Source organism: Gossypium hirsutum, chromosome A08, assembly GCF_007990345.1.
Source record: "Gossypium hirsutum isolate 1008001.06 chromosome A08, Gossypium_hirsutum_v2.1, whole genome shotgun sequence".
Taxonomy (NCBI): Eukaryota; Viridiplantae; Streptophyta; class Magnoliopsida; order Malvales; family Malvaceae; genus Gossypium; species Gossypium hirsutum.
In genome coordinates, this window is record NC_053431.1 from 126,612,411 (window position 1) to 126,752,810 (window position 140,400).

General features: G+C 30.6%; 19 protein-coding genes, 2 long non-coding RNA genes and 1 pseudogene across 35 annotated transcripts in view; 9 read left to right on the forward strand and 13 right to left on the reverse strand.

The window, feature by feature from the left end:
• Positions 1-814, reverse strand: part of LOC107940199 (profilin-2) — a 2,603-nt gene extending 1,789 nt beyond the window's left edge. Inside the window, exons 1-2 of the mRNA XM_016873633.2 lie at positions 385-814; positions 123-260 (exon numbers count right to left, since the gene is read on the reverse strand). Coding sequence (XP_016729122.2) covers positions 123-260; positions 385-537 — 291 coding nt within the window. The 5' untranslated portion in view covers positions 538-814. The remainder of the gene's footprint in view (positions 1-122; positions 261-384) is intronic.
• Positions 815-5,779: 4,965 nt separating this feature from the next.
• LOC107940191 (derlin-1) lies at positions 5,780-10,112 on the reverse strand. The gene is made up of 7 exons (XM_016873624.2): positions 9,872-10,112; positions 8,584-8,720; positions 8,269-8,342; positions 8,031-8,124; positions 7,182-7,310; positions 6,891-7,051; positions 5,780-6,154 (listed from the first exon to the last, which is right to left on the reverse strand). Exons 2-7 carry the CDS (start codon positions 8,608-8,610, stop codon positions 6,034-6,036), a joined length of 606 nt encoding a protein of 201 aa, XP_016729113.1. The 5' UTR covers positions 8,611-8,720; positions 9,872-10,112; the 3' UTR covers positions 5,780-6,033.
• Positions 10,113-10,245: 133 nt separating this feature from the next.
• On the forward strand, positions 10,246-13,555 carry LOC107940189 (uncharacterized). The gene is made up of 4 exons (XM_016873622.2): positions 10,246-10,895; positions 10,998-11,110; positions 12,140-12,244; positions 12,823-13,555. Exons 1-4 carry the CDS (start codon positions 10,523-10,525, stop codon positions 13,477-13,479), a joined length of 1,248 nt encoding a protein of 415 aa, XP_016729111.1. The 5' UTR covers positions 10,246-10,522; the 3' UTR covers positions 13,480-13,555.
• Positions 13,556-14,851: 1,296 nt separating this feature from the next.
• Positions 14,852-19,772, reverse strand: LOC107940211 (mitochondrial-processing peptidase subunit alpha). The gene is made up of 13 exons (XM_016873648.2): positions 19,527-19,772; positions 18,019-18,261; positions 17,610-17,906; positions 17,342-17,509; positions 17,050-17,217; positions 16,885-16,968; positions 16,644-16,710; positions 16,348-16,445; positions 15,987-16,059; positions 15,824-15,894; positions 15,660-15,709; positions 15,407-15,519; positions 14,852-15,313 (listed from the first exon to the last, which is right to left on the reverse strand). Exons 1-13 carry the CDS (start codon positions 19,563-19,565, stop codon positions 15,261-15,263), a joined length of 1,524 nt encoding a protein of 507 aa, XP_016729137.1. The 5' UTR covers positions 19,566-19,772; the 3' UTR covers positions 14,852-15,260.
• Positions 19,773-21,032: 1,260 nt separating this feature from the next.
• On the reverse strand, positions 21,033-25,353 carry LOC107940210 (probable aspartyl aminopeptidase). The gene is made up of 11 exons (XM_016873647.2): positions 24,953-25,353; positions 24,675-24,810; positions 24,355-24,433; positions 24,088-24,290; positions 23,892-23,961; positions 23,397-23,450; positions 23,147-23,302; positions 22,786-22,959; positions 22,603-22,677; positions 22,375-22,515; positions 21,033-21,622 (listed from the first exon to the last, which is right to left on the reverse strand). Exons 1-11 carry the CDS (start codon positions 25,032-25,034, stop codon positions 21,401-21,403), a joined length of 1,392 nt encoding a protein of 463 aa, XP_016729136.1. The 5' UTR covers positions 25,035-25,353; the 3' UTR covers positions 21,033-21,400.
• A 17,174-nt stretch (positions 25,354-42,527) lies between these two features.
• On the forward strand, positions 42,528-43,838 carry LOC107940186 (zinc finger CCCH domain-containing protein 20). The gene has a single exon (XM_016873620.2). It carries the CDS (start codon positions 42,559-42,561, stop codon positions 43,618-43,620), a length of 1,062 nt encoding a protein of 353 aa, XP_016729109.1. The 5' UTR covers positions 42,528-42,558; the 3' UTR covers positions 43,621-43,838.
• An 8,224-nt stretch (positions 43,839-52,062) lies between these two features.
• On the reverse strand, positions 52,063-55,848 carry LOC107940195 (vacuolar protein sorting-associated protein 32 homolog 2). 3 transcript variants are annotated; one of them, XM_016873627.2, is made up of 7 exons: positions 55,697-55,848; positions 55,452-55,557; positions 54,369-54,468; positions 53,145-53,230; positions 52,949-53,040; positions 52,644-52,758; positions 52,063-52,525 (listed from the first exon to the last, which is right to left on the reverse strand). In XM_016873627.2, exons 2-7 carry the CDS (start codon positions 55,521-55,523, stop codon positions 52,334-52,336), a joined length of 657 nt encoding a protein of 218 aa, XP_016729116.2. In that variant the 5' UTR covers positions 55,524-55,557; positions 55,697-55,848; the 3' UTR covers positions 52,063-52,333. The 3 variants fall into 3 exon arrangements, with proteins under 3 accessions (XP_016729116.2, XP_016729117.2, XP_040931232.1); XM_016873628.2 differs by having other exon boundaries at positions 55,692-55,824; XM_041075298.1 differs by having other exon boundaries at positions 55,452-55,596; positions 55,697-55,779.
• A 1,396-nt stretch (positions 55,849-57,244) lies between these two features.
• LOC107940203 (asparagine--tRNA ligase, cytoplasmic 1-like) lies at positions 57,245-59,849 on the forward strand (annotated as a pseudogene).
• A 587-nt stretch (positions 59,850-60,436) lies between these two features.
• On the reverse strand, positions 60,437-62,459 carry LOC107940204 (60S ribosomal protein L31). The gene is made up of 3 exons (XM_016873637.2): positions 62,308-62,459; positions 62,056-62,167; positions 60,437-60,858 (listed from the first exon to the last, which is right to left on the reverse strand). The coding sequence occupies exons 2-3, from the start codon at positions 62,136-62,138 to the stop codon at positions 60,576-60,578; spliced, it is 366 nt and encodes a 121-aa protein (XP_016729126.2). The 5' UTR covers positions 62,139-62,167; positions 62,308-62,459; the 3' UTR covers positions 60,437-60,575.
• A 1,070-nt stretch (positions 62,460-63,529) lies between these two features.
• Positions 63,530-74,061, reverse strand: LOC107940201 (zinc protease PQQL-like). Of its 2 annotated transcripts, none has more exons than XM_016873636.2 (21): positions 73,732-74,039; positions 72,284-72,530; positions 72,034-72,159; positions 71,326-71,463; positions 71,109-71,243; positions 70,741-70,998; positions 70,513-70,650; positions 70,329-70,398; positions 70,000-70,213; positions 69,286-69,391; positions 68,448-68,681; positions 67,882-68,046; positions 67,498-67,647; positions 67,314-67,405; positions 66,844-66,925; positions 66,654-66,737; positions 66,287-66,403; positions 65,940-66,050; positions 65,537-65,617; positions 65,253-65,435; positions 63,530-63,785 (listed from the first exon to the last, which is right to left on the reverse strand). In XM_016873636.2, the coding sequence occupies exons 1-21, from the start codon at positions 73,947-73,949 to the stop codon at positions 63,735-63,737; spliced, it is 3,000 nt and encodes a 999-aa protein (XP_016729125.2). In that variant the 5' UTR covers positions 73,950-74,039; the 3' UTR covers positions 63,530-63,734. The 2 variants fall into 2 exon arrangements, with proteins under 2 accessions (XP_016729125.2, XP_016729124.2); XM_016873635.2 differs by lacking the exon at positions 63,530-63,785 and adding an exon at positions 63,912-64,351 and having other exon boundaries at positions 73,732-74,061.
• Positions 74,062-75,983: 1,922 nt separating this feature from the next.
• On the forward strand, positions 75,984-76,939 carry LOC121204769 (uncharacterized). Its single transcript, XR_005899952.1, has 2 exons — positions 75,984-76,382; positions 76,461-76,939. It is a non-coding gene; the product is annotated as an uncharacterized lncRNA (long non-coding RNA).
• A 4,881-nt stretch (positions 76,940-81,820) lies between these two features.
• Positions 81,821-85,552, forward strand: LOC107940196 (uncharacterized). Its single transcript, XM_016873629.2, has 7 exons — positions 81,821-82,273; positions 82,412-82,497; positions 83,886-83,964; positions 84,044-84,103; positions 84,258-84,379; positions 84,524-84,595; positions 85,263-85,552. Exons 1-7 carry the CDS (start codon positions 81,917-81,919, stop codon positions 85,363-85,365), a joined length of 879 nt encoding a protein of 292 aa, XP_016729118.1. The 5' UTR covers positions 81,821-81,916; the 3' UTR covers positions 85,366-85,552.
• A 1,057-nt stretch (positions 85,553-86,609) lies between these two features.
• Positions 86,610-88,219, forward strand: LOC107940193 (40S ribosomal protein S15a-5). 2 transcript variants are annotated; one of them, XM_016873626.2, is made up of 3 exons: positions 86,610-86,905; positions 87,660-87,820; positions 87,953-88,219. In XM_016873626.2, the coding sequence occupies exons 1-3, from the start codon at positions 86,776-86,778 to the stop codon at positions 88,049-88,051; spliced, it is 390 nt and encodes a 129-aa protein (XP_016729115.1). In that variant the 5' UTR covers positions 86,610-86,775; the 3' UTR covers positions 88,052-88,219. The 2 variants fall into 2 exon arrangements, with proteins under 2 accessions (XP_016729115.1, XP_040931235.1); XM_041075301.1 differs by having other exon boundaries at positions 86,621-86,905; positions 87,660-88,219.
• On the reverse strand, positions 88,114-91,059 carry LOC107940192 (probable caffeoyl-CoA O-methyltransferase At4g26220). The gene is made up of 5 exons (XM_041075300.1): positions 90,907-91,059; positions 90,037-90,116; positions 89,706-89,850; positions 88,699-88,830; positions 88,114-88,581 (listed from the first exon to the last, which is right to left on the reverse strand). The coding sequence occupies exons 1-5, from the start codon at positions 90,970-90,972 to the stop codon at positions 88,291-88,293; spliced, it is 714 nt and encodes a 237-aa protein (XP_040931234.1). The 5' UTR covers positions 90,973-91,059; the 3' UTR covers positions 88,114-88,290.
• Positions 91,060-91,774: 715 nt separating this feature from the next.
• LOC121204771 (uncharacterized) lies at positions 91,775-99,140 on the forward strand. The gene is made up of 2 exons (XR_005899953.1): positions 91,775-92,198; positions 98,949-99,140. It is a non-coding gene; the product is annotated as an uncharacterized lncRNA (long non-coding RNA).
• On the reverse strand, positions 94,570-97,378 carry LOC107940200 (protein EFFECTOR OF TRANSCRIPTION 2). The gene is made up of 3 exons (XM_016873634.2): positions 97,222-97,378; positions 96,796-97,089; positions 94,570-95,809 (listed from the first exon to the last, which is right to left on the reverse strand). The coding sequence occupies exons 1-3, from the start codon at positions 97,339-97,341 to the stop codon at positions 94,874-94,876; spliced, it is 1,350 nt and encodes a 449-aa protein (XP_016729123.2). The 5' UTR covers positions 97,342-97,378; the 3' UTR covers positions 94,570-94,873.
• LOC121204770 (protein EFFECTOR OF TRANSCRIPTION 2) lies at positions 98,480-101,910 on the reverse strand. Its single transcript, XM_041075302.1, has 3 exons — positions 101,734-101,910; positions 101,195-101,527; positions 98,480-99,787 (listed from the first exon to the last, which is right to left on the reverse strand). The coding sequence occupies exons 1-3, from the start codon at positions 101,899-101,901 to the stop codon at positions 98,735-98,737; spliced, it is 1,554 nt and encodes a 517-aa protein (XP_040931236.1). The 5' UTR covers positions 101,902-101,910; the 3' UTR covers positions 98,480-98,734.
• Positions 101,911-103,216: 1,306 nt separating this feature from the next.
• Positions 103,217-107,480, reverse strand: LOC107940209 (protein EFFECTOR OF TRANSCRIPTION 2). Of its 2 annotated transcripts, none has more exons than XM_016873643.2 (4): positions 107,350-107,480; positions 105,668-105,725; positions 105,207-105,527; positions 103,217-104,456 (listed from the first exon to the last, which is right to left on the reverse strand). In XM_016873643.2, exons 2-4 carry the CDS (start codon positions 105,722-105,724, stop codon positions 103,512-103,514), a joined length of 1,323 nt encoding a protein of 440 aa, XP_016729132.2. In that variant the 5' UTR covers position 105,725; positions 107,350-107,480; the 3' UTR covers positions 103,217-103,511. The 2 variants fall into 2 exon arrangements, with proteins under 2 accessions (XP_016729132.2, XP_016729133.2); XM_016873644.2 differs by lacking the exon at positions 107,350-107,480 and adding an exon at positions 105,942-106,212.
• Positions 107,194-114,738, reverse strand: LOC107940206 (K(+) efflux antiporter 4). 8 transcript variants are annotated; one of them, XM_016873641.2, is made up of 21 exons: positions 113,974-114,553; positions 113,515-113,558; positions 113,082-113,140; positions 112,908-112,986; positions 112,688-112,749; positions 112,515-112,590; positions 112,276-112,350; positions 111,538-111,609; positions 111,375-111,458; positions 110,918-110,986; positions 110,708-110,785; positions 110,542-110,630; positions 110,342-110,438; positions 109,903-109,956; positions 109,580-109,675; positions 108,945-109,133; positions 108,788-108,865; positions 108,646-108,690; positions 107,936-108,022; positions 107,559-107,599; positions 107,194-107,480 (listed from the first exon to the last, which is right to left on the reverse strand). In XM_016873641.2, exons 1-20 carry the CDS (start codon positions 114,179-114,181, stop codon positions 107,567-107,569), a joined length of 1,674 nt encoding a protein of 557 aa, XP_016729130.2. In that variant the 5' UTR covers positions 114,182-114,553; the 3' UTR covers positions 107,194-107,480; positions 107,559-107,566. The 8 variants fall into 8 exon arrangements, 6 of the variants coding, with proteins under 6 accessions (XP_016729130.2, XP_040931237.1, XP_016729129.2 ...); XM_041075303.1 differs by having other exon boundaries at positions 107,559-107,604; XR_001695388.2 differs by lacking the exon at positions 107,194-107,480 and adding an exon at positions 108,104-108,168.
• A 4,271-nt stretch (positions 114,739-119,009) lies between these two features.
• On the forward strand, positions 119,010-120,394 carry LOC107940205 (cytidine deaminase 1). Its single transcript, XM_016873638.2, has one exon. The coding sequence runs from the start codon at positions 119,316-119,318 to the stop codon at positions 120,201-120,203; it is 888 nt and encodes a 295-aa protein (XP_016729127.2). The 5' UTR covers positions 119,010-119,315; the 3' UTR covers positions 120,204-120,394.
• A 13,854-nt stretch (positions 120,395-134,248) lies between these two features.
• On the forward strand, positions 134,249-136,365 carry LOC107940198 (heat stress transcription factor A-6b-like). Of its 3 annotated transcripts, none has more exons than XM_016873632.2 (3): positions 134,249-134,787; positions 134,878-136,108; positions 136,204-136,365. In XM_016873632.2, exons 1-2 carry the CDS (start codon positions 134,410-134,412, stop codon positions 136,084-136,086), a joined length of 1,587 nt encoding a protein of 528 aa, XP_016729121.1. In that variant the 5' UTR covers positions 134,249-134,409; the 3' UTR covers positions 136,087-136,108; positions 136,204-136,365.
• An 865-nt stretch (positions 136,366-137,230) lies between these two features.
• LOC107940188 (BTB/POZ domain and ankyrin repeat-containing protein NPR1) overlaps positions 137,231-140,400 on the reverse strand; it is a 3,278-nt gene continuing 108 nt past the window's right edge. The window contains exons 1-4 of the mRNA XM_016873621.2: positions 139,753-140,400; positions 138,468-139,215; positions 138,105-138,305; positions 137,231-137,702 (exon numbers count right to left, since the gene is read on the reverse strand). The exon at positions 139,753-140,400 is cut by the window's right edge and continues 108 nt beyond it. Coding sequence (XP_016729110.1) covers positions 137,431-137,702; positions 138,105-138,305; positions 138,468-139,215; positions 139,753-140,307 — 1,776 coding nt within the window. The 5' untranslated portion in view covers positions 140,308-140,400 and the 3' untranslated portion in view covers positions 137,231-137,430. The remainder of the gene's footprint in view (positions 137,703-138,104; positions 138,306-138,467; positions 139,216-139,752) is intronic.

The window sequence follows — 140,400 nt, forward strand, 5'->3', positions numbered from 1 at the left end:
GAAAAAAAACAATTCACATTTTTTGAAATCTCTTATTAAACTCCTAAAAGTATTAAAATTTTTAATTAAATCCCAAAATTTTAAAAAATAAACTCCCAAAATTATGGGTTAAAGAAAATAACCTTTTTTCCACGAATGACGGCACCAGGCTCACCCTGTATGACCATATACTTTGCACCGGCAAGATGTAACCCTTTAGGAGCAAGGTGGCCCGGTTCATCAAAATCTTTCATTATGTCAGTGACCTCACTAGCATTTAACTGCACATAAGAACAAAACCTTCATAGGGGAATTACATCAAACACCTCTCGTGCAACCAAAAAAAAATGCCGACCAGATTTCAAATACCAAAAAAGGGTTAACATTACTATGGTGCATTATGACCTGAGGGAAGGCGGAGCTTTGAGCCCAAACACTGCCATCATGGCCGACGATGGCGGCGGATTTAAGATGTTGGCCTTGGCCTTCAATGTCACACATCAAGTGCTCATCTACATAAGTTTGCCACGACATTTTTTGTTTCGTTGGGTTTTGCATGAGATGATAATGATGTTATTGGGGGAGCTACGAGGGGGAAAGCAATGGGGGGAGAGGGGGCTTCAAGTTTGAATAACAATGGCAAAGATTAAGGGTTATTAGTGGGATTTCTGAACCGTCTGTTTTGGAGCTTTTCATTTGATCTATGCCATTCATGTCCGCCATTATTTTAGCAACCATTGCTCCCCATGACCGTCTCTTCCCTTGCCAACCGCCATTTTTTCTCCTTTTCACGTGTCTATTTTTGCTTTAGTTAAAATGTGCTATAAGAGCTTATTCTTTTCGTAAATTTAAATTTTAGTTTTATATTTTAATTTTAGGAATTTAATTTCTTTATTTTTTCAGATTTTAAAATTTAAATTCAACAGTTAAAATTATTTTTTAAAATTTAAGTTTATTACAATGTAATTGTTAAAGTTAACGTTGCTATTAAATGAGCAGTTTTCTTTATTTCAAAATGTCACGTTAATAAATTTAACAGAAAAATTAATAGAATAAAACTATTAGACTTAAATTTTGAAATTTGAAAAGTAAAAAAAACTATATTCTTAAAAATAAAAATATAAAAATTAAATTTTAAATTTATGAAAAATACATAAACCTATTATATATTTTAACCTTCTGCATTTACGAATAATGCCTACCATTTGAACTTGTGACCATGGCTATAATACAGGGGTTGGATTGATAGATCTAGTCATCAGTTAAATTGAAAATTAATATTTAAATTGATTAAATTGGTAAGATTAATCAATAAAAAAAATTGGTTAAATTGGTAAAAAAAAATTGAATCAAGTAAAAATTCAATTAAAAAATTGCTTGAAACGTATTTTTGCTAACTTTTTTTTAAAGGTTACAAGTATAATTAGAGTATAAATATAAATAGAAATATAAATAATCATAAGTATCAAACTATTATAGGATGATCGCATGAAAAATTGGTACAGTCTAAACTAAAATCAACAAATAGACTAATTGAACTAAACCCATACATGGCTGCCGCACATAGTAGGACTTCGAGACCCACGCATATGATTGGGAATAAATGCTTGTGTTACGTTGATATTACAATTATTTAATTATGCTCGTTTTTCTATTTTATTTTTTTAGGTTTTTTGAAAATTTTATTTTGTTTTAACCAGTTAAATTGGGAATTGATGATTTGACCAGTTCGACTATTGGTTCAATTCTTTCAACATTATTTGTGCCTTGTAAAATTTGTATGTTAATCAATATTGTTTGAACCAGATCGGACCGATTAGATTGGGAATCAGTCTAGAGGTCGTCCTGAATAGTGGCTTTGAGCTGGTTGGATCAATAACCAGTATAAACCAATGGTTGAATCGGATTTTTTTATATTTTTTTAAATTTTTAATAATTTTTCAATTAGATTGATCAAACTGATAAATCGATGACCTGATTGGTTCGACCACCAATTCGATTTAAAAGAACATTGATGTTAATATATATTACTGAGTTTATCTCATGAAACAAGTTAAAATGATAGTAAAAGTACCATTGAGGTCCTTATACTAGAAGTCGAATTGTATTTTGTCTCCTCTACTCGAAAAATAAGTAAATTAGTCCTTGTACTGGTTATTTCGTTAGTCACGTTATTTTTTTCACAGTAAAAATAGATGGAATTTTTAATATAAACGATACGTTTTGCTATTTGATCTAACATTCAATGATTAATTTCCCAATTTTTTTAATAAATGAGATAAAATGCAATTTAACTCTGATAATCTTAACGGGTTATATATCCTAGGCATTATAATATGGACCAACTTGTGGATTGTGTAATCATGGAAGAATCTATATAAGAATTACACCTATCATCTAGATCAATCATAAAGCCACAAATTAAGAAAATCTTAGTTTTCTTTAAAATGAGCTTTTCGTACAAATTTCTTCCACAACAATCCTAACTAATAATTACTTTACTTTGTATAAGTTTACAACCATTTAATTATAAAATTATTAAAATATTTTTATTTTAAACGATAAGTAATATTATTATAAATATTTTTTATTTTGTATATTTTTATATAATGTTTTAAATAAAATAACTTAAAAACATTATTCAGATCAAGCATAAAATCAATAAATTCAAATGAAAATCTCTTACCAATCCACCCATAATCATTTGTTAAAATAATTTTATAAATTTTAATAGATCAAAATATAATATTATCATGTACTAACATAAAATTCTATTATTTTTAAAGGGACTAAATAGAATTTTTTTTCTTCATATTTAGTAGGCTAAAGTATAATTTTATCATAAATTAATTTATAATTTTACTATTTCCAAAAGGATTAAACTATAATTTTTCATTTTAGGGAATACCAATGCCCCTACTAGCCCCTTAACTTCGTCTCTGTTCACCCATATTGTGATTGTAATAAAATCAAATATTTATTAAAATTATGCCCTTTAATTTTTTTTTAAAAATTTTAAAATATCTTATAAACATTGATCTTTATTTTTTTTTCTTATAAAAGAAATTATCTCTATATTTTATGAATTTAATATATTGAAATTGAACAATCAATCCATTCATTATTTGACTCATACTTAAATACAAATATAAATATATACTATAAATATTCAACACTTTGCAAGAGAAAGAAAAACTAATGTCATCCAAATTTTTATTTATTTAGATATACACTTGTTTGCAACACAAGTTTCTAGGGAGAGATCGAAAAACAAAATTCTCTCAAACAATAAAAATAAACGTATTTTTTGATCTTTTAACTTTATAAAAAAAATCATCTTAGCATTACATTTAATTTTTCGTCTCTTTTAATCCTTAAATTTATGATTTTTTGTCATATTATTTCAAAATTAATAGAAATGTTAATTTTTTTAACTTTTCTGATGTAACATATACATAGATTACATGCTAATATTTAATTAATTTTAAAACTTTTAAAAATATTAAAAGTATTATTTTTATTTTTATAATTTTTAAATAATTTCTAAAAAACATAAGTTTTTGAATCTTTAAAATTTTAAAAAATTAATTAAATATTGACATATTATCCACGTTGCAATCCACATGTATACCACATTAGTAAAATTAAAAAAAAAGTTAACTTTTCCGTTCATTTTAAGATGATTTGACAAAAAATACAAATTCAATAGCTAAAAAAGACGGAAAATTAAATGGAAAACTTAAATATAATTTTTTTGAAATTAAAGGGTCAAATAAATCATTATGCCAAAAAATAAATACAAACTCAATACTAACACAATATATTTATTTACATACATAAGGATATGTAACAGGATACTATAATAATAAAATTTAAAATCATATATATTAAAAATTTATTACAATTCTTGTAGTATTAATCGAAATAACAGCCCCTTTTATCTGCATTTTTTCCAAAAACAAATTAACAATATAAGAATCCATAATATTTGCTAGGAACATCCAAAGAAATTAATATTTGTTTTTTTTTGAATTATTCAAATTCGAATTTATATATTTATATAAAAAAATTTAAATTTGTTTATAATCCCTAAGTTATCCAATTTTGAATTAAAAATATTATTATCCGTTAGATTTTTGCACCTACAAAAAAAAAAATTCAATCATTTTCCGAAGATCCAAATCCATAAAAATCCAAATTTGAATATGCTAAAATTATTATATATATAATCGAAAGTATAAACATTTTGTAAGTCATGGATTTATCCGAATAAATAAATATGTATATGATAAATAGATATATGAGGTATGTATCCGCATTAGAGGTGTTCATGGGCCGGGCCGGGTCGAGTTCAACTAAAAAATCATGCTAATTTATTGGGCTCGGGCTGGGCAGGGCCCAAAAAATGGGCCTAAAATTTTGTTCAAGCTCTACCCGGATAAAAATACTAAAACCCAGGCCTGACCCGGCCTGCCCGTATTAATTTTTTATATTATTTTTAAATATATATAATACATAAAAAATATAAAAAATATCAAAATAAATATTTCTAAAGAAATTAAAAATAAAATTTAAAAAATATGTAGACTTAAATAACACTAAGATAAATGCAAATGCTTCTAAAATAATAAAAAAAATAACAAATGCCTTTAAAATAATAAGAAAATTAACAATAAAATAAATTTTATACAGTATCCAAACAATAACAACAAAATAATAGCAACATAATAGTAAAATGGTAGCAAAGTAGGGAAAAAACAACAAGAAAATAACATTCAAAAATAAAAAAAAATATGCAGATTTTTTTTGTCCTTTAATGATTCGGGCCGGGTCGGGCCCGGACTAAAAATACCATACCCAAGGCCCTGTCCATTTTTTAAACGGGCCTTATTTTTTTGTCCAAGCCCATTTTTCGGGCCTATATTTTTGCCCAAACCCTTTCACATTTCGTGCGGGTCTTCGGGCCGGGCCGAGTAGCCTGGCCCATGCACACCTCTAATCCGCATCCACTCTAAACCTATAGTAAATAGTAATTTCAAAACATAAATTTGAATCTGTAAAAAAATAAAAAAGAGATAAATATTTATAGATATCTAAATCATCAATCCCAATTTTTTAATTAAAAAGGATAAATTGTACAGAGATCATCCAACTATGATTTTTTTAGTCACCCAATTACTTAAATTTTTGAGTATTTTTATTTTTACACTAACTAGCTAATGGTTTATAATTTTTTTCATAATTATTTAACTAAAAAGTGAAAAAAAAAATCATAATCGTGAATTCCCTACAAAAATGGTTCACTTACCTAAGCCAAAGTCAATATGACATCACAGCTTTGTTTTTATGATGACATCCATCCATGCAATCAACTATACATTCTGCTTTAGATTTTGATCCTGAAAATAAACATTTCCAAAGATTACATTAAAGCATATTAGGAGAAATTATAGATAATTTTAGATATTATGTAAAAAATATATATAATCAAAATATATAATTAAATTATATGTTGGACCTATTCAAATAATTTGTTTAATAAATTTTAGATATTGATAATTTTTTTAATAATCTCATTATAAATTCTAATCATGTTTATTCTTTTTTACACAATACTTGAACTACTCATAACCCCTCTTCAAACTCATAAATAAGAGAATAACATATTAACATATTCAAACTCAAATCCTCCTGCAATAAAAACAGTACCCATACCAATTAAATTTTGTGTTCAGATTTCACTATTTATGTTTCTTTATCATAATTTTTGAATGGCAAGAAGGCACATACAAAGAAAAAGTAACAAAAATAACAATTTTTTTTCTTTTAAAAAGAACAATTCATGTCCAAAATCAATCCACAACTGGCTTGTTTAAAACATTTAATTTACCTCAGAAAATTACATGAATAATAGGAAGAACCCATTTGGTAACTTCCTTATGTTATGGATCTCATTATGTAACACTTTTTGCTTCTTTGTTCGTGTCGGATTTTCGTTTCTGATGATCAGAGATCAAACCCTAACAATGTCAACCAGCCTCAAATTATCAGCACTCATCCATTAAGTCGATAAGATCTTCCACTGAAAGCTACACCTGTTGGTCTATCAGACTGTGCAGCAGAACGACTTGGCTGTGACGGAGCTCCTATTCTATATCTTGCAACCAGTTTGTTACTGTAACAGTAACCGTCAAGGAAAAGACAACCACCAACACAGGGAAATTGTTCTTATGTAAAAAATGTGAACAGTTCAATTTCATCCGTGATCTTTTGAAAGTTCATCGTTCCATCAACGGCTCAGGATTTGCCACATGTATGTCCAAATTCTACGAGCATTAACAGAGCGAATGGACGGTAAATGTGCAATAGAGACCCTTGTAATAGGAGTTAAATGCATTTGCCTCCATTACTTTAAAAATAACAAATTAATCCATATATGTTGATCCTTTCTTTTAAAAATTCCATCCATTTATACAGTTAAAAATTGGCATGGTTAACTTAATAAGCAGTCAGTGTTTATGTAGCATGCCATGTGTACACCATGCTGATGAACAGAAACCAGTTTTTAACAGTAAAAATGAATGAAATTTTTAACAAAATGACTAGTTTTTTTATTTAACATATAAAGACTAATTTACCTATTTTTTAGTATAGAGGACAAAATGCAATCTGTCTCCTAGTTTAGGGGTCTCTATGGTACTTTTACCATGGATGAAGAAATTCAAAACAATGAGCTTTTAATGATCACGAATGAAGATGAATTACGATGAAGGACTAACAGTGCAATTTACCTGTTCCTACAATACATGCATATATATCACAATAACAGAAAAACCCAAAAATCGCATGCAAGGAGATGATAAATTATGTTGCAATTCAAGCCGAGTGATAAAAACAATGTGTAAGGATACACCCACATAGGCGTCTTGAGGAAGACCTTTCCGGTTGCAAGAGGATGCAACACAGTCAGGAAGTAATATAGATGTCCGGCAATGATCCCGAGCAGATCCGGGATGAGTTTTGAGCCAAAAATAACATCCAAAGCAAGCATTGCCCAAGGTAGATAGAATGACTAAAGCAATAAATGTGGAAAAAATAAACATGGAAAAAATAAACATAAGAACATAAAGTCAGCCCTGAAAGCTTATGTAAAGATTTTAGAATCCCTGATTAAAACATGCCGAAGTTGGAATTAAGCTTACCTTAAGAGTTACAAGGCCGTATATGTTGATTTGAGCATTTGGAAACTCTCTACTCCAGACATAAAGAAGCATGAAAACGAGAGACACCCCTAGGAAAGGGGTACGGAATATCGGGATTGCTGACAAAACCTAAAACCACGACAGAAAGTAATAATGAAATGAACAGTGTTATAATAAGAGTAACTGATGTTAGGTTTAAGGGTGTAAATAAGATATTGGTGCTCACAAGCTACTCAAGTTCAATTTCAAAAAAATTGGAGCTCAATTCGGTAATTATCGAGCCAAATTCGAGCTATCAATCAAGCCGAATTCAAGCTTAGTAATATTTAACTCGAACAGCTCGCAAGCCTTATGGAGTTTTTCATATTTATGTTATTAAATTACATTATTACCCTTAATATATATTATTAATCCTAAGCTTAATTATCGAACCCAAGCTCAAGCTCAAGTTCAAGCTTGAGTAAAAAAATTGGTCAAACAAGCTTAATCGAGCTCTAGCTCGAGTAGCTCGATTATATCTCGAGCCGAGCTTGAGCTTAAAAATAGATATTCGGACTCGGCTTGGCTCGATTACACCCCTAGTTAGGTTATACATTCACAATGAGCATATTTTGAATAATAGTTTTGACATAGAGAGACAATGTCGAGTCCGATACAGATATATTCATCTATATTTCTTCTTTTTACAAGATTAGTAGCAAAGATACAAGGCTGGAGAAGATATTCCAACTTTGCTTAGCTCTTTAAGCAAAACTCATGCCTTCCTAACCATAGGATGATTTGCCCCTTATATAATTTAAACAACCAAATCTTAAAAATAAAATAAGAGAGGATCATGGTCTCACTCATCAACAATGTCAAAGCGCCAAATATCATCATCCACAAGAAATCAGCTGTCCGCCTTTCAAATGGTCCCTTCTCGAGTTGAACTCCATATCTTGCTCTGTATAATCATAAAGATTGCCACAAAATAATCAGTGCTTAAAGCCTCAAAGAGTCCGTGTGGCAGTTAACACAGGACCATGCCCTTCTCAGACTAGATAAGAACGCAAAAATGATTTTTAAGCTTTCAAAAACCAATACTTACATCAGTAAAAGGCGTATCCCAAAATTGATAGAAAATTTCTCGAGGAAAAAGAAATTTGTAAATAGCCTCCACACCTACATTCATATACAAATTTATAAGAGAACTCTCTTGATTAACTAAAACATGCATAAATATTTATGAATAAAATGAGATTTCACATTATCTCGAGAATTACATATGCTTTTTCATACATAGAAGCCTGAAATAAACATTAAAATCAATTTTAATTTATAAACAAATTTCGCAGAGGAATATAACCTTTCTCTTTTTTTGGTGAAAATTATCGGGATTTGGAAACTACGCATCAATTCATACCTGAAAAATACTTGAATACATATTCATGTAGCAACGCAATGTAAAAGATATTTAATAGTCCTAACTGAACGGCTGTTGTGGTCAATAAGCATGCAGTCCCATAAGCCTTGCTAATAGGTGGAAGAGAGTTATAAAATCTGAAACAACATAAATAACCCAGTCAAATGAATAAGTAAATAAATAAAAGAATTAGTTGAAAAGGGATATACTAATATCAATAAACAGTATATCGAAAATAAGCATACTGGCATAACGACAGTATTGCCACACAAATATGCTGATATTAATTAAGATCATGTACATTGGTTTGAAAAAGGTCTTTAATCGAGGCAGTAATCTAAAACCATAATAAAAATAATAGTGCTTTATCATGAGAACTTGCATTTAAGAAAATCTACACCATAAAAGAATCATCTTCTTTCAATATGTTAGCTTTCATACTCTATTAAATGGACTTTTATACTAATGGTTACGAAAAGCAAAACGGTAAGCTGTTGTAAAACACAATTGGAAAGACCTACGGGGGCTTAGCTCGTCTGCTAGCTTCATTTCAACAATATCAAACATAACAGATTTGAATCAATCTTTAGTAAAACCAAGAAAAAAAGACGAGACCTAGACGAAAATTTCCAATAATTTTTCTAAAGTGCAATCTTGTACCCATTTTTGGACTGAATAAGAAAATCCCACAAATGGCATCCCTTACTCCTTAACATTGGGGGATATAAAAAAATTAATGCTACATCCACGGAAGTAACTTCGAATATTCAGATTTCATTTGCTATATAAATCGAAAAGGCATACATTATACATAAATTAGTTAAAATTCAACATAGTTATATATTTGAAAAGTAGGGTAACCTAAATTTCAAGTTGACAAATATATAGGTAAGTATTTCAAATTCACTGTCATCCAACAAACCCATGAATTTGAATATATATACACCAACTTATATATGAACAATATTCTATTAGCATGTATATTATTACCACAATTACACTATTTTTCAAATCTAAATCCATTGAAGAGGGCTCTTATTGCATTTGTTAAGCAAGATTTTACACAAATTTTATGAATCTAAATCCTAGGCTGCAAAATTCTAACCAAAACATACGAATTCAACTACATAAAAAAAAACTACAAAAAAATACCTAGAAAAATAAAACCGAAGAACAAATATACCAATTAACAAAATTCAGTGCAAAGGGCAGCAAAAACCAACTTAAAACGATTAATTCAGAGAAGGGAACAAAAAATTTTATCAAAGGAAAGATAATTGGGACTCACTCAGCCGGTGAAGACATTGCAATAATCGAACAGAATTCGTCAAATGGGAAGAAACCAAAACAAAAGCCCTAATATTTCTCTCTTCACTTAAATTTTATGCTTCGAGAAATAGCCGAAGATCTAGAAAAGAAGCTTGGGGATTCTTCAATGTTGACCTAGAAAGTTCGACCGGTTGTCTTTTAACCGGCTGTTGCGTATTGCAATTTGGGCCGAATATGATATGAAAATTGGGTCCTCAGCCATCGGAAACAAGGCCCAATGTAGATGGTATCTTTGATTAGGATTTTATTCCCCTCTTATAATTAAAAAAAATTATAATTATATTTATTTGGAATAATAATTAGAATATTTTGTCTCTCATATTTACTAAATATGTAATATCGAAATTTCACAATTAAAAATTCAAATTGAAGAATATGGATTAAATTTATAATTTACACCTAGTAAAGGGACTTATGGCAGAATTTAACCAATAAATTACTATATAAAATTATTCTGTTTTTTGTTAGGGTTTCTTACTTCCTCTTGAAGGCCCCCTTTAATGGCATCGAAGCTTCTATCTGCACCAAATCTTTGCATAAAATTATAGATTACGGTTCAAATTTTCTTATTCTGTTTCAATAATCTCTGTTTTAAGAAGTGTTTGCAGCTATGATGGATGCTAAAGCATTGGCGAAATCAAAAAGAGCTCATTCACAACACCATAGTAAAAAGCCTCATTCGGTCCAAAAATCGAAACCACCATCACCTGGTGTTAATGAACCTTCAAATTCGAAAAAGCAAACAATCAAGCAAATCAAAGAGAAAGCTCATCAGGCTCAGCGTATATCCGCATTACCATCGAATTGGAATCGTTACGAGGAAGAATTTGATTCAGGTTCTGAAGATCCAAACCAAACTCCCGATGTTATTGTGCCAAAGAGTAAAGGAGCGGACTTTCGTCATTTGATTTCCGAGGCTCAATCTCAGTTGCAATCAAATCCTTATTCAAATAACATTCCTTCTTTAGATGATGTTTTTCCCGGTACTTTTATGGCAGAATTTAAGAAAAAACAATGATAATTAGATAGTTATGAAATTAACTTTTATTGAGTGATTTTTAGTGTTTCCTTTTTCAATGTTTCAGGTGATTTCAATCAATTTGTAGGTTCAATGCTTGCAGTAAGAGGAGAGGGAATTTTATCATGGACTGGAAATGATAACTTCGTTGTGGATGATAGCACGACTGCAACTCCTGAGGTAAAATCGCTTTTGTTTTGTATGTTATTTTTCATATAGAGCAAGAAATTATAAATTTGTAATCATTAAGGATCAAATTTAGATGAAGATTTTTGTGTTAGGAATCTTATTATGCAAAGCTTTTATAGTTATCTTACTCATGATCTGTGTATCTTCACTACTGTTCATATTATTTTCGGGCAGTGAACTTGACCTGTTAAATGTTACCACTTTGAACCAACTTAGCTAAGTTCCAGTTTCGCTGCTACCTATATATAGATATGGATATCATAGACATGATATTACCTGTGCATCATCACTACTGCCCTTATTGTTTTCGGGCTCTGGACTCACCTGTTAAATGTCACCTCTTTGAACCAACTTAGCTAAGTTCCACGTTCGCTGCTTCCCATATATAGATGACGATATCTTACACATGACTCTTATCTGTGCATCATCACCACTGATTGTATTGTTTTCCGGCTCCAGACTTGACCTGTTACACGCCACCACTTTTAACCAACTTAGCAATGTTCTGGGTTCACTGCTCTCTCTCTCTCTATTTGTCAGGACTATAAGTGGAAGAAAATCAAGTTTGAATACAATAGATGTCTGTATTTGATATTAGGGAAATAATTGTCATTCTGATTTGGAAGTTATAAATATCCACCCTTCGCTAATTGTTAACCGTACATAGAATGTATTTCCGTAATCTGTAGCCATGTCGAAAGTTCACGTGTTTAAAGCTTTTGGATTTTTCTTATCTTAATTTCATTGGACGATTTAAGACAGGATGATATTTTGTTGAAAGCTATTTATATGAGTAGGCTGTTAGCAAATTTTCATAGAATTTTATTACATCAGAAGTCCAAAAAAATCGAAATACACTGTTTATATGCATTTGTTAACAGCGCTTTAGGAGTATGAAACTGGTGCTCGTTTGCTGTAGGCCGTTTTTCTTGCTCAAGACTGCTTGCCACGGCCTTGCATCAATTACCTTATCTTTTTATTATTGTTTCACCTCTTTTTTTCCTGTGTTTTCTTGTGTAGGCCTCATTTCTCTCCCTTAATTTGCATGCTCTTGCTGAACAACTCGAAAAAGTAGATTTATCTGAGAGGCTCTTCATTGAAGAAGATCTATTACCACCAGATCTGGTAAGTCCAGTTCCTTATATTGATATTCAAGTTAGTGTTGATTCATATCTATACTTTAACGCCTTAAAGGTGACAGAGATGCAATTCCAGACACTTACTAAAAGTAAAAACATGGAGTTAAAGAGAGTTTTTCTTTGGTTAAAATGTGCCTATAGTTCTTGTACTTTTCAAAAATTAGAAATTTAGTGTATTTATTTGTATTTTTAAGAATTTGGCCCCTCTACTTTTCAAAAATTAAATACTGTGGGATCTGAATTCTGAAATCTGAAAAGTAGAGGGGCTAAATTCTTAATTTTTGAGAAGTACAGGGACTATGGCATACTTAAACCTTTTTTTTAACCCATTTAGTTTGTTCTTCGGAAGCCCTAAGAGATGACAGGTATTGAAGGTCATCTTTTAGGTAATAGGAGGAGATAGCTTCATCTCGAAACTCTCAGCATTTCGTTACATTTTTGCTGAAGTTCTTTTGCATTTGTATAGAGATTTACACTCGAGTATAATACAAGTTTGTCTGTAACAAATATGTTTACAATTTACACTCGAGTATCTAATGCCATATTATCTGGGTTTTATGCCAGCGTTCTGAGAGATCGAAGGTAAAAAATGATCAGGAACCTGATCAAATGCAAGCGCCACCTGATCAAAAAGAAGCTGCAAAGATAACTGAAGGACCAACTCCAAATGATTTACCCGGCAGCAAGGCCATAGATGCAATATTGTCCAACAGCGGATTGGATTCGATGGCTGAAGTTCAGGGTGTTTCTATTTCCGGTCAACACGGCGAATCCAGTGAAAGTAGAGCACCAAACAATTTGAATTCCACTACTGCCTCAAACAAAAAAGTCCCAAAATTTGAAGCGGCAGCTGCTGAAGCCAAATTGGATATGCTTCTTAATTCTTTCAATGAGACTAAACTTCTCGATACTTCCGACTTAAGTTCCAAAAAATCCTCGAGCATCGGTTCACTCAAAGCTTCCAATTTAGACAGTTTGCTGGATGATTTATTACAAGAAACATCGATAACAGTAAACCGAGGTATAGATTCATCAAAGACTGCCGCAGTTAATTCAACTTCCGAAGATTTGCTCGATGATTTATTACAAGAAACATCATCGACAATTGTAGATGCCAAACTTGGTTCGGATAACAATGTTCGATCTTCTTCTTCATCTTCCCAATCTGTATCGAAGTCAAAAATATTGAATGATTTTGATTCATGGTTAGATACTATCTGATGACTTGTTATACAAGAAACTGAAACCCATGTAAACCTGTTGTATAAAATGCTTATCAAATTTGGGTTTTTTTTCACTCCTAAGTTTAATACGAGTTTCTTTGTTCCCTGTTTTGGAGCTGAAATTTAATATTAAAAAAAATAATACCTGCAAGCTGGCACGTATTAGAAGACCATTTCATATTTTTCATAGGATTTTTTTTTAATCTTTTTTATTAGTTATACTTTTTTTACATTAATTGCATTTCTATTTTTTAGAAAAAATCACTATAACTTTTTATTCGAATTATACAAATAAGTTTTTGAAAATTTACTCGTATTTTTATAATTAATTTTAATTCTTTTACGGTGTTAAAAAATTATATTTAAGATATTAGAAATGACTTTTTTTATATATAATAATTATTTTTCAAAAAAAAACTATATAAGAATTGTATTTATTTGACCAATTATCTTTTTAGAAATATTTATGATTTCTTTTTTAAAATTTTACCAAAAAATTCATGAAAATAAACTATTAAGCCCAAAACTCAATATGAAAAAAAAAACCAATCTAAATTGAATTATCATAAATAATTCAAAAAAATCCAATCTAAGTAACCAAATTTAACCCAAACATATATATTAATATTGGTGAACATTCATTATTTAAAATAAAAAATAAACCAATCTAAATCGAATTGTCATAAATAATTCAAAAAATCCAATTGAACTAACCAAGTTTACCCAAACGTATATTAACATCGGTGAACAGTCATTATTTAAGATAAGGAAAGTTTTAAGTTTAACATTAACATTTTTTTTATTCTAAAAACCATTTAACATATTGTTAGTAGTAAATAAGATTGTATGCATTGAGCCAACCAGAATTTACGAAATCCTCATAAAATTCTAGACTCGTATAGATCGTTCCTTTTGAGCGAACAAGTAACCCCACCATTTTTACCACCTTCGTATACGTAAATAGAAGGTTTATGCTTGAAAACCATAAACTTCAAAATCAGCAGCCTCCATCCTTTTGATACTTAAATCCGTTTGGTTTATAAAAACAATTTTTTTCAACTTTTTTTAAAAAAATCAATTTTTATTTCTAGAGAATTAATATTTAAAATTCTTGAAAAATGATTTCTTTTTCAAATTTATATAGATATGAACTGATGCCAACTCATCAAACTTAAAATATGCCATCAATCCCTGTATTCTTAAATTTATTTCCAAACCAAACCAAAAACAGCCCAAATTTTCCATCCATCCAAAACCATGCAAAGGAAATAGTAAGAAATCATCATATAAAGCAAGAAGAGGTAAATTCAAAAGCATCCATCATAAAATTCAAGTAACCAGCTGAAATAAATTGTTAGGAAAAAAAACCCTGAAAAATTGTGCCATAAACTGCACATGTACTGACATATATAAATTGTGCCACTCAAATATTGTGCTCTAAGTTCCACAACCATCGTAGAATTTACTTTGGGTTTATAAAACAAAGTAAAAAAAAAAGAATACAGAGACTTTATTTTTGGACTAACCATGACCAAAATCATGGAATTCAGCAGAAACATGCGAACCCCATTGTTTGCAGAAGCTATTATTTTTAACTAATATGTTTTGCTCACTAGCTAGAGACAAATAATTTATTTTGTTCAAAATAGAAGAGCTTAAAACTTCATATTTTCAACCGCATCATTTTTATGAAAAACAACTCTTTAAGATATGCAGATGCATAATAATACTGTTGAAAGACAGATGAAATACCCAAGTTCGACAGAACAAAGCAGTTTTTCATTTTCCCTTGAACTTGCTGCTAATGGAATCGTATCTTGGTACGTTAATGACTGCAAAGTATGAGCAAAAACCAATGAGAACGCATTCTAATAAAATAAATGAAACCTGGTGTTTTTTTATGTTTCAACTAAATAGAGAACTACCATTCCCGTAAGATGCCATTGTGAGATTAGAAGATAGAAGCTTTTCGGCTACTGAAGAAATATCCTTTGGTGTAATTTCATTGACGACCTTCAAGAAATGCTCCACGGGTTTCCTGATGATTTTGAAACAATTTTATTAGGTCGAAGAAAATATCGTAGTAGTCCAAAAAATGAAAAGCGAATTGTAATAGAAATAGAAGTCAATGTGAAGAAACTAATTAGGAGTTCATTGCTCATTGTAGAACAGCCGTACCTCTCACCATATGTCAAGATTTGTTTACCAATATCTTCTGAAGCAACTGCCTGCAGAAAACACCTCACGAGTTAACAGCAGAACTTGGCAAGAAAATATGAATCCTTGATGGGCATGATTAAATTCGATTATTGTCAAGAAACCAAAGAGATCAGTTTACATACTCTGGATTCCAAGTTCATCAAAATGGCAGACTTGGTCGACTGTTTAGCACGCTCCAGTTCTTTCTGCTCAACTGCAAAGAAACCATGAAAAGCATTTCAACAACCGGTCACCAAGAATGTTGAGGCAAGTAGCAAGTAATTTCCGGAATAAAGAGCAGCTAACCTTGTCCAGGAGTTGCAACAGCAATAAGCTCCTTGACAGCAACATCAATGGCAGATGGTACAAAATCAGAACCCTGAGTTCAGAAACATTCGTGTCATAAAGCTTGGTTGAAGGCTGAGGAAAGAGAGTTGAGAGATTATATATGCAACAATATAGAACAATTACTTATGCCATGAAAACCTTTAAATGCAGGTCGTTATGGCCTTCTAACTAAGACAATTAATAGCATTTAAGAAATAAATGTCTTGCAAGAAAATCAGCCAAATATCTGTGCAGAACAATGTGAAAACAAATAAGAAAATGTTATGATATCAACGGACCGTAAAAGAATTAGTAATGGAAGGTCTTAAAGCAGACTTACAGTTGTAGCTTGTATTCCAAATAAGCCAGTATGGTTGTAAATGCTGTTGAATGCTGAAAAGGACTGAACTTGTGGATACTGATTCAAGACACGTAGATCTGCTCAAGATTTAACCAAAACTATTTCAAGCCAAATTATACACATTGGCTATATTACTAAAAGAAATTAGGTTTACAGTAGCAGAAGAAATTTGTAAATGAAGCATGCACTAGAATAAGGAAAAAATTTCTAGCTTGCTCTGTTAGTATAACATGTCATAAGCCAAAAGATTAGAGTATACACCGAGATTAACTTACATAATCTTGAATACATTCCTTTTCCAGGGCCACCAGCTGAAAATGATCCACCTCCTCCCATTAGAATCTAGAGAACAATTAAATTTATCACTTATCAATATTCCTATATTTAAGCCACGGTAACAAGCATGGGAGAACCAAAAATTGCAATAAAAATCAAGCAAGATAGAAAAATCCTGGCAAGACTTTTTATGAACTACATAAGAAATTAGAGCATCATGAGAAATCCAATGTTAAAAACCTGAAGAACGGTCAAAATTATAGCTTCCTTCTCATTGTGCCAACCACCAGGAAGTTCAAATGCAAGAGCAAAATGAGTTTGGCCCTGCAATTTAAAATCATCAGCACCTCAGACTCGGTAGAAAAATAAAAGCATAACTCATTTTTAAGTATTTATGACAAGTACCCCTGAATCAGCCTGGCAACGATAATCTCCTCCAGTATACACAGATTTTGGTTCCTGAGCACGAGGAATATTGGGAAGATCTGACAGAAGTGGTTCTGCAACAGATAACAATTCTTCATGTTCTACACCAGTTGCTGCCAGTACCATCCGAGAAGCAGTAAAAATTTCCTAATATTTTCATAGCAAAACAAGCTTACCAGTGAGGAGGATACACAATGGTCAGGTATACAATCTAAAGTACAATGCACAATTAGCAGTGAAAGTGTTACAAATTAAGTTTTCTAAGACTTACTGCAACAAAATCCTCCAAAACTGTACTGTTCAACATATTAACTGCAGATTCTGGGGCTAAAAGAGGATTTGCCAATGCACCAGAATAACCTGCCGAGTGAATAGCTTCTAAAAGCAAGCCATGTGGATTCTTTGCTGCTTCAGCAATTTCCTCTTTCACTTTCTGAAGCTGAGCAAGGTGAAATAACAAATTGTAATCTCACAAGGGCATTTAATCTGAAGAAGCACAGAATTATTTAGCACAAAAGCAACAAGATAAAGACATTTACTTGTTCATTGACCTCCCAATCCAAGTAAGCAGGGTTTCTCACAGAATCAATAAGCAACTCTACCATTTCAGGAACATAAGTCTTCAAAGCATCAAAGGTATATCCAATCTGCTCCCGAGAAACTGCAGCATTTACATTGCCACCGATTGCCTCTACTTCCCTCACAATACGCAAATGGCTTCGGTTTGTTGTGCTTTTGAAGGCCATACGCTCAAGTAGGTGTGAGACCCCAAAAGAGGCTGGTGACTCATAGATTGAACCACAATCAACATATAATCCTATTGAAGCAGCAGGACTCTGCTTGGCAACAAAAACAAATAGCCAATTCCTCAATAAATTAGAAAATCAAATCTCTTCCAAAAGATGAGACCTTATATAGTAAAACAATCTTAACAAAAAGCATACATACTGCTGAGGTTTCCGAAGCAACTTTGAGGCCATTTGGAAGAGTTGTAATCTTAGTTTTACCAGGTTCAACATAATCAGGCAATGAAGGTGGTAGGGCAACACCAGGTAGGGGGAAATCTAGTGATGGTACAGACTTGGATTGACTCCCAGTCAGCCAACTTAAGAGGCCACCTGAAGAGGATGATGTTGTAGCAACAGTGCTTGAACTTGCAAACCTTGCAGGTGCTATACGGCTTGTGCGACCCTATATTCACATATTCAAACATAGCACATTTTCAAGCTGTCAGACCATCAATATGTGAAAAATTATCAAATAAATCATAACTGAAGGAATGGCTACGTTCAAAATAATAACACTTTGAATTTGACATATCTAACTTGTTTTAAAAATTTTCCTCCCTAAGAAGTAAAACAATTATAAATGAAACAAGCAGAAGAGAAGTATCAATAAAAGAAAAATATATAAGTTTTTTTTTTGGCAGGCTTTCCCCCTCATAAATGTAAACAGAGCTGAAGAAAGTTAATAAATAATACATGGTCAAACCCTTTGGTTAAGTATAAGTTATGTGATGGGCAGATTCATCTTGGACAAGCTCCCTTTGCCACACAGATTAAACTGTTGGAAATTTCTTTGCCAAGTAATAGCAGCTTTAAGAAAGTAGTTGGATAACCCTAGATATCAGATGTTCCCCTACTATTTCTTTAAACAGAGAAAGCAAAAAGCATGGCAAATCTCTCCAAAATATAGAAGGGTCAAAATTGATCATCAAAATTTCAAAAGGCTAAAAAATGGTCTTAAAAGGATATCCACTTCCAGCTTGGCCCTCAAACCTTAGGCTTTCTAGACCTGCTTATATCAACTTCTTTTGGAAGGAAATGGATAAAGGACACAAATCAGCCGAGACAGATTTTAATTCATCAATAAAATAAAAAAATTTAGACTTAAACATCTTTCAATGATGTTAATGACAGAGTTCATCAGTTGCTTTATATGAATCAAAATCGTAGGACAAAAATCTAGCTCACTAGTCTCTCATTTGTTTCTTACAGTAATTATGCAATTATGGATGTGTAATCTTTTTCACAGTTTGTACTTATGAAGCTGTTTTCAAAGCTAAATTCCAATGGTCTGGTCATTCAATATATTAATGAGAGTATATATGCACTATCCTGAACAAATTGAAAAACAAAAACGAGGCAATCACTCGAGAAACATATAACCTCAAACCGAACGAATCTCAGTTCATAATCAAATCCATTTCTGAATTCTTAAGAATAGATAAATAAATTTCACCATAAATGCAAGTAACAAGCTAAGAATCTGTAGCGAATAAAGCAACAGATCTATCAACTAAAAAGGAAAGCTACGGCAAATTAATGAATAGAATAATTGAAATAATAATCAAATCGAATCAGCTTTGTTTTATTCGAGATAGAAGATCGATTACGATAGTCAGATCAAGATCATCAGCGATCATAAATTAGGGTTTCGGGATTTACTGAACTTACTTTGAGAGCTCGGAGGCGAGAAGCTGCAGTACGGTACATCGTGATCGTTGGTCTCAGGAAAGCCCTAAATCGTACGGACGCTGCGGAACTCCGCCTGGTTCGGATGTCGAAGGGTTTTGTGGGAGATGGGAGCGACTGGTTTGAGCTGTTGGTTGCTCTCTGGTCATGTGAGGGGCTTGATTAGCCCGATGATGAGTATATTGACACGTGCGGAATTTTCTTTAGGCAAGTGTGAGAGAATAAATGGGATGCAATCTGAGCCGTGTATCATGTGTAGTTTATAAGCCGTTGGATTGGTGTAATTGTTTTTCCTTATGGTAAAATTATCGTGGAAGTTTCTAAATTAAGAGTCAGGATATATTTTGTCTATTTAATTTTTTCTGTTAAAAATTCTATCCAGTGTATAGTTAAAAACTGACATAATTAATAGAATAATCAGATAGTAATACGTAATGTGTCAAGTATATCTCATGATGATATAAATGGATAAAATCTTAATAATAGAAATAAGTGAATTTTTAACAAAATAATTAATTTATTTTTTAATTTAATGTACATAAATTAATTTACTAATTTTTAAATAATAAAAAAATAAAATACAATATAACTTCTAATAAAAACAACTCTAAGATACTTTCATTCATTTTATTTCATTAACATGCAAAAATTACAAGTTTATTGACTCTAAACTCGGTTAGTGAATTATCTTATCCCATAATATCATACATTTGAGAAATGGGAACCAAATTAAGAGTAGAATCTAATTATGTTCTACTTGTTTGCTAAGAGCAGGCTTGTCCAAATAATCAAATCTTGGTCAAGGTCTTCATGAATTCAATTGACCATGCTAGAATTTTTTTTAATTAATTGTATAAAATTATGGTTTGAAATTTGAATGTTAAATTAGTCAAATTAAAATTTTAAAGTAACAATATTATATCAATCATATTTTTATTGACGTTATTATTAATTTAAATGTTAAATTTTAATTTAAATTTAAATTTAAAATAAAATATTTAAAATTTATATATTAAATTGTAGGCATGTATATACTTATAGCATGAACTATTTGATTATTACAAAATAAAATAATAAAATTGATGATGATGCTTTAGATTAACAGCAAATCTTTTCTTGGGTATTTTGATATGAAAGGTTCCATGTTGTCCATTGCAAAATGTAGCCAATAGGAATACTACATTGCACCACGCAATGCTATGCTTTAAGAATCGCATCCAAAGTACCGTGAAGAATTTTATACTAAAAATTAGATTGTATTTTATTTCATCTATTTAAAAAATTAAATAAATTAATCACTGTATATTATATAAGAGTAAATTACGCATTTTATTAAGAATGTTATCCACGATTAAAAATTAATTTATGAGTGTCAAAAAAAAATACGCGTTGCATACTGTTTAGTTATTCTATCAACTACACTAATTTTTAACAATAAAAATAAATAAACAAAAAACAAAAAAAACCAATCTGCTCTTTAATCCGATATATAAAAATTAGTTTGTTATTTTTCAAGTAAAATAGACAAAATACAATCTGACTCTTAATACAAAAACCTCCACGATACTTTTACTAACATCCAAAGATTGCTAGTGATTGTGGCAGAAAAACATTTAAAATTAGACAAATTCAATCCATCTGCAAGCTTATAATTGTCAGGTACCAGATGCTGAAGCCATTACATAACACTTTTTACCAAGCCACCATATAAATTGTATATCCAGAAATATGCACCAACTAAGCCGGAAACTTGTTTGCGGTCCATTTTTGAGAAATAACTTACGAAAGCAGCCATTGAGAAGTGTTATTTTTGGTTTATTGTGTATCTTCCCATCAAGGATAAGAGGATCTAAGTGTCAAGTGTCAACGGTGATCTTGGCATCAAGCTGAGAGAATTCTTGGAAAAAGGCCTTGAAATGCTCATATGAATGCTTCACATCATCAACAGCACACATTTCTCGTATGCTATGCATTGATAATTGGGGAGCACCGACATCTATTGTGCGGATCCCCACACCACTAGCTAGGATAGGACCAATGGTTGAGCCACAAGGCATATCGTTCCGCACCACAAAATCCTGCATGTATAAAATTTTCATGCATTAAACCATTTGTTATAACAGAAGCATGATGCCAGAATATTTCCCTTGAATCATAAGTGAAATTTTCAGTTATGTTGCTCCGACTCTTCATTTTTCTATGTACCCACATCCAATGCTTATCCAATCACAGGTATGGTGATACGAGATTCTAAGGACCCTCCAAACACATAGATATTTTGTTTTTTATTTTCATTTTTGGGGGGGAGGGGGGTGGGGGGCGTGAACATAGCTATATCGGACTCATACCTGTGTTTGCCACTCACAGCCAAGTCCACAGAGGCGGATCCTTATAGGGGCCTTGGGGCTTCCCCCCAAAAAAAAAAAAATTGGGAAATTTTGATTTCTCCCATTGAAATTTTTAGAAATTATCATTAATCTCACAAAAAATTAAAAAAAAATTAATTGGAACCCCAACTTTAAAAAAAAAATTCTCATTGAACTCCTTAATTTTTAAAAAATTTACTAGGCCCCCCAAAAATCCACCACTGTAAGTCCAAGAAATATAGATGTTGAGGACTGAATAAATTTCTTATTTTCAGCAAAATCTCACCACTCATTACACTCAGTTTTATTTAAAGAAGTATGATGATTATTACTGATTCAGTTCGAAGGGATCAAAAGCTCTGTCAAAAGTTAAAAATACATGAAATGAAGTTTTCTTTCTCATTAAAATTAGTACATCAAATAATTCACAGCCACTCTATGGTTAAGATAAGGATGGAACTAACCTGAATAGGAAGGTTATGCTTCATAGCTATTTCCCGGAATATTAAAGACGTGACTGCATTGGTCGCATATCGTTGGTTTGCATTGTGTTTGATAACAAGGCCCCCATGCAACTTAGGCTGATGGCTCTCTTCATGTTTGTCCTGTACATAACACCATATTACCGCAATGCAAGAAAATAAATTATCTGGAATGGCGAGTTATGATTCGTTCGGCAACATTTAGCATACCATGTAATTTGGGTGAAGGGCATGTGCCATGTCAGCAGAAACAAGGAAACTTCTCTGGATTGCTTTTGTTAGCATCTGAAAGAGAAACAATCCCAATTTATATGCTCAGAAAAGGTAAATTTTCACCTGATAGGAATCAGACAAGGTAACTGAAAAGAAGACAGGAAGAGGAGCAGTAAACACCTTAGAATCGGAGGTGAAGGAATTGGTTATTCGTGATAGAGCATCTAACATTGCAGGAGATCCAGCTCCTTGTGCTGAATTAGATCCAACCTCCTCATGATCAAACAATGCCACCATTCTAACACCACTCTCATTTTCAAGGTCACTCTCAGAGGATGTAGCATCGATCAATGCCTGTAATGAAATTACATCATGACAAAGGGATGAAATAAACAACGTGCATACCATTATTAGGTTTAATATAAGGTTTAATATAGCAGAATTCCAAATATTCCCCATTTGGAATGAAAAACAAAAAGAAACTCAAACATAAACCTATAATTTTGCTAACCAGGAAAGATCAACAAAAAGCTACCCATACCTTCAGAGAGCAAAACGACATGCAAAGGTTGTCAAGCCTTCCAGAAAAGATAAATTCCTTTGCAGCACCGGCAACTATACTGGGTTGAGTATCGCATGCTTGCAACTCAAAATCACATATTTGATCTGGTTGACATCCAAGCTTATTTGCAATCATCTAGATGAAAAAAAAATTATTATTATTTTTTTAAAAGAGTTCTGATATGTAGCTTATTGCACTTGATAAAACTCAGGATTAAAATTTATCAAACCTGTGTCAGGATTGCATGATGTCCGTTTTCAGCAAACTCTTTATTGAGCTCCACCTGTGAAAAGTAGTTGAACAGATTGAAAAGAGAACAAAGAACAGCACTTATTAGTCCATCAGAAATGCAGAAAATTTGATATTCTATTCAGTCATTTTAGAAATAAAACTCATTTAAACAAGCTTGAAATTAAACTACATGCCCTATAAGACTATAACTGGAAAAAGAACTATCATGAATTGCCAAAGCTGAAGAAACAACTTGTTAGACATGATGTGGCTTTGGTTCCAGTAACAATATGAATGGATCACTAAATGTGCAATATAGTCATATGATATTTTATATTATTAGTTTCCAGTCACGAAGCAACTATCAAACACCTAATGCAGATGTAAAAAGGCCTGCACCCATTTCACTGGAATAAACGAAGTTAGGATACGGAAATGATGAATAACTACAAACAGAAATATAGGATGCGATAAAGCACAGATAAAAAATCACTTTAACTGATGTTGCCAGGACGGGTAAAAGATGACTCTGTGTGTTGACCTTGAATCCATCATTAACACCCCTACTCACAAGACGTACAAAAACAAGTCAAACTCCTCAAAGAGTAACGTGAATTAAATCCCACAAAGCAGTTATTTGCACCAATTACAAGCATATAGCACTTCGGGAATTCATCTAGGAAGCCCACCTGTCTAAGTGAATAGCCAGGGTAGGGACACGCATTATAGGCTCTTCAATTCTAACTAGCCGATGTGAATAGGAAACAGAACCATCCTTCTCTTCTCTTATCATCACCCTTCCTGCGACTGTCAAGTCGCGATCAAACCATGTATGCCACAAGCCACCTCCATACGTTTGCACACCCACCTCCAGATAATCAGCTTTTTTTACCTAATCAATCCCACAAGTCATTTTTTTTTCAATCATAAATTATTGGGCAAACTTTTTTTTTTACCTTGGAAACAGGCTTTAATTTTAGACAAGGGCTATCAGTATGCGCACCAACTACATGGAATCCATTTCCAGCAACATATCTAAGCATACAAAATATTAGTGGATGAACAACTAAAACATCATCTAATCACAATAAAAACATAACCTTTCAATCTTTTATATAGTAACTGACAACAACAAAATCCCCAATCCCTAGTCAGACCACAGTTCTTCTCAAGTCCATAATAACCACAAAAAAAAAAAGAGAGAGTAAATTTACTTCCATTTTTACCTGCCAAAAAATAAAATAACAAAAGTAAACAAACAAATCCTAGTATTTACTTTTCACCAATAGCAAAAGCAACAATGGTTGAATGATTCCTGGTGAAGAAGTATCTTTTCCCGGCTTCTAATTTCCAATCCTCTCTCTCTATAACTTGTTCATACCCTACCTTTTGCAAACGTTTCTTGGCCTCATCTGTGAATTAAAAAAACACAGCAAAAAATTTCAATAAAATCCAAGTAAAAAATGAATACACAAAGAATATAATAGTAAATATTGAATGGACTTGAATAAGTTAAACTTCCATCAAACAGAAAATGGAGAAGAAAAGGATTACCGACGGCATGGAAAGCAGTAGGAGAAGCGTTTAAGAAGCCGATGAAATCAGACACAACGTAGCTCACTTCAGTGTCTGCCATGCCTCTTCGTTCCTTCGATTCGATACTAACTTAGCTTAGGCTTTCGTTTAGTTACTTCGGACTTTTCAGCCTTTCCAGTTGTATAAGTGGGAATATGTTTGTTTCTGGATTCCCCATCCCTAAAAATTCCTAATTCCAGGGAATCCAATGTGCTATTTGGGCCAAGACCCAAATTCAAATACGGACGCTGTGAAACTCCGCCTGGTTTGGATGTCGAAGAGTTTTGTGGGAGATGGGAGCGACTGGTTTGAGCCGAAGGGGCTTGATTGCCCCGATGATGAAGATATTGACACGTTTGGAGTTTTCTCTAGGCACGTGTGAGAGAATAAATGAGATACAATTGAGCTGCGTATTTAGTGACAAAAAGTTTCAATCAATTTATACTATTAAAAAAGAAATAGTTGATGAAATAATTAAATAGTGATACGAAATATGTCATGTGTATTTTATGTTGACGTAAATGAACCAATTTTTAATAATAAAATAGAAACATTTTTAATAAAAGTGTCAGTTTATTCTTTGATCTAACATATAATTATTCATTTACCTATTTTTTTAGTAAAAGAAACAAAATGCAATCTAAAATCCTAGAACTAGGGCCTCTATGGTACTTTTACCATCATTTATCTTATTTCGTCAACTTAAAATAATTACAAGTAAGTCAACTTTAAACTCGATTTGTAATTTTAAAATTAAATTTCGACAGGATAGAAACAAACTCTATTGAGTACGAGTCATTTATCTATAACATCAGCAGCTTACACATGACAATTAGCTATGTCATGGAGTGTGAGTCCTTGCCACGTCCTTACTTGCCTAGATGGAACCATTACAAGTTGAAGCCTATTTGTTACATCAACGCCTTCAATGCTAGCGAATACCCGTAACTTCTACCCTTAGCTAGTTAGCTTCTTTGACAATATGGAATAGTTAGCCCTTCACAACGAAATCAACATCATAACTACCCAACTCAATGGGGGTTTCAAAGTCATTGGACTGAAACTACCACACCATAAAACCCGTCCTTGCCTTTGTGGAGTAAACCTCAATAAAGGGGAGCAACATAACACCCACTGGAAGGGCTACAGAGAAAAAGAACCTTCGAACCTTGATGCTCAAGCATGGTGGCATAAGAAAGCCAAAAAGCAATACGAAGGGGATAGAAGCCCAACCTTATTATCATAGCAAGAAAAGAATAGGAAAATTCGAGGAAAAGATAAGGCCTTAGGAACAACGGTTCATTCAATTATCGAACATTCAAATAATAATTCAAAAGAAAATGAATCAATCAACTTTGTTATTGCAAAACAAAAGAATATATATACACATGTAGTACTTATTTATTAAGAGCAATATTGTGTAATAATCAAATCTCGGACAAAATCTTCATGAATTCAATTCACCAGGCTTCAATCCTACTTTAAAATAGTTTTCAAAATTATATGCATAAAACTATGGTTTAAAATTAAATTAATCAATAAACTTTAAGATATTATAATTAAATTATAAAAATAATAATATTACATCAGTTAGGATCTTTTATTAATTTCATTGTTAATTTGAGTGTTAAATATTAATTAACATTCAAATTTAAAGTACAGAAATCTAAATTATCTAAATTAAATTGTAAACAGGTATACATTTGTCAAGGATAAAATAAATAGTGTAAGATAATTGGACTTTTTTGACAAATAAATAGTGTAAGATAATTGGACTTAATTGCAACCCAAATAAAGTTGTGTATGGATTTAGGCCTTAGGCCATTTTTATATTCCATTTATGGATTTGAGCTGAGCCCTTCAGCTCATGGGTCCTGGTTATTTAACTTGTCGGGTTTATGGAGATGGCAGGAAAGCTCGGATCGCAGTCCGTTCTGTTTCTTTTATTTATATTCAAAATTAATTTTAAATAAAAAGATTTCTTCGAAATTAAATAATCGTTTGGAATATATTTCTTACATCAAAACATGAGCTAAGCAGTCGTTTAGACCTCCCCACGGATAGGGTAGTCACCTAGTCCGACTTGAGTCCGGTTTAGATTAAAAAAAAATTCACTTTGAGCTAATTCAGTCTAATTCAAATTCAATATAAATAAGTAAAAAATATTTTTTGAATTTTTTAAAATTTTTAATAGCAAAACATTTTTTTTTGCACAGGTTGGAACGAAAACAGGCCTGGGCTGGAAATTATTATTTATAACCAAACCTTAATTAGACCCATAGACACTTCTAAATTACACAATATGAAAATAGTCCATCAACAATTGTTCGGGGTAGTGGCAAGTAGAGACAAAGCTAGAAGAGAACAGACAGGAGCTTGGCTCCCCAAAATAAAAAATTATCCTTTTAGAAATTGTAATGTTTTGAGTTAACCTAATGGTAAAATTAAAATTTGGTCTTTAAAATTTAAAATTCAATTATGACGTCTCAAAAAATAAAAAAGTTTATAGTTTAATCCCTTGAAATCTTGTAGGTTTTTACATTAATACAATGAAGAAATTATATTTTTAGCTCTCAAAAGTTGATAATTCAAATTCGACCCCTCCAAAAAAAAATTTTGACTTTGCCCTTTATGGTAAGGTATATTATACTCTCAAATAGAACTCAAGTTCAAAACTTTGAAAATGACATTATTAAAAAAGATAATCATGAACCTTGAAATGATTAATCTTTATAAATCGTAAAATGTATATTAGGGCAAATTAATTCATTACCAAATTAATGTTTATTGTATTGCGCCAGTGCATAAAATAAGTGTATATAAAAAATCGATTCTTTTATATATTAGAACATCGTTAAACTTTTTTTTTTATATTATGCATGTTCGTTTTATAGTCCATATTTGGGGTTTATGGCTGTCCATTCTAACAATATTATCTTCAATATTCAAACTTATACGTTCCTCTCTTGAGAGTACAATATGCCTTACCATTACACCCAATCATTTATTCATCGATAAATCTAATTTAATACTAAAAATATAAAAATTAAATCCGATTGAAATCAACCGAACAAATAACCTTGTTATGTTAATCCTAGCAACGACCATATCTTTAGCCATAGACGGAATCAATACTCTTCTTGGCATGGTTATCAAAGGCAAAAAGGCCACCATTCCTTTTGGACTTCAGCTTTAGAATTCAAATAATAATAATAATAATAATTTTTTTATAAAATTTGAGATTTAGTCCTTCTACTTAAAAATTTTAAGTCCTTCAATTGTTTTGATTTGAAAATCTTAGTCCAATCATTAAAATTATAAATATTTTTTATAAAAAAAGTCAAATTAACATGTTAATTAAACTATCCTTATATAGCATAGCATTTAATTAACCAAAATAAACCTATTAAATTGACAAAATTTAACAGAAACTACCAAAAAAATGTAATGATTAGGCTAATATTTTTAAATTTTAAAATGTAGGGACTAAATCTTAAATTCTAAAAACATTCAAGGACTAATAACACATCTCAACCAAGAAAAAGCTTTCTACCGAGTTCTTGTATCTTCTATTCAATCTTTAGAATTTTAAAGATTCAAGACACTGCATAAAAGCAATGCAGTATACCTTTTTTTTCTTTTTTTTTTCGATATTAGATAATCTATGCTAAGTAAAAAAATTGAGAAATTAAAAATTAATCTAAATCGAGTTGGTTGAGCGATTAATAGTTAACATATTAAAAAAAATCGAATTTTACTTTTTATTTAATTTATAATTATTTTTTCATGATTTAGATTTTTATATTTAAAACAATAAAAATGAATTAAAATATTATATATAAATTAGTTAAAAAATAACATATAAGAGTTTTATTAATTATTTTTTATTTACTTGAATTTTTAATATATATATTTAGAATATTTATGAAAAGTTTTAAAATTTACCAAATATCAATACAACGTCCCAAAAAACCAAAATATAAAATTAATATATATCCACAAGAATTAAATCTAAATAAACCTAACTTTTTTAATACTCAATCCAATATTTTTTCTAAAGCAACAACTCCATAAGATTTGCTAAAGCATTTACATCATACTTTATACCAAACAGTGAAATTAATTACCAAACCCATTATTTTGGCATGGATGAGTTATTGAATATAATAAAAACTTACGTTACGTTTGGTTCACTGTAATGGAATAAGATTGTAATTGAATAGAGCTGTAATGGAATGAGCTGTAATCAGTAATTCAACTGTTTGGTTGAATGGAATGGAGTAGAACTGTAATAGAATTCTTGTGTTTGGTTGAATGGAATGATGTTGTAATAGAATAAGGAAAAAGGCTAAAATAACCAAAATACCCTTAATAGAATTTTTGTTGATAGATGATTATTGTTATTAAATTTTAATAAGATTATTGTTAAATATTTTTTAATAAAAATAAAAATAAATAATTTAATCATATTTTAACATAATTATTATTAAATATAATTTAATAAAATAATATATAATTTAATAACATTATTAATATAATTATTAATAATAATTTTAATATAAAATTATTATTATGAATATTTCAATGCCTAATATATTTGCTTTAGTCTAACCTCTCACCTATTCTCTTAAGTCACAATCGCCAATATAAAAAAATAAGTTTAACATACGCTATGATAATCTTCTAATAACATTTTATTTTAATAGTCAATTTTAATAGAAAACATATTTTTATATTTTATTTTATCCTTTATAATAACATGATAACAAGAAGTTTGCAGTGCCAGCTGACCAAAAACTTCTATTAGGCTTGACAAAAGAACAGATACATGAAGTGATGCCAAATAATAGCAAATTTCAGCCATAATAAAACTGTGCAGAAGCTGTCCCAAATGATACAAATGCTCAAGCGATTACATTTCCCAGTTCAATATGATCCCATCATGAAACCTAAAATTCGATTTTAAGAACTTATCTGCTGATTTTTTGAACTAAATGCTCCCATCTTTCACAACCTCTTGCAAGTTTCCGATTTTTCGGGTTCAACTTCATAAATTCTGCAAATTATGAACAGATAAGGAAATCACATTCTAGGAATACCTGCAAACAGTATAGCAAAATGAGCATCTCCTGTATTCTTTAACAAGAGTGAAAAATCTATAGCAAGCTTCTAAAGTACCTGAAACGAATACTTGGAAAACAAAACAAAAGAATGCAAAATAAAGAAAAAGTACACCTCTTACGACCTGACAAAAAGCCATTTTCTTTCTTGGACAGGTAGCCGATTCGATACACCAGTCTTGTTTATGTAATTTTATATGTTTCAATAAAAGGAATTGATCCAATTTTGCATTTCCTACTCTGTCCTATTCAACATTTGCATCAATGCAACACGCGATAGAAACTTGCAGTATTAAAGGATTCTATTTGAACTCCAATTCTTCTCTATTATGATCAATGTGCTTCTATTTCACAATATCTAATGAACTGCTCTAACTTCAAATCCATGCCAAATTGTTCAAATCACCAACCAAATAAAGCAGTGTCAGATGATGCAAAAAAAGAGAATCTAATTTCTTCTCTATGGAAAATAGACATTAAACAAAGCTAACAAAAACAAAGATGGAGACAAGGCATTAAAAAAGCTTAGAGAAGGATAATATTGACCAATTGTTGTTGCTGTTTCATTGTGCTCCGTAGATATGCATAAAGAATGTGGTTAATTCACTGGAGGACATGGACTGGATGTCACAACAGAATATCAATAATCACTGTATTTAATCCAGCATGAGTTTATTAAAATGCTTGAGAGAATCAAGAGACCTTTCTTCCTTTTTTAAAGCTACTTCCAGCTCTTTTGTTCATGCCAAATAGACCTTAATGGCATATTTAGGAACAAATTTACCAGTGCATATTTTAACAGAAACAATGACAAGGAAGACAAACCATAGCAGTGCATAGATCCATGTTATACTGGATCTAAGCATAAAAGTCAATTTTCTAGGTACTAAAAATCCAATAACTTGTCTATTCTGCTAAGTTCTTCATCTCTGCTTAATTCAACAAATATAATATGGCTTCATACAATTTACCTGGATATAACTAGCTCCAAAAAAAGCACTATTTCCCATTTGAAACTGAGACCTGTAGTCTTTACCCTGTATAAGGAAAACAAAGATGTCACAAGACAAAAACCAAGATTATATCCATGGCAGCAAACACCAATAATACAAACATACCAGTTCTATCATCTGGATTTAACAAGTTGGTTAATGAAAAAGGTCCCAATACCAAAATCTACAATTTCTAACCCTATCCACAGACTGCAGTCTTTGCAACTAAAAAAATTCCATTTTTCTTCAAAATTCAAGAAAATTATGGAAAAATAATTGCTGAACCAAATTGTTTAATGTGATCACGGGTGGTCAATCTTAGAACCCCCAAGGGGACTCAGACACAGAGAGAGAGAGAGACTTGATTATCCTCCTATCAAACCTACAAAAGAAATATCTATTCCTAAATCAATTAAAGAAACTGATGCCTAGAATAGCGTGAAATTATTAGCCAAAATGCATCCACCAAAGCAAGAGGCATACCCAAGTATTTCAATCATTCGCCTTAGAAGATCAAATTCTGAAGCACCTGGGAATAACGGCAGCCCTAAAAAGAGTTCGGCAACTATGCAGCCAAAGGACCACATGTCAATATCTGTTGTATATCTGAACAAGGATCAAGGTTCAAACTAAAACAATCATAACAGAAGACATTGAAATCAAAATCAATGTACTGAATCATCAAAGATAATAACAAATCGCAACCACAGAACACCTTTTAGAGTGAGTGTTTTCTAATATTACTTCCAAAGACTAAAAGATGTGATAAATAAAAAGTTATATAGGTTGCAACTTGTTAAAGAAAACAGCGATAGAAAATAAGACCAAATATTCTATATCATTATTTGAAAGATATCAACTTCACATAGAAATAGAAAGATCTTAGTTATACTGCAGATACTCAAGCAAATAAGTTATTTTGCCAATTTAGATGCAGATACTCAAGCAAATAAGTTATTTTGCCAATTTAGATAGAGTTCCATATCATCCAGGAAAAAAGAGTTAAATACCTTAAAGATAATCTGAGATATTACAATGAGTGCAAACCTACCTTTATCTCGTTTCTTTCCAGTCCATCAACGGTAAAACAATGACAAAGGCAGACAAGCCTAAACCAACATTTTCAACAATCTACTTGAGGTTTAATGTTTGGTATTTTATGCCCTTCCTACCTTATGTTATACTTATAATAGATCAAACAACAGATACAAACCCTGAAACAGGTTGAGATGAAAGAAAAAAAGATCTCATTAAGGAAACAAAAATTGCAGTAGTAAGTTGTTATATCAACAGAGAACACCTTCAACAAATTCAGAACTATATAAAAGGTCAGGATAAATTTTCGCACCCATAATGAACATAAGCCCTGATGATTCACATGATAAATAACCTGAACTCCAAAGGTTCATTTAAAACCTGAGGATTGGTTATGTCAAATAAGTTCTGCTGATGTTCATTCCACCAAAGTTACAGTTCAGCAAGTCATTGAAGATGAGAAGAGATATTACAAGGAAAGAAACAACACCATGATCCACCAAAAGACAAAAGCGGTAAGCAAGATCAAGTGATAGAAATGAATTAATGCTATAAATCCATGTCAAAAGGATACTGATACCCAAGAAGAACTTCAAGAGACCTATAATAATAGCTCTGCAGAAGAAAAGAAGAAAACACAGCCATAAGACCCTTGTGAGCATGACAACAATGAACAGTATAAGACGCGATAGTGATAGTTGAAAAAAAATTTCAAGACTGCGCAACTAAAAAAATTCCATTTTTCTTCAAAATTCAAGAAAATTATGGAAAAATAATTACTGAACTAGATTTCTCAATAATAATTGAAAAAAATCGAAAGGAAAGAGGAAAAACGGAACCAATAATACAAACATAATTGAAATTATAAAACAAGAAGGGGAAGAAGTTGAACTTACAGAGTTCTCACAAAGGAAAGGAGGCTGCGGAGGTGGGGAACGAGTCGGAGATAAATCTACGGTTCGCAGTGACGGAATCGAGGGAGCAGCACTTTTACAACAACGACCGAATTGACGGTCGAGGGGTGAAGAAACACAGGGTAAAATTGTCTGAGGGAAAATTTTTGCTATTACATCCGTCGTTGAATGGGCTATTCTTAACTCCCTTCGCCGAATGATGATTCGGTAAATTAGACGAATAATAAAGGAATAGCCATTAGCCGAATGAAGAAAACGGTGAACCAAACTATGCCATAGCTGTTCATCCAAGAATAAGGAGGGAATGGCTATTCCATTCCCTCCAACCAAACGTGCTGTTAATTCATTATTCAATATTTGAGTTTGATAATTTTTTTACTATGTTATTTATATTTTTCTTGTCTAATATAGTATATGTATTTGACGAGAATTATAAATTTTGATAAAGTAACGAGGTCAATTTTTTATTATTCAATTCAAGGTTAATTTAATGAAATTTCATTGTCAACTTGTATAAAATAGACACTGGAATACAAATAAAAAACGTAGTAATCATACTATATTTAACAAAAATAAATATAAAATTAAATAAATTCACAATTAATATTAAATTTATTCTACAAAACTATAAAAATCCTAACATAATAATATTAATAATTAAATTTTACCAAATAATACTAAAACCTAGATTAAACACGAATCATTGTGTCGAGTTGATAATTTTAATAAAAAAATACAAACAATGTTAACAATGGGGCAGAGATTATTAAATCATAAAGGTTAGAGGACTTGTTTTTTAGTGTAATCTATACCAATACCACTATACTATTACTAGGTTTATTTATTTGTCATTTAACCTTAAAATTTTACAAAATAGAGTCACAGGGAAGTTAAATTTTTTTTTAAAGTTTGACTAGTGAGCTCCAAGCGATAATTTGGGGATTGGTACGATTGACCAATTCTTATCGACCAGTAGAAAAGCATACCTTAGATCTAAATTAATTTTGACGGATAATGTCGAAAAAAAAAAAAAAAAGCTATTTGGATATTAGTTTGCAAATACAAGTCGTTCAAAATTATTTCATAAAAAAAATTTAACTATAAAAGAGAATGTGAACAAAGAAGACCAAACAATAATAGTTTTAGCAACACAATTATTTTAATAAGAACTTTTGAATAATTTAGTAACTTTTTGAAGTTTAGTGATTAAAACATAAACTTACTAATAGTGGAGTGATATTGAGTGCAGTTTTACCCTTAATTTTTAAAATAAAGGACTTGATATCAAATTCTATACAAATACAAGGACTAACAGCACAATTTAACCAAAAAAATAGATGTACATATTAAAATAAAAGTAAGTCAGAAACGTCATTTTCACGCAAATCTCGAGGCAGAGAGGTAAGACCAGATTATGCCACGAGTCGTTTCATTAATGTCGTGGCACTGTTTGCCTCGAAATTATGTGGACAATAGTGACGCCACGTATACGGTCATAGCCAAATCACATTTGGTTGAGATCGCCCGTACAAATCGAGGGGAGAGAGAGAATAAAAATATATCGTTTTCCTCGTACGCCGTTATTTGTCGGGTCCCGACAGGCTTTTCTGTCTCTGAATTCCGCCACGTGTAGTTCCGTTTTCTTTTTCTAAGAAAATAAATGAATTTAATTTATACGAATTTTGGGATCCCTTCATTATTTATTTAAAATATAGTTCTTTTTAAAAATAAATTCTATTTGATGTTATTTATAATCTACAATTTGAAAGTTTAAATTTGGAAAGTATGAAAATTATTAAATTAAATGTAAAATTAATTTTGATTTAATTTAAAAGTATTAGTTAAAAAATTATGGCTGTTTAAAATAAAATTATTATTGGATAAAAGTCTAAATATAAAATATAAAAAAGTTGTGATAATTATAATTATAATATCAGTTAAAAATTTTGACCTAAAATAGTTGTTTTAATTTTATTCTGATATAATGTTAAATTTAACTTTAACGTTTACATTTTTTGTCAATTTAACATTTATTCTTTTTTAGTTAAATTTGACCTTCGATTTTTTAAAAAAATAGTTAAAATTGATCATCAACCTTTTGAAAAGAATCGAAATTATATTTTTAAATAAGAATACTAACTAAAATATTAAAATTTTAAACGTGATAGCTTGCATGATAATCTATAAAATATTAAAATAATTTATTTTTTGTTTACCTGTAAGTGATTTTTCATTGACTGAGTTGTTTTTAATGAAACAAGCACATAAAAATGTGGAAAATATTTTCCGTAAGTCATTTTCCATGAAACTAATGCACCTTTAATTGAAATGGTAAAATTAAAATATTAAAAACTATCGTGTTTTATGTTCAAATATAATCATGTGCATTTTTTAAATATTGCATCTTACAGGACAATCTAAATATTCTCCATGCTAGTTATTTTGAATTTTATGATTTTTATATTTTTAAAATTTATATTATTTGAATATTAATAATTTTTAAATATTTATTGACGTGACATATAAAACAAATATTATTATGTCAATAAAAAGTATACTTGAACTATCATGCAAGCTATTATCTTGTTATCATTAAAAAACAATGTTTTAGTGATGATTTTTGTTAAAAAAATATTTTAACTCGTTTTGAATGAATAATTATCACAATTAATTCAAAAAAAAGTGTCAAATTAATATAAAAATATAAAAATTAAGGACTAAATTTGATATTATACCTTTGAATTTATTTAATCCATATTTGGTTGAAAGTTGAGGTCACTCCTTGCACCTAATAATGGGAAGATATTTAATTGGCCTCATTTTATATTATCCTACCACGTGCCTAACCAAGAAAAGAAAAGTTGGATCATGTTTTTTAAAGAAAAATCCATTACTTTTTTTTAATTAAGTATATTATTTTGGGTTTAACCTATTTTTTGAGGGTGTGACAAAATAAAAAAAATTTTTTTTGAAAAAGAAAAATAGGATATGTGACAACATTTAAAACTTAAAACACATTATCTTGTTCGATAATAAAATTTTATAAAAAAAAAAGAAAAGAAATTTATATTTCGTTTGGCTTTTAGGACGCATGAGACGTTTTTGTTTCCTTAAAACTAAAAACATCAAACATGTTTGATAGAAATTTAAAAAAAAAAAATTTAAAAATACATAAACAAAAAAATCATATTTTATTTGATTTCGAGAAAATATTAATAATTACTTTTAATAATAAGATAGTAAAGCTTTAACAGCAATACAACTAACGCAACTTAAACCTAGACTACACTTGAGACAATTAACACCCTAATCGTTAAGCCAATATGCGGAATTTAAATATTACTATTTTTGTTTTCTTAAAACTAAACGTGTTTAGTTGAAATTTTTAAAAATAGAAAATTATAAAATATGGTAATTTTTACTTAAAAAGTTCCGAAAAATAAAATGAAAACTCTAAATCACTATTTTAACTATTTTAATTTTTTATATTACTTTTTTTTATAATTTTAAATTTTTTGTTGTTGTTGTTGTTGTTGCAAATAAAACATAATATCATGCCAGTATGAAGTATACATGAGTTGCCATACAAGTTGCCATACGGGTTGCCACGCTAATAGTATTAAAAAATTAATGTTTAGTTAGCATTTCCGTTAAAAATGATTTGAAATTTTATTTTTTGAAAAGTTAATAGTTAAATTTAACTTTAATAAAGGTCAAATTGACAAAAAATTTAAATGTTGAGGATTAAATTTGACATTACACATTTTTTTAAGGGAATATTCATTATTTCATTTCATGAAATATAGGACCATCCAATTTAGGTAAATGAGAAAAACAACAAACACCATTTATCAACAATGAATAACAAGCTTCGTCAATACAATAAAGGCTTTAGCTCCAGCATCAATAAAATATTATAACATATTGACAACCCATTTTGTCTCAATTAAAGGTGTTTATGGGTCAGACCTAAGCATGATATTAAAATTTTTATGATTGCCTAAGTCCGCCCTTATTTGCAAAAAAGTAACCAAGCCCATTTTAGGCTTACCTATATTATTTTTAAAATTTTTAAAATTTTTAAAATATATACATTTATATTATTTTAATTTAATACTTAATAATTTGATTTTTTTATTTATTGAAAATTTTTATATAGTCATATAACATATTAACATTATTTTTATTTATACATTAGAGTTGTATTATATATTTAGTATATTTTTTAATGTGTTATAAATTACATAATATAAAATATTATAAACTTAAAAGTGGAGTCGAACCGTATTTTAAATGGGCTTAATTTTTTTGTCCAAATTTATTTTTTGAGCCTAATATTTTTATCTAAACCCTTACAAAATTAGACGGGTCTGAGTGGACAACCCGATCCACGAACAAGCGGAGTCATAACTCAATCACGACAGTAATCCTAAACAACTATAAAGATTAAAAAAAAACACCAATTTCAAATATCCAAAACAGCAAATAAAAACGAAAAAAAAAAACCGGAATACCTACCAAATTAAAGACAACAATGACAAAACCATCTTACTTAAATTATTTATTATTTGATGTTAATATTTAATTTCATATTCAAAATTATCTGATAGACTATAGTGGCCCCTGCCGATTAATTCCAAACCTCATATTTCCTCCACATGGACCGATGATGTGCAACTCAAATTATAATTACATAATTTTATTATAATTGTAGCCTCTTAAAAAGACATACTAACTATTTTAACACTTAAATATTCTAAAGGATAACAAGCATTTCGAGACTTAATGTAAAATATTTATATAATTGGAGTAATTTTATGAATATAATAATATATAGAGAGAGTTATCCACTTAAATTAATGTGGTTTTCTAAGGAGCTTACAGGTGTGACTATTAATGTATACACACAAGTCACAAATCACAAATAATTCATGTCTAATTAATGTAAATTAAAATAAGTATCTTATATTAAAAATTAGAATATATCAACATCAATAAATCTAGATAAAATTTATACGTGATAAATTAAACTCAAAATAATATGAGCAAGGTTATTTAAATTAGACTTAATCAGTCAATTGGATCGGAATTTGAATTTGATTCAAAGCATAGTGAACCGATTAATTTGGGAATCGGTATAGAGTAGTTAAACTTAATTTTTAATATATAGATAATTAAACTAATGATCTAATTAATTCAACCATCGGTTTAATATGAAAACCTTAAATATGAGAGAGAACCTATAGTTGGTATTTACCCATAGTAATACTCCAACCCGCAAATTGAAGTAGGTTTTTATAAGCTTACAAGATATCCAATTAAAATATGTCACTAAGTCCTTGTATTTTTTACAATTTTGAAATTAGTTATTATAATTCTTTTTTAAGGAATTTAGATTTATTACTTTTCTTATCTTAAAATTCATATTAAATTATCAATTAATTAATTTTTTTGTTAAATATATTGGTGTGATATTTTAAAATAAAAAATATTCTTATAATTAAAAAGTGATATAATGAAATTAAATTTAATAAAATTAACATTTGATCTAATTATTGAAATATTAAATATAAAAAAAAATCTTAAGAGCAGATCGAATAATTTTTTTAATTGATTAAAATTTTTATTATGCTACTACAAACTTTTTGACATTTAAATCATTTTATTTATTATTTATCCAAAAAGAATCATTCTATTTATTAGTATAGGAGGGCGGCGAAAGATGAGACATTGATGTGAAAGGGAAGCCTTTGTAGAAAAGGAATCATTTATAGCCACAAAACATTTTGCCCTAATTAACAAACCCCAAAAACAAGATTTTGTTGAGGTGATGTTAGTTTTTATTTAATTATTTATTAGATTATTAATAAATTTATATTTTAATTATTTAATTTTAAAAAGTTATAAAATATTAATAGTTAATTTTTTTTTAATGTCAGGTTAAAAAGTTTTAAACAACGAGTCAATTATCAGTACAATAGATTAATATTTATTAATGAGTATAAGAACATATTTTATATCTAAATTGATTTAATTGTCTAGAATCGAAAATAAAAGAAGAATTTATTTAAACTTTAGTTTATAAATTCATAGTGTTCAAAATTATTTAATAAAAAAGTTGAACTATAAAATAAAAGAAAAATGAATGAGAGCTTTCAATTAATGTAAGCGATTCGAATAGAGAATATCATATAATAACGATTTTAACAGTCTAATAACTTAAATTATAATTTTTTAATAATTTTATTTTTATTTTTTTAATTTTTTAAAATTGAGCAACTAAAGCATACATTTATTAATAAATTGGATCTTAAACATAATTTACCCTAAAAATAAAAGCTCCAAAAAAGCTCCTCGTTATTATCCATATATTGCAAAACAAAAAGTACTAGTTCTTCCACTCTCTTTTAGAAGTTGATGTTTCCTCGTTATATAAATTTATATAAACTGGAAAGAAAAAGGTTTATTATAATTCAAATAAAAAATTTAATTCAAGTACTTGGTTTACTTAACACGTGGTGTCAATGTCTTGAGAATTTTGATTGTGTAAATATATATTTTTTTCATATTTATTCGAGTTAATTAATTAATTATAATTATTTAATTCAGTATTTATAATAATTAATTATATTAAAATTATAAATATATATCACTAAGAGCAGTGGCGGAGCCGGCCAGGGGTCATGGCCACCCAAAGTTTAAAATTTTTTATTTAGTCTTTTATAAATTTACACTATAGACCTCCAAAAATTATAAGTAAGTCCTTTAAAGTTTAAGATTTTTACACTTTTTTCTTTTGTATGTATATTATAGCCCTCTTAAAAATATAAGTAGACTCCTCTAATATTTTTATAGGATTAAAAATAATATTAAAAAATTTATTCTTGATAAAAACAAAGAGAAAATTTTATTGAATAAGTTAAATTACTTAAGATGACTTTTGAATGATATTTTTGTTAAATAATAAATTAATGTTTAATTAATAGTTTACTTAACATAATAATATTTTATAAGTAATATATATATATATATAAAATAAAGAAAATAAAAGATGAAGAGACCTCTATCGTCTTTCTTCTTCATATTGGTGCTTAACAAGAAAATAAAAAAAAATTCTTAATCATTTTTTCTCTAAATTTGAAGTATAAGATATGTTTTTCTTCAAACTTTTCATAGATTTTGAATATTTGAAACTTGTTTTAGTACCAATAGTTTTTTTATTTTATCAAGTATATTAAAAGTTGCCATTAAAGGATATTGATGGAACTTGGAAGCTTGTTAAATTAAGTGAAATGTGTATGTTTTTTTATGGAAAATGATTTGGAGACAGTTTCTAACTTATTAGAAGTGTAAAAATGAAACACAAATAGTTAAATATTGTTATAGTAAGTTTCGGCCAAAGTGAATAAGAGGAAGAAAACCTTGGACACTTTGTTTAAAATTATGTCAAATGATAGCTTGTGAATCAATGAACATTCCTGTGAAAATAGAATAAAAAATGGTTAATTGAATCAAATAATAACTATTTCATCTTAATTGTTGGAATACTACTTCTTTTAAACATTTTTCTATATATTTAAGTCTACTGTATAATACTTCTAATTTTAATTTGCCCCCAAATTAATATGTTGCCTCCACCACTAACCAAGAGCGAATGTAAAAGGAGTAAAATGGGGGCTTTGGTCCAAAATAGATAATTGCAATTTTACTTTTTATAAATTATTAAATTATAAATTTATATTTGTTAAAATTGTACTTTAAGAAAATGAAAAAAAATATATATATATATATATATATTAATCTTAAGCTTCACCGTCTTTGGAACATTTCGGGCCTAGCGGGTGTTAATTATTCCAAACACTCGATAACCTGACAGCTTCGTGACGCTACTATTTCCAAAGCTGTCTCATTGTTCACCCACGTTGCATTGAAAACACCATTGCCTCGATGCTATTGTATTTGGGCCAACACGTGGCGATTTCACGAGCATTTTCAGATCTGCTTAAATAACTACTCCGTAACAGCAACACTACCCCACCTAAATTATTATTTACCGCTGCGAAGGTGGGTAACATATAAAATATGTAAATAATTAATAATCCGCCATAGAAGGGTTAATTCCATCACATGTCCTCGAATTATGATAAATTTTAAATTAGTTCAAAACTTCAAAATGTTGCTATTGATGGATAAATATTAAATTTATACATGAATATTGACCAATTTTTCAATTTGATATAAAAGTTTTGATTAGATAAAACCAATGGGATAAAATTTTGATTTTGGTTCTCTAAAATTTACAAAACTTCTCATTAATCTTTTTCAAAAAATTAAAATTTTTAATTAAATCCCTCAAATTTTCTAAAAATTATAATTAGGCCTCTCAAAACTTAATACTATAGTCGATTAATGCTCAAGTGTACACATTTTTAAAAAATACATATTTCAATAAAATAAATAAATAGATCTATACATTTATCATTATTGATTTTTACGATATGCAATCATATAATGATGCTATGCTGATAGTACTTTTAGCAGTTTTTGACAATTAAATCAAATCACAATTTTACGTATATAATTGCAAAAAATCAAAGTTAGTGTATATTGCATATCGACAATAATTCATGTATAATTTGATATTTATCTCTTACGTTCTCAGTTAGTATCGTATTAATCAATTCTTTCCCTCAATTTAGTTGTTAGCTTTAAAATGTGTGATAAAATTTTAAATAGATTTACACCTATCATATGAATAAGTTAGACCTAACGTCTAAAATTGAAATAATCCTCTTAAATTATAATGGTAGTGTATATTTTATAACAAATCATATTCAAACTATCTGTTTATTAATTATTTAATTCACATATTTCTAATATGCTCGATGTAGAATTTAAGTTGACTTTAAAATGTAATCCATCATCATATGGATAAAAAAAACATTTGATACAATATTAATATATTGAGAGCTCCGTTACAATATTTAAAATTTTTTAAAAATTAATCCATAATAAAGAAAGACAATGTACCATTTGGTACGTAAATTTAGCTTTAATATTTATTTTGGTATCTAAATTTTTTTGTTCTAGTTTGGTACGCAAACCAAAGGACATCACGTGACTCAATAAATGTTTGATATTTGTGCTCTAATAAGAAAAAAAAAACATAGGTATTTGATCGGGATAAAAAAAGTTAAAGTACCAAATTGTACATTGAAATCAAACTCATATACTTATTTGGGATAAAAAAAAGCTTAAGGATAAAATTAAACATTTAAGCTAAACTCAAATACTAAATTGAGACAAAACAAACATCCGTATTAAATTGAATATTGAAGCCAAACTTTAGTATCAAATACTATATTAACCCTAATCCAAATACAGCTACTAGATTTTTAATTAACCAGGGTTAAAACGAACCTAACCATGGTTAATTCGCCCCTTACTTTCATTACCATCTTCTGCCTATAAAACACCACCTCCTCGCCGGTAATTGTGTGTACACAAATCACAAGCCGAAAAATATGATGGTCGGAGAAACTCACCGTCTTAATCCGACGGTCCATGTTCCACCATGGCCTAACCTCGACGATGATCAAACGGCCGAGATTTACTCTCCACTCAACTACAATGCAGCCGATAGTCACTTCAACAACAACGGCGGCAACCCGGTTCATTTCCATGAAGCGTTAGCAGCGTTACAACGTTACTTGCCGTCGAACGAACCGGACTTTGTCTACCCAGATTCCGATCTTCCGGTTCTCGAAAACGCGGATTCTCCGGTCGACGCTTACTCGTGCGATCATTTCAGGATGTTCGAGTTCAAAATCCGGAAGTGTCCACGTGGCCGAGCCCATGACTGGACCGAGTGTCCGTACGCACATCCCGGCGAGAAAGCTCGCCGGAGGGATCCGAGGAAGTATCATTACTCCGGTACGGCTTGTGCTGATTTCAGGAAAGGGAACTGTTGGAAAGGCGACGGTTGTGAGTTTGCTCACGGCGTTTTCGAATGTTGGCTCCACCCAGCTCGTTATCGGACCGAACTATGTAAAGATGGACCAGGTTGTAAGCGTAAGGTTTGTTTCTTTGCTCATAGTCTAGACCAGCTTAGGGTCGTGAGCTCCGCCAGTTCTGGCTCTCCTCTTATAAGCCCACGGACCGAGTCATCACCGCCGGTTTCACCTATATCCGACTCATTGAGTCGGTCACTCGGTTCGTCTTCCATTAACGACATGTTAAGGAATTTACAGCTTGGGAAAGTTAAGTCCATGCCTATTGGTCTTTGTTCATCACCTTCTCCTTCCATGTTCGGGTCACCCAGAGATTCAATGATCCTACACGGATTTTGTAGCCTTCTCAACACTCCGACCCAGAACTTGACCCGTCATGGGATCGGTGGATACTTGGATTTATTTGAAAAATGGTGTGAAGAAGATGAACCAGCCATGGAAAGAGTTGAATCCGGAAGGGATTTACGTGCACAATTATTTGAGAAATTGAGTAAAGAGAATTGTTTGGGAAGGGGTAATCCGGGTCAGGGTTCTGGAGATCCGAATTTGGATTGGGTTTCGGATTTGGTGAACTGAAATATTTAATTTTTTTCCATTATATTTCTGGATTCATTTTGAAGCTCTTTCTGGTTTTTATTTTCTTCTCACTAGGAAAAAGGAGAGGAAAATATCTGAAAATATATTAATATTATTTTTATTTAGATGATCAGATTGTAAAATCTTATAGCTTTTTTTTGTATGTTCATGTAATGCAAAATCATTTAGTATTAATGTAAATTAAAAGCTGTTTTCAAGTTGTTTTTTTATTTGTTCTTCAAAATTTTCAAAGAGTGATGTGATGAATGTTTGAAGCAGAGTTGGATGTACTCAGCTTTTTCTCGCAAGCAGAAGGGTTTTTGGAGTTAAAAATGGAGATTTTTCGGGAAAAATATTTGGGAGGGAAAAGCTAAGAAAATCGAGCGTAGGTTTTTTTTAAGTGACTAAATTATGAGAAAGTTATGACCAGAACTTTAAAAAATTATGAAACAAATTATTCAAAAAATTTTTCAAAATTTTTTTTTTTGAATTCATTAATTTGTTAGTTTTAAACATTTGATTAACGATAATGGATTATAATTGATTGACATAAGTAAAAAAATAAATTAAAAAGAAAAGATTTTTAGTGAAGTCAGTGTGCAAATGGAAAATTTTATATTTTTCATTTAATATCAATTTTAACATCTTTTTATATTTTTTTAAAATTAAATGATTAAAATTTAAATTTATTAATAATTTAAAGGCGTTAGCGTAATTTACCCATAGTAGAAAATGAATAATCCAGAGATTGAAAGAGAAAGTCATTAAAGATGGCAGTCAAAGGGTGGGACATGGTGGGAATCAAGTGTGTAAGAAAATAAGAAAAGAAAGGAACATCTTTGAAAATATGCAGCAGATGAGTCCTTTAAAATATATCATAAGTCCTTTCCTTTTCATAAATTTGTAATTTAATCTTTTTTATTTCTATTTCTAGGAACTTGTAACCTAATATTTGATTTTGAATACAATACAGATAAATATATTATAAAAAAACATATTTATTTAGCTTTGTTTAAATTTAGTTAAAATTTAAAGGTAACAAGCTTTTTCAGTATTATTTTTTATTTAGAATATTTAAATTTGAACCTTATTTTATCTATCGTGCATATATATATAATATTTATACATTGACATTGTATAATTATTTTATTTATCTTTAAATTTTCTTTTAATAGAAATATATATTTGAAATTTAGTGTATAATTATTATTTTTTTCATGAGTAAAACTACTCGTAATATATATAAATATTAAATCATATTTTCTATTATTACAATATATTATATCGGTAGAGGAAAAAAAGAGAAGGAAAATAGATGATAAGGTTTAAACTCAAATCATCTAAATTCTAAATAAAAGATAAAAATTATGGAACTATTCAAACAAGTTTTGACACAATATCATATTTTGAATATAACTAAGCGCAATTGTATTCCATATATATATATAAATAATAACTGATCTAGATTCTAAATAAAAGACGGGAATCACGGAACTATTCAAACAAGTTTTGACCCAATATCATACTTTGAATACAACTAGACACAGTTGTATTCCATATATATAATAATTGATGCGTATAAGTTTTATACGTTGTCGTTAAATAATAACATAACATCTTATTTTTATCTAAATAAAATACAGAGAAAGAGGTATGATTTATGAATTAATATTAATAATTTTATTCAAATACAATTATTATTGTATTTTTCATCTCTTCGCTTTAGATTTCAAACCTTAAACCCTAAATTTTAAATTCGGGAAAAGAGATATTAATATTTAATTAAAATTAATAATATTTATTATTTATGAACGGAGAACCTATGCATACATAACTATTATATATTTAATACTATACATTATTAATAAATATAAAATAATTTTTATGATCTCACCTTAATTCATTACAATGTCATATTTTAGTTATATTACTGAGTTTTTTTTAATATCACACCAACAAATTTAATAATATTACTAATTGAACCTGAAATTTGAAAAAGTAGATAAATTAAATTATTAAAAATAAAAATACATGAATTAAATTTTAAATTTTAAAATAATATTTTAATCTTAGTTCTGAATGCAATGCAGATAAATATATTACAAAAATTTATTTAGCTTCGTTTAAATTTTGAGTTAAAATAAAATTCCAATTAAATTTAAAAGTTAGAAACTTTTTTGGTATTAATTTTTATTCATAATATTTAAATTTTTAGTTTTTTTTTAAATCTATGGTGTATATATATATTGATTTATATATTCACATTGTATTGTTTACCCTTCAAAGTCTCTTTTAATAGAAATCATAGGAGTTTTATAGAAATGTATTTTGAAATTTAGTGTAGCTCTTCATAAAGTGTAAAAATAAATATAGAAAAAAATATTATAATATTTAAAGTCAAATCATCTAGATGTTTGATGGAACCGTTCAATCAAATACTTTGAATATTGTCAGGTATGGTCGTATTGACATATATATATTTTATGCGTCGAAATTTTATACATTATCGTTAAATAATAGCATAATATCTTATCATTGACTAAATAAAAAATAAGGAAAGAGTTATGAATAAATATAAACATTTTTCATCTCTCAACTAATTTAGATATTAAACATTGAACCTTAAATTTTAAATTCGAGAGACAATATATGTTAATTATAATTGATATTAATTACATTTAAGTAAGATTATTAATATACAATTTTATAAGTACACACTTTTTTTTTTATTTACTCGATGATGTGTCATTATTATTCACTGACAATACATAAATCTTATATTACTAACAATACATTAAATATTATATTTAAATAAGATTATCAATATTTATTTATATAGGAACGAAGAACCACATATATATATAAATTTTATATATTTAATAATATACATTATTAATAAACATAAATTATTTTACTTCTAATTTATAGATAGGGAATATCAAAACTATAAATAAAACTTTGATCCAATATGTAATATCATACATTAATTTTAATTTTGTATAATTTTATACATGAATATTTGATTTGATTCAACTTTTATAAACCATCAACAACATTATCGAATTAGACCATTTTATATTGATATATTACATAAATAGATAATTATATAAATAATTACACTAAATCAAAATTCATATATCAAATTACACGTCAAATCAAAATTTTTATATAAATTTAATATTTATCTCTTATATATATAAAAACACACACAATCACAATATATCAAGCTGTGAATCTTAACATTGTTTTAAATAAAATTAACTACAACATAAATAATGAATAAAACCTATAAAACATGAAGCATGTGAATATTCAGAATCATAACTTAAAGGAGAGTTTGCCCTTAATATTCTTTCTCTAAAAAAAAAAAAAAGCTCTTCAAAGAAATACGAAAAATTCTCTTATTGTATGCTTTGAACGCACACACAGATATTTAATATTTATTAAAAATTATAGTGTTTTTGTTTTAAAATTTGAAATTTTGATAATTGGAATATGTTAAAAAATATCGTAATCGTTAAAAAACATGATATGCGTTTAACGCGTACCATAGAACTATTCAGCAAACATGCAGCCTCATGAAAAAATCAAAATTTATTATCATTAGAATAATGTATCCCATTCGGTGGGGAGGCTCGAATCAAGTGTTGGATTCTTGTATGTTGTTACTTATACCGCATTCAGTTTTTTCTTCATAGATATTTTGGTTTTTATCCATTTATATAGAGTTCTCTCGAAGTTTTAATTATTGGTCAATTGTATTGAATTTTTAGTTCATTTGTTTGTTAAGAAATAAATTAAATATGTCGGATATTAAAATAGTTGATTAAGTAATAGTTGACGACCACGTCAATATATTAATGGTCAAAGACGAAAGTAGTTAACTACAGTATTTAATTGATACATTTTCAATGTTAGGAAGTTTAATCGTTTTCTTTGCTTTTGTTTTTGGGAATAATATTTTTGAAATCAAGTGACATTTTTAACATTTATTTATAAATCTAGTGTATTTTTTTAATATTTATATGGGATATAACATTATATATTTAAATTTGTAATGACTATATTTTAATATTTAAAATATAAATTATATAGTCAAATTAAATTATTTTCAAATATTTATATATCAAAATATTAATAATAAATTACAATATATTCTTACTAAAATATCATACTATTAATAAATTTAAACATTTTACAATATCATGTTTAAAATGAACAGAAATACTAGATCCTTGAATTTTAAATAAATTTTTTACAATATTCTTTGCTCTGTTTTTTTCTTAACAAATAAATTTTAAAAATATTTCTTATAAGAAAATCTTCCCTGCATATATAGCTAGGGGTTTTCTATTTAGCTTTAATATTGAATCCTTTTATTATCTAGAAAAATTGTTAAGAATAAATTACTTGCAAAAAGAAAAGATGAAATTATTGCTTCTTGGCATAATTTATTAGGGTGAATTTCGAGCATTCTTTTGGTTAGGTTAGTCTATAATGTTTATTTATTATTTTTCTTTTCGACTTTTAAATTTTAATTAAACTTTATTTTCTTAAGTAGAAAAAATTACGTGTTGAATTTTAACTTAGTATGCATGAGTATTGTTATCAATATAGGAGAATGTGAGTTTGAAAGCGCTGAAATACATTATCTTCTTATTTATATATTGGAGAAAAGTTATTATAAATTTTAAATATTATATAAAATAAAAATAAAATACACGTGAATCTTTTGTGTCTAAAAAACAATTTAATTAAAATATGGAATTGAATTCCAAAATGACAAAAAAGGAAAATTGGATAAACGAGTGCTTAACATCATTATGCCTCTAGAAACAAATAATATAGGCAAATTGGCAAGGCTATGCATTTTTCCTTTTCTGTACTGTACAACTTATTATTATTATTATTTGTCCCTTTTTAACAAACATATATAATGATGTTACATGGCTTATAGGTTGAGGATTATTAATAAATTATTTAATTATTTAATTACAAAATAATTATTTAATTATTAATAAATTTATTTATTTTTGTCACTGAGTATAAAAAAAATACAAATAATCATCCAACTATTTAATTTTTTCTTTTTTAGTACCAACGGGCTAATGGTAGCCATTGTGTAATTTTTTCTTTTTTTCACCTTTCCACCTAAAAAGTTAAAAAAAATAAATTTATCAATTAATTTTGATTGAAAATATACAAAAAATGGAAATACCCTAAAATCTAAGATAATAATATTCATTTTTTTCATTCTTTTAAAATTAACCCTCAATGTCACAAAGAAATGCAAAACTACAAAAATAAAATACATATTGTGTAAATGTTGAGAGTTAAATTTGTTTAGAATCAATACTTCATTCATTATTTATAAATGTTGAAAGTTAAAGTTGCTAGTATGACAATTTTAAAAGATGCCACACTTAGTTGTTGGTGACCAAAGAATGTAAAATTAAATATTTGAGTGATCATTTTGTAACATTTCATAATTGAGAAATAAAAAAAAATTTACTATTAATTAGGTAACTACTAATATAATTTACCCAAAATTAAACTAATAATTTTTACTCTTTGCGTTTGCTTTGTATTTCTTTTAAAAATATATAATTTAAAATTATTTGCTTTTGGATCGTAATCTATAAAATAATGACTAGATTGATTTTTGAACTTTCAATTTTATGATAAAAATTGTAATTTTAATATTTTAAATGTATCTTAAAACATGGCTATTTTTATCTATTAGTTTTTGGTATCACATGCGTTGTACGTGAAAATACGTGTTTATATTTTATTATTTAATTAAATAATTTTATTTCATAATTATTATAAAACAATTAATATATAATATTAAAAAAACAAAAAGACTTTCAAATCATAATTGAGTAGTTATATATATTAAAAAATATATCTTTACAATGTTTAAAGTACGGATATACTGCAAATTTATACATTTTACTCTTCAATCTTAATTTTTTTAATCTCTACAAAATCAATGAATAAATTAATGATTTATTAATATATTAAATAATAATGTTATTTTTTTATTATAGAATAAATGTTTCATGTAATACCACCCTCTTTGTATATTACATTTTTTTTATGTTTTTTTCATTTGATAATAGAGATAATATCGATTTAAATAAAAATAATTTAAAATAATAAAATATTTATTATTGATCAAATTAATAATTTAAATTATAATAAATGTGTAATTTAAGATATTACTATTAACACTTATTATGGATTTGAATAAAAATAAAGCAATTTTATCTTGAAAATTTATGTAAATAAAAAAGTATTTTAAAATTAGATTTTGATTTAATTTGGATGCAGACTAATAATAGATAAAATTAATTACAATTTTAATGCATAACAATTATCGAATTAACTTTTAATTAAAAATTTTAATTTTAATATTAAAAACTATTATCATTTTATATTTAATTTTTCCTAATTTAAAATCAAATAATAATGTTATTAATTAAAAATTAAATTCGAATTATATAAAATATAAATTATTACTCGAAATCAGCTTAGCTATCTAGGATAAGATTAACACAATATATGTTTTAATTTTATAATAATTTATTTTCATTACTAAAACAAATATTGAGATATTAAATAATCTGATTACATTATAAAAAAAAATTTAAAGATATTTTAAAAAACTTCAACATCCTAGTTGAAATAAAAGTATATCTAGACAAATTAAAAAACGACATTCTAAAATATTAAAATAAAATCAAATCTAAAAATAAATACTAATAATATTACAAATATATTTAAATTTGTTAGTTTAATCTTTTACTTCAACCTACCATTCCCGTCAACATTTTCTATCTTGACCTTATTCAATCTATTGGCTCGTCATTATTTTGAATCAACATTTGACTTTCAATGTAATTAATTACTTTGAACTTGTAAATTGTAATATTAAATTAAAAAAAATTAAAACAACATGCAAAAACTATAATATTAGTTCATGATAAATATAAAAATATATTTACATTAAATTAATAAATACATATAATAATGGTTAAAAATAATCATTAAAATTTAACTCTTTTTTTCTAAATAAACCTAAATAAAAAAAGAAACGATTTTAAGAATGATTACTTCGTATAATATAAAAAAAAAAGAAAACAATTTCATCGTTCTTATCATCAATTAAAATAGCCTTTCCATCTTTCTGTTCAAATATAATTTGATATTGACTTTTTAAAGAACCCTAAGATTTGATTTAATGCTCTATTCTTTTGATCTTTTAATTGAATACGATTAACTATTAAATGTTATTTATAGAGGTAAGCTTAAAATTTAATTAATATATTACTCTAATATTTTATTTATATTATATTTAGAATTCTATTCAAATTAAAGCTCAATAGTTTTGTTTGATATAAAAATATTATAAATACATATATTATATTTACTCCTTTATCAGAATCTTGAAGTATATAAATATATTATATTATTAATATATTTATGAATTACGTAAACTAAATTTGACAAACTTAAAAAGAGTCTCCATACTGAAATTAATTGGGACCAATATCATTATAAATATATATTATAAAATTATTTAATTATTTTAAATTAAATTATATTTATTATTAGATGTTAATCTAATAATATAATCTCAACGATTAATTTTTTTAAACTCCTACTTATATATATATATTATATCAACAAAAGTGAAAGTAGGGTTAATTTTTCTTTAATTTTTACTAAAATTCATCAGTTTTTACTTTATTTCAATTTTGAAAAATATAAAACATTTTTATTAAAAAATATAAAACATTTTTATTAAAAATATAAAAATTCAATAATTATATTTTTATAAACCAAAATATTTTCAATAATAATGCATTCATTCACCATCATAAATGGGTTTAAATGAAAATAGATACTAGTGGTAGAAACACTACAATTGGCAGCTAGCCGTTCATAACCATTTATGCTGCCTTAGCTAGCAAATTCTTTTATATATTGACCCCAAAAAATGAATATATAAGTAAAATATACAAAAAGTACTTAAAAAATTAAAAGAAAAGTACTAGACTTTAAATTTTTTAGTAAAAAAGTTTGATCTATTATTCCAAATTCCAATTATCCATAAAAATATTTTTTAGATGAATTTTTTTTTCACTTACATCGTGGATGTGACATTATCTAGTATATAAAAAGTTGAATCATATTCTGATAGCATCACATGAAATTTTTTTAAAGAATTGTATCTAATATACAAATTAATGAACTAAAATTTCAACTGATGACAAATAAATTAAAATTAAAATAATTAAAACCTGCCAATGAATCAAGTTGATGAGATCTTTGAAATCTCAGGTTTAGTATGTGTATTTACGGATTATTTATTGTAGTCATATTTGAATATATATCAAATACAAATGCTAAATATAAACATTTTGAAAAAAAAGAAGCTAAATAACATAATTTATATTAGTGTTTAATGATATTTTAAAACTTTTTGGGGACTAATAAATTGTTAGGCAAAGGGGGGGTTATGAATACAGCTGGGGGGGGGGTATTCGTTTAGTTTCATGCACATAAATTTCAAGATGATTTAATAATACAAATATTTATGGCATTCTGGACGCAATGGTGACCTACACTATCAGGTAATTTAGCCATGTTTTAAAGCTCTATATGTGATTCCCCCATAGAGTTAAAACTGAACTTAGAATGACTTACCTTAAAGTGCCATCTCAGCCTGCAATGCAGCGAGTTCATCTTCCTCGGCTGTGCGCTTTTGAGGAACGGGTCGAGCTGGTTGACTGCTAGCAGGCACCTGTACTGGTGCTGCCGGGGCAGTTGTTGCAGGCTGGAGAAGCTGTTCTTCCAATTCAGCACCTTCAAGTTCTTCGAGTTCAGCTTCCAATTCATCCTACGATATCAAAAGTTTCGGACTTGCTGTTAAGATGCATATAAGTGCCGGACATGGTATTTATGAACACCGATGATAGGATGGAGGCAAAAATGAGAGTGCATCAGAAAGTTATAACCTCATCAAAATCAGCCGCAGCTCCGATAGGAGTTGATAGTGCTTCCTGAATCTGTTTCATGTTTTCGGTTTGTTCGTTGATCTCATCCATTGTTTTGTCCACATCATCTATGCTACTGTACGAAAGCCATTTTGAGTAAAATAGTGAGAACTGGACACTGCCTAAGCTTCATGAAGGTCGAAAACAAGTGCTAAATTCCAAGTCAGCACACGTTCAGTAAATGGCAATGCAAAGGGACAAGTACAATGAAGAAAAGCCTAAAAGAAAAATTTTAGGCTAACAGTAAAAATATGCAGGTTACATACGTTGCTTTCTGCATTGCCTTCATCGCAGTTGCTCCAGTTCTCAATGCATCCACCGTTTCAGTTGTGGCTTTGGCACCTTCTAACATTATCATCTGTATAAGTTGATATAGAACAATCAATGAAATGGAAAAAAAACTCAAAAAAGCTTTCACGACACGGTTAAAGCACTAAAAAATTAACAAAATTCAGAGCTTACTTGATCGTGAACACGAAGCTGAAAGTTCCCAAGCTGTTCGATTTGCTGTTCATACAGTTTCTTCCTCTTCAAGCACTGTATAGCCGCTGCATAGAGTAGCATAATGAATACTAAGTAAAAGATATAAATATGGCAATCAAACTACATAATATGGTTTTAAATTAACTCATAATTCAAATGATCTATTTAAAATTTTCTTCCGGACGATCTTTGATTGTTAAACCTTCACATGACATGAGCACATGATAAATCAGAAACTCAGCATCATATTTTAGCATTGTAATGTTAATCTGCATCAGATCATCACTCAATGTCCAAAGAACATTACAAGCTGACAGTGATTGAACCAAAAGACCCCAAAAATGAAGCTTGCAATGCTCTAAAACATCAGGGTGTTATTTCTTTTCTTTTGGGGGCATCTTCACTCTCATTTGGTCTTTCCTTCAATTTGAGAATTGAAGTGTAAGGGGGCATGGGGGAGGGGTTCAATGTGTAAATAAGACATTGGTGCTCACAAGCTACTTGAGTTCAACTCGAGAAAAAAGAAGAACTCGATTCGATAACTATGGAGCTGAGCTTGAGTTATCAATTAAGCTGAATTCAAGCTTAGTAATACTCTGTGCGAATGGCTTGGGAGCTTTATCAAGCTTTTCATTTTTAATAATTTTTAATATTTTAATATTATTAAATTATGTTATTGCCCTTAATACGTATTATTAACCCTAAGTAAAATTATCAAGTTGAGCTCGGGCACGAGCTTGAATACATACAAGCTTAATTGAGCTTGAGTTTGAGTACAAAAATAGATAAACAAGTTTAATCAAGCTCGAGCCTAAAAATAAATATTCGATTAAGCTCAAGTCAAGTATCGAGCTCCGAATTTTGCGGTCGAGCTCGAGCTTGCCAGTATTCAAGCTCAGCTCGGCTCGATTACACCCCTAGGGGGCTTATTATGGATGAATAATTAAACATTGACTATAATAACTAAAAAATATATGACTAATTAAAATGAAGCTCCAACATGAGTAAGCTAGAAGCCATCACATTATACTGTTGCGAGAGAGAAGAATTTTACGTCCTACAATATATCCCATATTTATATACAAGCATCGAGAAACCAAGCATAAAAACTACTATAATTCACAAAGAATTTTTTTTCAATAGAAAAAAAGATGGAAACAAGGAAAAACATTAACCATTTGTGTATATATATTGCAATCGTACCTTTCTTATTTCTCCCTTTGGCATACTCCTTGGCCTTTTCAACCTCTGCAGCAGTCTTTTTCAGAAGCACACTTTCCTTTTTCTCTAGCATTTCAAGGGTCTACATGATGGAAACCGATATAGGGCTCAGTTTAAGCAAAACGTAGAAGAGAAACAACATAATTCAATCATTTGAAACAAATAAATGTGACTTGCAGCACCGTGCAAAATAAAAACTGCTGGATTTAGCATTATGATTACAGTTCTGGAGTTTGAGCATCTCCGACACACAACCAATAAACCCAAATTTCTAATCTTACAGAAAAGATCATATTCCATCTTCTAGTGAGACTGGCATGGAATAAGCATGCACAACATTCCTTTTATCTAATAGGCATTACTTGATAAATTGTGCTAGTAAGTTTTAAGAAACAAAATTCAGTTATTAATCAGTTTTTCTGTCCCGAAAACTAGTACATGCCTCGTTTGGTTATTTGGTGTATTAACACAAGTAAAAGCTTAATTATTGCATAAGTATTAAAACAATTTGTTATAACTTAAAATAAGACCTCCACAAAATAAGAAAAAAGTTTTCCCTTCTCTTTGCTGAAAACAAGTTATATTAGTAGCTAAAAATTATCAAGTGTAATTAGTTTATTGCTAACTCTAGTATTAAGATGTATGGAAAAAGTAATACTCTTATCGAAAGAAGCATTAAAAGAAAAGTTTCACCTTCAAGTCATCAACCAAAGTAAACAACTATCATCCTCTGAAAATGGCCAATTACTAAAGTGATCAACTGACTCTTCTGAATGTATTTTTTAACTAAATTTAATTCCACTTCATAAGTTCATTAATTTTTATCGATCCAAAATGTAATCAATCAATTCAGTAATTCACCAAAAGGATTATCATATTATTTCCCATTAATCCGTCAGCTAGCAACTCAGTTCTTTCAAACAAATCCCAAAACTATAAAATCAACCCACCGAAATCACCAGATGCAAATTTCAAATCACACAGTTCACGCAAAAAAGAAATGCAACAAACAAACAACTTATTTCCCGATTAAAGGAAAAAAAAAGTACAACATCGAGGAAATACCTCATTTAACTTGTCTAAAGTGGTTAGAGCATTTGTTTCCGGCTTGGTTTTTCCAAAAATCCCTTTAAACATAGCTACCTCTCCGCGAATTAAAACACCTGATATTCTGCTTAACAACAATCACCAATACGATCATATATATAAACTGTTACATAATCAATCACCAGAAAACAGCAAAAAAAAAAGAGTTAAAAGAGTAAGTAAAGAAAAAAAGAATAATGCAAAAGGGGGGAATCTAACCTAACCTGTAAAAATTAAGAAATTGGGGATTAGGGAGTTGAGAAATCTGTGAAATAAAAAAAACTGAAAAGAAAAGTCTGGGAAAGTGGGATTGGTTTTCAACGTGGCGCGCACTGACGGTTATATATCTTCACTGCGCTTTATTTGTTTGAATGTTAGTTGTCAGTTTTATTCGAAAGAATTTATTATTTTATTTTTCGAATTTAGAATTACAAATTCAGTTAATAATTTGTTGAATTTAATTTAATTATATATTCGTTTTAAAGTGGATTATACTAAATTAAAAATTAAAAGTTAATTCCTTAAAAATAAAAATTTTCATTTCAATCTCTTTAGAAATAATAAAATTACAAGTTATTTTACGGTAAAATGATCCTTTGCCCCTTAAGATATGAATAAAATATATTTAATCCCTTAAAAATGATGAAATTATAAATTAATACATGATAAAATACATTTTGATCTCTCGAAAATTTTATAATTTAATTCCAGTAACCCAAAAAATATCTAGCTTCACCTTTGATGTCAGCTTATTCTTCTTACATATTATTATTCACGAAAAAATCACTTAAAGGATTTAACTAATATTTCAAAATTCAAAAAATATAAGGACTAAGAATAATCTAAAAGAAGACCATAAACTAAATCTACAACTTTACGCATAATATGAATTAATAAAAAAATTTAATGAAACAAATTTAACTACTATCATTTTAGGTTAGGACTGAAATTTCAGAACTAATAATATAGGGACTAAATTTGACTATTTCGAAAAATACGTGAACTAAAATTAATCAAATTAAAATACAGAGATTAAATCTAAAACTTATATATGATAGAGAGACTAATAGCAAAATTTCACCTTTATATTTAGTTACAAATTCCTATGTCAGACTTAAAACATTATTTTTAGTTTTTATTCGTACGTACCTAATATAATTGAGTATTAAAGTTCATGCAATTTAAAAAAAAAGTGTTCAACAATATTTATTGAAATAAAACAAGAAAAAGATGAAAGATGAATAAAATTAAATAATACTTAAATTTATTTATCTCCCATACCCTCTTCATCTTTCATTTTTTTTCTCACCATCTATTTTCAAGGAATGGTTTATTTCTCCCAAAATTATTTTTAAAATGAACTTAGTTTTTAATTAGAGGATTCTTTATAATTTTAAAATAAATATGCATTTAAGAATTTTTCTAAAAAAATTATTTATTTATACTAATTTTAATAGTATTAATTGAAATTTAATTTTAAGATATTGAGATTTTATATTATTTAGTATAGTAAGTTTTGAAGAGTGGCTCAGCACAATCCATTAGCAAAATCTATTTTTCAAAATTACATATCTAAAAATAATAAAAAAGAATCATTATCCAATTACACTACAATTAAATTCCACTTTTTAAAAAATATATTAAAAATATGAGTAAAATAGAAATAAGTAGAAATTAGAAAAATAAATAACTAAATATTGGTCAAAAAGTTTGACATTTGGCGAACACTAAGATTCTAACAACGTCAGCGAGGAAATTCTGTCTTAAAAGTAATGCGCCGCCTTAAGAAGCTGAGTGTCAATCTCTCTGTTTCGGACAAAGATTCCACGAATCCTTTTAAACCACCCAATAAAAAAAAGACACGTGTAGAGAGCCAAATATTGAAACGCAAGACTCATAGGAATACATCAGAATTACTGTAGTACTAGCTCCTACAGATCACCCCTTACAACATACAAAAGTCATTTTTAGGGTTTTTAACATTATCGTTAGTTTCTAATTTCGAAAGCCTTAAATCTTTCCAGCTCAGAAAAGCGAAAGGCCGGAACAGATCAGGCAACGGCGGCGGCGGACCGGCTAGCGGCGATGAATTTGACCGGATCCGTTGAGAACCATGCATTCTCTGACCGTGTCTTGATCCGGTCCATCGCTGGCCGGCCGGACGGTGGGCTGGCCTCTCGGGGCAACGTGTCCGCGCCGGTGGTTGGCTGAAGACTGGGAGAGAGCAAGGGAAAGGTTCTTGGAACTGAACGACGGTGCGTGTCTGGGGAACTTGCAGGTGATTATGGATGCCGGAGTGGCTGTTCTCAGTAAGCTGGTGGCGACCGGCACTTGCGTAGTGGTTGATGGAATATTGAAGGTTCCGCCTGAAGGGACGAAGCAGAGGATTGAGCTTCGGGTCGAAAAGGTGGTCCATATTGGTTAGGTGGATCCGGCTAAGTATCCGATACCGAAAACGAAGCTCACACTTGAATTCTTGAGGGATCATCTTCATCTTCGATCTCGAACCAACTCGGTATCAATCTCTAAATCAATTTGAATCCCTTATCGTTTCCCTTTTGGAACTAACTGAATCTATAGTATTTCCTTAATGCTTAAAATTTTGAAATACTTTTCAATTTTCAGAACAAGTCAACACTGAACAGTTCAATTAGAAACCATATAAGAACTTTTGGTAAGAGCAGTTTAGTCAGTTTAAAAATTGAATTAATGTTTCTATTTTTCATGATTTATCATACACAAGATATTTTGTGAAATATGCAATGTTGGTGCGATTTTCCATTTTCACGAAAAAAGACCATGCCTGTATAGGAGCATATAGCATATGCTTCACTCATACTCAAGTTCCAGTAACAGATAACATGTATGGTATTTGCTACTGTAATGACATGTTGCCTTACAAGTTGAGATTCGGTCATCATCTCGCGTTTGCTTACTTCAAAGTCTCGAACCACCTGCAGGACGGGTCAGTTGGTGTCAAAAAATTACAGTACCTTTGATGTAACTGCATATGGGATGATGACCGAATCCCGATTCGTAGAGTGATGCAGGACAATGTCTTGATATCTGATCATTACATCCTTACACATGAATAGAGGGATATGGCCTCTAACGATTTTCCGTTTTCATGAAAAAATATCATACCTGGATTGGAGCACATAATATATGCGGCGCTCATACTCGAGCTTGAGTGACGTAGGTAACATGTATGGTATTTGCTAAATGGCATGTGCCTTATGAGTTGAGATTCGGTTGTCATCCCGCGTGTACTTCCATCAAAGTCTCGAACCATCTGCAAGAGGGGCCAGTTTATGTCCAAAAATTACAGTACCTTTGATGTAAGCGCATACGGGGATGATGATCGAATCTCAGTGCATAGAGTGATGCAGGGCGACGTCCTAAAACACGATCATTACAGGCTTACAGTTATTTGTTGTGTGATCATTATTAAATTATATACTGATTCAGATTGCCGCCATTGCTCAAATACGGAATGCGCTTGCTTTCGCTACCCATTCTTTCTTCCAAGAACGTACCATTTCCTTTATGTGCACACTCCAATTATAACCACCAGTGATTGTGAGGGTGCTGGTGAAATGTTCCAAGTTACAACTTTGATCAGTGAAGCTGAAATACTGGAGAAAGATCTAATTAAAAACCCTCCTCCATTGGAGGCCGTTATGGAAGCCGCTAAGCAACTTGTGAGTGAGAGAGGATTGGCTGTTAAGCAACTCAAAGATGCTAAAGCAAGCAAGGCCGATACCGGTGCTTCGGTTGTGGAAATTAACAAAGTGAAGAGAGCCTCTTAAAGCTGGATGAGAGATCTAAATTGAAACCTGGGATCCCCCAAAAGGATGGCAAGATTGATTACACTCAAGATTTTTTTGCTCGTTAAGCTTTTTTGACGGTTTCTGGTCAACTACAGGTTGAAACATATGCTTATGCTGTCAGTAATGTGTATACGTTTGGACCGACATTTCGAGCTGAACAGTCTCATACATCAAGGCATTTGGCTGAGTTTTGGATGGTGGAACCTGAAATAGCATTTGCAGATCTTCAGGTATGTATGGCACTCTGGCAATAGTTCATAATACTCCTTTTTTATTCATTTATAAGGTCTAAAAAGGTTCACATGGAAGTTCAGTTGAAGACCGGATGCATTTGCAGGATGACATGAACTGTGCCGAAGCTTATGTGAAATATACGTGTAAATGGTTGCTTGAGAAATGCCTTGATGATATGGAATTTATGGCTAAAAGCTACGATAAAGGTTGCATCAACCGACTGAAAATGGTTGCTTCAACCAACGCTAATTTGAGCATCCTTTTATATTTGACATCATGGATGATCTTTAAATAATTTTTTTAAAAGTAGCTAGCATGTTTGGTAAACAAATTACTAAATGATAAATAATAAAAACATTTTCTTTTAAAAAAATCAATTACTTTTCAAACAAAAATCTGATTTACCCAAATCAAACATTTGCAACTTAAATTATTTTATGTAATTTAAAAATACTCATGTCTGAAATTAAAGATGACCAAAATATTAGATTCAACCGGTTTTAATTCGATTCGACATAATCTAATAAAGGTTAACTTTTTCCTTACTTTCGAGATGAAATTTTCGAAAAACGCACACAATTCCTTATATATAATAAAATTATATCATTTTTTGTACTCTAGTACAATCATACGAAAAACAATTAATATTATCATTAAAAGTAAAAATATTAAAATTATTATTCTATTTTAATAAAAATAAAAAAATAATTGTGACATCAAGTTGGATCGGACTGAAAATAAATTAATATTTAATTTCGGATCGTGTTGAAGTTGAATTATATTGGGGTATATCGGGTCGTAATTGGGGCAGACAAAAAACCAGTCGCCCCGCCCGGCCCATCACTATTTGTATATGTGATCTCCACTACAATTAAAGCTTAAAAACCAGACAAAAAACAATGAACCCAAATATATGAGGAAAACTTAAATGTCTCACAAGAAATTACTACAAAATTTAACCCAAAAAATTCTAATGATAAAGTTGGCCGTCTCTAACAAAATTTTAAAAGTTTTCATAAACTAAAAGAAAACCAATAAATTACTCATCATCATCATCAATGACTTTGGTGCCCAAGCCTTTCAGACCTTCAGCTGGGATTTCAGCAACAGTTACCAAGGAGTAGAGCTCTTCCTTTGCATCTTCGTCATCGTTTCTCTTCCGAGCAATACGAACCCTAACCCTTCTTGGGACACTTCGGACCCCTCGGCTCCATATGTGCTTGTTCAGCTTCACGTCAACTCGTACATCCTTTGTCCCCATGGCTTTTTCGGCAAATTTCCTGATCTCCTTTACAGCCTTGGGAGCCTTCTTCTTGAATGTGCTGTTTCAAAGATTAACACAATAAGTTACTCAAAAACTTTTGCCAGTCACCACCAATGGAATCCATAAAGATAATGTTTAATGTTCCTTGGATTCAAATACGAGTGTCGTACATGGTTATGTTCAATTTTTTTTTCCCACAAGATTTTCATCCATTTGGATAGTCCTCAAGAGGATCATATCCTTGAACCCTTGTTCGGGTATGCATCTGGTAGGGATACTATATGAGAAAAATGAAGAGTCAGTAACATAGGCTACTTCCCTCGTGCTATAATCATAAAGCTACTGTCTATGTTCCTTGGATTCTAATGCAAGCGTAGCTGCTAAGAAAAATGAAGAGTTGGAGTAACATAAGCTACTTTCCTTGATAGGACGATTCTTTGGTTAAAGTACTTGGGAGGACCCTGTATTATAAGGACTGTATCAAATTAGTCCTTTTATTATTAAGTGGATCAATTTAATCCTTATACTATTAAAGAGAATCAAATAAGTCCAAATTGTGATTTGAGTTAACATTCACTATATAAAAATATCTTGAAAATTATTTTTTTCAATTATAGTTCAATTCAAAATGAAAGATCCCATTTACAGAACCATAAAAGTTTTAATGATATCAACTCTATTCCAATTTGGGATTATTTGATTCCTTTTAATAGACATGGCCTCAATTGATCCATTTAATAATAGAGGGACTAATTTGATCAGGTCCCTATAGTAGAGGGACCTCAAAGGTACATTCAACACGCTTATTTAGTGCTATAATCATATAGTACTTGGAATCAAGACATAGCTACCAAAATCTCTTTTCACAAACGCAGACATTGATAATACTTTCATCCAATGCAAACATGAAAACAAAAGAAAAAGAAGTAAAACACGATATAAAGCACCACACAAGGGGACTACAAGAATGTCTCACAATCTATATAACGCGAAAAATGAAATTAAAAACTACACAATATAAAAAAGTTGTGCATCCAACTAAAATTCTTGATTATAATAACAGCTAACCCACTAATTACAAACAACTGGATGTAAAAATTAACAATTAGGTTGATAAAATATCATTGAGATATTGAAAAATAGTAATGAATAAGTAAAGAAATTTGAAAGCGAGAAGCTACTTTAAACCAAACCGGCAATACAATGAACTCAAGGGGAAAAAAAAGAAAAAAAAAAGAATCAGCAGTTAAATTACCAGCCATGGAGTCTCTTGTGAAGGTTGACGGTGTATTCTCTGGTCACCACCTCTTCCTTTCTTCCCCTTGTTTTCTCAACCATTTTAAAATCTTTCTGGCGTTAATTCTTACCTGCATTTAATCACCAAATTATCACTTTAAAACCAGGTCTTAATCAATGAAAAAGGTAAATCAGAAAACCATTTCCTCGTTGGGTTTTCTCGGGAACCAAACATTAAGAGAGAAAATAAATGAGAGAAAAAGAGAGAAACCTTGATGGTGTTTTGAAGGCAAACGCGAATGAAGAGAAAGGAGCTTTGAATAAAAACGAGGAAGACGAAACCCTAATTTGCATAACTTTCTACATAAGGTTAAGCGATATCGTTTTCGTTTATCAATATTAATGGACCGTATCTTTGATTGGGCCTTTACTAACGAACCCTAATCCATTATAAAAAGGGCTATGTTCTTCAAATTTTTTAGGGTATTCACCAAAGGTCATTAAACATTAGTAGGTTTATGTTTTGGTCACTTAAGTCCAAAAAGTTACACAATGGTCACTAAACTATTCAAAAGTATTTATTTTAGTCATTGGGCAGTTTGGTTTTTTTTTTTTTTAAGTTCGGTTAGCAAGCTCCAAGAAATGATTGAATAATCGATATGGTGGATTGATACTCATTGACAAGTAGAAGAACATACTTTAGATCTAAATCCATCTGACAGTCAATACTGTAGAGCAAAAAAAAAGTTGTTTAAATTTTAATTCATAGATTTATTTATTTATTTTTTGTAACAAGAAACAGCTATAAAGCGAAAGCAAAAAATAAATTAACTAGAAGAATCAATCATATGATAGAGATCACCCTTAAGTAGCTTCTTTAATAAGGAAGGACTCTCCTCAAATATCTACATCTCATCATAATTCCCTTTGTCAAATTTAGCCATCGAATTAGCTATTTTATTATGTTCACTGGGGATATGTTGAAGACGAACCTTCCAATCACGACATAAAAGTTGCTTAATCAAGCGCAGCTCAGATAACATATTAGCTCCCACACAATCAACTAAAATAGTTTCTACAACTAAAGCATTATCACACTCCAACTCCAGTTGCCTAAAACCAAATGTCGATGCTAAGTTTAGACCTTCTAAGATAGCTTTTACATCAGTTTTGAAGACTAAATCTTTCTCAATCCGCATAGTAAACCCACACTTCCCAGTGCCATCATGATCTCTAAACACACCTCTTATCGCAACAATGTTAATACTTTTCAAAAATGCACCATTTGTATTCAACTTAACCCATCCTTTCTCTGGCTTCCCCCAATAATCACTCGATGCCGTTTGAATGCGATGTAGCTCACATGATTTTAAGTTTACAAAACTCTCGGTCGAGGCTAAACTTGTATCTACAACAACATCAACAGTATTGTGACTATTATGGAAGATGAAATTGTTTCGGCATTTCCATAACAACCAACATAGAATTGCAAATTGAGTCGACCAATTTCCTTCATTCACTTTCAACATTTCTTGCAATTACAAGTTCTCGTTTAACCATAAATTTAAGTTTGTGGAGAAGAAATTATTCCTTGCTAAGTTAAGAATCACCGCCTTCCACATTGCTTTTGAGAACTCACAATCCCGTAAAGCATATAAACTAGTCTCCATCAGATATCCACATTGAACACAATGGCCTTCAAGACATATGCCGTCGAACTCGCTCCTCTTTAGTCAAAATCCTATCTTGCTACAATAGCCATAAGAATACACGGATTTATAATGTTCAAAGTGAAATTAAAATATAAAAATTAAATCCAACTGTAATATAGAAAATAAAACAATAATTAAAAGATATAATACAAATATAAAATCATGACCAAACAAATATATTCTTCATTATTTTTTTTAAAATTTATCAGTATTATATGGCAGTACGAAAGAATTACTACAAACAATGAGTATGAAATTCATGGTTTTGGCTCAACCTGACTATTAAACCCCACACGAAAGAATAATACAAACACGATATGAATGCGCTAATGTCTTAAAAGAATTATACAATACAAATTACTAAAAAAATATCGAAACTACAAATACGATCCCGACACAAAAAAAAAATACACGAATTGTTAAATCCATTCAATCTCTCTGGTTGTGAATATCAATATGGCGGAAATCAAACCCTATTTCTTCACATTTTTTAACTTGCTGGAAGCATTTTATGTGCAGTTTTTCTTTTTCCTTCTAAGATCTCTTTGAACATCTCTTCAAACTGAGCGCTAAAACTGTGAAACCAGCAATGGCTGCTAAAATCTGCCCAACAAAACAGCATGTCTTGTTTGATTCAATGCATTAAAAAAGCTAGTTGAAATGTGTAGTTTTAGAAAAATTATAATTGAGATCAGATACTAGGGAAAAAAATGGTCAAAATAAAAGAAAAGCAAGAATCCGGACCCGGGACTTATTTCGATTGATTCATTCAGTTACCTTTAAAAGATGGCATCAGATATATATGGGGTTCGGAAACCAATATCTATACCAAAAGGTAAACTTTTAATCATTTGGGGTGTATTGAAAAGTGTCGTGGAGCTAAGAATGTGCTCGGATGGGATTTATTTCGATTGATTCATCCAGTCACCTTTAAAAGATGGTATTCGACATATATGGGGTTTGAATCCCAATATCTATACAATAAGGGAAAGTTTTAATCATTTGGGTGTATTGAAACTCAGAGAATGTGTCGTGGTGCTAAAAATGTGCTCAGATGGGACTTATTTCTGAGTGATTCATTTAGCCACCTTTAAAAGATGACACCCAAAAGATTTGGGGTCGAATCCCAATATCTGTACCAAAAGGGAAACTTTTAATCATTTGGGTGTACTGAAAATTCAGAGAATGAGTCACAGAGCTAAAAATGTGCTCGAATGGGACTTCTTTCGATTGATTCATCCAATTATCTTTAAAAGATGGCATCCAACATATTTGGGGTTCGAATCCCAATATCTATACCAAAAGGGAAACTTCTAATCATTTGGGTGCATTGAAAGTCTAGAGAATATGTCATGGTGCTAAAAATGTGCTTGGATGACAAAGAATATCGAGGATTTAGATAATACTCAAATCTGGATATCATAGAAAAATGCATATATCCAACCTGTTACCTGCCCTACTCGTAGTCATAGTTAATAGTGAGGAAAATGGTGAGATGACTAACCTTCATATCGATCCCATGAAGGGTCCATTGTGAAAATGACTTTATCCTCTTAAGCCATGATGTTTGGGGCATTAGAATCACAACAGTGTGCGGATTGTTGCGAGGCATTATCCGCCGTAGCGCCAATTGCATCGTTAATGGTGTTAGCGAATTTCTAACTTTCGAACGCGTTTCATCTAGAATCTGCATCACACAAATGGAAAAAAAAGAAGTAAGTATTCCTTTGTATTTTACTCGGATTCGAATTTCGGTATTTGTAACCTTTCCCCTGTCCTTCCACTGACCTTGAAAGAAGTTCCAATATCGCCGGAATAAATCCGTGACTGATAACTGCCGATAATCAGATTAAGCCAGTAATAGTTCTCCTAAAATGTGTCAGACCAAGTTAGTTCACAAAACAAGGTGCAAACATTAAGAGGAGATAGATTAGATGAAGCTAAGTTACTCAGACTCGGGTATATTCAATTTTTTCCAAGGTTTTTCATATATTTAGAGAATTCTTAAAATAGACGTCAAATACGGGCATCAAATACAGGTCCTTAAAGCAAAATGAAGAGTCAGAGCAACGATAGAAATGAAGATAACTTGTTTCATTGGTAAGGTAAAAGATGTTGGTTTAGGATTCTTTACTTATATTGATTGCTAAATGTAATAAATGTTCAATGCATAAAGTAGAAGAAATTTAACCTGCAATCCATTTTCATGGGCTCTCTGTTCGATTTCGAGTATGGTTTCAACATCTTGATCTGAAGGTCCCTCCTCTTGAAGACGTAATATTTCATTCAAAGCTATATCAACCTGTTAAAAAAATATTGCGCAAATTGAATATTTGAGATGATTGATATTTTGGTCATATGTTACTCGGGGTTGAGTGCGAGGGTCAGATACGGATATGTAAGTTTTTCCATGTATTTGGTGGGTCTTTAGAAAATCATGTCCGTATACCCATTTCCATAAATGTATCGGACATGAGCGTCGAATATGGGTACTCTAACAAAAATGAAAGTCTGAACAATATAGGTTGAGATACCTACCAGCTTCAAGGAGATTTTTGGATCACAGGAAAAATCGATTTGAATGTCACCACCAATATCTCCGGTTAGACATGGCAGATCACCATGAATGAATTCCGAAACACTTGCAGAGTAGATCTGGGAACACGGGGAACAATATTGTTCACACAAAATACAAGGCTATTGAATAAGACAAATGATGCTCTGAAATGGAAATACACTTGGATATGTATCCAACACGAAAATGGTTAGATTTTTCTAAGTTTTTCAATGTATTTAGAGGATCCTTTAAGGTCATATCCCCTTACCAATGTGTCAAAAACAAATTTCAAACATGAGTACTTCAAAAAGAGAATTGAAGCAACATAGATATAATGGTACACTGTACCTGGCCATGTTTGAATCGGAGAAGCTGCAGTAGTTTTGTTTCTAGCAGTTTAGCTAGAAACCCAGTATAATGAATCTCTTCTTCCTGCAAATTGATTGTTCCGAAAGAAATATATCAAACAAGTCAATAATGGAGTCAGGTTTCTATTAATGAAGCTTCAAATAGATCAACTGGAAGAAGGCTAACAAACCATAGTTCCATGCTTCAGTTCTATAGGAAAGCATATCCGGACCATACATTGAGCTTCTATCATGGGACTGCATACGACCTCCCTACAAGCACATCACGTATCAGAAGATGCACATAGTGTAAGCTCAATGAAACTGTTATCATTGGACATTGACCTTGTTACTTGGTCTTGGGTGTAAGTGTTGGATATGGGTATATGTCTAACACGGAATTATATCTCTATACCCATGTCCGACTATATGTCGGACATAATTTGAGCTCCATGAAACTGTTATCAACCGGACATGAACCTCCTACATTACTTGGACTGAGTGTGGTTATTAGATATGTGTATATATCCAACACAGGTATGTTCTTCTATGTATTTGAAGGTTCTTTGGAGGGTCATGTCTCATCCCATCTCTGAATGTGTCAGACATGGGTATTTCAAGTAGAATGAGGACTCGAAGCAACATAATGAACAGCACTTACCTAGTCATGGATTTGGGAAATTTGAATGGTAAGCTCTTGATGCGATCACAGTTAAAATGGAAAATAGGTTCAGGAGGCTTTCCGATTCCACCCTGCATGGAAAAAAATCAAGAGCTCATAACATAATAATGATTTTATGAATTCTTGGAATGGGGGATATTGAAAAAAAGAATATTTAACTTACCAAATACTTCAGTATTAAAGGAACTGCAACTGTGGGATCGATTTTCCCAACAATTACGACAGTAAAAGTCGATGGATCCATAAAGCAAGTATTGAAATACTTGCATGCTTTTAATGGATCGACTTTTTGAAGATCACTTATTCCAAAAGGCTGCCAATCAAAATTAAATCTTAAGTTACAAATAAAATTCAAGACAATTAATCTACATTACTCAGACTTCAGTATGAGTGTTGGATACAGCCTGACATAGGTATGTTCAAATTTTTTCTAAGCATTTCCATGTATTCGTAGGTCCTCCGGGGGACATATTTCCATACCATTGTCAAACAAGGATACTTCAGTAAAAATAAAGAGTCGGAATAAGGTGCAACTAATCATTCATACCCGGAAAAAGTAAGAGTTCCCATAGTTGATCTCCCTAGCCCGGTTAGAAAATGAAGTATAGGGATCCCTTTCTCGAGCAAGAATTGTTTCTTCTTTCACTTGCATCACTCTTTTAATGACTTCATCATCTGGTGTTACTTCTGTTGTAAATAGTTGGTAAACAAGCTGCAAGAATAGGGATAATCAGAAACTACAAAATCAAGAAATCCTTACAACTTTAAGCTTAGAAAACAAGAGGGCATGAATCTAGTGAATTATGTGTTTTGTTATTTGCTTTGTTGATGTATATGATGCATCTTTGAAGTATCCGTGTTTGACACGTAGTTGAATACAGTAAGTGTACATTTTTTTTAGTTTTTTGTGTATTTGAAGGGGGTTTTGGAGTTCATCATATCCCCATACCCATGTCCTGATATGTGTCGGACATGAAAGTCAAACAAAGGTACTTCAAAGAAAATAAAGCGTCATAACAACATAGATAATTGATCAAATGATATTTTAAAATTAAGAAGACAAAAAGAACTAAAAACCAACAATTTCACTGTTAAACATCTAATAAAGCAAACCTGAAAGGCAGTTTCCAAGTAAAAGGGCGAACAATCACCATAAAAAGATCTCTTGTAGGATCTGACTTCTACATCCACATCAACTCTCTTACCAGCTAGCATATCCATTAACACTGAAGGTCTATGACCATACATGCCAATTTCCTCTGCAATTGTTGATCCCATTGAAGATGAAAAATATTTGTTTTCTGGGAGTTCAGATAAACCACCATAGGAGAAACCTGTGAAAAGAACCTATTGAAACAACACTGTAAAAGTTACACGGTTCACATCAACTGATAATCAAATAAAGTCAGAGTCATGCTTTGAAGTCCAAGAAATTAAATGGTCTTTGGAAAGTACTATGGTGCTTAGGATTCAAATTCACTATTTTCTGACAAAACTGATTGTGTTTCCTATGTTCTTGAACTTGGATGTGAATGCCGAATATAGGTATATGTTCGACATGGGTATTTTTAATATTTTTTTTACGTTTATCCGTGTATTTAAAAGATCATATCTCTACACCCATGTTGTATGCATTGAGACAAGTACTTCAAGCAAAATGAAGAACGGGTATATTTAATTTTGTATGTTTCTGTTTTTGGAGGGTCATATCTTCAAACTCATGTCCGAATACATTGTAGAAACGGGTACTTCAAGCAAAATGACGCATGGTTATGTGTCCTATACGAGTATATTTAATTTTTTTTCTAAGTTTTTCTATGCATTTGAAAGGTTTTTAGAGGGTTAAAACTTACAGCTATTCAAATATTTCAAGTAAAATGAAGAGTAGGAGCAATATAGTCTATTTCTAACTCGTGATACTGCCAGGGGTAGAGAAACCGAGAAAGTTTACCTGGTCATTAAAGAAATCTGTACACTTATAGCAAACATGCATGCCATTGGATAGAATCAATTCAGTAGCTCCAATATTTTCATGTTCACGCTGCTGAACAATGTTCCTGAAGTAAATAATAAAATTCAGATTAAATAATAAAAGCTCTTCTTTTTTCTTTTTTTGAGAAAATAAAAGCTCATTTAGAAAGGCACTGACAATTCGTTAAGCTAAAATTGGTTAAAATATCATCTCATTCATTAATTTAGGTTGTTCTAAAACAGTTCATAAAGTATAAAACAGGGCCATAATCAGACAGTGGAGTAGGCTGGCTAAGTCTAGAATCACTTAGTTAATCTTAGAAGCTAAGTTACCCCGGACTCGAGATGAGGCTCAAATATGGATGTATGTCTGATAAAGGTATACTCAATTTATTTTTGATATATTTGAAGGATCAATGGTTCATACCCTGTACCATGTCCAAATACGTATCAAACACATAGACTTATGCAGAAAAATAAATAGTCCAACATAGATATTATTTCAGCATATGGTCATAGGTTTAGAGCTTGAGTACACAGTTGTGTAATACCTACATTACTTGGATTTGAGTGCAAGTTCTGGATATGGGAATACGTCCCCATATCTGTGTCTGAGTATGTGATGGACATGGGTGCTAGACAAATATACTTCAAGGAAATCAAACAGCTAGAACAAGATAGAATATAACTTTACCCTATGCTTGGCTTTAAACTGACAATTTCTTCTGGAATTTGTTCATCATCCCAAGGAGAAATGCTCCTTTCATTCTCAAGCTTGTTGATCTTCATGACAATATTTTTCATGTCATCAACAGAAGCAAAAGCTTGTGGTTCAACTATCTGTATGACACAGCTACATGATGTCCATAATTTCTCAGCAAACTTGGATACCTCTGATGCTAATATATCTATGTAAGATAAAATCATGAATTGAACAATATACAATATGAGATTTCATTTATTTTCTTCTTTTTAAATGCCTAAAAACAGAAAAAATTAGGAATGTCAGAAGATTTCACTGACCAGGGAGAATAGATTTTTGGAGCTGAGCTTCATATTCAATCCCAATAATGGGTTTATTGTGAGTGAAGTGCTGCAAAACAAAAAAAAATGAAGACTTAGTACCTTTCAATTATTCCATATGCTGCTGGTTTTGGTTTAAATTGAATAAATTAAAAAACCTCATTGGAGATCGAATTGGTCACACCTGTGAATATTCATATCGCAAGCTAGTTGATTCAATTTGATCACGTTCCAAATACGCAGATTCAATACTCGACATCAGTAGATCTCGAACAACGGATATTTCCCGTTCCGAAAATCCATGTAGACGTACTCTTGCAACCTGCAATACAATGCATCAGAAAAGGCAGTGAACAAAACAAAAAGAAAGAAATAAACAAAATCAGAATGTTGAAGAAGAATAATGGCAGACCTCAATAAGCATGAACTCAAGGGCCTCCAAAGTCCCCTTCTCTTTACAAGATGAACTCATTATATAAGCCTTTAAATCGCGAACAAGAACATATGAAGCAACTGAACATGAGAAATACGGCGGATCCTTTCTTCGGGAAATTCGAAACAACCTTCGGTTTAGAGCGATCCGGAACATGGATTTCACAAGCATTTCTCTATAGTCTTTCATTGTCTTTAATTCATCTACTTGCATTTTATAGCTAATCATCACTGCAGACTTTTTCAAACAAACATTCTCATCAACAAATGCATAATACATTCATCCATACATATAAACATGCATGTTTGCATGCATGAAAAAATTTAAAGGATTAAGAGTTTACTAACCCCAGATGCTTCAGGTTCCACAAAATATGAAAAGCGAGGAGCCTCATGAGAAGGAACTTTAAAATGAGGTATTGATGGAGGGTCCAATGCTGAGTATTTATGCCCAAAATGAGTCTTTATTAACTCAATGACACTCTAGATAGAAAGACCAAAAGTTAATTAATTTCACATAATCGGTAATTCAAGTAGGAGAAGTTTGCAATTAGCAAAGACCAACCTTTGTATCAGAGAAATCTCCAACAGCAATCACTGCCATATTGCATAGATGGTACCATTTTTGATAAAATTTCTTCAAAGTTTGAGAAGAAACGGTTTTTATTACATTTTCCAGTCCAATCGGCGATCGATCAGCATACTGCAGTTAACCAGGGTTCAGAACTTGTGAGACAAGTCGAAAGTGTTTATAACTACTTGCTTAAAAACATTAAGGACTCTGCATGATGCATGCAGCAGTACTCTTCTATTTTGCTCTAAGTCTTCATTTTCCTTTAAGTATCCTTGTCCATCACTGGTGTTCAACACATATTTGGACACAGATTCAAGCGTATGATCACATATGCAAAAAATCATACAAAGAATTGAGCATATCCATGCTGAATGCTTATTCATACATGTCATGCCTCACACTCATGAACAATAGATACATAAACATGTGTATGAGATATGACCCATATCTGACACTCACATTTAAATCTGATAAACATAGACCCTTATGAAATGGCAATAATGATTAGATGATGTTTAATCTTGAAATTCTTTCAAATATCTTTTTATGTGACTGTATCTGGCATTTGAAAAGCACCAAATGGATAAATTCATTGATTCATTTTTACATTTGAACGACAATATTTCTTTGATAAGTTCTTTAATTGAAATAAATGATGTTCATAAAAGAAAATATTGGATTTAGACTCCATAGCTTTACCTTGGACCCTTCCATCATCAATGTCCAATATGCATCAAGTATCCTTCCATTGGCATTTCGATTATCTCTATACTCTTCCATAACTGCTCCCCTTTCTTTCTCCAAATCATCTTTCGAGAGCCGAATCTGCAAATCACAACTCACAAATTTAGAAGAGAAAATTGAATATGTCAGTATCGGAACCATACTCATTACCCAAATCCAAGTAAAATAGATGAGAATTACAAAATAAATATCAATTAATTGATACCTCTGAACTAAACTCAGCTAGGACTTGAATGGCTTCAGATAAGAGCTCAGGCTTGTCAATGGGGATCAACAACTTGTATATAGTCTCATCAAAGGATGTTACTGCATTCTGACAAGGCCCAAATTCGGCTCCGATGCTTTCAAGAAATTTAACAATGTTGTGGTTTGTGTATTTCTTTGTGGCAGAGAAGGCTAGATGCTCAACTATGTGAGCAACTCCGCGCTCATATTCCTCTTCTAAAATCGAGCTGTCATCAACCCCATAAATCAGTCTTATAGTTTTCTATATATCTATTTTGCTCGAACTCTTCACTTTTATAATGTTTCATATACCTATCCATATCCAACAAGTTCGTAAAATGAAGAGATCCTCCAACAAATATATGAAAAAGGAAACAAATTTTGAATAAACCCGTATTGAAACACATATCCTCATCCGATACTCACAATCTGAATAACATTATTTTATATTATTTTGTACAGTCATAGACCTGTCAACACTAGTCAAAATCCAAAAACTCAACCTGATCAACTCAGACCCAAACTGATGTGACCATAAAAAGTCAACAACTCAAACCTGTTCAACCTAAAACCGAACTTAAAACTGACCAAACATGAAACAATCCAAACCCAAAATAGCTTGAACAAGTAAACAAAATGATTCGAACTTTAAATGACCAGAACCAATAATGACATGATAAAAAAGAACCAAGTTCAAACCCGAATTATCCAATCTTGAAGCCACCCAAACCTGAAATGACTGGAAATTTTAAAACCAAATTAACTCAATCTAGATTGAGCCAACCAAAAATCAACCCGACCCACCAAATTGACTATAAAGTCAAGATTCAAGCAAAAAAGCATATCTGATTCTGAAAAAAAGGAAGAAAATGATTGAGGAACTTTAAAGACCCGAGTCCTGACCAATCAAATGCTGAGCTAAAAATTTGATAATTGAATCAAACCAAAGTCCAAAGAAACTCTAGTAAACTAAACATGCTACTCATTGCAGCAGCTTAAATACCTTATTATCTACATCTATTTCAATTGATTAACTTTAATTTTATAGTTGGTCAGGGGAAAAACTTTTAAAAAAGGTACAATTATTAAGCTCTTTACTTTGCCATACCAAAAATGAGCCAATCAAATAATATTACTCGAAAATCAACTATCCAATTATTTATATATAATTAATTAGTAAAAATAAACAATTCAATGATTATATGAAATAAATTAACAGAAATTAATAATTCAATAATTTATCAACATTCAAATTTATGTGTTTATCACTAACAACTGTAAGGGTTGACTTCCATCAATAACAGATTAGTTTCAGAAAATACAACAATAATCCCAGATTTCTCCAAAAACAAACAAAATTGCAGACACTTAAACACAAAAAAACACGAATCAAAGAAGGAAAATTAGAAGATCAAAGAGGAAACTAACCCGACTTTAATAGCAAGAGCGAGCGAAGCTCTTTTTCTGGGCTTAGGATTACATTTAACATAATAAACAAGGCCATTTTCAAGCTTCCCATAATCCACACCAAAAGGTTGTTGAAGATCAAGCTGTTTATCCAGCTCCATATTCACCATTTCCAAAGACCCAAAACTTTGCTTCCTTTGGATCAATGGCTGGTCGTTGTGTGGTGAAAGCAAAGACATATTTGGGGTTAGTAGAAACAAGTGGGAAAAATGCAACAGTCATGGTTTTTTAAGGAAGCTTTTATGGGGGAAGAGATGTTTGTTTTGATGGAAAATAAAATATTTTTTTATCAAATAAATAAAAACAAGTGACTTTGGAGGAAGTCTTGTTAAAGACTTGAAGTCAATTGCAAAAACCAATTTTTTTAATTTGATGGTATAATTTTTCCCCAAGTCCCTGTACTCTTTTAAAATTTTGAAATTCAACTTTTTTATAAGAGAACTTGAAGCCAGTTGCAAAAACTTTTTTTAATTTGATGGTCTAATTTTTACCCAAGTCTCTATCCTCTTTGAAATTTTGAAATTTAATTTTTTTATATGATAACTTGAAGTCAGTTGCAAAAACTTTTTTTAAATTTAGTGGTCTAATTTTGCCCCAAATCCCTATACCCTTTGAAATTTTAAAATTTAATCATTCTTTTTCTTTTATAAGAGCTAGGGGTTGGGTTTAAGGTGTAATCAAGCCAAGTCCGAATATTGACAAGTTCGAGCTTAAACTCAACTTGAAATTCAAAACTTAATTCTCGACTCGAACTCAATTAAACTCGTTTATCAATATTCGTACTAAAGCTCCAACTTGATTAAGATCATACATATTCAAGCTCGAACTCTGCTTGATAATGTAAATTAAATATGAAATATTTAAAATATATATTAAAAATGAAAAGTGCAAATTCAACCCAACTAATAGCTTCAGCTTAATAATTATTAAATCGAATTCAAATTTTTTTTAATCAAACTCGAGTAGCTTGCAAGCACTAGTGTCTTATTTACTTCCCTAATTGATTGTCCAATGATCAAACTTTGGGCTAATGTTAACTGAAGTTTTGAACAAATCCTCTGCCATTCCACCCATTGTTCAATTGACTAGTCCCTCTACTTTAAATTTCAAGAATTTAATTTTTTTACGTGTTTAATTTAAAAATTAAAAATTATTTGATAACATTATACTGAATGGATTAGTAGCGGGCAGCAATTGCAACGAAATTAGGTTAATATATAGTTGATGTTTTAAAGGCTAGGATGTGAAACTTCGGGATATTTTGAAGGATAGTAACAAGGTGGCAAGGATAGTAACAAGGTGGCAGATCGCATCACCAAAAAGCCTAGAGAAAAGCCTAGAGGTGGAATGAAACAATTTATTATTTACATGGACCCATCAACATATGTGAGAGATTTATTAAAGGAAGATGTTTAACACGCTATGCGTACAATGATTAATGGAGAATAATACTGCTTTACTTTTAGTCTATAATTAAACTCTAATTTATTAAAAAAACATTAATGATAAATATTTTCTTTTAACAAAGGGCATCTCGTGGCCTAATTAGGGAAATATTTTTTAAAATAAATAAATTAACTTTTTTATTCTTAATGTTGTATCTTAGTATCTTAAATTTCTCTCAATGTCATTTTCTCCTAAATTTTTATTTTCTTAAATTTTTTTCTATTTTCATCATTTTAAAGATTTTAAAAATGTTAATGTCTTTAATTTGTTTGTATCACAAACACATTTCCGACATTCAATAAGAAAAATTATTTTATTTTTATTAATATCATTATTAAGTTGTTAATTTTTTTAAAAAAATTTATATTTATATAATCAGGACAAAGATTATATTATCGAAACATTTATACACAATCTAAATACGAGAGTATCGTGTGTTATTGAATGGTACTTAGAAGAGGCGAGATTCTTGCATGTGTCCTATATGCTTATTGGGACTAAACTGGACCACGCACTTATTAGTGTTTTGCTGAAAAGATGGAGACTCGAGACATACACATTCTATCTTTCGTGCAATAAGTGTACGATTACACTCAATGATGTGGCAATACAACTCAGTTTAATCAACCATTTGATGTTACAAATGTAACGAAAAGTTGAACTGTCATTTAATCAACCATGTTAGAGTCCTTGCTACAATTTAAATAGCCACATTGAAGGGTTTGTTGTCATTTAAACAGCCTCATTTAATAACCCTAGCTGGACAGTAGAAAATGAAGAAAATGAAATTGAGATGTCGTCCAATCCCTCACTCTTAGAAATCAATCGTCGTCGTCCATGTTTTCCTATCTTCTCCTTTTGCATCATCCAAAAATCTCTCTTTTATTAACTATGATCCAATCCCTGACTCTTTTTGAAATCTATACCTTTTTCCTTCAAATATTTTCTTCTTCCCATGGCTTCCTCCACGCTTCCAACCGATGTTGTTGTCTTTGCCCCTTTTTCTTTTCTTTTTGATCAGAGAACATCCATTAGAGTTTTGGAATTTCATGGTCTCAAGATTAAACCCAAGTCGGCGTTACTGACTTAGTCATCCAGATCAATGATTTAGGATTCATGTCGAGTTGGACATGTTGTTTGTAAGGCTTAAAACACCACTATTGATGGTGAGTTTTGTTTGTTTACGGTGTAAATTAATTTCTTTCTTTTGTTTTAATTATTTTTCTTATGCTTTTCTTTTTTAGTTATATTGGTTGCTTGGAAAATGAGAAAACATAAGGAAATAGAAAGGATTATTAAGCGTAAATGAAAATGAAATTAGGTTGTTGGTTGTTTGAGGAAATGAGAATAATTACGAGAAAAAGAGGAAGAATAAGAGAAAACAAAGGCGGCAAGCAAATCAAAGGTAGCGACAATGACTATGACAGTGGTAAGGGTCAACAATCTTAAAAATGTCATAGGTTTTCTTTAACATTTTTTTTTTACTTTTGGTGGCTAGTTGAAGAAGAAGAAGAACCTTTTGCTCCTCACGTCCAATGTGGCAAGTTAACTGGCCACGTCACATGTTTCGCTAGGCCCGTAATGAAAAATATTAATGAGTGACTGACTTGTCACTTTTCAATAACGTTAGTGATTGATTTGTCAGTTTTTCAAAGTTGAATGATCGAATTGAAAGTTAAGTGACTGTTTTATTATTGAAATAAAAGTGGAGTGATTGATGGTATACTTTACCATTTATTTAACAATATAGTTATCATTTTATTTTTTCTGTTATTATATTTCTGGAATAACATATTATTTGAACATGTGGAATAATGATGTGAATCATGTGGGTATACCGAACGAGCTTGAAGATATTCAGTTATTGTGTTATAAGTAAATTTGCTCGGGTGGCCCGACCTGAAGGCCCGCCCGAAAAGTGAGAGGATTTGGGTAAAAATATAGGCCTAAAAAATGAGTTTGGGCAAAAAAAATAAAGCTCAGGTAAGATGTTTTTTGCCCAAGCCCAGCCCAAATTCACTAAATGACAAAAAAATACTTTTTTGTTATTTTAATGATATTTTCTTATTGTTTTCTCATTATTTTGATATAATTTCACTATTATATTGTTACTATTATATTGTTATTATTTGAATGTTGTATAACACTTGTTTTATTGCCAATTTTATTATTATTTTAGAGACATTTTCTTGTTAAGTTGCATCTATCTCAGTATTATTTAAGTTTACATTTTTTAAACTTTATTTCAAATTGTTCAGAGATATTTATTTTAATATTTTTAGCATTTTTGATGTATTATATATATTCAAAAATTATGTTAAAAATAATATAATATAAAAAAATTAATATGGGGGGTCAGGCTCGAGTTTTAGCATTTTTATCCGAGCTGGGCTTGGGCAAATTTTTAGGTCCATTTTTTGGACTAGGTTAGGCCTAGGACTAGCAAACAAGCCTAAATTTTTGTTTGGGCCCTGCCTGGCCCATGATCGCCTCTACTTTCAAGGCACGCTTTCACCCTCTCTTCTACCACATCACCCAAGCTTCCTTCTCTCTTGTTATGTCACACAAAAACGATACCTGTAGGGAGCGTTTTTGTCACCTATCCTAAAATTGGCTTTTTTTCATTAATTTTAAACAAAATGGTCTAAAACCTTAAATATTCTCTTTAATTGGCATAAATGCTTAATTTTCTGGCATATTGTGGTTCACTAAATATATAAAAACTCAACAAATTATTCATATAAAACATTTTTTAAATCATTAAAATGTTAGAAATTTAAATTCAAATAATTTTTTTAATAATGTTATTGATTAAACTTTATTTTTTAAATCAAAAGGGAAATTTTAAAGTTTTAAGAATTTTCGTGTTTGATCTGGTGGTCAAAGGCAGTTCACTTATAAGACTCATTCGAATTTGAACTTTTGAGGAATAAGTGGTAGGCATTTATTTGAGTAACTTTATTTGGGCATAATGTGTATAGTGTGGGTATTCCCTTACTAATTTGTATAGTACCAAATAAGAAAGTTTTATAATCAAAAGTAGGACTAAAATTTAAAAATTAACGAGTAAAAGGAGTAAACAAAAATTAGACCTAATTTAATTTACTTTTGATTTTGTCTCCCATAGGATTGCGTGGAATCCGCGTGGAATCCGCGTGGAAATGTGTGGATCGTTGGCCCCGCCATTGAAATGATTACTTTTCTATATTTTCATTTTCCTTTCTCTTTACTTTTTTGCATCGAAATTTCTGCCTTTCATTTGTCAATCATTCGACATGGCCTGTCTCGTTCTTTGATATTTTCATGTCTGTTTCTGCTTTTCTTTTTCCTGCAGTGACGATGATGGAATGGTGAAGGTGTTCATCGACCGAGCAGTCTTAGCTTGGCCCACTCTAGGTCGGGATTGAGTTCATATCTTTTAATTTTATTTGAGTTTGATTTGTTGAATTTAAATAGTAAAATGAAATTTTTAGATGGGGTTAGATTTGATTTTTTTTTCTGGAATTAGGTTTTTAACTCAGTTCATGAATATTTTTATAAAAAGTTTAGAGTAAATTATCTCGTTAATCATTTTAAATCATAATTATTTCTATTTTTGTCATCTCAATTTCTTTTACTAACTGGTCACTCAAATAAAATTGATTAATATGATCATTTCACTGTTAAATGATAACAAAAATATTAACTATGCATTTTCACATTTTTTAAGGTGATCAAAATAAGAACGGCTTCTATTTAAAGTGATTAACATAGAAATGCACAATTAATATTTTATTACTATTTAATAATAGAGTGACAAATTTGATCAATTTATTTTGTGGGATGACCAAAATAACAAAAAAAAAGGTTGAAATGACCGAAATAAGAATAACTTCAATTTAGAGTGGCTAACGAGATAATTTACTAAAAAAATTTAACCAATAATACAAATTTGTATATGATTAATATTCTAGTTAGATTTAGTAATATAACTATATTTGTAATTTTTAAATTGATTCAAAATTTTTACATACCAATTTGTGAATAGAATATGAAATATAATTGATTTTATTTTTTTAAAGGTAAATTAATATTTAGTTTTTTTCTCACATTAATTTTTAAACTTTCTCTTGTTCATATTAATCTCGAAATTATGTATTTTTTTTTTCAAATTGATCATTGATCTTAGATTTCGTTAAAGAATATAAAATTTTCATGTTATCATACATTGAGGAAATTTAAATTTAAAAATTAAATTAAAAATTTATTAATTTTTAAGATTAACGTAGATAAAAAAATAATCACTAAATTGAAAAGGAAATACTATTCAAAGGGGGGAAGTTACCTGCATATTAAATGCGAATTTTTATATATATTATAAAATAAAAAAGGTCCGACAATATGGAATTCGACTTTATTAAAATGGACAATTGACTTTAAGTTTGTATGTTTTGTTGTTTTGGGGATGAGATGATTGGAAAGTTTAACTACCACCTTCAGAACAAATTTCATATAAGTGGAAATATTTTATTTTTATTTTTTATTTTCAAGCTACCTATAAGAGCCATTAAAAGGTGAGAACTAGTAGTAAGTTTTAAAGTTATTCTATATTTAAAGTGAAGATCAAATCCTCAATTATTTTTATAATATTTGAAACATAATTTTTTTTAGAATATAAATACTTAAATTCCAAAAATAAAGAAGCAAATAAATAAAAAAAATCCAATGACATAAATTTCAAAGTTGCATTAAAATGGAGATTTTGATTACAACTATTATAGTGTTGGTGGTGAGTAAAAGTGTTCATAGGTTGAGTTTAAATATAATATTAATATATTTTATATTTGCTCAAATTTAACCCAATGGAAAATATAAGCTTAAAATTTTGTTTAAATTCACTAATATTTGTAAAAGACTAATACAAGTTCATTTTAGGTCCACTCATATTATATTTTAAATATTTTTTAAAAAATATTTATTTTATTTTATTTTAATATTATTAATTTTTATTGACATTTTTTATATAGTTATCTTAACTTTATTTTAATATTTACATTAGAATAGTATTATATATTTAGTATAGGTTTTTTTAATGTGTTATAAATTATATAATATAAAATATTATAAACTTAAAAATGAGCTCAAGTCTTGAATATTCAAGCTCGAGATCGGCCTATGTTCAAACAGGGCCTTTTTTTTTTACGTAAGCTTATTTTTAGAGTCTAATATTTTTATTCAAACCTTCTTAAAACTTAAATGAGTCTTTAGACCTAAACGAATATCTTGATCTATGAATAAATCTAAGTGCTGAGTAACTTAACAGCAAAAAGAAAATACTTTATTTTACTGAAAAAAATATAAATACATGTTCCATGAGGATTAGATTTGCATATTATATTTAAAAATATAAAATACTAAATAAAAATATTTATTATAAATTAAAAAAAGAAGAAAGTCAAAATAAAAATCATTGAGGTAGTGATTAAAAGTAGATTTACAAATTTGACATTTGATTCTCTTGAAAAGCTATCAAAAAGGTTTCAGTTCCTTTTTGTGAACTTTCTTTTTCTTAACATTTAAAGCCACTTTTCAAAACAGTGTAATAATCACCTTGCTTTTCACTAACATAATAAATGACTATGTAAAATATAGAAATTATTTTTAATTACGTGGATAAATAGCATAATTCTAAGCATGTTTCCATTTTATTTAATGGAAAGAAATCTAAAAGAGTTGTGCGTCATATTTTCAGAAAAATTAGAGATGAAGCAGAATCGACGTCACGATAAGGAGAAGTACAACATTATGACGGCACAATTAACGACGTTTGAATGAGGCGATATGTCTAATCATAATGTGGCTGATATGTATTCAACTTAAACAGAGTTTTTCTCAGTTAAACTCTAATTATTATAGAGATATTTTAGTTATATATTCACACGAATTTTAACATATAAAAGGGCCTTAATAATACTAGAATTTACATCTTCATAACATTAAGATTAAGAGAACATATTATTTGCCGTTTTAGTTAAATTTTCTTTATCCGTGGTTTTTATCTTCTTTGAAAAAGTTTTTCACATAAAATATTTGTATTCGATTTTTTTTACCTTTTTATATTTTGTTGTTTATACGGGCCGAGTGAAATAAGCTTGAATTTCCAAAATTTGAAAATGAAAATATAAAAAATAAACATAAATTAAAAATTCACAATTTACACCTAATAAAAAGTTAACAATTAAATTTAATTTAAAAATTAAACCGTTACTAATTTAAGATTTAAAGTTTAAAATTCAAATAATAAATAATGAAATCAGAATACGAAAACTAAAGTTGCAACTTGCTCGCCCAATCAGCCCAATTGGCTTGACCCATTTTATTGGTTGTAAATAATGAAAATATAGAAAATTTAATTTTATATTAATATTTATATAAATTTATTCTTTTATAATAAATTTAAATAAAATAAGTTTTAAATTTTGGGCTTCAGCATAGTCCGGTCCAACCCATGACCGTGAGGGAGAATAATAGTATCACAATGTTCTACAGTAACCGACCCGACCAGATGATCAACGGCTCTGATTCGAAGTAATAAAAGATAAGATCATATTCGGCTTGGCAGGGTTTTTCTAAAACCCATGTGGAAGGGCGCCATTGAAGGAAAGCTACAAACTACAAAGCAAAATCTGTACATTAAACTTAAAAAGAAATCAAAAGAGAAATGCTTACCCTAAACCCTGGAGCCACTGTTCTTCAATCCCCAAACAGTGTTCGCCCTAATATTTCTTTTCATTTCAACATCTTCCCGCCATTTTCAACTGTTAAATTCGCCTTACGTAGTCATTATGCTTCACCTAAGGCTTCATTTTCGATGCTAAAAGCTAAAAGAAGGGAAGAAGATATTAGTTCCCAGCCTTTCGATATAGAGATGGACGACGAATATGATGATGATAATGAAGGGTACGAGGCAAGGAGTGGATTTAGAGGGCGAGAAGAGGAGAAGAATTATGATAAAGACCCTGAATTTGCTGAGATTCTTGGGAGTTGTCTCGATGACCCAGAAAAAGCTAGGTCCAAAGTAAGTGAACAATTCGAAGTCGATTTTTGTAATTTTTTTGCTGACGTTTAAGGGTTTTATGTGATTGAAAATGGGTTTTAATTATTTTCGTGATTTGTATGAAGAATTTGATCGATGGAGATGATTTAATTGTTTCAGATGGAGGATAGGTTGAGGAAGAAAAGGAACAAAATTTTACACAAAAAGACTGGGTCTGGGACACCCATGAAAGTAACATTCAACAAGTGAGTTTCATTAAGAATATCGGCTTTTGCTTAATGTTTTTGATTACCCTGGCTTAGCTTTTCATTCAATATCTAGTTTATCCTCTAATACGGATTTTTGATATATAGTTTGTGCTCATTTCTTGAAATGATTTTGGATTCTGTTAATTCAATAGTATTCTAGTGGACCATTTGAGCTATAAGGAGAATAACTACTGTTTAATAATGGCACATTTGATTGCCCTTAGTTTTCATTCACCTTTTGTTTATCATCATCTTTGGATTAAGTGATTTCGGAATGTTAAGCAATAGTAGATCATTTGAGCTATAAGGAGAATAAGTAAGGGTATAACCGAGCCGAGTCCAAATACTGGCAAGCTTGAGCTCAAGCTCAACTCAAAATTTGGAGTTCAATACTTGGCTCAATCGAATGTCTATCTTTTAAGCTCAAGATCAACTCAAGATATAATCGAGTTACTTGAGTTTGGCTCGATAATTACCAAATCGAGTTCAAGTTTTTATTATTATTTGAACTTGAGTAGCTTGCGAGTACTATTGTCTTATTTACTCTCCTAAAAATAAGTGTTTGTTTCAATCGAGACACTTTTGGTTGCCCTTAGTGTTCATTCACTTTGTTTTTTCAATTGTATTCAGATTTGCTGTACTTACTGTACATTTCTCAAAATGATTTTGGATTTTGGACTGTTAATGCAACAGTAGTTTTTTTTTTTTTGGACGAATGCAACATTAGATCATTTGTTTCAATATAGGCACATTTGATTGCCCTTATTGTTCATTCACTTCTTGTTTATCATTGTATTTGGATTCACTGTACTTTCTACACATTTCTTGAAATGATTTCAGAATTCGGACTGTTAATACAATAGTAGATCACTTGAGTTATAAGGAGATTAAGTACTGTTTCAATAGAGGCACTTTTGATTGCCCCGATTTAGTATTCATTCACTCTTTGTTTATCCCAGTATTTAGATTTGTCTGAATTTTTGTTATTAGTTTCTCTACATTTGTTGAGATGATTTCAGAGTTCGAACTCTGTTAGTACAGTAGTAGATAATTTTATCTATAAGGAGAATAAGTACTGTTCAAATGTATTAGATTTTATCTTAACCGGGGGAGGGGGGGACCTTGTCGAGACAAAGTTTGTAATTACCGGCCGAGAGATATTGAAAGGTGTCCTTGGTAGATAAACATTTTTCAATCGCTCCTTGATCGTGGTATTTAGCTTGGTTATAGCTGGACTTATCTTCGTTATAAATTCTTTTTGTTTCCTATTGCTCAATTAGTCCGTGTTTACTCATTCTAACATCTACTAGTATTGCTTGTCCTGGTGATCGAATTTGTGGGGGTTTCATTTTGTTTATCAATTCTTTATTTGTCAACACTGGCAGATTCGATTTTTCAAACTCGTACATTTGGTTTGAATTCTACAACACTCCATTGGAGAAAGATATATCCTTAATTTGCGATGTAAGTGATTTCCTTGAATCTTAAACGGTATTATCTTTATAAAAAAATTCAATGGCTCAAACAATCGAGTCCTTCGCAGACAATTCGATCATGGCACATCATTGGGCGGCTTGGTGGTTGCAATTCGATGAACATGCAAGTAAATTTTTTGTTTTAGATGAAGAAACTCTAATTTTAAAGTTTCGCAATGAATTTATTGTATTAGGATGGGCCATTTGTGCTTATATTCGGATTAAGCTTGCCATATTCGGCACCTTAAAGAAAATGTTTGTTGCTTGTATTATTATCTGCAGTTATCGCAATCTCCTTTGGAGAAAAGACCCAGTTACGATGCTATTCAAGGAGCAAATGTGAATCCAACTACATTTTACAACATTGGGGATCTTGAGGTTCAAGACAATTTGGCTCGTATATGGTATATGTTCTGTTTTCAAGAATTTTTATTGTCTTTCTTGTTTCTTCCGTTGTTGAGTCTGTGCAAATACCAATCTTTCATTTATTTCGGGTTTTGGGAATGGACATTTTTCGTGATTCCTGCTCGTGAATCTGATGAGAACAGGGTGGATATTGGAACTACTGAACCATTGATTCTGGATGTTCTGATAAATGCATTGACGCAAATAAGCTCCGAGTAAGTTTCTGAATATTTATTTCTTTAGAGACTAGTTTTTAGCACTTATATCCGAGTACATTTTCGGATATTTATTTTGACCGAGCATTCAAACTAAGCTTCAACCTGTGAGAATCTCGGCAAGGGAGTTTGTTAGGAATTCGGGACACATATTTTGTTTCCATAACTAATGCCGATCACTAGGGTTTTTCTTATTCATCGAATTTGGTTCCTTGAAGGCTTTGACTTCACCTTTGGTCCCTTTACTATAGGGACTTGATCAAATTAGTCCAGTTACTATTAAATGGATCAATTTAGTCCCTGTTCTATTGAGAAGAATCAAATAAGGCTAAACTAGAATAGATTTAACATTTCCTATTTAAAAAATATCATTTTTTTAAAGTTTTCATGGTGCTGTAAATGAAATATTTTGTTTGAAATTAAACTGCAATTGATAAATAACTTTCAATACACTTTGCGTAGTAAATGTTAACTTTGTTACAATATGGACTTATTTGATTCTTTTTAATAATGTAAAGACTAAATTGATCCATTTAATAATAGAAGTATAAATTTGATCCAGATTCTATAATACAAGGGTACTTAAAGATCTTTTATTTCCTTGGCCCTTACCCGTGATCGGACTACGTGTACCCAACTCTAACCAGTTTAATGTTTCATTCGACAGCTACATCGGAATTAAGCAATTGCTTTTCGGTGGATCTGAACTAGAGAACTGGAAGGAGAGCTTAACAACTGAAGATGCAGGCTATAGTGTTCATAGAATTTAGCTTCCCTCGAACTTAGCATCCAACCGTTTTCGACTCGTCTTAAATGGACAAAGATTCGAAGACTTGATGCGAGAATAAGTTCAAATGTAGTATTGACCAAGTCTTAGGTTCGAATCATAACATATGCAATCGTACAACCTCCTTTGTACCAAAAAGAATATATATATGTATATATGAGAGTTGCTAATATTGTGCGTTAAACAATAATTTTTATTGTTATTCGAACTAAACCAAACCAAACCCTAACGCATGGATAAATCTATTTACAAGTTTTAAAGATGAAAATCAAATATATTGGTTGGAAAATTTAAGTATATTCTTTCAATGCGTCAAAAGCTTGAACAATGATGTGCAACTTTTATCTATCTTCACTCCCTACAACGGATTTTTAAGATATTCTTTTGTTGTTTCATTTTAAAATTCTAGTCGAACACTTTGAACTTTGGGTTTCGAGTGCCTGAGTCGCTCTAGCTGGTGCTTGTTCAGCTTAGGTTGCACATCATTTTCCATACCACAACCAATATCGCAATACTGCCTCTCATTGATTGTTAAAATTCTTAAAATGCCGAATAGGGAATTGACAAAAAATGGAATACACTTATAAATAGGGGTATTAATTTTTTTTTATTTAGAATTAATTATAAGAAATATATAAACATTAATATTTTTTTTAATTATTTTTAAGGGTAAATTCTATCCAAGGTCACTAAATTAGTAGTAAGTTTACGTTTTGATTATTCAACTTCAAAAAGATACAAAATTGTCACTGAACTATTTGAAAGTTTTCATTTAAGGCACGAGACTATTAAAATCGTTGTTGTTAACTTCTCTGTTCGTATCGTTTGCATCAATTGAAAGCTCTCCTCCCCTTTTCTTCTACTGTTTAGTTTTTTTCATGAAGCAACTTTGAATTTCACGAATTTGCGAACTAAACCTAAACAATTTTCTTCTCCAATCTTTGATACTGACTGTTAGATAAACTTGGATCTAATGTATATTTTTTTACTCAATGATAGGTACTGGTCTACCCTATCGATCATTGAATCGTCTCTTGGAGCTTGTTAGATAAACTTTAAAAAAAATTAATAGCCTAATGAATTAAATAATTACTTTCAAATAGTTTAGTGATCATTTTGTAACTTTTTGAAGTTGAATGACCAAAATATAAACTTACTAATAGTTTAGTGACCTTGGTTATAGTTTAACCTATTTTTAAACAGTAAATCAGAGCAGATGAACAGGACTAACGTGAAAAGATTAAAACTCAAATCTTCTCAAAAAAAACTAGGCCGATTGGATCGAGAGAGGCCCCGACCATAGCCCAGGTTTTGGGCCTTTTGGCGGAATTATTATTTTCGCGGCGTTTTTAGCTGTTCACCGATCATCACCGAAAACTGGGGAGAGATAGAGATGGGAAGGAGGATTCTAAAAGATGCGTTGAGATCAATAGTGAATGCAGAGAAGAGAGGCAAAGCAACGGTGGAATTGAAGCCGATCTCCACCGTCATATCTTCCTTCCTCACTATAATGAAAGACCGAGGTAAGCTTTTTTTTTTTTTTTTGAATTCGTTGTTATTAATCGGAATCGGTTTTTGCTTGATTTTTAATAATTATTGATTAATTCTCAACTTCGGTTGTAACACCGAAAAAATTATGAAATTTATTTATTTTTCTTAAATTTGTTATTTACTGCACAGAATTATTAACTTAGTGTCATTTGATATAGATTTTTATAAATTGACATTTTAGTAATTTCCATTATATAAATTTTGATATAGTTATGATTTGTGTTGTGTTCATGATATTTTTTTATTGAAATAATCATATTAAACAATAATCATAATATCATCTTCCCAATATATAAAATTTTAGGAAAAAAAAATGCTTATTTAGACAAATACCTGTATTTGACCATCATCTCTGATTCCGAGTATAATATTTTGCCTATTTTTTCATCAATATTATGTGGATGAAAATTCTCAGAAGTTTCGAATAGCTATGTTACTCGTGTAAGTCCTAGATATAGTTATGTGTTCAACACTGGTATATTCAAAATTTTCTGAGTTTTTTCATATATTTGAAAGGTTCTTAGAAGTTCATATCTTCGTACCAGAATTCAAAATTCCAACTTAAATAGTTATTTTAAGAAGAATAAAGAGTTGAAAGAACATAGTTATGGACTAAGGGTCTAAGATGTTGAATGTTTAGACTTGTGGTTACTGCCTGCTACGGGACGATGGATCCGTTGCTTGTTTTTCGGTCATTAACTTGTTTGTATTTCTTCTTTTCGGAAGGATACATCAGGAACTTTGAGCTTTTCGATCCGCATAGAGCTGGGAAGATCACAGTTGAACTACAAGGCAGGGTAAACGATTGCCGAGCACTCACTTACCGGCAGGACATCAAAGCGAAGGATATCCAGAAGTACACAACATTTAAACTTCCAACTCAGCAGGTATGCCCATTCATCGCCTATTATATAGAAGGTGCTGGCCGGCTTGGTATAGGATATGCAAATGTACCCGGTTATGTCTATAGAATTCTTCCCACACTTATGTTGTTTTTCGATAATCTTTATTCCATGCAGTGGGGTTATGTTGTGATTTCAACTCCCGATGGTATTTTGGATCACGAAGAAGCCATTAGAAGGAATGTGGGTGGGCAGGTTCTTGGTTATTTTCATTAGACTTCATTTTTTATGCGCACTTTCAGATAGAAAAAGGGGAAGAATAGTTGTTCAGGGTCGGGTTTTTCCAATAACTATCCGAAGTTTTCATTGAATATCGATCACTAGAACATAGCATAAGCAATGTTCGGAATCAATATTTTTTTTATAACAATCTAGTATTCTTTATTGTTTGCTTTGATTTATTATTGCAAGATCATAGTAATGAAACTGCAGGATAGTTTTCTTAGAAGAAAACATCAACGAATTCGCCTGCAGATGGTCAACCCATCACCTGACGGAGCGAGAGCGATTTCGATGCGTTGATCGATTGAAACCGAGTTGTTAAACTCTATGATTGACCTCCTCGATTCCTTTCTATCTTCTGAAACCGCCTCTTCTGGTTGAGCCACCGTGCCTCCCCAAAGCGTGTTGTCAAAGATGATCAATCCGCCAACTTTCACCAGTTTCAGAAGCCTCTCGTGGTAATTCAGGTAATTTTCTTTATCCGCATCGACAAATGCAAAATCAAAACTCCCTTCATTATCTTTCTGCAGAAATGAAACAAATGAAGACGAGTTCAATTGATTGAACTTGAAGAATCCGTAAAAAAAAAAAAAAAAACAGAAATGGAGATAAAAAATAAAACCCGGGTATTTAGTGCTTAAATTTTGAAGAAGTATGTCCAGAACTGGTAAAGCTTGGGATTCAATGAAGTTGATTTTGTGTTCCACACCTGCTTTTTGGATAATGGGAAGGCCTATCTCATATGTTTCCTTGTTTGGATCTATGGCTATAATCTGCAAATATGAGTTTTATAAATGAACAAAGTAGATTATGGTAAATAAACTTGAGAAATATTCCAACTTTTGGTCTATGTATATATATGTTTGTGTATGGGTGTGTGTGTGTGTGTTTTGAGGGAATAAAGCCTTTTTTGGAAGAAGTTTGCTTAATGTCATCCATTCATTCAGAGCTGGCGGAACCCTCATCATGTTTCGTATGTCATTGGTGGGGGGTTTTATCTCATGACTCAACCGAGAGCTCTAATGTTTGAAGAGATGCTAGTGATAGGTTCAAAGAACAAGAGCGCCTTGTTGGATGCTTAAACAGGGAAATAATGCTCAATTGTGCATGGTCTAATTCGAGCCCATACCCTAAAGCTTATAGTTTTTTTCTTGCCCAAGTGGTAGTATAGTTTCTGACTTAGTGCCTTGTATGCTATAGTGCATGGCCTCAAATCCCACTAAGTGCAAATATTAGATTTTTTTGCGCATGGTTTGCCTTTTAAAACACTTGACAAGACGCTTTAGCTTTGTGAACTTTGTCATTGATGCTTTTTTTAGGTATTCAAGCTCTCAATAGAGTTGGAGGACAAAACTCACCATTGAGGACGATATCGATCTATTGAGGAGCCTGTTGGGAGTTTGATATTTTTCATACTTAACCCAGTTCCCTCGACAAAGAAAATATTTTATTGAATTATATTTTGAAAAAGAAATTATTTGATTTTAAACAATTTTCACTAATTAAAAAATATTTTTATATCATTAAAAGATCAATAAAATTTATGTTTCGTTCGTTTCTAAAAATCAATAAAATTTTCGTTTCTAAAAATCATTAAATTTTTTTATTTATTTAAACTTATGAATCGAAAACCGATGGGAATAAATACCATAGCATCATAAGGGATTGAAAGAGCAGTGAGGAGAAGAGAATAGCCAGTGTAAACACCAATTTCAATTGTCTTCTTTGCATTAATTAGCTTAAGTAACACCCCTATTAGTTGACCTGAATCTGGTGCCGTGCTCATTAATTTCCTGCTTAAATCGAGTTAGAAGAGAGTAATCAGTCCGTTGAATTAAAAAATCAATCTGATCTATAAATTTTACATTTTAATCTATTAATTGATTGGTTTAAGTAATCGAATTAACATCGATTGACGTTAAGTCGATTTTTGTTTTTCATTTTAGTCACAAATTAAATGAAGTCAAAGACACTGTTACCCTGGATGCCTTGCAGTAACTTCTCGGAGCTTCTTTAGAGGTGTTGGTTCCCTAGGGTAGCCGTTGGTCTTCAAGATATACTGTTTCAAAACTTGTCCAGTTTATAAAAAAAAAAAATCCGAACCATAATCAATATTTTGTTCGAATTATTCATTTTATATTAAATTTATTATTTTTTAAGTTAGAAAAAATCTTAAAAATTTATTATTAAAGGAAGTTGGTTATTTTAGAAAAAATTCTTTAAAGTGTCGTCCTTTTTAAATTGTTGGACCCTTCAATAAGTTGGTATTGTTTTGATTGTAGTTTTGTTGCCCAATTTCAAAAAGAACTTGAGTGCTTGAGGCAATGAGTTCAACCAAATAGGAATACCTTGTCAAGACAGATCTTGCTTGACATTTATATTTGGAAGGATTTGAGCTTCTGCCCTACAACATATAAGGTTCGTGCGTGTCGCAATGCTTAAAATAATTTTAAATTTTGGTAGGCAGCATAGTTAATAAATGTCTTATATGCTGTAAGAGACAAACCCGATCAAAGACAACATTGACTCATTAAAAGTTGATAAACTTTGGATGAGCGAAGCATAGTTTTCTCATAAAAGTCAACCGTCCCTTCGCGTTTATATAATTTAGTTTTAATTTTTTACTTCTAAATTTTATTATATATGTTGAGATACGTAAATTTAATCTACACATTTATTTTAAAGTTAAAATCAATAATACATATTTTAATAAAAATATTTATTATATATAAAAAAAATTTAATTAATCGGCCAATAGAAGGTATTGCTAATAGCCTCCAATGTATAATTTCTAACTCTAAATTACAATATATTTAGTAAAAGGGAAAAAATAATGAAAAATAAAATACCTTAGTTAACTCCAAACTCTGCAATAACCCATCATGGAGAAATGATTCGGCTCTTGTAAATTCCATACTCTTCAAATATATGCTTGAGAAACAAATAATGCAAAACCCGGTTGAAATACATATGTGTGTATATATATATATATGTGTATATATATATGTATATTATGAATTAAGTTCACACCAAGTTGATGCATGTCTTTTAATAATCCATATTAGTCGTGTACTACTGATTTAAATGATATAATTTAATCCTTAAATTTAATAATTTTTTTAATTTCAATTTATATAATGACTGTGATATTATAAGATTGTACCATATTATTATCAAATTAAAAAAAAAAGTTTTTTCTTTTAGATGATGGTATGGCACAATATAATATTAACATGGGTAAAAATTTTGAGAAAAGCTGCTAAGCATAAGTAAAAAAAATTCAATGACTAAATTAGGTAAATATGCCACATTCAGGGTAAAATGCTATTTTATCTGAACTTATATTATTAAATGTATCAAAATTTTGATACTGGAGTTTAACTTTAATATTCAATTTGGTACCTGATGCCATTTGATTAGGATATTAGATCAAACATCGAAGCTAAACTCAAAAATCAAAATAAAATATATACCCTAATTTTAAATACAAATATGATTTATGAAGCTAAGCTTATTAATTATTTACAAAACGTTTCGTATCTGTATTGTGTCGAAATTTATTAGGAATTTCAGGAACTCACAAGCTTTACATTCTGCTTAATTATTTAATTAATAAATAAAGCAAAAAATATATATATATTATTTTACAAATTAGAGAGATATTTTATTTTTCATTCTAAATAAAAAATTTCACTGACTATAGATAAAATAATTTATATTTGTAGTTTATACAGAAAAAAAAAAGGATTCACAACATCCAGATTATCCTCACAAGACAATAATACAAAAGCTGCAACATAATCCAACAGCAGCCTCCAAGTGAATACATAATCATGTTAGGTTAATCCTTCGGCTGCGGCACTCACTGAAACATAAAAAACGGTGACTCTCGATCGATCAATGCTCGGGCCAACCTGCCTCGACCTATCAGTGCTGCCAACACCTTCCATTTCCCTTGACTGTTCTCCGGCAGGAGGAACCATTGCCGGTTGGTGGTCCACAAATGGATGTACCCGTACTGTCATTGTTCGAGATTCGTGGAGTAAAATCATTGCTGCTGCTGCGGCTGCCACTATATTTTAAGTGCTGCCAACACCTTCCATTTCCATTAACTGTTCTCTTGCAGGGAGTACCATTGCAGGTAGGTACTCTACAAATGGGTGTACTACAATTGTTGCTGATGCTGTTCAGCTCTTATGAGCTTTTGTTCAACCCTTATTTGTTTCTATTTAGTATTTATGTACTTTTGTGCAGTCTTTGGGTTTCTGAATACGATGTACTTATATCCATAAGCCGTTCCCTGATTTGGTAAGATTTGATAAGTGACATATGAAACTAATGTTTGAAGACTTAATGTTATTATTGCTGCTGATCTGATATAAGTGTATTCATCGATCGAAGTTGTAATGAGTAATAAACTCAAGTGTGATATGTTGATAAAATAAGGTTACCAATGTTGAATTTATATGAAATATGTTCAAGTATGCTAACAAGTGTTGTTGTTGATGTTTAGATAAGTGCCAAGTTACTGGTTAATTGGTAATATGTTTATTTATATGATATGTTGAAAGGGTAAATGCTCAAATGAAAATGTACTTGTGCTCATGAAAGAGTGATAAGTTTTAAGTTACACAATTTCTTATGAAATGAGTTATCATGTGATTAATTCGAAAAAGGTCTATGCTTAAATGCACTAGTTTATAGCTATGGTTGAATGATATGCTTATGACTGGTGTGTGATGCATATGGAATAAGTGTGGAAAGTAAAGAAATGCAAATAAAAATAAAGAAATTTTGAAGAGTCAAAGTTATTTAAATCCTACTAAATTTGGGATAATATGTATAAGTGATGTTGTGGATTTATCCACCTTGTGAGTGAATGAATATAACTTCATGAGTATTGCAATATTAATTTTAAATTATTTTTGATATGTATAAATTTCATATTTGAAATGAATTGATATGATTAAAGATTACACGAACTTACTAAGTATTCATTGCTTATGTGTTTATTTTATCTACCTTAGAGATTATCAGAAGCTCAATCGAGTTAGAAGCTTGACGGAGTTATATCACACTATCCATCAATATTATTAGTAATTTTGGATTATTTGATTCTAGTTATAATGGCATATATAGGTTATCTTAGCCAATGTTGGCTTATAAATGCTCTGTTGCATTTAGCCATTGAGATGGCTAGTGATGGACATATTTTGAGGTGCATATAGTATAATGTAGGATGTGAGTGTCTGGTATGGTTGAATGATGATAATCTTATAGGTATGTTAATACTTAGTACAAATAGACATATAAGTGATTTCGGTCAATTTGATAAGTTTGAATACTAGAACATATGTGATGATAATACATGCATAAAACTTGGTTTTAGCTTGATTTGAATGCTATGATATAGGCTGTTTATGTGTAAAAGTGTTGAGTTAGGTTGATGACAAATGGGGTGAGAAATGTGGCTTGGAAAATAGCATATTTTCATCCACACAGGCAAAGACACGGGAGTGTGTCTCAGTCATGTGTGACATAAGGCTTGGCCACACGGGCGTGTGTCCCTTGCATCTTGACGAAATTTTAATATTTTTCGAAAATTTTTCTAAGTTTCCGATTTAATACCGATTTGTTTCTAATGCTCAATTTGGGCCTCGAGGGCTCGTTTAAGTGATAATATGTATAATCTTGATTGGTTCTTGACATAAATGACATATGATATGAAATGTTTACATTTTCTGTTTGTTTGATTTATAAATTTCGATAATGCTCCGTAATCTTGTTCCGGCAACAAATTCAAGTTAGGGGTGTTATAGGCTTTCTTCGGGCCAGTGCCCTTACCGATTTCGAGTTAATTGGTTTAGTTCAAGTTTTTATGAATTTTTTTTATAATTTTTATAAGTTTATATCAATTTTAATTTTTTTCATAATTTTTTACAATTTTTTTATTATTTTTAAGTAATATATTTTTAATTTAAATATTGTAAATAATTTTTATTACTTTTATAATTTTTATAATTTATTAGAATTTATTATATTTTTATAATATTTATAAGTTTTATAATTTTTTTAATAAATTTAATAACTTTACATCAATTTTAATATTTAATATTTTTTATAATTTGTTTTGATTTTTTTCTGATTTTATCTTATATTTTTTTTCTGATTTTTAATATTTTTTATGAAAAAATATTATATTAAACTAGAAACTATCACATACCACCATCTAATTGGTTTGTTAATTTATTTTAACGGTCAATGTAATCAATGATGAAACTTAAATTGATTGATTATTTCAGTTAACATCAAGAACTTAATTAGATACGAATTTAATACATGGACTTAACTAATCTTTTTGTATTTTCTTAAAGGGTTTTTTGACATATAAGCCTATTATATATATTACATTATATTATAAATTGTGACATAATTGTGTCCCGTCTAAAATTATCATTTTTTTATAGAATAATCAATATATATACCATGAAAATTAGTTAATTAACTCTATATTACAAAAATACCTTCCTCAATATTCCATTACAAATACTAAGCTTCACTTCACCATAAATACAATAACTTTATTTTTGTAATTTGCACATAATATTCACAACAATCACACATCCAAACACAACAACATCTAGATTATCCTCACAAGACAATAATACAAAAGCTACAACATAATCCAACAGCAGCCTCCAAGTGAATACATAATCATGTTATTCTTAAGTTAATCCTTCGGCTCCGGCACTCACTGGAACATAAAAAACGGTGACTCTTAATCGATCAATACTCGGGCTAACCTGCCTCGATCTATCAGTGCTGCCGACACGTTCCATTTCCCTTGACTGTTCTCCGGCAGAACGAACCATTGCGGGTTGGTGCTCCACAAATGGATGTACCCGTACTGTCATAGTTCGAGATTCGCGGAATAAAATAATTGCTGCTGCTGTGGCTGCCACTATATTTTAAGTGCTGCCAACACCTTCCATTTCCATTAACTGTTCTCTTGTAGGGAGTACCATTGCAGGTAAGTACTCCACAGATGGGTGTACTACAATTGTTGCTGTTGAGACTTGAATTCGAGTCTTTTTCATCAGAATATGGATTGAAAATAGCATATGGCATTGTTTCATAACTTGTTATCTCGGAACCGGAGCTATAAATTCTCCTCCCTTTATGCAAATCACATCTTTTTCTCCCGGAAACGGGTTGCCTTCTACAAAGAGAACCATCATCCATGGCAACACCACAAATAGGACTGCAATGCTCGATTTCGGGATAATCCTCTTTATGCGGTTGTGATTTCATACTCGAACTCGTGGAAGCCCCTGTAGTTTTCTTTCCCTTGTGTTCAGCGCATCGTTTTCTTCCTTCAACCGGTGGCCTTTTACAAATCGAACCATCGTCTAAAACCACCCCACAAGAGAAGGTTTCGTTCTTGTCGGAGCCACCGTGATTCGAAACTAACCGAGGCCGGGATCTGCTGAAGTTGAAAACTTGAGGCAGAAAGTTGAGGTTCTCTCCATTTTTGTATTTGCCGAACTCACTGTCGTCCGAAGCTAGCTTGCTTGCTTTGATTTTGATGCCTACTTGCTTTTGATTTAATTTCTTAGGATTTGATGCATGCTTATCTAGTTTTTGAAGGATATCATCGTGACGACGTATACCGTTCGAGCCTTTATTCCATGGATAATCATAAGTACCGAGAAGCTGAGCTTCGGTTCTCAGAGCATCTGCCTTGTTTTCCCTCTATTTAACATGGGAAAGTAAAATAACATTAGGAATTAGATCAAAAACCAAAATTTGGATACAAGGATGAACATGTAATAAGAACATTGATGAAAAGTGCATTTTCAAAGCTTCTTGGCCTTCAAAAATCATATCATCTGCAATTCATGCAAGACTAAGAACTTATAGCAGTATAAAGAATATATATATATATACACACACACATACACTCTTATCCAACACACGATATAAAAATATGACCTCTAAAAATTCTTTAAATACATGAAAAAAACTTAAAAAAAGACTTATTATATTCGTGAGGGATACATATCCATATCCAACACTCACACCTAAGTCTGAATAACAGAAGTTCTTGGTACACATTTTTTCCTATGATCCTTATCATTTTTACCTCCAAAGCATAAAAATCATAGTTGTAACAACGGATCAAATCCTATTTTTTATTTAATTTATAACTAATTTTAATTTTTTATGATAAAAAAATATTTTATATTTAAATAATAGAATAATTTAAAAATTTTATAAACATTATGTAAGTGTTTTTTGATTATTTTTATTTACTTAATTTAAAAGGTTATTTATGAAATTTTTTTTTTTGAAATTCTATCAAATAATGTCTAAATGCAATAAAACAAAGCTTGCCAAAATAAATCCAAAAAATCAAAATAAAAAATCAAATCTAGCTATGATGGTTATTTAAAAAATTTAAGAAAAAACTCGACTAAATCGAACTCGATACTACATAGAGATGTATATACATAATTTTTGAAACTGGTCAAACTTGATCTAAGTTCGATTTAATAAATTATTATAAAAATTTAAAAAAATTAAAAAATATAAAATCAATTCAATCCTCAATTCAACTGATTTTTAAACCTCTTTTTCCGAACTACTATATCAACGGATTTTCAATCTTACCGGGTAATCCTGTACAGTTCCAAAAACGGACACCAATAAAGTTGGAAAGTAGAAAAACATATACTCACAGGAACCCATCTGTAGACAATAGAGCAACCTCTTGCAAAAATATCAAACAAAGGACATCCTTTATCTTTTCTACAGAGATGAGTACCATCACGGCCATATTGTTGGAGTCTTGCTCTAATATTTTCAGCCGCCCCAACATAAACCACCAAATCAGGTTCAAGCTTGCCATGGCGGTCCCTACTCACCGCAAGCTCATAGGTTCCTGGACCTGAACTTTTCGGAAGATTTTCAGACCTGTATCTGGTCACCGCTCCTCCTTTCCCATTTTCCCAGTCATGAGGACAAATAAGAAGCTAAACAAATTAAAAAACCAAAAAGACCAAGACCAGGTTAAGGTTTATAAATCAAATTTAAACTGGATATAGATGATTTTTTCAGCAAAATCAAAAGCAAGATTAAAGTTGGATTAAGGCAGATTAAAAAACCTTCCATTTGGAGAAGTCGGAATCGTGGTCGGTCTTCTTGTGATCTTCTCTTTTCAATCTGTCGACGTGAACGGCCAATAATTCTATTGGAATCTCTTCTTCTTCGACTATAAGCACCATTATGCAATTGTCTGTGACTGCACCACTTTGTGGAAGGGCATTTCTTATTTATAATAAGGTTGAAATTGCCTCATTTCTTTTTAATTTTATTTATTTTTTACTTTAGACTTAATTCCTTTTATTTATTATTTTAATACTTAAAATTTAAAATTTTCAAAATAAAAATTCACGTATATCTCATAACAAATTAAAATTTAATAAAAATATTAAAAAATTTAAAAAATTCATCCATATTTATAAATTATCATAACAATGTCATTATTTTTAACAACTATATATTTAAATTAAAACAGTTTAACTAAATTTTATAGATTAAATGACAATAAAAAACTTTAAAACCTAAATTTAACATCTTACCTTTATTTTTTGTCCATGCCTTCATCTTTTACCAGTGAAATATCTGAATCCTTAATACTTAAGTTACAAGTAGTATGCAAACAGCCACATCATTAAAGTGATAAAATTATTTGTACGTTGATGATATGATAGATCTAAGACTCGTGTCATGATGTGATTCAATCGAGTGAATTTTAGTGTCCTTCGTAAGCTGCCCTCTTGTAGCCTTGTGAGTTTTTTACCTAAATAATTTAATATATATATATTGAAATAGATTGTCATTTAAATTATATATGAAAATTATATATATATTTTTTGTGCTTATCTGAACCACATTTTTATGTTAAAGTATATTTTTTTAAATTATTATTTTATTAGTGACGCCTTTCTCATAAGCGCCACTGCTTATATCTTTTTTCTTGGTTAATATATGACCCATATAGAGATACGAAAATAGTATGAGATAGATGGCGCCTATTGGTAAACGCGACTAATTGAACAAAATAACTATAAAATTATTTTTAAAAAAAAATTACATTACTAAAAACTCACAAAATACAACAATTTATAATAAATTATTAACAAAATATTTAACAAAATAATTTTACATTACTAAAAACTCACTAAATACTAAACTAAACACAACAGTTTATAATATAATCCTAAATTACTAATAAATTAATTTTAAAATAATTACAAACACAATAATTTATAATATAATCCTAAATTACTAACAAATTAATTTTAAAATAATTATTAAAAAATACATTCACACAAAATATTAACATAAAACCATAAACACTAAACATAAACAATTTATGAATAATAATTAATAACAAAAAAATATATTTTTGTGCGGGGGAGAGGGGCGCAGGGGGAGGCAGTGGCACTCACAAGACAATAATACAAAAGCTACAACATAATCCAACAGCAGCCTCTCCAAGTGAATACATAATCATGTTATTGTTAAGTTAATCCTTTGGCTCCGGCACTCACCGAAACATAAAAAATGGTGACTCTCGATCAATCAATGCTCGGGCCAACCTGCCTCGACCTATCAGTGCTGCCAACACCTTCCATTTCCCTTGACTGTTCTCCGGCAGGACGAACCATTGCGGGTTGGTGCTCCACAAATGGATGTACCCGTACTGTCATTGTTCGAGTTTCGCGGAGCAAAATCGTTGCTGCTGCTGCGGCTGCCACTATATTTTAAGTGCTGCCAACACCTTCCATTTCCATTAACTGTTCTCTTGCAGGGAGTACCATTGCAGGTAGGTACTCCACAAATGGGTGTACTACAATTGTTGCTATTGAGACTTGAATTCGAGTCGAAAACATGGGATGGACTCGTTTCGTCTAATCCAGAAACAAGAGTGGTAATCTTCATCCCTGTATGATTTTCATCAAAAACTGAAGCTTTTTCATCAGAATATGAATTGAAAACCGCATATGGCATTGTTTGATATCTTGTTATCTCGGAATCGGAGCTATAAATTCTCCTCCCTTTATGCAAATCACATCTTTTTCTCCCGGAAACGGGTTGCCTTCTACAAAGAGAACCATCATCCATGGCAACCCCACAAATAGGACTACAATGCTCGATTTCGGGATAGTCCTCTTTATGCGGTTGTGATTTCGTACTCGACCTCGTGGAAGACCCTCTAGTTTTCTTTCCCTTGTGTTCAGCGCATCGTTTTCTTCCTTCAACCAGTGGCCTTTTACAAATCGAACCATCGTCTAAAACCACCCCACAAGAGAAGGTTTCATTCTCGTCGGAGCCACCATGATTCGAAACCAACCGAGGCCGGGATCTGCTGAAGTTGAAAACTTGAAGCAAAAAGTTGCGGTTCTCTCCATTTTTGTATTTCCCGAACTCATTGTTGTCCGAAACTAGCTTGCCTGCTTTGATTTTGATGCCCACTTGCTTTTGAAGGAAGGGTAGATGCTTTTTGGAGAAATTGGCTAATTTCATAATATTTGATGCATGCTTATCTAGTTTTTGAAGGATATCATCGTGACGACGTATACCGTTCGAGCCTTTATTCCATGCATAATCAAAAGTACCGAGAAGCTGAGCTTCGGTTCTTCGAGCATCTGCCTTGTTTTTCATCTATTTAACATGGGAAAGTAAAATAACATTAGGAATTAGATTAAAAACCAAAATTTGGATACAATGATGAACATGTAATAACATTTTTCAAAGCTTCTTGGCCTCAAAAATCATATCATCCGCAATTCATTCAAGACTAAGAGCTTATAACAGTATAAAGAACATATATATACATATTAGTTCACCATTTGTGAAATTGGCCTTAACACGTATATAGCCTTTCATTGTTCTTGGTTATGTTCCTTGGACTCTTAATTTTTCTTGAAGTATCCGTGTCATACACTCTTGTCTAAAACACGGATATGGGGATATGACTTCTAAAGATCATCCAAATACATGGAAAAAACTTAAAAAGACTGATCATATTCGTGAGGGATACATATCCATATCCAACACTCACACCCAAGTCCGAGTAACATAGGTTCTTGGTACACATTTTTTCCTATGATTCTTACCATTTTCACCTCCTAAGCATAAACATTAGTAGTTATTAAGTGCTTGAATGCTGCAACTATCAATTAAAGCCAGTAAATGGCCATTGTAGCATATCAGCAAACATTAGAAAAGCTTCAAAATCTTATATATATGAACTAGAAGATCAAACATCACCAGAACTCCTTCACTATGTATGCACTATGAACTTACCATTGTTATATTTTGCTACTAAAATCTACACTTGAAATAAATTACAGTTTCATTTCAAATTTTGAACTTCCTCAAATAATTTCCATTCAAACACTCATATGATACTAATCAAGTTAAAAAATTTGCCAAAAAACTTCAAAATATTATATATATGTGTATATATATATATGAACTAGAAAATCAATAAAACATCACTAGCACTCCATCACTATGCATGAATTATGAACTTAACCATTGTTATATTTTACTACTAAAATCTACACCTGAACCTGATATAAATTACAGTTTTATTCCAAGTTCAAAACTTCTCAAATGGGTTCCATTCAAACTCTCATATGATATCAATCAAGTTAAATTTAACAAAAGAAACATCAAAATATTATATATATATATATATAAAACATCACTATTACTCTACTAAGTATGAACTATGACTGCTAAAATCTGCATCTGATATAATTTACAGTTTCATTTCAAATTCAAAACTTCTTAAATAGGTTCCATTCAAACTCTTATATGATACCAATCAAGTTAAAATTAGCAAAAGAAACTTCAAAATATTATCAAGTTAAAATATCACCAGAACTCCTTCACTGTGCATGAAATATGAACTTACCATTGTTATATTTTACTACTAAAATCTACACCTGATATAAATACAGTTTGATTTCAAATTCAAAACTTCTCAAATAGTTTCCATTCACTAATATGATGCCAATCAAGTTGAAATTAACAAAAAATTTGAAAACAGAAAGTACTCACAGGAGCCCATCTGTAAACTATCGAGTAGCCTCTAGCAAAAATGTCCTCAAAGCACCCACATACTTTATTAATCCCAGAGTCATTTCTGCCCAAGTGAGCACCTGTACGGCCATATTGTTGTAGCCTTGACCTGACATTATCAGCCTCCCCAAGATAAACCACCAAAACCTTGTCTGAGTCAAGCTTGCCATTATGGTCCCTGCTCGAAGGTTTATTTATAGCAAGCTCATAAAGACCTGAGCTTGCAGTTTTGGGGAGATTTTCAACCCTGTATCTAGCCACTCCTTCTTTCCCCACTGAATGGTCTTCCCAATCATGAGGACCAATTAGAACCTAAACAAATGACAAACAAAAGGACCCAGATGAGATTAAGGTTCATAAATCGAATATAAAAACTGGGTTTACATAATTTTTTATCAAAATCGATGAGAAATGGGATAGGGATTCATTTTTTTGCTTTAGAAAAAGCCTGTTGTCAATGGATGATTGAATTAAGAGGAGAAACACTGAGAAGAATTTATGGAATTGAATGGGGGCACCTTCCATTTGGAGAACTGAGAGTCGTGCTTGGTTCGTTTGTGATCTTCACGGTTGAATCTGGTGACCACATCCGCCAATTTAGCCGCTCCCATTGGGATCGGATCTTCCTTGTGGGAAAGGACCGTTGTATTTGTTTGCGCCACTTTATAACGAGCGTTTTTTTTCATTATAATATGGGCGTTGCTTTTTTTGTTTTTGGAACTTACTTTATTATTAAAATATTTGGATTTTTTTTCCTTTTAGGAATAAAATATTTGAATTATTAATAATGTGTTTTAAACTAAATTTGTGGTCCAACCGGTTGAGCTATTGGTTCATCGATTCAATTGGTTTGATCGATCCAACCAGTTTAATTAAAAAATTAAAAAACTGATTCGACCGGTTTGATCGTTGATTCAACCAGTTTCTAGCCAGTTCAATTGCTTCATACCGATTCTTAATCTAATCAGTTAAAAGTTAATTTTTGAATCGATTCGTGATTCAATCAGTTCAATCGATTGGTCTGGTTCGATTCAAACAACACTAATTCTTAAGACTTAAGATACTATATTTTATATCTCAAAAAAATATTTCTTTTATTTTTTTTAAAATAGTTTTTAAAAATAAAAAAATGGTTCAATCGTCTGATTCTCAGGTCAATTTGTCTAATAGCTTTCTCTGGATCAATACCCTTATCAATTTTGAGCTAACTGGTCTAATTCAAATTTTTATGATTTTTTTATAATTTTTATAAGTTTATATCAATTTTAATATTTTTTTTCATATTTTTTACAAATTTTTTATTATTTTTAAAGTAATATGTTTTTAATTTAAATATTGTAAATAATTTTTATTAATTTTATAATTTTTTCTATAATTTATTATAGTTTTATAGTTTTTATAAGTTTTTATAAATTTTTTTATTGTTTTAATAACTTTACATCAATTTTAATATTTAATATTTTTATAATTTGTTTTGATTTTTTTATTTTATTTTATAATTTTTTTTATTCTTAATATTTTTATGAGAAAATATTATATTAAACCAAAACCTGTCACGTGCCACCATTTAATTAGTTTGTCAATTTATTTTAACAGTCAACGTGATTAATAATAAAATCCGTTAACGGAGGGATTGATTAATTGTTTTAGTTAACATCAAGGGCTTGCTTAATTAGGTGCAAATTTAATACATAAACTTAATTGATTTTTTTGTATTTTCTTAAGTTTTTTTGACATATAAGCCTATTATATATATTATATTATATTATATTATAACTTGTGACATAATTGTATCGTGTTTAAAATTATCATTTTCTTATAGAATGATTGTTGAGCATAACAAAATCAATCAAAAAAACTTTGAAACTTAAAATCTAAGTTTCACCATATATAAATATATTTGAATTTTCCTCCAAATTTATTCTAATTCATTAAATTGAGTTAAATTAATTATATAATTTATACCTGTATCGATAAATTCCGATTAGAATAATCAATATATATCATGAAAATTAATTAATTAACTCTATATTACCCTCCTCAATATTCCATTACAAATACCAAGCTTCACTTGAATATAAATACAATAACTTTATTTTTGTAATTTGCACATAATATTCACAACAATCACACATCCAAACACAAAAGCTACAATGTAAATCCACCTCTAGCCTAAGCTAATAGACAATTATGCTATTGTTAAGTTAATCCTTTCGTTCAGACAATCACCGGGGCAGACGAAAGGGTAACTCTCGATCCACAAATGCTCCGACCGACCGACCTTGATTGATCAGTGCTACCAATATCTACCACTGCTGCTGCTGCTGCTGCTGCTGCTGCTGCTGCAACCATAATCCAAGTGTTGCCAACACCTTCCATTTCCAATAGCCGGTCTCTCGCAAGGAGCACCATTGCAGGTGGTTGCTCCACAAATTAATATAATATCATCACCACCATGGTCCAACCACCGCGGAGTAAAACTGCTACCATAGCCGCCATAATTTAAGTTCCGCGAAGTAAAACAACTACTACTGCGACCATAATTCGAATGTTGCCAACATCTTCCATTTCCATTAACCGGTCTCTCACAAGGAGCACCATCGCAAGTGGGTGCTCCACAAACGGATGTAATATCACCACCACCGTGGTCCAACCATTGTGGAGTAAAACTGCTACCGCCGTCCCTGCCATAATCCAAGTGTTGCCAACATCTTCCATTTCCACTAACCGGTCTCTCGCAAGGAGCACCATTGTAGGTGGTTGCTCCACAAATTAATATAATATCATCACCACCATGGTCCAACCACTGCGGAGTAAAACTGCTGCCATAGCCGCCATAATTTAAGCTCCGTGAAGTAAAACAACTACTACTGCGACCATAATTCGAATGTTGCCAACATCTTCCATTTCCATTAACCGGTCTCTCACAAGGAGCACCATCGCAAGTGGGTGCTCCACAAATGGATGTAAAATCACCACCACCACCACCGTGGTCCAACCATCGTGGAGTAAAACTGCTACCGCCGTCCCCACCATAATTTAAGTGGCTCCGGCATCTTCCATTTACTTGCTTGTTTGATTTGATTTTGATGGGCAAATGTTTTTTGTTGGATACATGTTTATCTAGTTTCCGAAGGATATCATTGTGGCGACGTGCACCATTAGAACCTTTATTCCATGCATAATCGAATTTTTCAAGAAGTTGAGCTTCAGTTCTTTGAGCTGCTGCCTTACTTTTCATCTAATTAACAAAGAAAATAAAAAAATAATGTTTGGAAGTATAAGGATAGTTATTAAATTTTACAATTTAGTCCATATTAATTTTGTAATTTAGTAGTACTCTCAAGCTAAGCAATAAAAATAGAAAATTTAAAAATCGATCCAAATTAAAATGTTTGAATATTTATAAAATATAAATTGAAAATTCATGGTTATAACAACCGGATCAAATTTTATTTTTTTTATTTAGTTTATAATTAATTTTAATTTTTTATCATACAAAAATAAGTATTTTATATTTAACTAATAGAATAATTTAAAAACTCTATAAACGTCATGTAAGTGTTATTGATTATTTTTATTTACTTAATTTAAAAAGTTATTTATGATTTTTTTTAAATTTTATCAAATAATGTCGAAATGCAATAAAATAAAGCTTGCCAAAATAAATCCAAAAAATCAAAATAAAAAATTAATATGAAAAATAAAAAATCAAATATAGTTATTTAAAAATTTAGAAAAAAGAACTCTGCTAAATCAAACTCTTATTTATACATGGTTTTTGAAATTAATCAATTCACTCTATTTAGTTTCGATTTAATAAATTATTTTAAAAATTATAAAAGTTGAAAAAACTTTGAAAAATATAAAATTAATTTCAACTTTCGATTCAACTTATTTTTATCCCGACTCAACTAATTTACTCAAAAACCGAAATCTCTTTTTCCGAGCAACACAAATAAAGTTGGAAAGTAGAAAAACATATACTCACACGAGCCCATCTGTAGATAATAGAGCAACCCCTTGCAAAAATTTTATCAAACAAAGGACATCCTTTTTCACCAAATCCATTTTTTCGACAGAGATGAGTACCATCACGGCCATATTGTTGGAGTCTTGCTCTTATATTTTCAGCCTCCCCAACATAAACCACCGAATCAGGTTCAAGCTTGCCACGGCGGTCCCTACTCGGCAGTTTACACACCGCAAGCTCATAGATTCCTGGACCTGAACTTTTCGGAAGATTTTCAAACCGGTATCTGGTCACTGCTCCTCCTTTCCCATTTTTCCAGTCATGAGGACAAATGAGAAGCTAAACAAATGAAAAAACCAAAAAGATCAAGATCAGATTGACGTTTATAAATCAAATTTAAACTGCGTATAGATGATTTTTTTATCACAATGAAAAGCATGAATGCATGATTAAAGTTGGATTAAGGCAGATTAAAAAACCTTCCATTCGGAGAAGTGGGAATCGTGGTCGGTCTTCTTGTGATCTTCTCTGTTCATTCTGTCGACGACAACGGCCAATATTTTTATTTTCTTATAATGGGGTATATATAAATTGTCATAAGAATGTCAATATTTTTAACAACTCCGTATTTAAATTAAAACAGTTTAATTAAATTTTAAAGATTAATGGTTTTATTTAAATAAAAAAGTATAACTAAAATTTAAAGATTAAATGACAATAAAAAAACTTTAAAACCTAAATTTATCATCTTACCTTTATTTTTTGTCCATGCCTTTTCCATCTTTCCCTTATCTTACTAGTGAAATATTTGAATCCTTAATACTGAAGTTACAAGTAGTCTGCCGACGGTCACATTATTAAAGTGGTTATATTATTGTACGATAAAAATTATTGTACGTTGATGATACGATAGATCTAAGACTCGCGTCATGATGTGATTGGATCGAGTGAATTTTTAGCGTCCTTCGTAAGCTGCCCTCTTGTAGTCTTGTCTTCCTTTACGGGTGAAAATGAGTTTTTCTTTTTAATTAATAATTAGGTAAATTTCATCAACAGTCACTCAATTTTGGAATACTTAATAAAATAATCACATTAGTTTTATTTCAGTCACTCAACTTTTAAAAAGTGACAAAACAGTTATTTTTACCGTTTTCCGTTACAGACGTAACGGTTAAGTGATGTGGCAGAAGACGGCGTCCAGCTAGCCAGTTAGCATCAAATTAAACAGCCATATCAGTAGCAATTTAGGGTTTATATAGTAAAATAATAAGAGAAGAAGAAGAAGAAGAAGAAGAAGAGAAAAAATGGAGATGCTTGGAGATAAAACAGATGAAAAACAGGTTCCCTCCTTTGTAAATCTTATTAGACTTCAATTTCCCTTTTCATAAATCTTTGGATTTTCATGGTGGAAATCAATTTCAATTTCCCCTTTCATAAACTGTGACTTACCCCAAATTTTACTCTGTTTTCATCCACCAATTTAACAACATCAACATCAATTTAGGGTTTAAGAAGAGAAAAATAGGAGGAGGAGAAAAAATAGAGATGCCTCCAATGAGGCTTATGGTCTCTCATTGTTACTACCGAAATTGCAGACAAATTATGTCATGTGCACAAATACACACATCCCTTGAAACCCAATCCACCATTTTTTTCAAAGAAAAAAAAACATATGTTTAATGAAACTTTCTTACCCTTAATAATTTATTAAACTCTATAAAATATTTGTTATATTCTTAACTCTGTTTATAAAATTTAAAAACTCTATTATACCAAATATTTTCTGTTATGTTTATTATTTATTAATTTCTAATATTTTTTAATTTTATTAATTAATGTAAGTAATCATACCTAAAAGATAAGTAATATATAAAATATTCTAAAAAAACAGTATTTGTATAATGTTTAAAAAAATAAAAATGTTACAAATTAATAAATAAACATTTTTCCATGTATTTTTTTATTTAACTTTTTTCCTATATTCTTGGCCTATTTAAATATTAAATACCATGAAAATTAACACTATATTACAAAATACCTTCCTCAATATTTTCACTATGTGAAACAAAATTTTATTTTACATACACTTGCAATTTGTGGAAAAAAAGAAGCAACAAATAAACCAATCAATTAAAGTGGGAAAAAGATTGAAATGAATTACCTTATAAATGGAGGCTATTACACAAAGCTCATCTAACCAAATATCAGAATGGCAATGCGGCATCGGAGGACAGGGAGAATCGTATTTTATATCGCTGTTCATACGTCGTTGCCAGTTGTTCCCCGATCGGTCTTTGCTTAGTCAGAAATTAGTCAGAAATTTGTATAGATTCGCATATCATATGAACAGCTTAGCAACTCGAAAAGAACCTGTTCGCTCAATCGACTTGCTTTTTTGCACGTTTATGCACCTGTCCTCCAGAGTATAAGAACCTCATCAGCTAAAAGGCTGAAATTGGCAAAAAAAAAAAAATTGGGTTCATGTATTTATTTTTTTAATATCATGAATCATGAGAGCCTTGGACCATCAAAGTAATACGCTTTGCGCTGTCCGCCCGAAGACTATCTCCTTTCAAACCAATCTGGGAGGAGAATCATATTCAACATAACCTCAAAAGACTTGTTCCGACAAAAATTACGACACAACAGTTTAAAAACAGATGATGCAATCCTCTCTCCGGTGATTTGCTATCAGAAGAGTTATATGATTATTCTACAAAGTTTGTATTCAAAGGCAGATTGATTACCTCAGGACTATCAGCTGGGAACCACCGTAATAGTACACCAAGACGAACAACAGCTGGAATCAGCTTGAAAAGCAATGGAGTAGTCACCTGCATGGTAATTTTATGAGTAAAATCAGAACCTTGAGAGCTAACTACGAAAGAACTTTAAGAAATTGGCAGTAAAAGTACCATAAAGGCCCCTATAGTGAGAGTCAGGTTGCATTTTTTCTCCTCCACCCGAAAAATGACTGTCCCTGTACATTAGATCAAAGAGCAAATTGGTCCTTTATTAAAATTCCATCCATTTCTATTATTAACAAAAATGATCAATTTGCTCTTTAATCTAATATATAGGGATTAATTTTCCCCTTTTTTGAGTAAAAGAGACAAAATACAATTTGACTAGTATAGGGACCTCCATGGTACTTTTACCTGATTTTGGCTAATTACAGATACATAAGGAATTTAATAGTAAAAGTTTCCATTCTGATCGGGAAATGCTTAAACCAATTGTATCATTTTTTATGGGATATTGTTCATGAACCAATAAGAGAAAATGCAACTGCAGCAAGACTTTTATTGCAGTCGTCCATTTTCAAACTACCCTCCCGTTGCATGTTTGGTACTCGTGATTAGAATGGTAAACTATGGTAAACTACAAGAGATTCTCAAGTGTCAGCTTTTTAATAAATGCCAAATGCTAATGACACCACGTTTAACGGCTTACGTACCAAACTAAGAGCTGTTGTGCCCAGAAGTAGCAGGTAAAGTTTACCCTGCAGCAATGACAAAAAATTAGAAATGGTGATTATATGAAGAAAGAGCACTAGAGTAACTTCAATTATTTGAAGATTTCAACAATGGAGAACAAACCTCTACGAGATGAAGATTAGATGCACGACTTAGAAGTACGAAAGCAAATTCCCCAATTTGGGCCAATGACATCCCAACCTACACATTAAGTTTAAAGGAACTAAGGCCCCTTTACTGAATAATGTAAGGGAAAAAAAATGTTATGCTCAACTCATACAAGAATTGAGGTTTTGTTGCTGTATCTGAACCCCTTGACAACTGCAGCTACTACCATCGTTTTAATAATAATCACCAATATAACAGCTGCTAGCAATATATCAACGTGATTCCAAAGGAAATGCACATTAATCAACATCCCAATACTGGCAAGGAAAAGAGCAGCGAAGAAATTGCGAATGGGCTCAACCTGCGTGTAAGAGGGAGAAAACCGAGGAGAATTTCATTGGTTAACAAGGCAAGAATACCATGGGGTCATACTATCTTGTACTAACCGAACTAATATTGACAATAATGCTCTCAAACATGCATCATAAACCAAATTAAACTCAAGGAGAACAAGATGCTTAAAATAGTGCCTGACGGACACAAGACTTGGCTAACCGCAAAACTAACACAGGCAGGACTTTTAATTGGCATCCTAACGGAAACACTCATCTTACACCATCAATAATTGCCTTAAACTGATTCGATAACATTAAGACTAACTCAGTCTGGAAAAAGATTACAATATTTACTGTGTAGAGATAGTTAATGAGTTCACGTACAGTTGACTTTTGAGTAGGAAGTTAAACTATTGAAAATTCAAGTATTGAAAGTTCTTTCAGAAAGGGTACAAAAATCTAGATATCTTACTTGTTCAAGTGTATGTTGACCGAGATCAGTGGTTGATATCATCACTCCCGCAGCAAAGGAACCCAGCTCAAGGCTTAGACCCAGCTTATCACTACACTGGAGTATCGCAACAACCTCTGTTATATGCATATACAAATGAATGTAGACTGCTAACTGAACGAAAGGCACATGGGTTTTATTGGTAGAGTAAAGAAAAAAAAAGTTGCAAGTGAAAAAACTTGCAGCAATCTATGCAACAAAATGATAGATCTTTTCCGATGTTATGTTGCAATTAGATGCAAAGGTTAATTACAATGCAAGAAGTAAGAAGGAAATGAGCAAACCCAAGCAACAAGCAAGCAAAACGCCACGGATGCCAACTGATAGAGCTCATTAGTCTGCAAATAAATATCTGGGTTAATAAATGTCTACATAGATTAAAGAACTGAAAAAATAAGACAGATTTGTTATATAAAGGTGTTACGAGAAAGAAACTTGTGATGCAAGAAAGAAAAATTAAGGGAAGAAAAAAATAGACTTGAAGTGTGATTCACAACTCAATTAGGCATTATTGAGTTTTAAATATAGGCATAGTACTTAACTTATAGCACAAGAAGTGCCCATTTTTTTTACCTTTAAAAATGTAGGTAAGCCCACTTATCCAATTGGCTAGGCACCCAACTCAATTATTTAAGTTCTAAAGAATTGTATATTCAAATTCTTTATACTTGATATTTGTAGCAATGTGGGATTACTAACATTGCAAACTACTAACGAGGTTACCTGTGATGATAGGCTTATCATGAGCTTAAGAAACCATGGCACACAAGTCCAAGATACTATTGTCAAAATGGTCAGAAATGTGATTAAAACCACCAACCTGAAAAACAAAGGAGAAAATGTATTATTAGAAACCTAAAAACTGTAATGATATTTCCCTCAACTGAATCAAAAAGAGTAGATCTTAGAGATTTTTCATTTACGATTTAGTCATGGATAATACTCCTTGAAGGACTCCAGAATTGCCACCTAGAACTGGAAGTAAAGCAAACAACAAACCCACAGCACAGTCCTGCCATAACAAAACTTATACTGTCTAAGCACAAGTGAAGTTCTTTTAACTGATGTGATGACAAAGAAAATAAATACCTGCAGGATAAGAGTTCCAATTGTAACTTGACCATGAAGGGCACTTATACTATTCCTTTCCATCAAAAATTTCAAAACCTGAAACCATTAAAGACAATAAGAGTAAAAGGAGACTACATGCATATACAAATGTGAAAGTGTTTCCTCAAATAAGCAATTTTCTCTAAAAGTTTTCACCAATCCAAGAACATGCAGTTCATAGAGGTTTACCACAGCTGTAGAAGACATAGATAGGAATGCACCAACAAAAACCCCCTCTGAAGCTTTACCCCCACATAACTGCAAAAAGCATGTAGCTGCATTCATCAAAAACTCATAACTAATTTGGAAGGAAAATACTATAAGAGATGAAGAAAAAATAGAAACCATCATATCTTCTCAATAGAAAACGTGAAAAACAATTTCAACATGCCTAATTAAACAAAAAAAAAAAAAAGGGTCCTCGCCCAACTGATATAAAAAGAGTGGATAACATCTTGCCCAAGCGCCAGATAATGATAACATGGCGCTCACTTATGTGGTTACACCAGATGTTTTATAAGTACAGTATAAACTACAAACCATATATGCTAAAACTTAGAACCAATAACTGCAAAGCTTATTTTATGTGGTAAGATTTAACTATCAAACATTTACAGAAAAATATTTCTAACAATAGCACACATACCGAGACTGTTATACCACACAAGCACATGAATAGAAAAATTTGAAGAAGACCTCCAAGGACAGCAACTGCTCGAACAACACGAAGCTGCATAAATTGCAACAAGGTGAGTACCATGAGTCATAGGAATGAATCTAATAGGGTCAGTACAAGGCAACAAGCAAACCTTTGTTGCTGAAAATTCCAAGCCTAAAGCAAAAAGAAGAAAGATTACACCAAATTGAGCCACTGTTTCCACCTGAATTCATGAGCCAATAAAGATATGGACACGGTAAGTGAAATTATTTAAAAAATGAAAAGAGAAAAATAGTACACAGATGTGTAAGCTTCTACCACAGGTTCCTTGAACAGAATTATTTATGAATTAATAAAGATTGTTTTGTTTGCTAATCCAACACAATTGCGCTAGTATTAGCATGTGTATTATTACCAGTTTACGCACATAAATGCATTTCTTAGACTGCTTCTTTTTCTAGGAACTCATGCATGCAAGCAAATATGAAATAAGTAGGAAGACCGATAACTATATTTTAACCAATTTCGAAATTTTGAAAATTCGCATACATCTTTTACAAGCAACTTACAATGAGAGTAGGTTTTCAGTTCTTGCAGCATCAAGTAAATACAGTAGCTATATCACATCATGCTTATAAGCTTTGAAGGATTACTTATGTTGCTGTAGCTATGCATTTAAAACAGGAATTTCTGTTTATTATAATACAACAGCCTTGTTAAGCATCATGATCTTTAAACATCTAAAATGAGTTGGAACTTTTTCTAACTCAATCGCCAATTCTGCAAACCAACACCCCACTTTATATGTCTAGAAGTCTCATCCAAACAAAACAAAACCCAAGCCAAAGACAAGTAATTGCCAGCTAGTATGAAAGTGGAAGCAACATACTTGCACCATTTCACCAACAAAGCTAAACCCGCCGGGCCCAATAATAGATCCTGCAAGTAGATATCCAGTAATAACCTGAAATTTGAAAATGTAAAGGTAAAACTCTCCTTTAGAGAAAACCTGTAATTCTGAATCAAGAACAAGTTCTGCAAAGCATTTAAGAAGAGTTATAACCAGAAAACTGTGGTAGAGGGTGAAAACTAATGGAATGAAGAAAATAAAAGGCACAACAGCAATACCGGTTGTCCAGCACAAGCAAAAGCAATGCCACCGCATGTAGCAGAGACAATGACAATTATCAGATCCAATATTAATCTGCACAAGAATTTTGGGAAAATCAAAGTTGGTCCCAATACAACTGTGATGTCATCAAACTAAACTAAATACATAAAATATACAATAAAAGTTTAACCTTAAGTCTAGTTGTAGAACAGGATACTTCGACTTTGGGTTGGATATTATAAAGACATTGTCCTGACAAGAAGTATGCCAACATGGTCAGCATGTAATTTACTTAAATATAACTACACTAAAAATACAATTCCCTGAGGCAGCATTATCATGATTCAATGTCAACAGCAAGGAAAATTATAAACTGAATACAAATTTTAGAACACTTTTACAAGACATACATTTCGATCTATCAACGTTGGTGCATCATCAGCTCGGTTTTCATCATCCAAATGGAAAACGTCATGGAGCTGAAATGACCTGGCACAAGGCTCAAAAAAAATATAAGCTGTCAAGTAATGTGGGTTAGGCGAAGCAAAATGCCCACAATAGCAGAAGAACGGTTCGACTCTTACTTCTCTTCCTTGGTCTCATTTTTCTTGGTCTTAACTCTAGCAACAGTTTCCAAGACAGCCTAAGAAAAATAAACCAATTATGTTATCACCACCCAGCTTCTTTAATAATTGATAGAAAATTCATAAACAGACAGGTAAATTCTCATCTTTATTGCTAGAGTAGCATGGTTCAGCATTCTGATCTCAAAAGTTTTTCTCACTTGAAAACTAGATTGTAAATCATAACTAAACCCATCTGATCCAATAAATTGTTTACAGCTTTAGATCCTTTAACCACTAAAGTCAATATTGAAATTTAAAGGCAGCCGACGGCCGGCCTCTACACAATAAAAGAAGCTCCACTTTTAAGTGCTTAATCAATGATCAATTTCAAAACTAAAGGTCATAGAAAATGAATAACATTATTAAAAAATATAACTAGCCTACCACCAACCTGCTTCCCCGCGACACTATTGTTGAAACTATCAGGATCAGTAGCTGCAAAAAAAAAAAAAAAGAGGTAAGAATTCAATAATTGAAACTAAAAGAGCCAAATTAAGATTTCTATTTTATAACTTAGAACAGAGGAATGAATTTCGTTTTCTACTTCTTGTGTTCACTTGTCACTGCAATTTTTAAAGCTCTTTACGCAAATGCGGTAAATTTTCTAAATAAAATACAGCGAAATAAACAGAAATGTTCATAATCAAACATCAAACGTTAAACATTTTAATGAAAAATACAAAATTAAGAAAAAAAACTGAGTGAAGTAACAGCTTATCCACATGCTTCAAAAGCCTAACTCAACTAACCACCATTGGTACAGAAATAAATGCCGAATGCAGATTGAAAAAGAGAGAGAGAGAGAGAGAGAGAGAGAGAATAACGAGAATTCAGATCTGGTAGTACGGACCTTCAGTTTGGTCGGTGTCATTGAATTCCTTCTCAAGAGCACGATCGATCATGCCGACAAAACTATCCTCTCTGGATCTCGGGTCCGAGACATTGGCCAGAACGGCGGTGACATTGATCTCCACCGCCGACCGGGCGTCAATGACGGCGACGGAAGTGATGAATACAATGAGATCACAAATGAAGAAGAGAGCAGAGAATTCTCTCATTTCCGAGGTTTTAGTGAATGAAAAAAAAAGTGAAAGAAAATAGAGAAATTAGTAGACGCGTAAATTAACGAAAGAGAGAGTGAAGCGTATTGGAATCGCGCCTTTCGGCTTTTTTCGTTTCCTTCTCCACTCTCCCGCTTGTTTGTTGGAAAAAATAATATTTGTTTAAAGTCAGCTTAAAAAAATAAATGGAGGTTGATGAAAAGGATACTGTACCACTCAAATCAGGTGTTAATCCTACTCATACGCGCTCAACGGTACCGCGTTCAACAAATGCCTTGTGTTGTAGCCTTGTAGGTGTTCATTAGTTCTGTACCCCGCTCAACCCCGCCCACTCGCTTTGGATCAGATTTGAGCTTGGGATGGCAAAAAAATCCGTATTCAATATGTTTCGACCCGAATTAATAGGGTCGGACTTTTTATTTTTGAAATTAGATTTGAGGCAGATCAAAGTAGATTTTTTTTATAGTCATTGGGTTAAGGTCGAAAAAAGCAAAGGCGACACCCGGGGGCTACCAGGCAAAGGGCCTTTGCCCCCTAAAAATAAAATGTTTCATTTGATCTCTTTTAGGAATAATAAAATTATAAATTAATTTAATAATAAATTTATATTTTAACCCTTAAATATGAAAAAAATATCTATTTAATCTCTTCAAAAATAATAAAATTATAAATTAATATATAGTAAAATTATATTTTGATCTATCAAAATTCTTATAATTTAGTTTTAACCCCTAAAAGAAATTCTAGCTTCGTCTTTAAAAAAAATACCTTACCCCGAGATAATTATAAAATTTCCCTTATATATAATATATATTAATATTAGATCCTCAATTCCATTATTTGTGTCACTCACCTTTGTATTCTTCTCCATAATTTATCATATTTCTTAATTAACCTACGGCTTAAAAGTGTTGCATAAATGAAATAGAAAGACAAAATTAATTGTCAAAAAATTTGTATTCAAAATGTGAAAATGTTGCGTATCAAGATGGGTGAGGTACATTATTTATTTTTCGAGGCAGGTTTATGGGGGTTACATTTTTTTAAGTCAGGGGGTCGGGACAAGTAAAAAATCGACCTATCCTATTTCGTTGTCATCTCTATTTGAGCTAGTAGCATTAACTGTTTAAAGATAATATAAATAATTTTATATTAATATTTTTATATTTTTTATAATTTTTAAAATGGAAAAATGAATCATATAGACATATTAGGCTAAGCTCTATCTCGAGCTTAGATTTTTTAGAACTAGGTCTCAATCTAATGTAGTTTATAAACACCTCTATGTTGTACATTATTCCTAAACATGTTTATGAATTGGGTCGATTTTAGTTTGAGCTAAATTTTTATTATTTGTTCAAGTTTAAATTTATTTTGGTTTTAGGTTCAATTTCAAGGATTCAAATTATCAACTTTTTTTACGAACAAATCTTATTGAGTCCAACTTGAATTTTTGGGCTTGTAGTATTGAAAAGAAATATGTAGATTAGGCTTAAACTCCGTACAAGACATGTACCTAAAATAAAAGCCAGTGACCTATACAATACAAAGATTCGGAGGCCAATGATTTAAACATCAAAATCCGATGACAAAGATTCGATAAATATCCAACGCAATTAACCATGTCCAGTTTTTTTATCATGGGCGCTAGTGGAGATATTCACTTGTAACCTTGACCACGTACCTGTGACATAAAGAAATGTCACACTTTTATCAAATTTGTGGATATCTGGCAAAAATACTAAAAAAAATAATTATATAAATGATTAAAATTTAAAAACAATTACTTAAATAACTTAAAATAAACAGTAAATTAGGATAGGAGACTTAAATAGCTCACATCACTTAAATTTTTGTAACAATCATCACTTGTTAATTTTCTCAAATGTTAAAAAATATATATTTTTTAGGGCTGGGTGACTTTAATAGTCGACACCCTTGTATTTTTTTCACCCGTATCATATTGGTGTATTTTACATGATTCAAAAAAGTGGTTATCTGGTATCCTCAACTCAATTTTTTTTCAAATAGTCATGTGAATTTTTTTTTCATTAATTTTGAGAGTGATTTGATAAATAGTATAGGTTTAAAGATTAAAAAAGACGAAAATTTAAAATAAAAAATAAAATAAATTTTTTATAAAGTTAAAAAAGGTTAAATAAATTATTATGAAAATTACTTAATAAGCCAAAATTTACACAACTACACAAGCAACTAAACTAAGGTCTTAATTTGTTAGGTGAAGATGATGGGGCCACCACGAAACTATGAGGTAACTTCGCCTAAGATTCAATTTTTTGTGTCAAAACGAAAAATATGTGTTCAATGTATAATAAACAACAGTTTGCAAGCTTGCATCAACTATGTATACGATTAAAGAATTTTCTAGGAACTGTTACGTAGCTACGGGTGCTGACAAGGTTCGGGCTACTTAAAATAAAAAAAAATTTATTTAGATTTTTTCTTTAAATTTTAAATTAATAAAAATAAAATTACACTTTTACTTCTTAAAAATGATAAAAATTTAATTTAATCATTTAAAAATTATAAAAATATAAGCTATTAAAATGATAAAATTATATTTTTACTATCGTAAAAATTACAATTTAATTTTAATTCCTCTAAAAAAATTTTCTAACTTCACCCATTCTAGAGAAAGTATGAATCTATTAGAACAAAGTCAAAAAATATATTAAAATATACAAATATCTGTTAAATACTAAATAATATATTTAATTATGTAAATAATATAAAGAAATCCAATAACATTAATATGAAATTATTATTTTTATTCAATCAATATGTAAGACGTTTGATGACATTTAAGTAATGATTTTAGGAGAAAATATTATTGAGAAGAAAAAGTTGAGGATCTAATTTTATTTGGTTCTGAATTTAGTCAAGATTTAATACGTCTGTTAGATATTTAAAAGGTTTAAATATGATTTATTTTTTTAAAATTCAAATGGAATAAAATAACATTTAGTCATTATATTTGGAATTTTTTTTATATTGGTCTTTAAACTTTTTTTTTTGGTCTGTATTAGTTTTGGAATTTTGCAACTTTTTCCAATTAATTTTTTACTTGGATTTGGTTAAGGTATGGTAGTGTGGCAGTTTGAGAAATTTAAATATTTTAAATATTTTTTAAATTATATTTATTTTAAATTTTAAGTGATGAAGTGACACAATTTTATAATTTCACGTCGCTCTACCTTAATAGGATTCAAGTTCAATGACTAAATTAAAAGAAAAAAAAGTCAAGTTTTGAAATTAATATAGACAAAAAAATCTAGGACCAAATGACGTTTTAACCCAATTTAAATTAATGATATATCAATCTTTTTATCAAATTCAAATGAATCCCTTCACTTTCAAGAGATCATCTCATTTCCGTTATCAATCATGCAAACTAAGTGTAGACATGCCCCATAGAAAAGGTCCACTAGTTCCTAATAAAATTGGTGTATTAATAAACTTTTTAAAAACTTGTCTATTAATTTCTGCTCGATAATTTAAGTTCGGGTCTCATCATACATAATTATTTTAAATTTAAGTTAATCATAAATAAGTTTTATTTAAATTAAGATTAATTATATTTTATATTAATTTTATTCTAATTATAATTGTTCATATATGTATTATTTGTGATTGTATTAATAATTATACTTTTCGAATTTGAGTTCATATTAAGAATAAAAAATAATTATGATCATGAAATCCTCAAATATGATAATAAAATACTCGATTTTAGATCAGTAATAATTGAGCCAAAATTATAAATAAATAAAAAAGTAAAATACAAGTCCTTGTATCTCATTTACACACAAAAATAAATTATTAAAAAAACCATAGCTGCCCCCCATGATTCATGAAGAGGGAAGAAAAATCATGGAATTTCTACTAATCTTGTCTGCTATCCAACATTATGATTAGATTAATTTTAATTATTATTTTATTATCATGCAGTATGATACTTTTGTTTGTTTGCATCTTAAAAATGTTTGAAATTGACTTCACCTCAATAATTTGGATGTAAAAGGCCAAAAAGAGAGAAAGTTACATGCTTATTCAAGGACTGAGCTACTTGCTTTGTTCTAATAGGCTGGTTTTATATGAACCAAACTTTCAATATATTTTGAATTTACAATTCAAATGATTGATTTGATTAAAATTTTATTATTTAATAAAAATATTTTATTTTATATAAATTTATAAAATTTCAAATTTGATTCAATTTGAATTTAAAGTAAAAAATTTAGATATTTTTAAATTTAAAATTTAACCGTCTGAACCCCTTTAATCGTGAATATTAATTTATTTTCTAATGTTTTAGATGGATAACTATAATAGTTACCTAACTATGTATTTAGTTTTATTTTAATCATCCAATTATTATTATTTATTTAGTCATTCAACTTTTTTGAAATAAAATATTTTAATCATTCTCTCGTTATGAGTGATAAAAAATTAAAATGAATATTTTTTATTAATATATTAATAAATTTAGCTCTTCAATATTTATATGTTTTATTAATTTAATCTTAAATCTAAAAATTTAATAAATTTAACTCTTAATATTTATAAAAATTATTATTTTAGTTCTAATTCTAAAAATTTTAAAAATAAAAATTGTTATTTAAAATTTTTAGATAAAATTTATAAAAATGATTTAAAAATCTAAAAAGCATAATAAATTGTAAATAAAAATAACATAATGAAATGATTCAAAAACAAATGATATAATGTTTATTTTTTATTTAAATGTTAAATAAACATGTCGCAGTTATTTGGTGGTATTTTGTTATTCATTTTTTTTAAATTTGAACTTTTAACTCTTTAATTAAATTAAATTTAAATAGATTCCAGCTCGAATTTTTTTCGGATCGAATTCTACGACTTCCTCAAGAGTAAACAAATAATAGTATAATTAGATATTTAATAAAATAAAAAGTACTTAATTGCTGCTCTGATATCCAAATGCCGTTATAAATAATAGCCACTCGCTTCGCTCCTTTTCGAGCCTCCCCTCGCTACTTCCGTCCTAATTTTCAGGAAAAAATCGCCGCCGTGATTCAAAACTCAGCCCACTGTCTCCGATCGTGTCAACTCGTAACCCAATCTCTCAAATATGGATCGACCCAGATTCGTAATCGACGCCGTCGAAGCCGAGCAAATGGCCAAACAATCAGGCAAGACGGTGCTCCAACTCCTTCCTTCTTTGGTCAAATCAGCCCAGTCCGTTGCCCGCCCGCCGATCTCGAAGTACCAAGTTGGGGCAGTCGGGATCGGGTCATCCGGTCGGATCTTTTTCGGAGCCAATTTAGAATTCCCGGGTCTGCCCCTCAACCATTCGGTCCACGCTGAGCAGTTCCTTATCACCAACCTTTCCCTCAATGCGGAGCCGCGTCTTAAATACTTCGCCGTCTCCGCCGCTCCTTGTGGTCATTGCCGCCAGTTTTTCCAAGAGCTCCGCGGTGCTCCCGACGTCAAGATGCTCATAACTTCCTCCGATGATGAAAAGGAAAACAAAATAAGCAACACTTGTAATGATAAAGACCAAGAATTTACCCCTTTGTCTCATTTTTTACCTCACAGGTTCGGCCCCGATGATTTGCTAGGAAAAGATGCTCCTCTCCTCCTCGACCCTCGCCGGAACGGCTTGTCGTTTACCTCCGACGGCGGCGAGTACGACGAGTTAAAACACGCGGCTCTCGATGCGGCGAACATGTCGTACGCACCTTATAGCGGGTGTCCATCCGGAGTGGCGTTGATAGACGTTGAAGGGAAGATATACAAAGGGTCTTACATGGAATCCGCCGCTTACAACCCGAGTCTACCGCCAGTTCAGGCGGCAATCGTCGCTTATGTCGCCACCGGCGGCGGCGGAGGGTACGAGAGGATCGTCAGAGCAGTTTTGGTGGAAAAATCCGACGCCGTTATCAAACAAGAACACACTGCAAGGCTACTTTTACAGTGCATTTCACCAAAATGTGAAGTCAAGGTGTTTTCAGTGTAAAAAACTGTGAGTATTTAGCTTCAATTTCTCGCTTATTTATGAATTTAAAATGATGAAATCATGGTGAAAAAATGGTATCTATGGATTAAATGATGAAAACCCAGAATGAACATGTAAATCACCAAGTGAATAATTGTGATGATTTGTTATCTTTTGCAGCTTGGAATATATTGTGTCCTGTGTTTTTGTTCTTTTGTCTCTGTTCTTTAATGTATGAATGGACTACTTTTAGATGTGATGCTGAGAAACTGTTGGATAAATGCAGTCATGGAAAAGTTATTGATTGATTGATGCAAAAAAGGTAAACCAAAAAAGAGGCAAACATGAGATTCCCAGTTCCACTTTTGAACTTGGTCATTTTTTTAGCTTTTGCTTTGATTGGTGGATGGTGGATCCCTGTTGTTATTGAATTGCTGCCATCAAAAGCCATTAAGCGCTCTCTCATTACAACAGATCATATGAATTGGTACTATAGATTTGACTCTGGTAATCTTATCCCACTCTTCGTAAATTGTTAAATCTTTTAGATTAGACATAAACAAAAAAGAGTCGACTGAGTCACCATGGTCTCGAAAAAACTTGAGTCATCAATGGTATGAGAAACATAAGTCCTTATAGACTTGAGAAAACATCATCAAGAGAGGAGCTGAGGACAAAACCTCTAGTTAAATTTATTATTCCGAGAAACCATGGCCCTCTTATGTCGGGGAAAAAAAAAGGAGATGGAGGAGAAGGAAGTGGTGGTGATGGTGGAGATGAGGGAAAAGATGAAAGAAAGAGGAAGTGGAAAACGAAGAAGGAAGAGCAATGATGTTTGATCCAGTTTTTTAAAATGAAATTTTAACCGAATGGTTCAACCAGTAAAATTCAATACAGTAATAAATAAGTGAATTTAATAATTTTTCTTTTTAAAGAATTTGTGATCATTTTAAGGCTGAAAAAAGGATGGAAATTGATCGATCTTATCCACCAAAAGTGTCGACTCCATTATTTGGCTTTATCATAATATTGTGGCTTTTACTTAAAGGGAAAAAAGAAGAAGAAAAAAGAACAAAATATATACCCAATTATTTTTAATTTTTTAAATTAATATAATTATTCAAAGGGTTAAAGTGAATTACTGTGGTCTGAATTCAGTTTAGAAATTATTGAAATTCATTGCTTTTATAAAACAATAATCATTATTATAAATATATTTGTAAAATCTAAAAGATATATAATTAATAAGATTTAAACCTACTAATATCTCGAGACATAAAAGTTCGAAGCTAAAGGCTTAAAATAGGCTGATATGTCTCGAGATATAATCATGTATTTTGATATTTTGACCCGTAAATCATAAACTGTTTACATCTTTGATTATCTATAACCCGAAACGTCGTAATTTGGCCCATTTGAGTTCGATTAACACTTGTAACATCCTTTAATTAACCAATATCTTGTTTAATGTGCTTTAACCTTCGAATTTCATAAAGTTGCATGCATGTATGTTCATTTCGAGTAGTTTTGAAATAGATATAGTGCTTTGCATCTTGCCATCTTTCAAGTCGAGTTTAAATGCTATCTTAATTTTATCATTTCAACTAAATCCTCTTTTATTTTTCACATCAATTTCTATAAAAAAAATTTAGTAGCTAAAATTAAATTATAATATTTACGATAGTAAAAATACTATTTCACCAGATTAATAACCTTTATCTTTATAATTTTTAAAAAATTAAATCAAAATTTTCTTATTTTTGAGACCAAAATATTTACCTTTACTAATTTAAAATTTTAAAAATTTTAAAAGACTTAAATAAAAAAATTTCGAAGGCTTCAATCTTAATATACTATAATCTTATTTTTTTTTGGTGATAATGCTATGGAGTATAATTAGTCAAATTTAAATTGCCATGATTTTAATTAATATCACGTTTATCACGATATTTTAACCAAAGTCATTACCATCGATTGCGATGGATTAATAAAAATCTGTAGCATTGCTTAAATACCTATAAATTGATTATGTCTTATATCATATTAGTATGAAATATGTTAGGTATTAATCCAAAATTGACATTGCAGCTTGTAGTTTCCTTCTGTATTTTAGAATCAAAGGCTTAGTCTAAGTGCAATGAATGTAAAAAAGATGGTCAAAAAAGAGTTAAATATGCTTGTCGTTATGATTTCAATCTACAACTCATGATGTTTATCTTCATTTCTTTATATTTCTTAAAAGTATTTGTAGTTGAATATAAATATAATATATATACATGTATAAAAGTATTATTTTTATTTTAAATAAATATTTATATTTGATATTTAATTTGAAATTCAAGTAACGTAAGTATTCAGATTAAGTCTTATAATGTGTAGATTTTCTTTTCAAATTTATTTTGAGTTTAGGTCTTCTATATGTAAACCTTATTTAAATGTACTTTAATTCTTAGTTTGATTGTACTTTATTTAGAGTTGATTTTAATTATAATTACTCAAACATGTGTGTGGTTGTCGATACTAAAAATCAACAAGGGAAGAGGTTGGCAAAGGTACAAGGTAGTTCACTATTCACCTTGGTAGGGCAGAGAGCCATCGTAGATGGAGGAAATTGTCTATTTTATCTTTCCTTTTTACTAAGGAGAGAAAGTTTTATATGAAAAGTATGTGATGCCATGTGTAAGCATCTTATTGGCGAATGCGTCACGTTATTGTCTCTTTAAAGAGGTGGCAATATGACAATGCAGGATGATTTGCAAAGTAAAAATTATGTATGCCATTTGATCTTGTTTCTGGCGGAAATAATTGATGCTAAAAGTACGCTTGATTAAGCGGTATTTAAGAATGATGTGCGAATGAAGAAATGCCACTTTTAAATAAGAAAGTTAAGAAGTAATGAAGCTGAAAACTTGAAAGCAAAATTATCTTTATTTTTGCCTTTAATATAAAGTTATAAACATGAATGATTGGTCTTATAAGGAGTTATCCAATAGGAAGTGATTGATCTTTTTTTTTTGTTGTTAACAATTATTCAATCATCCTATTAGTTACAATAATTTTGACTAAACTTAACTATTTATTAGATTAATTTAAATATAAATATAATTTAATCTGATTTAATTATATAAGTTAATGATCAAATATGTTCAATCTAAAAATTAACTTAAACTCGAAATAATATGAACTCAAAATAATCTAAATTCAAATTGATCAAAACCCAAATTGATATGAATATATAATGACTTGATTTGAAAACTAATTCTCAAATCGAATGACTCAAGCTCAAAATACTATAAAATAGTCTAAAATCCAAACTCGAAATAACTTGAAAATTACTCTAACTACCCAATTGATGCATATCGTAAATTTATCCATTATCTCTTTTGTACCAAAACAGTTGATTCACAATAGTTGAGGAAGATAGTATATGATGATACATATTAAACTTAATCAACAAAGAATGACTTAATTCTTTCCATTTATAGTATATGATTAAAAAATTGAAACAACAACAACAATGGAGGCATTCAAGAGGAAACAACATTCTTCAATGCCATAAGCAGCGGCGGCCACGGTGAATGGTCAGTCCATTAACATTGCGATGCATTAATGTCCTTTTCATCTCCGACGAACAAATCATCAGTAGTTCTAAGGAATCCGTGTACAAAAACGACCGTCAATCCGAATGTAATGCCACTCATGATATTACTCATCACATCGGTCAAGAAAAACACGGCGATGGTGAACAACGTCAAGACCGTTATGATCATGTTACGGTCGATGACAAAGCCGTAAATCGATAAAGGGTTGTCACGTAAAAAGTATTGTAAGAACCACGCGATCATTATGACGACAATGATGACCAACGAGGTTGGGTGGAAGAACAAAGTGAGGAGGAGGAGAAAAAGCACGACAATCACGTAGTTCGTCTTGAAAAACACGATATTCATTCTGATTCTCCGTACCGCTTCGTTTACATTCGGGGGTAAATTTAATGCTCGAATATTGATCATGTCTTCCCATTTTCTTCATGAGCCGAGGCCTGATCCGAGAAATTCTCGTGCTTGAACAATTAAGCTCAATGACTGTTGTGGCAACTCAGCCGGAATGGTTCCATATGTTGTCATTTCTTTTTAATTTTGATTTTTGATATGCAAAGAGTTTTTGGCCTTAAGGGCTAAATGTCAAAGAAGGAAGAAAGATGGAAGAAAATAAACAAAAATAAAGGGAACAAACTGGTTTGTTGTTAATTGCTAAATTTGAGGTCAAGTTTTAATGGAAGAAAATAAACAAAATTTTGTTGTTTAATTTTGTGGTTTAAAGTTAACCCACGTTGGTTAAGTGTTTAGGTGAATTCGTTACATGAATTAATTCAAGATCTTATCGTATTCGTGTAATAATTTTTAAATGATGAGATCTAATAAGTTTAAAGTTTGAATTTCGATATTTATAACATGTTGTTATTAGAATCGAATCCAATTCAATTTGACCTTAAAAGAAATTTATAATGAAACCCATTACTTTCAAAATCGGATAAGATCAGTTGGTTAAATCGATAATCGATACCAATTCAGAATAAGAGGTTAGATTGGTTGACTTATGAACCGATTGAACCAATCAAACTGACGATTAAATCGGTTGAACTGATTTTTTTCTATTTCTTTTGAAGTTTACCTGCATTGCGTTTCTTGATTACTTTTAGATTTCGTTTTGTGAAATCGGGGGATTGGATCAACTTGAAGATCACACTATTCGACTATCCGACTATCTTTTCGTAGATATATATATCTTGTAATTATATATAAATATTTATTATAAGTGGCATGTTTTGAGCTTGTATTTAAGCGTATGTTTGTGGTTGATAATGTGATTCATCATGGATTAGTATATGATGATATAATGGTTTGGACTTGTTTTGGGAAGCAGTAAGTATGGTACATAGAATGGTTGAGTGTTAAAGGTATATTTGGTTATTAGATGCTTGGTTAATGGTTAATGAATATGAAATAGTACTTTGATTGTTGATTTGAAAAGTTTTAGTTGATTAAGTGAATTGAAAAAAACTAAAATTAAAATAAGTACAAGTGGAAAATAATAAAATAAAGAATACATTAAATTAAAAAATAACTCTTAATTTTTTTAAAAAAATATAATTATCTAAAAAATTTAACTCCGTAGAAAAATTTCTCAATAAACAAACGTATGAAAGATTGAAACCTTTTGAAAGAAAAGAAAGGTTAAAACCTTGAATTTGTTTATTAAATCTGTTAGAAAAAACAGTTTGAAAAAAAATCAAAAGTTGATGATAAAAAAAGGCTCAAAATACAATTAAAACTATATAAAGTATACAAACGTTAGTGTTCAATTTTATCATTAAGCCTTTTAAATTTATTGTTTACTTATAAATATTGATGTGAGCTTATATTCTGAATAAAATACTCACTAAAACAGATGCGTATAATTTTGTTTTTGATTTATTCTTAATAATCTGACATATCTTGATTTATTAAATTTTATATTAGATGTTATTTGATGATTTTAACGATTTTCGCTTTGTAACCAAAACAAACTAAAAGGTAAAGCTCAATATAGCAAGTTAGCAACCATATGCAAAAGATTAGCAGGTCAAGACTCGAGTAACGAAACTTGTGCGTGGTGTCAAATTAACAATGAATCCCTTGGGTTGACGTGCATAGAGAAGCCTGTTGGAAAAAAATAGATTTTTTGGAAGCTTTTAGGCATATTCTCGATTAGTAAAAGTGGATATTTGAATAATAAAATTATGGTTTTATATTCTATCCTATGAAATCTTTACAACGATATATCATATACTCAAAATAATTGAGTGATGAATGAAAAATTGATGTTCAAAGCAAGTCACTTGTGAATTATGTCGAGGAAAATAGAAAGCATAGTCTCACGTTAGTTAGATATCAAGTGTGGAATATATTTATATATATAAACCAACTAGGTGGTTATTGAACCTATTTTTGGGCCGAGCCTAAAATTTTGGTTGGGTCTGACCCGACCCATGTATACTTCTAGTTAACACTGCGTGTATATCTTTTTGGATAAAAAATTTTATTATTTTCAGAAAAATAATATTTTAACAGTTTTATTTTTCCAGTTTATTGTTCCAAAAAAAATACCACTATTGGGCACGAAAATAGTAGAGTTGTTTTAAACTGTTCTTGCATTTTATTATTTTTTTACTCCTATCTATTTACCGTTTTATCCCTTCGTTACTAGTATAAATAGAAGGTCAATTTCCTATTTTTTACGCAGAATAGAAAACACAACTCTGTCTTAAAATCATTATAATAATTATTTTTAAAAAATTATAATATTTATTTACTTTATATGTGATACATGTGATTTGATCCCTTCTTTTACATTTAGTGGTTTATTTCTTCAACTTTTGCATCTATTTGTATTGTTTTGTTGGGGTCCTCTAATTCAGCGGTGAGAAAAAGGGCCGAATCTAAGCCATTAAAAGGCTATGGTTCATTTTGATTGAAAAGAAAGGTAAAGGAAAAATACCCTTGTAAAATGTTGAGAAAAAAAAATCAAAATCATATCTTAATATTTATAATTTTTATTTTATGGATACAATTTTTAAATTATTCATAATTTTTAATCTTTAAGATGAAAGTTATTACTCATTTTAATATGTTTGAATGTACGTCTTTTAAGTTTTTGAAAAAGTATTTTGAGATCAGTTTATATTTTTTTTTAACTTAATTTTTTTTGGTTTGTTGTCTTTTGCTCTCTTTTCTTTGCTCGAGCACTAAAAGTATTGCTGTTTCTTTTGAATCGATTGTGTGTTGTTTAAATCGATTCTTTACTTCTTTAAATTGATTTTTTTGTTGATTGAATCGATTCTTTTTATTGTTTGAATCAATTCATTGGTGTGTAAACTCGATTCAAATGCCAACAAAAATAAATAAATACAATGGATTTCTATGAATGGTAGCAACCAATGGCAAGTATATTTTAACCTTGAACACAAGGGTATGAGTAGGTATATTAGACAAAGTAAATGAGCTAAATTCTTGAAAATAAAAGTATAGGGATTAAATTCTAAATTTGTGAAAAGTACATAGACTTATAATATTTAACCTTTATACTACAAAAGATTTATTATTAATATATTTATAATTGTAATAAATATTTATTATTAAAATATTAATATTGAATATTTTTCAATAATATATGAAGAATATAATTTAAAATTTATTATTAAAATATTAAATAACTTATTAAAATAATAAAACATCATATGATTAGATATAGATAATTAAATATGTATGTTTAATAATAAAAGTTATGATATTTTATATTAATATTTTAAAAATAAAAATTTATTATTAATATAATAGTATTAAACTTGATTTAAGTTAATTTTTATACAAAAATAAAATCACCCATAAAGGAGTTGTTGTTTCCACTGTTTTACTATATATTGTTTTCTTGTTGTGTTTTGTTGTTGTTTTGCTGTCATTTTGCTGTTATATTGTTACTATTTTATTTTATTTTTTTGTTGTTGTTGTTTATATATTGTATAATTCTTGTTTTATTGTTAATTTTGCTATTATTTTGGAGACATTTGTTAAAGTTATACATATTTTAGTGTTATTTAAGTATAAAGACTTTTTTAATTTAATTTATTTTCAATTTGTTGAGAAATATTTATCTTAATGTTTTTAGTGTATTTGATGTATTATATTTTAAATTTGTTTTAATATGAAAAACTTATATATAAATAAATTTAATATGGTTGGGCTGGGCTCGGGTTTTAGCATTTTTTATCAAATGGGCCTGAAATTTTGTTACGGTCCAGCCCGACCCATGATCACCTCTACTCCACCTCCTTAAAAAAATGATTTAGTTTTTACACAATTGCCCTCATTTTTCCTCAATTTACTGGTTTTTGAAACAATCAGTCCATAACCGCTAGACGTTTTACCTTCAGTATGTCGCCGTTAGAGAGATCTATTAAGAAGCCATCTTGCACACTCAAAGTTTCGAGTAGATGGTAAACTATTCTCCCTTTTTTAAAAGGTTTAGTTGTAAAATATTTAGTCTCTTATTTATATTTGATTTGTTTTGACAGGTGTTTACGTGTGCAAGAAGGCAAGTGCTAACCCGTATGATCAGGTAAGCTATCTTCAAATATAAATAATCGAAAACATTCTGTACTTGTTTTTTTTATTTTTATCAATATTTTATTAGCAGTTGAATCTTTTCTCGTCCTATGACTTCCTCCTTTTGGTAAAGTATTTTATAAGGTAGGTTCTCTTTTACAAAATATATTTTTTGTCGTTGATGATATAAGTTACTATTATTTGGTGTTTTTTTTAGCACACTAAAATCAATAATTGGTGGAAGCGAAAAGCCCAAATATACATGAGGTTCAAATGGGCCCCTATCCTAGATATTTATGAAGGAACATACATCGTGTCCGAAAATAATATGGTTTGTTCCTTTTTTTTCAAACTAATTTTGTGTTTTTTGTCTAAAACTATTTAAAATAATATGTTTTTATGATTGGCAAATTAACATTAAAATCCAACACGATAGTTTTGATGATATTTTAAAGATCGACCTTCTGTAGGCTTTTTGTTGGCTTTGTTTTGGTGTCAGTTTTTGGAATTTTGTCTTGTTAGTTTGATTAATTTATTTGTCTATATACAGATCTGAATTTGAAGGCTAAACTTTTTTGAAAGTGTCACACATGCTGTTGAAGGATGCGAGAAGAGAGCTGGATTTGTTTAGTAGTAAGGAGTGCAAGAACGATACTCAAACTTTAAATTTTACCCTTTTTGACATTTTAATTACTTTTAAAAATTATGCAACAACTTTTTACTCTTTTTTTTTTCAAAATTTTCATTTTAGGTTGGACTTCTTTGAAAATATCACACATGCTGCTGAAGGATGCGAGAAGAGAGCTAAATTTGTTTAGTACTAGGGAGCTCCAGGAACTATAATCAAACTTTAAATTTTACCCTTTTTAACATTTTAATTAATTTTAAAAGTTATACAATAACATTTTATTTTATTTTTTTTTAAATTTTTATTTTAAATCATGCACATAAGGGAAGTGAATCCTCTATTTATAGGCAAAGCCTTAAAACATCAACGGTTGGGACTAAGTTACATGGTCCACTAAGAATGGTGGAGATCTAATCTCAACTAACTCCCAAGTCCAACCACTCATAATAAATGTTATACAAGAAGTGTGATCAAGTGTAGACAAGCCTAAGTACATCCTTCTAGAATCTTCCAAAGGTTTTGTAACGTCCAAAGAATTCCTAAAATTTTTAAAAGCACTGAGTTCTTGGTGTATGCCTCGAATTTGATATAAACCCCAGTGAATTATTAAAATTTTATTAGAAAAGGATTTTATTGTCAATTCAACCAATTCGAATTAATTCAAACATCATTTATTTTAAAGTGACAGTAAATATTAATTTTGATTTAAACTAAAAAGAAATATGATAAATTTCGAATACAACCAAGGTTAATTTTAAAAAAAAGTTTGAGGGAGCTTCAATTCTTCAATTGTTCGGGTCTAATAGGGTTTAAGTTAATCCTCTACCCCATAATAATTACCAATATAGTTGTCGTTTTAAAATTACATCTAGAAAACAATTATTATCATTAAAAAATTAAAATTTATTATTCTATTTTGATAAATAAATAAAATAAAACTGTGGCACAAATTGTTATAGAAGGGTACATTCGAAGATGACTATAGGTTCTAATGAGAACATTGATAGCATTGAGTTCTCTATTGTGTCCACTTTTTGAAGAAAATATTAATTTTGAAGAAGTTGATTATAAGTTTAGGTTACGATATAAATATTAATTTCACTAATACGAATAATAAATTCTAGAAAGTATTATTTTTGCGAAGTTAATTATAGGTTATGATATAATAATGAAGAAATTAAAGTAGAGAAAATGGATTGCTTCCCCTCGTTGTGACATTATATATTATTAATTTTAGTAATTAGACTTCCCGTCTAATAAGGCTAAGGTCATATATGTTCACTCTTCCTTTCTTTTTGATTGTTTCTGCTGCCTTCCTCCTTCGCAGGTTCCTGTTGCCGATTGCGTCATTTGTTTGTTGGTTTCTGGTTTCTGTTATGGTGGCTGATGGAGTGGGTTTGGGGTTAGGGTTGAGTGTAAAGGCAGTTGATTGGGAGATGAGGGCTTTGAGTGTAAAGGCAGTTAATCACAGTCAATTCCGTACATCTAAAGAGATATATACTGATCATATATAATAATAGAACTATCATTATTGTTCTAAAACAAAACTTTTACCCACGCATACTTTTCTAAACCCTAGCTAGCTAACATCAACAACAATGGCAGTCCAAGGTTTGCCCGATGAGCTTCTTTGCTCTTTCTTTCCTTCCCTTTCATCATTCCATAAGAATAAGTTGTTTATCCACGAGATTTCGATACTTATGGGGGTCGGTTCCCATTCTTGATCTGCCGGAAAATCATTATAATTCCAGCTATCCCTTCGACGGTATCATGAACCATGTCTTGAACAACCACGAAAACTTGACAAGTGTCCGTAGGATTTTTCTTTCGTTAGAAACTGCTACGTACAACAAATCCGTGATTTCTTAGTGGATCCATCTCTCTACCACTGCCACTTCGTCTAACCTCGAAGAGTTTCATATTGATATACCTCTCGACTATTTCATTAATTTACCTCGTGCGATCTTTACGTGTCAGAAACTCAAAACTCAAAACTTGTTTAAAGGGGTCCTAGTCGACAAAATCCCGACCGACGTCCGTGTTTTCTTTCCATGTTTCGAGACCGCCCGGCTTGAATGAGTTCCGATAGTTTCTTTAGCTGCCCACAGCTCAGGATTTTCGTCGTCGAAGATTGCGTTCTTCACTCAGATAAGATCCCCTTGTCGGCCACGGTTACTGTCAAGAAACTTTATTTAGAATACCATGAAGATGGTGATTCAAATCGTGTATCATCTCAAGCTTCAGCAAGCACTGATGTTACTGAAAGTTCTAAAGACGCCTTTGATTTTTTGAAGTCCATCTCTACTATGATAAAGCACTTGGATTGAAGGAGCAATTGTTTGGAAAATTTTAACGCATCTTGTGATTGAAGTCAAAAAGCATTCGTTTCAAGATTTATCTTCCTTATTGGAACATTCATCTAATTTGATTTCTTTCCTTCTAATGAAGGTACGTACATCACATCTCAATAAGTTTTAACCTTAATTTCTTTTATATTATCTATTTTATATGATATGAAATTAAACTTTTTAGTTTTATATCTAAAATTTTTTTTGAAGGGTTTAATTAATGGTTATTACAGGAATGGTGGGAGGATGAATTTGCAACAATTGTATTGCCCAGCAACGTTTCATATAGCAAACTTGAGACAGTTATATTCATTGATTGCTTTGATAGGTATATTGTGCTCCGCTTTTGGGAGAAAGCATCGATTTTGAAGAAGTTGATTATAGGTTATGATCATACCATTGATATGACTGAGATGCTTATTGTGCTCCACTTTTTAGACAAAACGTTGATTTTGAAGGCACTAATTATAGGTTTAGGTTACAATATAAACATTGATTTCACTCATAAGAATAATAGGTTCGAGTTTTATTATATGAAAGTATTATTTTTAAAGAAGTTGATTATCAGTTACGATATAATCAATGAAGAAATTAAAGGAGAGCTTATAGATTGCTTTCCCTCATTGTGAAATTGTAGTTATTAGACTTCCTTATTTTATTTATTTTATTTCTTATGAGAATAATATTTCATTCGTATTTAATATGTGCATGGTTCAATGATGTATGTTTTTTCAGTTAAATTTCTGGTTTAAAAATCATAACAATTGGTGCATGTTTTTCTTTGATTTTTAAGTTTAATTTGTTGAGTTTTTATGATGAAATCGGTTTGGGTCAAGTTTAATTTCGAATTTATTTTTTAAAATTTATATCTTAATTAATAAATTTATTTTTAAATTTTAATGGTGATCAAATCGAATTATATCAAATTAAATCCAAAATTGTAGTATTTGAGTTTAGGTAAGCTCAATTTCTTTTTCAAAATTTTCATTTATTTTGAGAATGCTTAAATTTTGTGCTTAAAAAATAGGAAAAGGAGGTAAGTTCATCGGTTTAATTTTGAATTTTTGAAATTTAATTAAATTTATTTATGAAATTAATTTAATTTAAGTTTAAAATGTAATAGTCAAATTTGATGCATAGTTAAAATTAGAATTAAAAAAATTTAATTGTGTTATGAATATCTTATTAAATAGACGTCTATCAAAATCAAGATAAATTTTAATATACTTTAAATTTTAATAATTTATAATTTAAGGATTTCTAGTAGAATTAACCCAGATAAATAATTCAAGTTAAAATAGTTAATGGGTCGTACCTACCCAACAAAAATGGTGTGCGAATCTCCTAATGTGGTGGATGTCTTTTGGCCTCATTTTCAGAGTACAATATGGCGAGGTGGCACGAACTGATTGGCTCAATTTGTACTCCATTTTGTTAAAATTCCTTTTTTAATAATAGTTTGACAATTAAATATGTTAAAAACACTGAAAACGAGCAAGGTACGAGAAAGGACATTTTGATAGAAAAGAATAAGACACGTGGATACCAATAAAATAAAAGGAAAAACGACACTCAAGACTACTAAATTATTAGTAAGTTTACGTTATAGTCACTTAATTTTAAAAAGTTACAAAGTTGTTATTAAACTATTTAAAAAATTTTATTTAAGTCATTAAGCTATTAAAATCATTGTCATATGGTCTTCTCCATTCATATTGCCTACACCAATGAAAGCTCTCATTCACCTTCTCTTCTGCAGTTCAATATTTTTCTTATGAAATTGTTTTGAACATTGTGAATTTGCGAACCAAAATCCTAACAACTTTCTTCTTCAATCTCCAAAACTTATTGTCAGATTGCCTCGGATTTAAGGCATGTTCTTCTACTTGTAGATAGGTACTGATCCACTGTACAGGTCTTTGAATTATTGTTTGGAGCTCGCTAGCCAAACTTTTAAGACAAAAAAAAGTTAATACCCCAATAGCTTAAATAAAGACTTTTAAATAATTCAAAGACCGTTTTGTAGCTTTTTAAAGTTGAGTGACCAAAACATAAACTTCTTAATAGTTTAGTAATATTGTGTGTAGTTTACCCAAAAAATGACTTTTCCTTTTGTACTTAATAGTTTAGTCAATTTTATTATAATATTAGTATACTTAATATTTATTTAAGCTCGATTCAACGTGAAATATAAGCATCAAATTTTACTAATTAACTCAAGTTTGTTTTAGGTTTGCTCATATTATTTTTTATTTAATTTAATATTTTAATATCTTGTATTAAAATTTTAAATATGGAAAATTATGCAAAAAGTCTAATATTTATATTATAGTGTTATATATTATAAACTTTATTTTTATGTGATATATATTATATAACACGTAAAATTAAATAATATATAATACATTATTAGACAACGAGACAGCTCAAGATTGGGCCTTAAATGTTGGAATCCAAACTAAATTCATATTTTAAATGGATTTAATTTTTTTGTTTAAGTCCATATGTGGAGTCTAATATTTTTGTTTAAACCCTTTCAAATTTCAAATAAAATTTTGAGATTGAACGAATAACTTGATCCTCGAACAGGTCTGCTCTGGCACTTACCCACGTGGTGACATCCCATTCGATAAATAAGACTAATTATGGTAATTTATTTGGGAGGACGGTTATAATTTTAAATAATCTAATTAATAAAAAATAAAGTATTTTGAAAATATTTTACCCCAAAGTTTTAATTTTTTTTCAAAATTTATCTCTAACAACATTATAAAAATAAAATTTTGGTTATCAGTGTTAAAAAATTATAAAAATTAAAGGACAAAATTATGTAAAATTAAAAAAAACAGGGATTAAAATTTAAATTTCAGCCTAATATGACCTACTTTTTAAATATGATTTTAAATAATGTTAAACAATGATTAGCGATTTCCCCAAACAGAAAATATAGGAGTAAGCAGACAAATTAAAAGAAATGGAAAAGCAAAATAAACGTGGGAATCTCTCTCTATATATACATATATACAGCTTAGAACACTGAATTCCTCCTCCATTAATTCCTTTGAAAATCTCTGGAAAACACTCAGATTGTTCAAAAGAAAGAGTCAATGAAAATGGAAGAGTCGGCGGCGATGAAAGAGAGCACCAGAGCCGCCATTCGCGACGGAGACGATGATCAGAAAGCTTCGTTAGAAGCAAAGGAAATGAGTGTCGTCGATGATATGATCAATGGTGGAGATTTATCGTCGTCTTCAACGGATATTTTGGTGGAGCCAATGGCAGGGATAAACGGGTCGGGTCCACCGCCATTTTTGACGAAAACGTTTGAGATAGTTGAAGATCCGGAAACCGACCCGATTGTTTCGTGGAGTATCCATCGCAATAGCTTCATTGTTTGGGATTCTCATAAATTCTCTGAAAATCTCCTTCCCAAATATTTTAAGCACAAGAATTTGTCAAGCTTTATTCGCCAACTCAACACTTATGTAAGTCATTTTAATTTAACCCAATTTTTTCTCTAAATTTTGCAGTGATTTTTTTTAAAAAAAGAATACAAATTTCCGGGTTTTCTTCAGGGGTTTAAGAAGATCGATTCTGATAGATGGGAATTTGCAAATGAAGGGTTTCAAGGAGGAAAGAAGCATTTGTTGAAGAATATTAAGAGGAAAAATAGATATAATTCAAGTAATATTAATACTGAATTGGAAGCTGAGATTGGGATTTTGAAGAAAAATCAGAGTGAATTGAAGATGGAAATTGTGAAATTGAAGCAAAAAAATGATGAATCTAATGATAAACTGGAAGCTGAGATTGGGATTTTGAAGAAAAATCAAAGTGAATTGAAGATGGAAATTGTGAAATTGAAGCAAAAAAATGATGAATCTAATGATAAACTGACTGTATTCGACGATAGGATTCGATTTGTTGAGCGTAGGCAGCAACAAATGTTGAATTTCTTAGTTAAATTAGTGAAATTCCCCATTTTGTTTCAGCAATTGATGAAGAAGAAACAGGTGGAAAAGAAAGAGCTTGATGAAGGGGAATTTAGTAGGAAGAAAAGGAGATTGCTTGAGACACAAGTCACTAAGAGTTTGCTTGAGCTTATGGGAACTGATCAAACGGTCACAAAGAGCTTGAATGAGCCTATGGAGACTGACCGGAGGGGCACCAAGAACTTGCCTGAGCCTATAGGGACTGACCAGAGGGTCACCAAGAACTTGCCTGGGCCTATGGGGAATGACCAAAGTGTCACAAAGAGCTTGCCTGAGCCTATGGGGACTGACCGAAGTGTAGCAAAGAGCTTGCCTGAGCCTATAGGGACTGACCAGAGGGTCACCAAAGAGTTGGCTGAGCCTACGGGGACTGACCAATGTGTCCCAAAGACCTTGCCTAAGCCAATGGAGACCAACCAACGTATCACAAAGACCTTGCCTAAGCCTATGGAGATTGGCCAAAGTGTCATCAACTCTAAAAACCAAGTTGATCAAGTGCTGGAACCAATGCAATCTGATCACTTCTCAAAGTTTTTGCTTGATTGTATGGAGAAAGACTATTGGGTTTCCATGGAAGATCAAGAGAACATCGATGCACAAGAAATGTCATCTGTTTATCATGTTATGGCTGAAAACCTACTAGGCGAAAGCTCATGTGTTGAAAATGCAACAAATGAAGAGTTGTCAGTGAAGGATTCCAAGGTTTATCTTGAATTGGAGGATTTGATCAACTGGAAACCCTCTAACTTGACTGGATTTGTCAATGATCTGCTAGTGGAACAAACTGGTTGATAAAACTATAAATCCGACACAGGTTTGATCTATTTCATCCTCTATGTACCATCATATCTCATATCTATATCTGTATCTGAAGTAAACAAGGATATCGGACATGACTTCTTAATGTAGATGCCATTGGCTGTAGGAAGGTGACTGCAAGTGTATCGAGGCTTGAAGCTGATAGCAACAAAGGTTTATATAGCTCTCTATATTACTGCTTTCCTTCAGATTGTGAAAACTTTAAATCATATATAACAGTATATATATACAACAATGTCTAGTTCTTTTTAACATATATATACATATATATAGTTATATACCCTTTACCCTTTATTTATCAAATTCTGCTACTTCACTTAAAAGGTTAAAAATTGAAATCAATGGTGTTACATATTTTGATGCTTGGCTTACTTGCAATTCAAGGAACTTATGGATTTTGTATCTCCCTCTTACTTGTTTATGTGTTCTTTGTACTTCAGTTTTATTCTTATGATTAATTCGATAGTTAGGGGCTTTCTCTTATTTTATTTTTTATTATCCAACCATTTCCTTTTTTTTAAAATGAAAATATTTGTTTCTTTCTTCTTTCTACTAACATAAAAGATGTCAAGAATTTTCTGTTTCTAGAAATTTGTATATTTTTCAGAAAAAAACAAGTCATTTTTGTTTATGCAATTATCCAAAATTAAAACCCATTGTTTATTAATAAATATATTTTTATTTAGAATCAATTATAAAATTAATATTTAAATATTATTGCGAATAATAATATTCTCTTTACAATTGTCCAACCTTTGTCCTACCCAAACTATGGCTTGATTCATAAGCAAATTTAAATTATACATGCCCAGACTTCAACTTAACCCAATCTGACAAGCCATTTTCACTGTAAATTATAAAATATTAAAAATATTTTTGTAAATCTAAATAATTTTTTTAATACCAACCTGAGATAAGAAAATAGAAAATATAGAAAAAGAGAACAAAAATACTGTTGGAGAATAAATACTATTGACAACATTTTAAGCCCAGCAAAATTATTTTTCTTTATTTTCTGTCCAAGACCTACCAAGATGGGCAGGCTGCTCGGCCCATACCGATATAAACTAGATCGAACCGCTAGGAATTATCATAACTAAATTCTACAAATTTTCACTTTATTTTTAACTTATTTTCTTCTGCTAATAAAGCCTCAGTTGATAAATAAAACTAATACCAAAACCAAAATACACAATTCAAGATTTGACTTTTATAAATTACTAGTACCTTAGGGAAGAAAATTACTAGCGTGATACAAACTATAAAAGGATTGTATTAGGCTTTTCTGGTTTTTTAAGTGTTTAGCCACTACTACCATTAGCTGTAGCAGTGAGCTTTACCTTTAGGCCCGGTCACAACTATGGATTTTGATGAAGATGAAGAGGAGATGGCTGACCTGTCAAACTGCTCTTTATCTTCATGGAATGCCTTGCTTAGTACGTCTTGGAGTTCCATGTATCTCTGCCTTTTAACCATCCGTTCCTGCGCCGTATCGCTCCCTCCGCATGCTAGCTGCGATAGGTCGTCCGCGTCCATGATCTTGTTCAACACTTCAGAGCAACGAGGAAAAAATCGTTTCCCGAGTTCGACTGCCGGAGATAAAACAGAAAAAGAGGGTTAGCTTCGATATATTAATGCAAATGATATTTACGCGCGACATATAATCAGACATAAATATAAAAATACAATCTTCCATGACAAAACATATAAAAAGTAGAGCAGCAATACTCAGCTATTTATACATCCATTTATATCATCTCTAGATAGAAGCCTGGATTTTATTTTACCTCCTGTACTTAGAAAATAAACAAATAAAAATAGATTTTTAAATATTAATACTTGTGTCTACTCCAAATCCATTATAAATAATAATTAAAATATTTAAATCTAAATATTATCTATCCAAATTCAAATTTCACGATCCCAACCATCTATTATGATCCTAGTGACATTTAAGAGGGCAGCATGAAATGTTGGTGAAAAAGCAGTACCTGTTCTGGAAAGTGCTTTGAGTCTATTTAAATGCTCCTCTTGAATCCTGAAAGGTGCCTCATTCAAGTCCACTGTTGTTTGAGCACCATTTAATTTATTGGAATTGATGGTAGCAAATGTGAACTCCGATGTTCCATCCACTTGAGCTATATCCATCACAACTTTAGCTTCCATTGGGAATAAAAGTTTCGCCAGCCCAACTGCAAAAGTTACACAAATAATAACACAACCTAGTAAGCTATGTTCTTTGGATTGTTCATTTTTTCAAAAACATTCGTGTCCGACATCCGTATTTAACATATGCAAGACATGGGTATATATCAGACTACATGGAAAATGAATAGTTGGAGCAAAAAATTTACCTCTATTTTCGAGATACAATAACTTCATCCGAAGATCATCACCAGCCATGGCAAGAGACAAAGAAGCTTCACCATGCCACGGGTCTCTTCTTTCAGCTTGCTCTAGTATCTCTATACACAACCTGTCCTTCGGCGAAGCCTTACCTTCCTCGGTCGATTTATAGTAATCGGCAGCCCGGGTGAGCCGCTTCGATATTTGAAGAGCTTTTCTACCATCAATAGTGAGATCGGATGGTCGTGCACCTTTCGTTAAAAGAGAAACTATAATCTTAGGCTCTTTCCTCATCGCGGCAACGTGCAACACTGTGTACCCTCTCGAGTTCCTATGGTTAACATCCGCGAGTCCAAGGTCAAGCAACTCAGTCGTGGTCTTTGCGTCGCAGTATGCCACAGCGTAGTGAAGCGCATACGCTTCGTCTAAATTCGTATGACCCTCTTTCAGTAGCATTCGAAGTAACTCGACGTCATCCGATTCCAGCGCCCGATGAATCCGCCGCACGTGTTTATCGGGAAAACCTACGTTCTCAGGCTTGTCTAAACTGAGTTCCAGACGGGAATCAATGATTTGTTTCACAATGGGTTGAGGCAAGGCTTTGTCGAGTGTTACAATATCAACATCGGATTTCACAACGATTTCTACACACTTTGCCACCAATTTTTCACAAACATTGCCGCACATATTTGCAATGTAAAGAACCACCAAGATATCATCTACGGCGACCCTGTCGATGATGTCCAGTAGATGTCTCTGTAAATTTAAAAACAGAACATAAATTCTGAAAACTTAAAATACTCTGTTCTGTTTTTCTAATTGCTTTTTTGATTCCTCATCAAATCACAAAAAAGGAAGAAAGGACTAAATTATACTACCATTAGTTCACACACTTATCTCTGAATTCCTATATTTTTTTAGTATTCATATTTAGCAATCATAATCCAAGTAACGTAGCTTAAACCATAAAATTTTGTTATTAAGGGACTCTGATTTTTTAGTTATTCAAATATGTTACTAAAACTCAATAGTAAATAGTAAATATTAAATATGAATATGTGTTGGAGTATATTCAAATTTAATTTTTTTTTCTATTCACAGAAATGCCTATGAATGCTCAATTTTCTAATATTTTTTATATCTGAAAATCAACAAAACTTGCTAATGTTTAACAGTGATTAGTTATAAGAACGATTATCTAATTTCTCCGAAATTGGAAATTCATACAATAAATAATCAATATTAAGATTCAAGGGCGAAAAAAGAAGCTAAAATCAGTTGAAATTTACTGACCTGATAAAGAGCAATTAATTCAGGGACCTGAAAAACGAACGCTGCATATAGAACTTCAGCAATGAAATCAACGGCCGGTCTACATCCAACGTGCGAACAACCATCGTCTACGCAAAGGCAAACGCCTTTAGGCAACGATTTAACTTTTCCGGTATACAAGTAAGCCAGAACGGCAACAAGCGAATCATAGCCGATCTCATAGTCTCTAGCCAACTCTTTGAGCTCAAACTTAGCTCCACTATCTTTCAGCCCGGAGAACACGGTCTTAAACACCGAACTCCTTGCCGACAAAATGCACCGGTGAACGGCCACCTCCCGGCCGGAAGATAGCGCGATTTTTGCGTCGGAGTAAAAGTAATCGGAATCCGTCGATTCGTAAAGGGACTCGAGGTTCTTGGAGAGGAGTTGAAGAGCGGCGACGTCCGGAGTGTTCAACGGTTCCGATGAAACAAGTGTTTCGGAGGTTGTTGTCGCAGCGGCGGCGACGATACAGCACGTGGTGCTGTTGTTGTTACTGATTTCGTTCGAATCCGAAAATCCATTTCTATGATCCATAGAAAAACAAAAAAGAAACTATTTGAAACTCAAAGCTACTTGTTTAGGTACCTGAAGAAGAAAGCAACGATTCGCCATGGAAATACTGAGAGG

Bases quoted from the DNA above. Each gene is read 5' to 3' on its own strand.
- LOC107940191 (XM_016873624.2), bottom strand. From the start codon at position 8,610: ATGAATATGTATTCAAGTATTTTTCAG. The intron at 7,311-8,030 runs ATGAGTGAGACC...TCGTGGTTTTAG, and splicing joins TTGGCGCTTTGACATTGTTG to GTTTTGTCAGCAATCCCGAT. The intron at 7,052-7,181 runs GTAAGCTTAATT...TTATTGCTTTAG, and splicing joins ACGGCCTTGTAACTCTTAAG to TCATTCTATCTACCTTGGGC.
- LOC107940189 (XM_016873622.2), top strand. From the start codon at position 10,523: ATGATGGATGCTAAAGCATTGGCGAAATCAAAAAGAGCTCATTCACAA. The intron at 10,896-10,997 runs GTACTTTTATGG...TCAATGTTTCAG, and splicing joins TTTAGATGATGTTTTTCCCG to GTGATTTCAATCAATTTGTA. The intron at 12,245-12,822 runs GTAAGTCCAGTT...GTTTTATGCCAG, and splicing joins ATCTATTACCACCAGATCTG to CGTTCTGAGAGATCGAAGGT.
- LOC107940211 (XM_016873648.2), bottom strand. From the start codon at position 19,565: ATGTACCGTACTGCAGCTTCTCGCCTCCGAGCTCTCAAA. The intron at 17,907-18,018 runs GTATGTATGCTT...GTTGCCAAGCAG, and splicing joins TTGCTTCGGAAACCTCAGCA to AGTCCTGCTGCTTCAATAGG. The intron at 17,218-17,341 runs GTAAGTCTTAGA...TGAAAATATTAG, and splicing joins TTTTGGAGGATTTTGTTGCA to GAAATTTTTACTGCTTCTCG.
- LOC107940210 (XM_016873647.2), bottom strand. From the start codon at position 25,034: ATGGCAGACACTGAAGTGAGCTACGTTGTGTCTGATTTCATCGGCTTC. The intron at 23,303-23,396 runs GTTTGATAAATT...TTTTTCATCTAG, and splicing joins ATCATGCAATCCTGACACAG to ATGATTGCAAATAAGCTTGG. The intron at 22,960-23,146 runs GTATGGGTAGCT...ATTTCATTACAG, and splicing joins TGTCGTTTTGCTCTCTGAAG to GCATTGATCGATGCTACATC.
- LOC107940186 (XM_016873620.2), top strand. From the start codon at position 42,559: ATGATGGTCGGAGAAACTCACCGTCTTAATCCGACGGTCCATGTTCCA.
- LOC107940195 (XM_016873627.2), bottom strand. From the start codon at position 55,523: ATGTTTAAAGGGATTTTTGGAAAAACCAAGCCGGAAACAAATGCTCTA. The intron at 54,469-55,451 runs GTATTTCCTCGA...TCCATCATGTAG, and splicing joins CTTTAGACAAGTTAAATGAG to ACCCTTGAAATGCTAGAGAA. The intron at 53,231-54,368 runs GTACGATTGCAA...TACTCTATGCAG, and splicing joins CAAAGGGAGAAATAAGAAAG to CGGCTATACAGTGCTTGAAG.
- LOC107940204 (XM_016873637.2), bottom strand. From the start codon at position 62,138: ATGGTTGAGAAAACAAGGGGAAGAAAGGAAGAGGTGGTGACCAGAGAA. The intron at 60,859-62,055 runs GTAATTTAACTG...TCTTTGAAACAG, and splicing joins CACAAGAGACTCCATGGCTG to CACATTCAAGAAGAAGGCTC.
- LOC107940201 (XM_016873635.2), bottom strand. From the start codon at position 73,949: ATGTCTTTGCTTTCACCACACAACGACCAGCCATTGATCCAAAGGAAG. The intron at 71,244-71,325 runs GTTGGTCTTTGC...CTTTCTATCTAG, and splicing joins GAGATTTCTCTGATACAAAG to AGTGTCATTGAGTTAATAAA. The intron at 67,406-67,497 runs GTAAGTTAAATA...TTTTCCATGCAG, and splicing joins CTTTAATACTGAAGTATTTG to GGTGGAATCGGAAAGCCTCC.
- LOC107940196 (XM_016873629.2), top strand. From the start codon at position 81,917: ATGCTTACCCTAAACCCTGGAGCCACTGTTCTTCAATCCCCAAACAGT. The intron at 82,274-82,411 runs GTAAGTGAACAA...TAATTGTTTCAG, and splicing joins CAGAAAAAGCTAGGTCCAAA to ATGGAGGATAGGTTGAGGAA. The intron at 83,965-84,043 runs GTAAGTGATTTC...AGTCCTTCGCAG, and splicing joins ATATATCCTTAATTTGCGAT to ACAATTCGATCATGGCACAT.
- LOC107940193 (XM_041075301.1), top strand. From the start codon at position 86,776: ATGGGAAGGAGGATTCTAAAAGATGCGTTGAGATCAATAGTGAATGCA. The intron at 86,906-87,659 runs GTAAGCTTTTTT...TCTTTTCGGAAG, and splicing joins CACTATAATGAAAGACCGAG to GATACATCAGGAACTTTGAG.
- LOC107940192 (XM_041075300.1), bottom strand. From the start codon at position 90,972: ATGGAATTTACAAGAGCCGAATCATTTCTCCATGATGGGTTATTGCAG. The intron at 90,117-90,906 runs GTATTTTATTTT...GTTTTGAAACAG, and splicing joins AGAGTTTGGAGTTAACTAAG to TATATCTTGAAGACCAACGG. The intron at 88,831-89,705 runs GTATTTATTCCC...TCATATTTGCAG, and splicing joins CAATCCCTTATGATGCTATG to ATTATAGCCATAGATCCAAA.
- LOC107940200 (XM_016873634.2), bottom strand. From the start codon at position 97,341: ATGGTGCTTATAGTCGAAGAAGAAGAGATTCCAATAGAATTATTGGCC. The intron at 97,090-97,221 runs GTTTTTTAATCT...TAATTTGTTTAG, and splicing joins CCGACTTCTCCAAATGGAAG to CTTCTTATTTGTCCTCATGA. The intron at 95,810-96,795 runs GTGAGTATATGT...CATGTTAAATAG, and splicing joins TTGTCTACAGATGGGTTCCT to AGGGAAAACAAGGCAGATGC.
- LOC121204770 (XM_041075302.1), bottom strand. From the start codon at position 101,901: ATGAAAAAAAACGCTCGTTATAAAGTGGCGCAAACAAATACAACGGTC. The intron at 101,528-101,733 runs GTGCCCCCATTC...TCATTTGTTTAG, and splicing joins CTCAGTTCTCCAAATGGAAG to GTTCTAATTGGTCCTCATGA. The intron at 99,788-101,194 runs GTGAGTACTTTC...CATGTTAAATAG, and splicing joins TAGTTTACAGATGGGCTCCT to ATGAAAAACAAGGCAGATGC.
- LOC107940209 (XM_016873643.2), bottom strand. From the start codon at position 105,724: ATGAACAGAGAAGATCACAAGAAGACCGACCACGATTCCCACTTCTCC. The intron at 105,528-105,667 runs GTTTTTTAATCT...TCATTTGTTTAG, and splicing joins CCCACTTCTCCGAATGGAAG to CTTCTCATTTGTCCTCATGA. The intron at 104,457-105,206 runs GTGAGTATATGT...TTTGTTAATTAG, and splicing joins TTATCTACAGATGGGCTCGT to ATGAAAAGTAAGGCAGCAGC.
- LOC107940206 (XM_041075303.1), bottom strand. From the start codon at position 114,181: ATGAGAGAATTCTCTGCTCTCTTCTTCATTTGTGATCTCATTGTATTC. The intron at 110,987-111,374 runs GTATGTGTGCTA...TGCTTTTTGCAG, and splicing joins TGTGTGGTATAACAGTCTCG to TTATGTGGGGGTAAAGCTTC. The intron at 108,691-108,787 runs GTTTGTTCTCCA...TCATTGCTGCAG, and splicing joins CTAATCTTCATCTCGTAGAG to GGTAAACTTTACCTGCTACT.
- LOC107940205 (XM_016873638.2), top strand. From the start codon at position 119,316: ATGGATCGACCCAGATTCGTAATCGACGCCGTCGAAGCCGAGCAAATG.
- LOC107940198 (XM_016873632.2), top strand. From the start codon at position 134,410: ATGAAAATGGAAGAGTCGGCGGCGATGAAAGAGAGCACCAGAGCCGCC. The intron at 134,788-134,877 runs GTAAGTCATTTT...GGTTTTCTTCAG, and splicing joins TTCGCCAACTCAACACTTAT to GGGTTTAAGAAGATCGATTC.